Source organism: Syngnathoides biaculeatus, chromosome 2, assembly GCF_019802595.1.
Source record: "Syngnathoides biaculeatus isolate LvHL_M chromosome 2, ASM1980259v1, whole genome shotgun sequence".
NCBI lineage: Eukaryota > Metazoa > Chordata > Actinopteri > Syngnathiformes > Syngnathidae > Syngnathoides > Syngnathoides biaculeatus.
This window is the reverse complement of record NC_084641.1, coordinates 37,075,390-37,191,269: the sequence shown is the minus strand read 5'-3', so window position 1 is coordinate 37,191,269 and position 115,880 is coordinate 37,075,390. Positions and strand designations below refer to the sequence as shown.

At 41.7% G+C, this 115,880-nt stretch overlaps 2 protein-coding genes across 9 annotated transcripts; one reads left to right on the top strand and one right to left on the bottom strand.

The window, feature by feature from the left end:
• Positions 1 to 1,222: 1,222 nt before the first annotated feature.
• LOC133491609 (male-specific lethal 3 homolog) lies at positions 1,223 to 12,678 on the bottom strand. Of its 6 annotated transcripts, none has more exons than XM_061802955.1 (14): positions 12,266 to 12,678; positions 9,741 to 9,823; positions 9,565 to 9,660; positions 9,367 to 9,458; positions 9,183 to 9,280; positions 6,168 to 6,296; positions 5,316 to 5,479; positions 5,004 to 5,162; positions 4,703 to 4,929; positions 4,518 to 4,607; positions 4,062 to 4,207; positions 3,850 to 3,949; positions 3,644 to 3,728; positions 1,223 to 1,425 (listed from the first exon to the last, which is right to left on the bottom strand). In XM_061802955.1, exons 1-14 carry the CDS (start codon positions 12,362 to 12,364, stop codon positions 1,326 to 1,328), a joined length of 1,668 nt encoding a protein of 555 aa, XP_061658939.1. In that variant the 5' UTR covers positions 12,365 to 12,678; the 3' UTR covers positions 1,223 to 1,325. The 6 variants fall into 6 exon arrangements, with proteins under 6 accessions (XP_061658939.1, XP_061658949.1, XP_061658957.1 ...); XM_061802965.1 differs by having other exon boundaries at positions 4,098 to 4,207; positions 12,266 to 12,677; XM_061802973.1 differs by lacking the exon at positions 12,266 to 12,678 and adding an exon at positions 12,056 to 12,233 and having other exon boundaries at positions 9,367 to 9,495.
• Positions 12,679 to 16,503: 3,825 nt separating this feature from the next.
• LOC133491594 (rho GTPase-activating protein 6) lies at positions 16,504 to 98,312 on the top strand. Of its 3 annotated transcripts, none has more exons than XM_061802914.1 (16): positions 16,504 to 16,518; positions 20,410 to 20,528; positions 21,103 to 21,738; positions 78,776 to 78,935; positions 84,748 to 84,819; positions 89,330 to 89,478; positions 89,581 to 89,709; positions 89,806 to 90,001; positions 90,111 to 90,166; positions 90,880 to 91,030; positions 91,127 to 91,275; positions 92,257 to 92,436; positions 93,059 to 93,150; positions 93,232 to 93,452; positions 93,546 to 93,629; positions 95,176 to 98,312. In XM_061802914.1, the coding sequence occupies exons 2-16, from the start codon at positions 20,451 to 20,453 to the stop codon at positions 95,685 to 95,687; spliced, it is 2,865 nt and encodes a 954-aa protein (XP_061658898.1). In that variant the 5' UTR covers positions 16,504 to 16,518; positions 20,410 to 20,450; the 3' UTR covers positions 95,688 to 98,312. The 3 variants fall into 3 exon arrangements, with proteins under 3 accessions (XP_061658898.1, XP_061658888.1, XP_061658906.1); XM_061802904.1 differs by lacking the exon at positions 16,504 to 16,518 and adding an exon at positions 18,015 to 18,072; XM_061802922.1 differs by lacking the exons at positions 16,504 to 16,518; positions 20,410 to 20,528; positions 21,103 to 21,738 and adding an exon at positions 57,803 to 58,175.
• The last annotated feature ends 17,568 nt before the right edge of the window (positions 98,313 to 115,880 follow it).

Below are 115,880 nucleotides of genomic sequence, written 5' to 3'. Positions count from 1 at the left end.
GACTTGTAACATGGCCAAGACCAAAGAGCTGTCCAAAGACAGCAGAGACAAAATTGTACAACTCCACATGGCTGGAAAGGGCTACAGAGAAATTGCCAAGCAGCTTGCTGAAAAAAACGTCTGCTGTTGGAGCAATCATTACAAAATGGAAGCAGCTAAACTTGACGGTCAATCTCAATTGGAGTGGAGCCCCATGCAAGATATCACCTCGTGGGGTCTCAATGATCCTTAGAAAGCTGAGGAATCAGCCCAGGACTACACGGCATGACTTGGTCAATGATCTGAAAAGAGCTGGGACCACCGTTTCCAAGGTGACTGTTGGTAATACACTAAGACGTCATGATTTGAAATCATGCATGGCAAGGAAGGTACTCCTGGTTAAACCAGCATATGTCAGGGCCCATCTCAAGTTTGCCAATGACCATTTGGATGATACAGAGGAGTCATGGGAGAACGTCTTGTGGTCAGATGAGACCAAAATGGAACTTTTTGGTGATAATCCTACTATCCGTGGTCGGAGGAAGACGAATGATGAGTTCCATCCCACGAACACCATCCCTACAGTGAAGCATACGGGGTGGTAGCATCTTGCTTTGGGTGTGTTTTTCTGCACATGGGACAGGACGACTGCACTGTATTAAGGAGAGGATGACCGCGGCCATGTATTGTGAGACTTTGAGGAACCTCTTTCTCTCAGTCAGAGCATTGAAGATGGGTCATGGCTGGGTCTTTCAACACGACAATGACCTGAAGCACACAGCCAGGAAAACCAAGGAGAACCAATCACAGGGCACATAACCATTCACTCAAACTTACAGGCAATTTAGTCTTCAATTAACCTACCATGTATGTTTTTGGGAGGGAACCGGAGTACCCAGCGAAAACCCTCATAGGCACAGGGAGAACATGCAAATTCCACATAGGCGGGACAGGGATTTGAACCCATAATAATCTCATAACTGTAAGGCAGATGCTCCATTTTCATTGGTTAATTTGTATTGTGTCAGTTTCAAGTTAATTCAGTGACCATTGTTTTGATTTCATTCAGAGAGGGTACCAACAATTTTGTCCATGTGTGGATAAAGTCATTTGGGAAAGGGTCATTGACTGTGAAACCATAAATGTACAGTCTCTTTATATCATTACATATACACAAATTGATGGCTATTACATATACATCAAATTGATGGGTAATTTCGTTTTGAAAACAGAATCAAAAACAGTGCTTTTGGAGGAGGGACCTCCATGTTTTATTTTTCTCAGTACAAATGCAAAGTCATTCTGATAAGTTATGCTAGTGTGAAGACAGAGACCATCCGGCCCTTTCAGTAAACAGGCCTTGGTTGCTTCATGTTATTGTGAGCCTCGGATGCTGACACATAAGCAGATTCGGGAAAGAAATCCTCCTGGAACTCAGCCAGAAACCTGTATGAAAGAACAGAAGGGTGAGGTGTTTGAGGATCTTCAATTATGTACTGTTGTCAGTGGTCATACAGCAGACACATGCAATGCACTATTTGATTCTGACTTTTGCCTCATTTTTCAGTAATGTTAGTGCCAGTACCCTCCTATGGAGGTACACTTTGGAAATAAAAATGCTCTTCTACAGCCATCCAAACAGAACATGACCGAGCAGCAGTAAGCATGAACCCAGCCTTCCCAACCCCTCTCCCTCCCATCTAATCAGCAGCAGGGAAAATAATCCGGAATCTTCTTAGTATCCGCTACTCGTCCAAATCCTCTAAATCTGGCCATCTCGTCTTAGCTCCACCGGTCCTCCTAATCTCAATGCAAACAAATTACACTCATCAGAAAGGAACTGCAGAACGTTTTGATGACAACTGACAAACAAGGCAACCAAATGGCAAGGAGAGCAAATGCAAACAACCCCTCACTCTCGATTTGCAGAACTGGAGAAAAATGTAAGGTCTCCTTCTCCTGAGAAAATCATAGTCATGTTAGGGGTTTATCCTCAATGCAAGACTTTGGTCTCCATGACAAAATTGTTTTCTTGCCATTGGCCTCAAAAAAATAAAAAACATGTTCCCAGGATATATTGATTGAGACGCAATCTCATCATGAGAACGCTACATTTCATCCCTCTATCCTGAAAATGCGGAGCACCACACAGGAGGTGTGATACTTTGACGCAGTGCATTTCCATCTCCTTTTAGCGCTGATTTGTTCTAAGATGTAATTTATCGTTGAGTTGGAGACCGGAGGCAGCCTTCATTTTGTAGGGCTGATAGATACAGTACTTCTTGTGCTCAACTCCTGGTTTGTATCAAATTCTGCTCCACAGCACAACATGGTGTCAGCAGGCAGTACTGTGTGGGTTTGATTAGAGACTGCGAACCAAATCCCTTCGGTTTGGGAGCAGCTCAACTGAAGATCGCTTGGGAGGATTTAAAGATTAGACTCTCTGTGCTTGTGTAACACCCACTCATCTCCCTCCCTCTAACACATGCTCTGTCCCTACCGACAATCCACTCATGCTCTCCTTTTCTTATACTCCTTGACTTTTGTTGTTTTTGTTCTTTGACTTTTGTTAAGTTTGCTGATTTTTATGAATTTACATATATTCTGTTTGGGAACTTGTGACGATTTTGCAAGTGCAAGCTAGTAAACACATCTCGTTCACTAAATAGTCCAGGTTATTGAAGCTTTTACCCGAGATTCTTGACAATGTGCATAAACATTTCAGTGGGGTGAAAAAGCCTTAAGGCCAATTTGACCCAATGACTACAGTCTAGTTTCCCGTCATAATAATTACGACAAAGACTTATCATTTGAGAAATAAAATGGACATGACTGTTTTTTCCGGACTCTGTTTTTCCAATTTCTCACTTGTAGTGGCTACAAGTGGCGAGGTTTGTATGTATTTGCTGCTAGTGGGCTTGTTGACCACCATTGGCTCTGTCCAATAATCCATAGCCACAGTCAATATGTCGCATGTACATCCTCACAACAAACACGAAAGGAAAGTTAACTGTTTATTATGTTTGCTATCTCACAAGCTAAGCTAAAGCTCGCTCGACTGTAGGAATGTCGTTTAAAACACCAGCACCTTGCTCTGAATTGTTGTGTGTTAGTCTCCCACAAAATACACACACAGGAAAGTATAACTGTTTTATTCACCATAACTGCCGTGGAGCACGTAATTCAGTCCGTTGTTGACTACAGCAAAATATGTCATTGACTGGTGACTTCACAGTCCTGGAGTTCAAGGGCTGGCATTGTCTTTCATGATTTAAGAGCCTTATTTTACAGTGATTCTTTTTTTTTTTTTAATTCATATTTTGCATGCTTTTTAAAAACTGCTGCTGTGTGTGTGTGTCTAATAAGACATTTTTGTATCCCCTTCAGTGGGTTTATGACTATTACTTAAAGTGCATTTTTTTTATGAACAGAGCCCAGAGTTTTATTTGTATTTGTTATTTATCCCAGATATTTTATTTAATAGTCTACATTTCAATATTGTTCATCGAAAAAAAAATATAAAGGATACACTTGACTCTGCTCTAATATCATTACATCAACGGCATAAAAAGAAAAAAAAACAATGATACTATTGTTAATTTTGTTTAGGTTACATACAGTAATATCGTTAAAGCAATTAGGTTTAATTTTAGTTACCAGTTACCTGAGAAAAAGCTCAAGATGTTTGACCAAGGCTCTTAGATTTCTTTCAGGGATCTGCATCTTTCCAAGGATCTCGGGGAGCTTAACTGGATAAATAAGGTAAACATGATGCAGAGGTTATGCGGGCACTGTAACAAAATAGTCAGTTAACAGGCTGCAATTAAATAAAGATTATGTGAGTGGATCAATAGGGAAAAGAATACCAACCAAAAAGTCGCAGAAGGTGCTGCACTCCATAAAGGTAGGAAGGTGGAGGAGGCTGGTCATTCAAGGGATAGTTATCAGGGGTCAGCTTCCAACTCAGAACCTGACAGACAGGATAGTGGAAAACGTCTTATGTCGCATGACACCAAATAGTTGTGTGTTCAATACTCAAATAATGGGTTTACTATATGTAATCCAAATATACTGTTGCTTACTTTACACATCACCAAGATTACACATTGGTTTGTCACCTCGTTGAGCTCATTATTTCGACGGCTCTCAAGGCCATGGAATGGTCCGCTTCGTTCTTTGCTTGGAGTCAAGGGCAACGGGGAGGATGAACCACTATGTACAGGAGTTTCTGTATAAAGAGGATAACAGGTATTTGTGAGGCTCATCTCCAATAGAGCAAGCAAGTGATGTGAACAACACCTAAGACAAATGGTAGGCCTCCGACAAAGTAGTTTATCAGGAGGAGGAATGAGGCAACAAAAAGTAGTCTTGCGCCACCTATTGGGTTAAACACATTAGTACAAAAATAAATAAATAAATAAATCAACTGCGTTTTAAATTATATTTATGCAATCACTTTGTTTTCCAAAACTTATGGAAGGTTTAATGAACCAAAGGAGTAATGTCCTTGTTTCTCTTTGTCTGGCTGGTCAACTTACTTCTCTCAAGGTTGAGGATGAATTTTGATTGTGATGAGCTGTCGATCAAGCGCCGTTTGAGTTGCGGCGATGCTGTTGAACTGCCTCCACCTCGGTCATTTATAAACAAAAGCAATCATTTCAAGAAAAATGTACAGGAATAGATGCTACCTCAGATAACTACACAGCCACTAAAATGTATCTACCGCCACTGCTCCCTTCCGCCAGGCGTTCCCCGGGCGTATTCCTGGTGGAACGCCTGAGCGACTGGGACTGGTACGAGATACAGTCCATGTCAGGATGGCGACGGCGCTTTGGAGTCGGAGCGGTGGGCGTAGTGGTGGAAACATCACTCAGGGCTGGCTGGCTGTCTGTTGACTGAGGCGTGGGGGGGTTGTGACCTGCCGGGCTGGGACTGCGCTCTCGCTGGGTGCTTGGGTGAAAGACAAAATGCCGTGACAGTGAGCCCGTAGTTCCTCAATCAGATTCTGAGCCAGTTCCACTTACTTGCTGGGGCACGGGGATCCTTCGTTGACGGACAAGAAAAGCCGAGAAGAGCTGACCTTTTTAAACTGAGCTTGCTCACACGGATAGAGGAGGATCATGGGGAGAGTGAAGTCAAACGTGATCCTCAGGCCATCAACCATTTCCTTACACAACTCCTCACTTAAATAAAATAAAACAAAATGTGGTAATACTCATCACTGCATTTGTAGGACAGTAAAATCAAACAGGAATCAAGCAACCAAACTTCAACAGTTTGACGGGGAGTCCACAAAAGTCCTAGTCTTCCCCATTCCCCCCTCTCAGCATGCTTACTTCTTTTCTGGAGGGATTGGCTGGGGGCTGCTGCTCTGTGTCATACTCTGCTGTTGCTGCCGCCTGTAGCGCTCGTTGGCCATGAAAGCCTTGTTAATGGTAAAGTGCTTCACATACGACTCCAAGATCTGCACAACATTCGTCTGACAAGGAACCATCACCAACTGAAAAGGAAAAAGTAGTTTCAATGGACTTAACTTTCTGAGCTAACACTTCTGCAACACCAACATGTTAAAGGGACCTTGATATCCAAAAGAAGTATGTAATTATTCTCCAACAAATATTAAACATGAAAAACGTTTTTTTATTTCATTATCAGAAACACAGCAATAAATACCTCTTCCTGCTCGACTTTTCCATGCAAAAAGTGAACGAAGAAGTTTGACATGTTCTGAGGGGATCACTTCAAATTAATTTTCAAATCAAAATGCAACATAAAAATGGTCATTTAATATTACAAAGTGGAACCCGAGCATTTTTTCCGAATAGAAAAAAGAAGGATACAGTGCTCTCCATAATTATTGGCACCCCCGGATAAGATGTGTTAAAAGCCTTAAAATAAATTCAGTGCTTATTGCAGAAGAATACTGACACACTGAAAATTTTAGAAAAATGTTACCTTCAACTCAAATGAATTGTAAGAAAATAAAAAAAATCCCTGACTGAAAAATAATTATTTTTCATTAAATCACCTGTTCCACAATTATTGGCACCCTTATTATAATTATAATTTAAAATATATAATTATAATTCCCAGGAAATAAATATAACTGAAGCATTTCTGACATTTCTACAGTAGTTACGTTAACCAGGGGTGCCAATAATTACGGAGGGCACTGTATTTTCCAATACCTTCTTCCTCTTATTGATGTAAAAGCAGTCATCCTCCAATTTCTTCTTGAGGACTTCTGGGATAGTGATGTCAACATGTACAATCCTCTCCTCACTTTCCCTCTTGACACTGATATCAGGTTCAACTTTCTGCGACAAAAAAAAAAAAAAGTCTTAAAGTGACTAAAACAATGTTCTCCTGGCAACAATGATATGCAGGAATGCTTGTAAATTAGTGCAATGAAAATTTAGAATAAGTACAACCAATGTGACCTCTAAGAAGTGCGAGTGCGCAATTGCGCACTGCTGATGTGATCTCTGCGCAGACATTCTGCATTGTGCCCCACAATTTTTTTTTTTTTTTTAATTCTACCCCGAAATGAAAGTATGACATACAGCTATTCAGTTTGTGCCATTTTGTAATGTGATTCAGTTCCTGAAGGGCGACTGGCTGCATCCAATTCACAGATGTACTTACGCAGCCCACCAACCGACGTTTACAATGACGGCGCCCTTAAGTGCCCACCACCGGTATTGAGTTAGTCAAAGGACTGAGGAAGATAGAGCGAAGTCAAGCGAGACACGCTGCCTATGTTTGCTCTCTGTAATAATGGTGAAAGTTAAAAAAAAAGCAAAAGAGAGAGAGAGAAAGGCTGTTATTTTTAAGATGACTGCCAGAGTATGTGCAAATCGAAGAAAAAGCAGAGAAATTGGACAAGATTTTCAAACGAGAACAGTCTTGTTACGGATACTGTGACAAGCTCGGTGTGTGTGGGCGTGTGCATCTATACGTGGGTGAGATGTGACTGTGCAGGCATGTGCAGCGAAAAATAAGTGAGAAGGAGAAAAGGAGCATGGTGAGGTGCGAGAGGAGAGTAAAAGTTTAGTGACGGTGACCAGGGAAGAGTAGTATTCAAAGGCGCCAATGAAGCCTTTCAAGCACCAAACCGGTGCTTTGTGCCATAACTGCTCCCACCACCGAGGTTCAACCATGCAACAAGAGTAGGGGGAGAACGCCAAAGACAGAGAAAAGGAACGAGTTGACACTGGTAAACAAATCGAACCCAGAGCAACTTCAAATTCTCAACAACAATGTTCTGCTAGCCATCAACAGGAATGCATCGCTGTTGTCAGTTCAACAAATTCACAATCACATGGCAAAGTACCCGAGTATACCAGAAAGGTGACGTAGCAAAAGTTATGCCTTTTTTTTTTTTTAATTCACTCAATCAAATAGTGCAGGATGAGCCCTAATCATAATCCTATGATCAAGAATGATCCTGTATTTAGCTCCATTCATCTTCCCATCAATTTTAACCATCTTCCCTGTCCCTGCTGAAGAAAAGCAGGCCCAAACCATGGGGCTACCACCACAATGTTTGACAGTGGGGTGATGAGCTGTGTTTGCTTTTACGCCAAACATATCGTTTTGCATTGTCGGAAAAAAAAAAAAAGTTTGATTTTGGTTTCATCTGAACAGAGCACCTTCTTTCACATGCTTGGTGTGTCTCCCAGGTGGCTTGTGTCAAACTTTAAACCAGACTTTTTATGGGTATCTTTGAGAAATGGCTTTCTTCTTGCCACTCTTCCATAAAGGCCGGATTTTTTTTATTTTTAACCAGTGGTTTCTTTTAATTTTTTTACAGTGCGTATGTGAATTGTGCCATTGGATGTAACAACCAGTCATTCCTCACTCATTGAATCACATTGCAAAATGCCACAAACACAAACACAAGCTGTGTCATACTTTCAATTTGCATTGGATTTTTTTTGTGCTCAACACAGAATATCTGTAAAGAGACTGCATCAGCAGTGCACAATTACACACGCACGCAGTTAAGAAAACATTGGCTGACGTTTTTTTTTTTTTTGGCACGCCGTCCCGCGATCGACCAAGACTGCCTCGCGATCGCCGACGCATTGAGCACCCCTGCTCTCGATAATAATGTCAAAAGTAAAAAAAAAAAAAGGAAAAAAAAAGAAATGCTGTCGCTTTAATGAATGTCATATGAGTGAATGTAATAATAGTAATAATGAAGAAGAAGAAAAAGTGGTGAAACTGGATGAGATTTTCTCTTTTTCTGAGTGAGAAAGGTCTGGTCTGAAGCCAAAGTAGAAAGTGCAGGATGAGATGGTGTATAATGTTAACATTCCACCTTGGCCCAGCCTGATCGAGGATGAAAGCACAGACAATACAGTGCACAAAAAGGTAATTCTGTATTTTAAAAATAGAACTGATAACATTAACCTTAAAACTGTTTGGTACCATCATTCAGCTTTCAACATTAATTGCTAAATTTATTCTGTTAAGTTTTACACCAAGGAAAACAGATGGGGATATCATTGTGGGTTAAAAAATAAAAATGAAACAAAGTTGGATGCGACATTTCAAATTTACAGTCCATAGTTCGCTTGGTTTGTTAGCAATGTATTTTTTTGTTTGTTGACATTTTCATTGTAAGTTTGCAAAAACACAAAATTGTTCTTAAAAATGTTCTGATTGGAATGTAAATGCTATAATCTGAATCTTTGAATGAGGCATGTAACTTCAATGGATGACACTGATCTGACAAAGTGCATTCGTCTGATGTTGTTCATGGTAGTCAAAGGGGGCACTTACTGCCTTAGTGTGTTTGCTCAGACATGTAAAAAATTAGAGGGAACGTTGATTGCACGCCCCACTTTTCAGGTTATTAGTTGTGAAAAAAACATAAAATATCCAATAAATTTCATTCCACTTCACGATTGTGTCCCACTTGTTGTTGATTCTTGACAAAAAAAAAATAATTTTATGTCTTTATGTTTGAAGCCTGAAATGTGGCGAGAGGTTGAAAAGTTCAAGAGTCAATACAATCCAATACTTTCACAAGGCATCGTAATTCAATGGATGACTCACATCTGATGTTGCTCACAGTGGTCAAAGGGACCACTCAGGGGCTTAGTGTGTTTGCTCAAACACGTGAAAAAAACAGAAGGAACTGTGGGAACATCCATATTTTACCCTCCAAGTTCTCTCAATCAGAGATGTTTATTTACCATTTTATTGATGTCCTCAGAGAACGTAGTGTCCCCGCTATTCGAAGATTCTGCTTCAGAACCGTCTCCCTCACTGCTACCAGAAGTTGAAATCAAGCCTGGGGAGAGAATTATAAGAGGGGCTTGCGATAATTGCAGCGAGAGACAGGATGCAATCAATTGGGAGGAAGGCGAGACTTCTCACACGTGTCATCACTGTCGTCCTCCTTAGCGAGAGTCTTCAGGGAGGATTTAGTGCCAGAAGGATGTCGCCTCTTGGCCCGTCCCTTTTTCTTCCTACCGCCCCGAAACAAGACTTGAAGCACAATCTCAACTGCTAATATAGTTAGGTAGATCAACAATGGTAGTGAGAAGTTAAGAGGATGGAAGTACCCAAACTTACATGCGACCAAGAGCTTCATGCGCCAGTTTACGTTGCAACTTGCGGCTTTCCTTTGTATCCTTTAGGACATGATCCTCTGCAGCCCAGCGATCCCAGCTATACATAAACATACATTTTCGTAGAAACGTAATTAGTTGATTTTTAACTAAGGCTACAGTGTTCTGTGACATGGTTACCTTCTGCTCCAACCATTAAAGTGAATCAAGTACTTCGGGATTCGCCTTCCATGTTCACCCTTGCCTATCAATATATCAAGGACCTGTAATGTAAAGATGAAATGAACTTAGCCAAACCTTATGGAGAGTACGTGACTTCACTCGACATTGAGCATGAGCTTGTGAGCATTTTAAGATCTTTGAATGTACAGTGGCTTGCAAAAGTATTCATATCCCTTGAAATGTTTTAAATTTAGTCATGTTAAAACCACATACATTTTATTAGGTGTTCATGCACTACAAATAGGGTCACATAATTGCAAAGTGGAAGGATTCACAATTCCCTCGGAAGTCATTTGTGGTATGTCTCTACCAGCTTCACACATCCTCATGGTATTGAGTTCTGGACTTTCCCTTGAGCATTCAAAGTCATGTGAACAGGGTTTGACCTAAACCACATAATTCAGCCCTGGTTGTATGTTTAGGGTAATTGTCCTGCTGGAAGATCACCCTCTGCCCCAGGCTAAAGTTCAGGACTCCCAACAGGTTTTCATCCTTGACTTTTCCTTGTTGCATTTGACTCCAGCCTCCAACATGGATCAACGTTCCAGTTCCTGTGGAAGAAAATGATGAAGACTCTGGCAACCCCATGTTTGCTTTCCACCACACATTGCAGCTAGGATTTCGATCAAAATTTCACTTTTGGCCTCAACCGACCAGGGCACATTATTCCACATGTAAACGAAGCCCCCCACATGGCTTTTGGAAAACTGTAAATGGGGCTGTCACTCCAAATGACATGTTTTCAACCATAGCATTCATCTTACTGCTCTTTTATTTGAACCTAACTTTTCAGAGCGCATGACAAGTAGTTGTCCTGTGGACCAATTCACCCACCTGAGCTGTGGATTTGTGCAGCTTCTCCAGAGTTACCACTGGCCTTTTCGATGGTTCTCTGATCAATGATCTCCTTGTCTGGCCTTCCAGTTTCGGTGGACGACCATTTCTTGGTAGCGTTCCAGTTGTGCCATGCTCCTTCCATTTTCGGATGATTGATTGAACAGTGCTCCGTGAGATGTTCAAAGCTTGGGATATTTTTTTGTACCCTAATCCTGCCCTGAAATTCTCCACAACTTTGTCCCTGACCTGTATGGTGTGTTCCTTTGGCTTCATGGTGTTGTTTGTTCAAAAACAAACCTCCAAGGAGCAACGTGACCAGATTTACAAAAAATGACAGTCTGTCAAAATGCCTAATTGGAAAAGGCACTTCAACAAGAGTATAATGCAGCAACAATTTTAACAATTAGACAATGGATTCTGCGGAAATTGAATTTTGAGTATCGTTTTTTTTAAGGGCCTTTTGGAGGAACGTTTCTAGGTGATAGAATGTGGTCAAAAAGTCCCTTAAAAATAAAGTTAAGTAGGAAAAGTTCATTATTTCTCAACATATCTCAGTAATCATTTGATTCAGTCTTCTGCTTGGGGAAACTCCTCCGATTGTCTGACATGATTCAGTTTAATAAAAAATAAAATAAAATAAAAATCTACCAATGGCTACTACAGGAAACCGAGACGTCCACACAAAAAACATTTAATAACTTAAAAACTCGACTTAACCAGCGCAAATTGAACATCTTTAGCAAAAACAGTGAGGGCAGTATAAAAGGTCATGCACTTCAGCAATCCCCTCCCACCATGATTCTATTCGTTATGAACGATTTCATACGCGTCTGTAATGCTATTTTGTTTTGTTGTCACGTTGCTCCGTAAGAATTCACAAATGTATTCATTAGACAACTCCGTAAGAATTCACAAAACAAATGTATTCATTAGATTACACACACATGGACTATTTACCAAGTGTGACTTCTAAAGACAAGTTACATTGGATTTTATTTCGGGGTATCAAAATAAAGGGGCTGAATATCTTTGCACGCCACATTTGTAAATATATTCATAAAAGAAAATGGAAACCGTATGATTTTCCACTTCACAACAGTGGGTCACTTTGTGTTGTTCTGTCGCATGAGGAAACGACAATTAAATAACCTTTACATTTGAGGCTGGGGTATACTTTTGCAAGCCATTATTACATTAAAAAGCGCAGTAGTTTGTTTCGGTCTCTAAAGCGTGGTCACAGCAAAACAATTGTTTTAGTAGAAAATTGGTAGTGAAAACAACAGTCCTCCGGTATGTAAAAACAAAACAAGAATGTCGCATGCTAACTTCCGTTAGCAAACGACTTCCCGCTGGGTTTTGAACAGGCACCGTCGCGATGTAGAACAAAAATAATAATAATGAAAAAAAAACGTGCTGTTTAATCTATTTACAATTACCGAGGGCCTGTTATATAAACAGCAGCAGTCGGAAAAGGTATCCACACGCGTAAACTACACTTGGTACGGAATACATGTTTGCTGTTATAGCCAGAATCTCGTAGCCATTTCCATCAGGTTATCCTTGAGGTTTCAACCATCCACTCTATGGTATAGGATTAACTAGATTAGGAATCATACAACATAATAGGCGCACAAGGTGTCTGTTACCTTTGCGTCATACAAGACTTTAGCCTTGGTTGGGTCGGGTTCGAAGCACAGCACTCGTTCTCCTTTTTGGAATCCAAATTTAATACCTCGCGAATTCATTTGTTCATGGCTCCGTGTGAGAAAGGACGTATCAGTTCGAAATCCAACATATTTATCGAGCAACTCTTCTCCAAAACAAACTCACTGTGAGGGGTTTCTCCCTCGCTTTTCTCTCTCTTTCTCTCTCTCTCTCTCTCTCTCTCTCTCTCTCTCTCTCTCTCTCTCTCTCTCTCTCTCTCTCTCTCTCTCTCTCTCTCTCTCTCTCTCTCTCTCTCTCTCTCTATCTCTCTCTCTCTCTCTCTCTCTCTCTCTCTCTCTCTCTCTCTCTCCCTCTCTCGCTCTCGACAAATAAAGTACGTAGGGCGAGATGGCGCTGTTGCGAAGTCTTTGTCAATGAGTTCAAAGTACTTCGTAACTTCCGCCATCACACCCCGGAAATGGTGCCGAGCATAGATCCACGGACAAGAATAGAGCTTAGCAAACATGTGCGCCCCGTGCTCAGAATGATACAGTAACGTCACCGCCATATTGGGTGAGGCTAAGTTATATTTATTTTTCATCTATTCATTTTCTGAGCTGCTTAACCTCACAGGGTCGCGGGAGTGCCGGAGCCTATCCTTGCTGTCATCGCGCAGGAGGCGGGGTACACCCTGAACGAGTGCCCGCCAATCCAGACAACAGTCGCACTCACAATCACACCTAGGGGCAATTTAGAGTGTGATGTTGTGAGAAATTGCCAAGCAGCTTGCTGAAAAAAGGTCCGCTGTTGGAGCAATCATTACAAAATGGAAGAAGCTAAACTTGACGGTCAATCTCAATCGGAGTGGAGCCCCAGGCAAGATATCACCTCCTAGGGTCTCAATGATCCTTAGAAAGGTGGGGAATCAGCCTAGGACTACACGGCAGGACTTGGTCAATGACCTGAAAAGAGCTGGGACCACCATTTGCAAGGTGACTGTAATACACTAAGACGTCATGATTTGAAATCATGCATGGCACGGAAGGTACTCCTGCTTAAACCAGCACATGTCAGGGCCCATCTCAAGTTTGCCACTGACCATTTGGATGATACAGAGGAGTCATGGGAGAACGTTTTGTGGTCAGATGAGACCAAAATGGAACTATCTGTGTTTGGAGGAAGACGAATGATGAGTTCCATCCCAAGAACACCATCCCTACAGTGAAGCATGCGAGTGGTAGCATCATGCTTTGGGGGGGGGTTTCTGCAGATGGGACAGGAAGCCTGTACTATATGAAGGAAAGGATGACCGTGGCCATGTATTGTGAGACTTTGAGGAACAACCTCTTTCTCTCAGTCAGAGCATTGAAGATGGGTCGTGGCTGGGTCTTTCCACACGACAATGACCTGAAGCACACAGCCAGGAAAACCAAGGAGAACCAATCACAGGGCACATAACCATTCACTCAAACCTACAGGCAATTTAGTCTTCAATTAACCTACCATGCATGTTTTTGGGAGGGAACCGGAGTACCCAGCAAAAACCCTCATAGGCACAGGGAGAACATGCAAACTCCACACACGTGGGCCTGGAAACCCTGGTTCTCAGAACTGTGAGGCCAGCATTCTACAGGAGGGGTCGGCAACCCGAGGCTCCGCAGCGCAATGGGGCTCTTTCATCCTTATGTTGCGGCTCTGCGTGGCTTGATGAAATAAATAACTGTCCAGTTGAGGTGAATGTTATCCGCCTCAAAAATGTGTGTCACGTCTTCTTATTGAGTCAAAGTTTTTAAGTTTTTTCTTCAAACCTTGTGCAATTTCGGTGATCACCATTCGCCTTCTTCAGAGACTTTTCAGAGCAGGCATGTGCAGCCCAGCGGCATAAAAACTGCACAATATCTGAACAATGTATTTTATTTGTGTTTATTCGTTGATTTAATTGTAGTTGTAAATTGTAAGATTATTGTGATTTGTGAAAATATGCGTCACACTCCGAGAGGCCGACACGCCTCCCAGAAGCAAGCTTACTGTCCTGGGTAAATTTAAAAATTACTTACATCTTGATTTGTAGATGCTGTGCCCGGATGTTCAGGAGCAGGTAAAATAAATGGATGGATACTGTACACACACACACAAACACTACAAACCTATCTAAATCATGCACATTTCCAAGTAACTCAGTAACTACAAACTGGTCAATCGATGGCACCATATGATCTTAAATTACATTCCTGTGAAGGAGGTCATTGAAACTATGTGACGGATGGGCAGCAATATTAACAAAACATTAAGTCACCATAACCCAGAGGAGGTAGGGGAAATTTACTGATTGCAAATACAGTAGTGTTCAAGATAACAGCCCAATGTGACAACCAGATTAATCCACGTTTTTGATATATTTTTTATTGCTACCTATCAAACAAGTTACCATGCAGTACATGCAGTAGATTCTTCGAAAACCAACAAGACCCAGCATTCATGATATACACACTCGTAAGGCTGTGCAATTGGGCAATTTGTTGAAAGGGGTGTGTTAAAAAATAGCAGTGTGTATGGAAATAAATATGTTCCACCAGGACTTGAATTTGAAATGCCACAGAAAATTGGATTTGAATTTGAAATGTAAAGTGATCACATTTTCAGTAGTTGTATTTCAGGGTAACCTTTGAATGTCAACAATTCATCTGGCTACAATTCGCTAGTTGTTGCCTTATGCTGAAGAGCACATGCCCTTGGAATAGGTGTTTCAACAAGACAATGATGCCAAACACACTAGTAAACATGCAAAGTCTTGGTTCCAAACCAACAAAGTTAATGTCATGGAGTGGCCAGCCCAATCTCCAGACCTTAATTCAATTGAGGACTTGTGGGGTGAAAATGCTGTTTCTGAAGGAAAACCAAGAAATGTAAATTAATTGTGGACTGTTGCTAAAACGGTTAAAAGGTGCCACAAATTGGTTGATTCCATCCACACAGATGTGAAGAAGTTAAAGAAAATTGTAGTCATACAACTAAATATTTGTTTAGTGATTCAAATGATTGGTAAATCCTAAAATATAGGTTTGAGTTTGGAAAGTTGATGGCAGACTGCAATTTTCATTTATTTTTTTAACACACCACTTTCAACAAATTGCCCAATTGCACAGCCTTAAGAGTGTGTGTATCATGAATGTTGGGTCTTGTTGGTTTTCTGAGTGTGGAATGCACCCACTGGTAACTTGTTTGACATGGAGCAATAAAAAAAAAAAAATGAAAATGTGGATTAATCTGGTTAGTCACATTGGACTGCTATTATTGTCAACACTACTGTACGTTCTTTTTACACCACTGCAAAGCCACAAAAATATACTGTGTTGTTAAATGGCTCTCTGGCAGTGTGAGTCCATAGGTAACATTTGTATCTTTGTAAAGGTAAAATATTTCATACAGCTCTTTGGATGTCATTATTTTGGATGTCATTATATTGTTCATGTGTCCAAAATGTTGTGGTCGGGTGGTGTGTAATCTGACATTAATGCATAATTCAAATGCATGTAATCATGTCACTGACTGCAAGATTTAGTCGGCTTCCCCTGAAAAATACATTGGTTATCTATCTGTAGACATCTATGTTGCTAATACTTTTCTGAATGTGGGAAGAAGCCAGAATGCTGGTACTTGAAGAGTACTGACAATAGCACAAGAGCATTATGGAAACACCACACACTTCACCCTTAATCGGATCCTGTTCGATCCAATGCAATGTTAGTACAATTATGTAATTGTAACAAACAAGATCTGGGGAAAATATTTGGCACACATCTGCATGTGATGTAGTGCAAGTCTCAATCTATGCATGTTACAAACCCATCACATTGACACTGTCAAATAACTGCATATAGTCATCGACTTGATTCATCCCCCCTTACTTTTGAAACACTTGTAATGGTTATAAGCAGGTGATTGTGCAGGTGGACCAAATGACTTTTGAGTGGAATCCTGAGATTTGGGGGTTTCCACATGTTTAAGGAAATGATCTAGGCAATGGGCCATAAGTATATTGTTTCATGTTCCAAAAGTAGGCCAGTCAATAATTTGATTTCTTTTGTTTCTAAACTTGTAACCCAACACATTCAAATCTGTCAGACGTTCATGGAAAATGCAAAGTTACACTGACTCCAGGGCAAGAAAGCATTTCTGTGCAGCTGTGGTGAATCACTCATTCAATTTTAAGTAGTTTCAGGCTGTGCAGCTCTCCTGTTGTATACCAAATATGGTGAGTATATAACCCTCAACAGAACTGTCTTGAGGTGGACCCCTAATTATTTATTCTCTTGACACTGCCTATGCCTGATGCATTTTGACAGTGGGAATACCATTTTGCATTCAATGTTTCTAGAGAGTGTTGGCCTCCACAGTTCTGAGGACCAGGGTTCAAATCCTGGCTCCGGCTGTGTGGAATTTGGACGTTCTCCCCGTGTCTGTGTGGGTTTTCTCTGGGAACTCCTGTTTCCTCCCACATCCCAAAAACATGCACCAATGGACACTCTGAATTGCCCCTCAGTGTAGTTGTGAGTGCGATTGTTGTCTGTCTTCAAGTGCCCTGTGATTGGATGGAATCCAGTTAAGGGTGTACCCCGCTTCCTGCCCAATGACAGCTGGATTAGGCTCCAGCACTCCCCTGACCCTCATGTGGATAAGCGACTCAGAAAATGGATGGATGTTTTCCATACATAGGTTAGATAGTGTTGTCAGAGAAAATTGACCAATATGGAAGAGTAAGAGATTCAAGCCATCCATCCATTTTCTGAGTCGGTTATCCTCACAAGGGTCACGGGATAAGAGATTCTATATTAATGCAATTTTAAATTTGATAGCAAAATCATTGAGTATTTCCATGTACTTTGTTTTCATTCTGTAGTTGTGGCGGTTTTCACAAAGTCCTTCTCCTTCAGTTTCTGATCCTTTTGGATGGTCAAATCTCTCTCAGCTGTTATCAGTGTCATGTCAGTCTCTGTGTATCTGCATGTGAGTGCACTGCATACTCCATTCCCAGATGTAAGTCACCCTCCTCCCAACACTCCTCTGCAGTTAATTGTCACTTTTCAAATCATTTAGCCTCTTTCCTACTGACTGACCTACTGATGAGACAAACACACTATATTCTTGAATCACAAAACAAACCCTGTGATGATGGTACACATGGACAGGTATCTGTTGAAATACTGCCTGAAATGCTCAGATGAATAAAAAAAGATGGGGATTATTAATTCCATGACTAACCTATTGTTATGATAGTAATAGCAGACATCAGGTCTTTTTGACTGACTGTTGCCCAGCAATAAGATTAACAAAAAGCGTTTACAGTCATATTTACATCCTTGACAAAGTCATATACCCTCGTTTTTGTAGACTATTGAGCTAATAAACTTGACAATATATATATTTTTTTTATTTAAAGGTCCCATATTTTGGCCATTTAGACCTCCATTGAGAGACCCTCTAACATGGACTTAGTGTAAAAGTGTAAATTTAATTTTAAAAAAACAACTTTAGTTGTGTCATACAAGTGAAGGCCGAAGAACAGCTATTTCTGTTCAACCCATGTTTGTATTGGGTTTATTTATATTTGGCTAAGACCACCCCTTTCCCTCTGATTGGTTGCCTCGGTGGAGAAGAGCTAATTGTAAGAGCACACGTGATTGCTATGTTTATAGTGCTTGCTCAGCAGTGGAGAGGTCGGCAGAGATCTTTACTAGTGACCGAGATAAGCTCGAGAAATTCGAACGATCTGATTCCAAGCCTCGAGGCAGAAAAACACATCTCATGAGTGCGTGGATGATTTTAATTTATATTTGAAAAGAATACTGAGGCACCATAAAGACAATATTACTGCATATCCAAAATACTACAAACTATGACACATTTAAACTAAAATAGTCTTCAAAGCAAAACATTTGAGGGCTGGAAACAAAAACAGGTTGTGCTCCTCAAGGTGACATCAACAGTATGTTCTCCATAGGGCTAATTATGCGACTCTGAGGTATTTTTACCTTTCCCAGGTTTAGAAAGGTGCAGAACTAATAATTTTGAGGGTAATGCCCCAGTGATGCCCATACCAAAGTCAGTTGTGTGTATCACTCCAACCTCAGTGACTCTAAATACCTAATTTGACTTGATAAATGAGTTATTTTAATATTTCTTGATCTTATTTAAAGGCATGGAAGAATCAACAACTGTGTTTGAACATAAAATTCCGCAGCAGCGTGACTAATAGAAGCACTCCTTTGGTGGGTGGGTTGGGGGAGGCCAGTGTTTGGGGTTCAGGCAAAGGAAAAGAGAATTAGTTTTACTTCTTTAAAAGTCCAACAGAATGGATTTCAGCAGATGATGTTTAAGACGACGGAACGGTGCGCAAGTGGTTAGTACATCTGCCTTATGGTTTTGGGTTCAAATCCAGGCTCCTGCCTTCGTGTGTGCAATTTGCATGTTCGTTGTGTGTTTGCATGAGATTTTTTCCAGATACTCAGGCTTCCTCCCACATGCCAAAAACTTGCAAATTGGTTCATTAAAAGACTAAATTAACTGTTCACAATCTTTGAGAAAGAGTAAAGTCTTACTGCTATTAGAAAACTCAAGATGTTTTTTGTTTTTTTTTTTTTTTGCTTTAAAACTTTGCTTCTTGCAAATGGGAATGACATCATGCAGGCTGTGATCATGACATCTACAATCCTGGCACTCTCAGCGGTCGTTGAGGACTCAATCTTTCCCCTCTCGTCTAACAGCTTCAAGCACCACGTCTAGCAGGTGCAGGTGCTAGGGCTGTCCAACAAAAGTCATTTTGGTATTCATGAGAGAGAAACAAACACCGTCATTAAACTTGGATGATATGGCAACAATTCCAGGTACAAAGTGAGGCAAAGTGATGAAAAGTCTTGGACCTTTCCTCCCTCCTTGTGAATATGCCAAACAGCGAGAAAACAAAACAGAGTGAGGCAAAATGCAACTATAAATGGAAAAAATAGCTCAGCAGAGGAACAATTTGAGCCACGAAGTTAAAGAAGTGAATGTGGTGGGAGTTGTATGGGTTGCATGTGGGTTTATTCAGTTGGCATAGTTTTTTTTTTTGCTTCCATAATTGATTGATGGTTGAGAAAACTTTGGTGTAAAATATTACCTTATTTGAATCCACAATTTTCACATTAGCAGATTATGATCATTTTTCAACTGACTTTAGTTCAATATATTTTTTCCCCGCAAAGCCATTAAACTAATATTGAAACACAATTAATAACTAATCATAATCAAGACTAATGACATATTTGTTCCCAAATACTTTTTAAAAATCTGAGGTTATAGTTTGGATGCATTTGTGACTAAAATGATTGGATAAAAATATTACTCAATAATTTTTTAATTAAATAAACCAAGATTAAAGTTTTCCTGAAAATGTCTGGGAGAAGTTAATTTGGCTTGGATTCATCACTTGCTTCTGTCCACTTTCTAATCATTAGTCTCCCAAATACAATTTCAGGTTAAATAAAGGTTATACAATACACATTGACTAAAATATTTCATATTCATATGCATATATCAGGGGTGTCAAACTCAGTTTTGGCGCGGGCCACATTGTATTTACAGTTTCCCTCAAAGGGCTGTTATGACTGTGAAACAATGAAGACCTTTAACCGTCTCATCATATTTACACATGATATTTATGAGCTAGTTTTTTCAACTATTGTTTTTTGGTAACACAAAAATGCTTGTAATATCTCAATTTTATCATTTATGATATGACAATTTGAAATTTTGGAACAGATATGAACAAAAAAATCATGGAAGTTGATACAAATGATTTGCCTCTGCAGACCACATAAAATCACACGGAGGGCCGGATCTGCCCCCCGGCCCTTGAGTTTGACACCTGTGCCATATACAGTATCATTCCCTAAGATTCCTGGGCTGGACTCACATTTCCAGTAAACATATCTCCCTTGTCCCTTGTCTGTTAATCACTGCTGGTGGAAACAATTTAGAAAGCTCCCTGTCATGGTCCTGCCGGTCCAGCCCTCGCTGGGGGGGTCCCAGTTCCAGTCCCAGGTCCCGGTGCTGATTAGGAGGCGCACACCTGCGCCTCATCCTCGCTGATAAACCCCTCTATTTATAGGACCCAGGGGACGACTGGTCTTCGCCAGATCATCGCAACTCATGCCCTGTTCCTGCACTCCCGTATTCTTGATCGTGAAACCTGGTGTACCGACCTCTGCCTGTCCTCCGACCGATCCCGTAAGCTTGACGTCTTTGATACTCCTGCCTTCTCTGATCAATCTCCCGTGTACCGACTCCTCCCTGCTCTCTACGCCCGACGTCCTGACTACCGCTGCTCCACTTGACTGTCTGCCTGATCCCCGACTTTGGATCGTATAAAAAACTTTTCCCAAACTGCTTCTGTGTCTCCGGAGTCCTGCATTTGGGTCCTCCTGCGTATCGATGGGTCGTGACACTCCCGTACCCTTTTAACCACCGAAGGTCCAATGTGGATTGAAAACAAATACATATAACATTTTCAACGTTTATAAACATTTTCCCTTTTTTTTTCGTTCTTTAATTGATTAATAGGTAATTATGATACATAATTGTTATATATGTAGTTATTAGTTTCTGATGGTTTATAAATAAAAAAAATAAAACAAAACAACTGATGGGTTCGGGAGCGCTGGTGATGGTATAGGCTCTATTTGTTTTGTGCGTGTAAGATTCATCTGATGGAGGGTGGGGACACAGTGCAAAGTTAGTTATTCCCCGCCCTCCAAACTCACGTACACATTCTCAAACTCTCCGCTTCTATTTCCACTTTCAGTTTGGGCATGGGATGATCATCGAGTTCGAAGTCGCAGTTCTCCACCCAAATGTCCTCGGCTCACTACATGGGACTTTCTGTTCGAGGCTTTCCGTCGTGGAGCTTGAGGAAAACGCATTGTTTAAAAACAAACAAGCAAACAAACAAAAAGGAGGCATGTCTTCGGCACAGGGGCTTTTAAACAGCGTCTTCTCTTGCTCCTCTCCGGCATCCAAGGCCACAAGCAAGCAGAGGCTGCGGCAAACAAGGAGTCTGGACCCTGCCATCGTCAGACACTGCAGCACCGGGTCCGATTGTGCAAGTGACGCGCAGTTGACCGCTTCGACTGTCCCGGACGCATGTGCGTCCTCGAAGCCGTTTTACCGCACCAAGACATTCATGCTCAAAGAACCCATCGCACCTTCGATCTCCTCTCCCTCCATACCTTTGGACGTGTCCCCGTCGTCCAACTTTCATTTTGACTACGAGGTACTGAAGCGTTCCAAAAGGAGTCCGACTGGGGATTTACCGCTCCTTGTGCGCGGATCTGGGTTAACCACCTCAGGGAGCACCGGGGCGCTTTTCTCGCCTCGGAGGTGGCTCCAGAAGCGGACACAGCAGCCGTGCTCTCATACTGACGTCGTTTGGAAACCGCAGGTAAAGTTCTTCACACTATTACCAAGATAATTCACATTTTTAGATTGTTGTTCCTCTTTCAGCCCCGCTTGTGATGCAACGTTTTTTCAAAATGTAATTGTATTGTATTGTATTTATTTATGTTCAAGCAACCCCTTTGGGTGATCGATTTACACAAGAATAGAACAACTTGATCGTTGACTCTCTGGCATCTGCACCTGGTAGCTGCATCGCAGCAGTTGTCTTGACCAATGGCACATGGGTAATGACTGTGGGTGAGAGGAGGATGAGGTGATGGTGGGGGCTGTTCTCACAGTGTTGTAGAAGAAAGCATTCCCTGAGGTGAAGTAAATAATCTCTTATGATGCCTTTGAGAACTAATTAGTTCCAAGCGAAGGTGCATTCAAGTACACAGATAACTATTTTCACCCAGTGATGCACTCATAGAGAGGTGTGTGTGTGGGGGGGGGGGGGGGGGGGGGAGCTGGCAGAAATTGAGTGAGGCTTAGGATGAAATCTTTACCAAAACATACCTTGGATACTTATTTTTAGCAGGGGTGCTTTCTCGGGTACATAGTTGGCACAAGTCCACACGCACTAGTAGAAAGGTATGATTGGTTTCCCACTTGTTTTGCAGACTCAATGGATTGGTGCTTTTGCCCTCTTTGTTTGGAGCTTTACAGTGTGTGTGTGTGTGTGTGTGTGTTTGTATGCGTGTTGGGAAGGACTTAAAGGACTTGGTTCTCACGCTTGGGAGAGGGGGTCAGCAACCCTTGAAAAGCTCTTGCGTCACTTCCTGTTCCAGACCTTCTCAACAGCTCTGCTATGGTCACTCTTCCTCTCCTTCTCTTGGTGCTGTTGAGATAGTCTCACGCAGAAGTTTCCCGCTGCCAAATCTCACTTTTCCATGCTGCTGCTACCCCTCCTCACTCCACCCTGCAATAGGACCATTGAGAATAATATGGTCAATGCCCCTAAGATTGCGCAATATGTTATAGAGTCATTTGTTTCATTGTCCATCCATCGATCCATCCATTTTCTAAGCTGCTTATCCTCACAAAGGTCACGGGAGGGCTGAAGACCATCGCAGCTATCAAAAGACAGGAGGCAGGGTAGACCTTGAACTGGTTGCCAGCCAAATTGTGTGTGATGGTATTGCATTATCACACGATAGTAATATTTTTTGGGTGCTAACGGGAGAAACCGAAAGAAATAGATAGATTCACGATACAGTATATGGCAAAACTAAACCATTCATTCTTCAAGATGGTAAATTGTGTGGATCTTTGAACATTAATGCAAAGGGTTGTTTTTCATTATGTCCTCTGCAACTGATTCCCAACCAGTCCACGGTATACTTTGCCTCGCAAAGTCAGGTGGGAGCTGCTCTTGCTCAGGAATATATATATATTAAAAAAAAAAAAAAATATATATATATATATATATATATATATATATATATATATATATATATAGGGAGAAGAGATAGCGAGGGTGGAGGACTTCAAATATTTAGGGTCAACAATCCAGAGCAATGGTGAGTGTGGTAAGGAAGTGAAGAAACAGGTCCAAGCAGGTTAGAACAGCTGGCGGAAAGTGTCTGGTGTGTTCTGTGACAGAAGAGTCTCTGCTAGGACAAAGGGCAAAGTTTACAAAACAGTGGTGAGGCCGGCCATGATGTACGGATTAGAGACGGAGGCACTGAAGAAACAACAGGAAGCAGAACTGGAGGTGGCAGAAATGAAGATGTTGAGCTTCTCGCTCGGAGTGAGCAGGTTGGATAGGATTAGAAATGAGCTCATTAGAGGGACAGCCAAAGTTGGATGTTTTGGAGATAAGATTCGAGAGAGCAGACTTCGATGGTTTGGACATGTTCAGAGGCGAGAGAGTGAGTATATTGGTGGAAGGGTGCTGAGGATGGAGCTGCCAGGCAAAAGAGCGAGAGGAAGACCAAAGAGAAGGTTTGTGGATGTGGTGAGGGAAGACATGGGGGCAGTTGGGGTTAGAGAGGAAGATACAGAAGATAGGCAAAGATGGAAAAAGATGACACGTTGTGGCGACCCCTAACGGGACAAGCCAAAAGGAAACAAAGAAGACATTGGGGTTTACACAGTCAGGATTTTTGGGGCTGATCACCATCCACTCTTCAAAAAAAGAAAAAAAGAGAACCAAATACCAATCTGATCACAAGATGGAGAAATGTGTGTATTTGAAGGACTTGTTCATTTACTGTAACTACTTGTGGAGTGAGTACAGAGTATCTTCAAAAGTATTGTCGGGATTTTAGACAAACTGTAAAATATTTATGAGCCTCTTGGGGGCATTCAAGGATTGGCTACTGACAGTTTTCAGCCAGGTTAAACCAAAAATAAAAAAAAAAAAAATCTGAGTTAGAGTTCTATGCTCAATAAGACTGAAATTGTTATGCTGATTCTAAAATGTCAGTTCTTATTTTTTTCAACATGTCAGGTTTATCCTCCAGATAAGCACAAATTCCACTGATTAGCTGTATGTAGTATGATCTGCCAGTCGATTATTGCAGCTATCGGTAACTTGTTTGTGCAGTCATAATTGAGACAGTGTGGTGAGGGATGTGTGCAGCTTCCAACATGTCAGTACTATCAATACCTGCATCCATAAATTTCATATAATTGAAATTGAGAACATTTGTGCTGTTTCAGTATTTTATTTACTACTTAGAAACACACTTTTTCGTACTTTTTGAGAAAATTGGGATACTATATATATATATTTGAACGTCCTTTCCTGAGCATGGGTGAGGACACGCACGTCTTTCCTTGTTTTATAAAAAAAATTTCTCCCACATAATAAATCTGGGTGATCTATTGTTGTTGTCATCGCCATGGTAACGTGTGTGTCTAGTCAAGGTTGAGTTGACAAGATACAGCCCAGAGATTATTAAAGATGGCATGTGGTGGCATTGGAATCCAAAATGCATTCTATCTAAAATAAGAGATCGAACACAACTTTGGTTGTATTTGAAATTTAAAACAACTGCATTTTAAAAATATATTGTCCTGTACTCTAATGTCGAAGCCACTGGGACCTCGTGCAAAATTTAAACATTTAATTAATGGATTATTTTTCACACCATTAGAGCACAGGTGTCAAACTCAAGGCCTGGGAGCCAGCACACCATTTTGTGTGGCCCACTAAAGCAATTAAAATGTTTCTAGTATGTTTCTTGCTGCATATGTTTATTCTTTTCTCACAAATTAAAATTTCAAGCATTTTATTTCACCAAACACTTTACATAAAATGAACTATAGGTGCATAATGAACTTTTGTATGCCACGATTTTGTGATGCAGTTAAATTGATACTGCCACTGACACCAAAATATACATTTTAAAATAGATGTTGTCATCAAAACTACTTATAATATTAATCATTTTGATGATAATACAAATCGGAAAAAGTGAGTTCGGAGCGTTGTATTATGTTGCGAAAGTATGACTCGACATCCCACTGGGAGCCATTTTGTCTGCAATGTAATGTCCAGACATCACACTGGATCCCTCGCATTGAAAACGCTGTGCCCAATGCAAATGGAAGATGAATGAGAGCGAATGAGAGCGATTTTCGGATAACGGCGGCCCGCACCACCGCTCATAGCAACTCGCGCGCATCGACATATTGACATATTCTGAGAGAAGGACCCCATTACATCGTCAGACGCAAATTTCTAGAATGTTCTATAAGGATAAGGATGGCTGTTGGCGGAGCTTTTTATTAATACTACTGCTTTCGGACAAGTACACGGACACCACGCTGCCTTCCCGGAACAGTCGCTGGAAATAACATTCGTCCGAGTTTGGTGATATGTTATTTGGCTAATTAGCTCGTGTTACACGCTACTAAACTGTCTTTATACTTCTATTATGTTGTTTTGTGTTGTATTGTACTGTGTGATTAAATTATCTTAAACACAATACAAGTGCTTTGTTATATTTTTCTGGTTTGAACAAGGAGATTCAGTCTAAATTCAAACATAACATGCTATAAACTGTGAGACAAATTTGTCCCCCCAACTATTCTTTTTTTTAATAGCTCTATACACACCAACCTGTCATTTGGAACCCACAAAGCTCTTGTCCTTTGCATCTGTGCTATCCATTTTTCACAACGAACCGGGTCTTTTGGAAACATGTGAAGAGTGAATCCATCCTCCTGAGTGTTTGAGCATAATCCAGCAATACAATGAGCTGGCACCCTAACCCGCCACTTTAGGCGTCTGCAAAAAAAATTCACTTCCTGGTTCTTGTTCAACACAAAAGCCTCGAGAGACTTTTTATGGCGGGAGATGAAAAAAATCGATATACGGCGACATTTTGACGTGCTCCAAACAAACAGATGGATATTTTTTTTGGTTAACAACATGCTAAATTTTATGTTTTAGGTGTCAGTGGCACTTTAAGCAGCTATAGAGATTTATAAATTTAAACTATCTTTTCAGAAGACCTGAGAAATGTATAGAAAAAGAAGATGCGTCATTGCTCTGGCAGATATGATTTAAAGTGAATGGAATGTCTAATTTCTAAAGCAAATTATATTATCTAGATGAAAATATATGTTCAACTGTACTATAATATGCATAACCTTTTCGATTATTTTTTACTAAAAAATCCAAGTGTTTATGAATTAAAGTCCGCGAACTTTGACCTAGTTTCCCATGTTTGAAAACCATGTGTCGCTGACCTCTGACATTACTACAGGTAAACACATCATACTGCAGGTAGTATCTCATACAAGCACGCACAGGCAGATCCATTATGCTGTACAATGAACAGTGGTCGCATCTCTATACTAAATACACAGTGTTTGCATAATTTCAAAACAAGACCAAAATTTCATATATACATTCAGGATATCGAAGCCTTTACTATTTATCAATTTACGACTAATTAAACCAAACAAAACTTCACAAATGCTTACCAGTCTTTGTTTCCAACACAAGGCATATCCTGCTCCCTGCGTGCTTGGCACTTTCTTCATGGTGAATGTTTATGCTATTCAACTGGCTCAAATTGGTAACATTTAACGCCATTATAAAACTCGTATTCTTCACCATCTTTGTGGGACCCTTCAGAATAGTGCTCATCATTCGAAATATCAGAAAGTTCATTATCGTTCTTACAATGTATTCGAAGCAGAATACAGAGTGTAATTCTCCTTGAGGCAACATTAGATGATCTATAACCACACTTGTGTTGATGAGGGTCTAGATGACCCATTGGAGATTTGTCTGGTGTGGGTGTTTTCACATTTCCTTAGGGATGTTTACCCAACAATGAAGGGAAAGAGCAGCACTTGGAATAGATGATAGGCACAAAGTAAACATTAATATCCACTGACAGAATCTCTCTATCTGATGTCGATTAAAGCTCCCTTCCAGAAAGTGGGCAGCTGTGTTTGGTTTCGTCATTGATACAGAAGGTGGTGATCTAGTAGTCTACTGTTTCAGAGGCCAGAAGTGTACATCCCTGTTCCTCTTGAACATTTATTGATGTGTAGTGACTCAATTTTGTCAATGAGTAATGCCATGAAAATTTGGAGTGATCTAACACTTCCAAACACAACACAGTCTGCATAGTTTCCCTCCTTGGAACCTTAAAGAACACTGATGAATGAGCAATGAATAGCAAACTATAGGGGTAGCAACTGTGTAAGATCGCCCATACAGTGTATTGTCTAGAACAAATCATTACTGAGCACTTGGAATTTTTTCACTCCTTTACTCCAATTGCTTTCAGTGTGGGGGCTTGGATATTTTATCTGGAAGGAATTCTAGGTCAAAGCGTCAAGCAGAGGTGTCACAGCCTACTGACAGAGGGGTAGGTTTAACAATAAACTCCAGGTCCTAATGCCCATTTGAACTCCCTACAGCAGTGGTTCACAAACTATGTATTTTAAGCCCTCCCCTATTTGAAGATGGAATAATTTTCACCTCCCAACACCACCGCCTGCATGCCACACTCCCTCCTCGCCCCACAGATTTTATATAAATATGGATAGGCTTAGCTTGCCATAATTAATAATCAGAACAATGGTCACTTTTACAGTTGGAAAATTAACACACTAAAAATCCCAAAAAATTTTCTGCTCAATGTAATGTCTTGAAGTTCTGGAGCCATTTCAGTGGTTGGTGTGGGCTTGTATGCTCAGTAGTAAAACTAGCTCCATCTGCTGGGTGTAACTAAGTTTGAAAACCACTGGCCTACAGTACACTTCTATATGTGCTTCTTCTGTATCGTATTGCACAGAAGTACTGTACAGATGTACAGTATTTGTTTTATTATTGACAGTTCAGTGAACCATATGGTGGACACACCCATATTGTAGTTAAACATTTAGACCTTGCTCCAATAATGGAAGTAACAACATTATACACAGTGACAATGTGGAATATGCAACATAACATAACATAACATAACATAACATAACATAACATAACAACATAACATTGAAATTAGCTTGAACTGACACTTCCCCTATTTTAGTTCATAGGACAGTGAACAACAGCTTTTATAAAACATTTTTGCAACAGCTCCATTTTGGAAGTGAGTGCGTCCCGGGGGTGATGTGGGGAGCAAAGAGAGCCTCAAAAATAAAAGGAGAAAGATTTAAATTTAACCAATATTTTCTAGTTAGTTACTCTCCAATATACAAACCTCGGCTTAAAAATGGTGTCAAACTGATTACAGCATCTGCCACACAGTTCTGTAGTTCAAAAACTGACCTTCCTGTTTGGAGTTGGCATTTTATCCCTGTGCTTGCATGGATTTTCTTTGGGTACTCCAGCTTCCTCCTAAATTCCCAAAACATGCATAGTTTTTTTTTTTCTATTTGCCATATGATTGGCCACAGACTCATTCAAGGTGGACCCTGCCTCATGTTCAGAGTCAGCAGGGATAGGCTCAAGCACACTCATGATGCTCATACAGTCAAAAAACCGTAAATATTCATTTATTATTGGGAAAATAATTACAGTATATTACTGGATAAAAAAAACAGTATTTTAGTTCCAGCAGTGATCCTGTAAAATACTGTAAATTTATCCAGTATGTTGCTGTAATAAATAACCTGGATATTACTTTAAAGTATTATGATAGATTAATTTACAATATCTTACAGCATCGGTGATGCGAGTAAAATACTGCAAATTTACAGTAAGATGCTTTACAGTGAAGGCAGTGTTTGCTTTGCTACTCATTTTCCAAAGGGAGGAGATCATGCTCTGTTTCATCACAGGACATGGTTCCAATAATCCTTGTACTTCATCTGCTTTTCTTCAGGTAGCTGTTTTGGGTCTTGTGCATCACCTCTCGAAGAGGTTCTCAACAGCCTCTCAAACTAATTTGTTGAAGTGAATGGCGTGTGGTGTAATGGTCTCATTCACTGACAGGATAACCCATAACCCCTTTAAACTTTGCAGAAATGCTCACAGTACTCATATATGTGCTTTCCAAAGACAACCTCTTGAAATTATGCCGCAAATGTGCACTTATAATCTTGGACAGGTAAACCGTTACATGATCTTAGCAGCCACTATGGAGTTCAGTTACACGGGGTTGACAGTCTTCTTGTAATCTCTGCCATCTTCATGAATCAAGAATCAATTTTGCAAAAGATCTTCAGAGACTGAACTTCTGTATTGTACTGAATTTATTGAACGTATAAGAGAATTGAAGACCAATATCACCAAATTTAACTCACCTGCTGCCCATTTACACCTTTGACTTTGTTAAACAAAACGGTCACATGACACCGGGAAGAATTAGGTCATTTTCACTTTGACGTGTATTCGCTTATGTTGCCAGTGGTTTGGACATTAATGGCTTTTTTTGAGTTATTTTGTGGGGACAGTAAATTTACACTGTTACACAAGCCACACACTGGTTACTGGTTAGCAAAGTCTTATTTTTTATTTGTTGTTCCCTTAAAAGATAGTATACAGTAATGGAATGGAATCCGAACTCTGTCAGCAAGTATCTCGATTACATTGTGCAAAACATAGCCAGGGAAGTCAGTTTATTGAAATCTCACCGTTAGAGGGAGCTAAACAGCTTCAAATCATTCCTGTATGAGCTCCACAAACGGGAGGTACTGGCTTTACTTCTGTCTGGACACGAGTTTGCGCCCTTGCATTGCCAACGACACATTCTATTCCATTTTCCAAGCCACATATCACGGTAAATAAATAAATAAAAAAAAACTAAAATAAAATAAAATAAATAAATAATACGTATACCTCTATACAGTGAAGAAAACAAGTATTTGAACACCACTTTAAATCATGGAGGGGTCAGAAATTTTCATCTTGGGTGCATGTCCACAGTGAGGGAGATAATCTAAAAAAATATCTGAGAAATAACAGTGTATGATTATTTTTTAAATAAACTATTTGTGTGTGACTGCTGCAAATAACTATTTGAACACCTGCCAATCAGCAAAAACTATCTCTCAAAACCTGTTAGTCCGCCTCTAAAAAATCAACCTACACTGCACTTATTATTTTGAATTAGAAGCACTTGATTGACATCATTAGCCGCATAAAAACACCGCCACCCCCCACAATCAGGTAATATATATATATAAATATATATATATATATGTACACACACGCTGGATCAGCTGTAAAGTGTTGGCCTCACAGTTCTGAGGACCCGGATTCGATCCCAGTCCTCCATGTGTGGTGTTTGCAAGTTCTCCCCATGCCTGGTTGGGTTTTCTCCAGGCACGCCAGTTTCCTCCTACATCCCAATAAGATGCAATATTAATTGGACACTCTAAATTGCCCCTAGTTGTGATTGTGAGTGTGGCTGTTTGTCTCTATGTGCCCTGCGATTGACTGGCAATCAGTTCAGGGTGTCCCCTGCCTCCTGCTCATTGGTGAGATAGGCTCCAGCACTCCCGCGGCCCTTGTAAGGATAAGCGGGTCAGAAAATGGGTAGATATTAATCTCTCTCTCTCTCTCTCTCTCTCTCTCTCTCTCTCTCTCTCTCTCTCTATATATATATATATATATATATATATATATATTATATATATATATATATATATATATATATATATATATATATATATTTATATATATAATTCTTTTTGTTTAGGCTTCAGTATGACGAGCTCGAGCATAAATGTGCAAGGCTCCTTTTTGTCCCAAGTATCAAACACAAAAACGTCCAATAGCTGGACACAACATATTTTATGGTCCAATAAATCCAATTAACAGCATATAGGGCTCATAGAAACTCCAAATTATTTGATTGTAGCTGTTGGAATGATATAACTTAATTTGGACATTTGGTTAAATGTTACACAGACATTTACATCCAAGCGTTTCTTGATCTTAAGAGAGACTTGAGATCTACGTCTGTCTGTCTATCTGTCTTTCGCTCTCATAACATGTGTGTTTATGTTGTTTTTTGAGAGAACTGCGTCACTTCCAAGATGAGATCCTAATTTTCCCTTCTGGGTACCTTCCCATCAATGTTCCTGAGCCTGAATGACCGTTTTTTCACACAGTAAATTCAGGGAACCGTTCATCCATCCATCCATTTTCTGAGCCACTTATCCTCACAAAGGTTATGGGAGTGCTGGAGCCTATCCCAGTTGTCATTGAGCAGGTGGCTGGGTAAGGCAGGGCAATTTAGATTTTCCAATTAATGCATGTTTTTGGGATTTGGAAGGAACCTGGAATGCTTGGAGAAAACATGCAAATTTCATATAGGTGGGGCCAGGATTTGAACCCCAGTCTCAAAACTGTGAGGCCAAAGCTCTACAGCTGCACCAATGTGCCATTCATTGAACTCTAATATAGATATAGATTGTGTCGCCATAGTTGTTCAGCTGGTAAAGCATTGGCCTCACAGTTCTGAGGTCCCGGGTTCAATCTCGCCTGTGTGGAGTTTGCATGTTCTCCCCGTGCCTGCGTGGGTTTTCTCCGGGCACTCCGGTTTCCTCCCACATCCCAAAAACATGGAACATTAATTGGACTCTAAATTGCCCCTAGGTGTCATTGTGAGTGTGGCTGTTTGTCTCAATGTGCTCTGCGATTGGCTGGCAACCAGTTCAGGGTGTACCCCGCCTCCTCCCCGTTGACAGCTGGGATAGGCTCCAGCACTCCCCGCGACCCTCATGAGGATAAGCGGCAAAGAAGAAGATGGATGGATGGAGATGGTTTGTTCCACAGAAATAGGTTAAAAACATCAAAGAGAGGAGCTAATTTTATCAAGGATCAGTCACAGCCCAGAATTCAAAGACTCTTATTGTTGGTCATTATTAGGTGACCAACATTCAGTGCTTGGTCTGAGAACAATAAGTGACTTTTGTTACTCATGCTATAGTTATAAATAAATTAGCCTAATAGTGTAATGCTGCTATTATGACTACAGTACTACTAATACTTTTGTTTTTGTGGTTAGCGTTTGTACATAATCAAATCAGAAAAGAATGAGTGGAAACAGTTTATAAAATTCCTATAAATTTGGAGGACGTATTCAATTTAAAAAATCAGTTCCAGTATTACGTAATTGCTGAGGCACAAAATGCTGTTGTGTGAATCAAATGCTCAGTTCACTAAACTCACTCATTAAAATGGTAACCCTTTTGGCAAACAAAACTATAGCACTTTTCGCCTAGTTATGCTGAACTTGCGAACATGTTTTCACCCACTAAATTACATTTTGCACTCTCATGCTCTGGTGTTGCATAATGGTAAGCACATGTAGCAAAAACTGAAACTCGTTTAAAGCAGAGGTTACTCAACGTAAACACAGCAAGTCAAAATTGATCACACTTGTGGCTAATGATGTGAATAAAATCAATTTAAGCCAATTTGGGGAGGCGTGATTGTTGAACATCCTCGACGGATAGAGACAACCTGAGTGACACAAAAGTAAGAATAAAAGGTGCTTGAAGAGGAAGAGGAGAGAGAGAATGTGGTAGATGACAAACAATTACCTAACGTACTTCAGATGAAATACTTTGGTCCACAATGCTGATTTCTATGGTTTAACAGTGACAGTAGCAGAAATGCAGGTAAGTGCAGTCCAACCTAAATATATTCACTGTGTCTACCATCGTCTGACGAATCAGAGGTATCACCAAGTAGGTCAAATTGCCCATTTCATGATGTACATTCACAGTGCGTAAATGCACATGGTAGTACATACCATGATACTATTTACACAGAGCAGTAAACAAAAAGGCATTTCAGTTCAATCATTTTCCATTCTACTTGTGGGCTTAGTACTGTTTTGTAGCGCCGAAGAAAAGGAGTCGGAGGCGGAGTGTCGAACACAGGAACAAACCTTTTTTATTGGCAGACATCAACAGACTACCCGCATAATGGCGGGAACTCACTACTTCTTCTCTCCGCAAGTGCAGCAACAAAAACTGTCCGTGCGGAACCCAACAACCCAACTTGAGGTCCCGCGGGTGAATTATGTAAACACCACACAAGCCCCCCCAGAATTCAGCCATAGACAAAATCCCCGTGCCGTGGAGGGATGACGACCCGACCCCGGCGGTTGTGCACTGCAGGGGCCGAGGTGAGCGGGGCCGCACTGTCCATTGAGTCAAGGGACAAGGGCCCAGGCGGGGTCAAGGGCACCCCGGCAGGTGCAGGGGTACAGGGCAAAGGGGGATGACACCAGCGTGGGGGGAGGGTCAACCCCAAAGTCTGGGCAATGTCCAGGTGCGCGGGTTTGACCATGTCCACGGAAACAGTCTCGGGTCTACCACCAATGTCCACGAGCAGGCTCTTATCCCCGCGCTCCAGGACCCTGAACGGGCCGTCGTATGGGGGGTGCAGGGGTCCACGGTGGGCGTCATGTCGTATGAACGCAAAATCCGCAGAGCACAGGCAACGGGGCAGCCGGGCAGTTGGGGTGCCATGTTGCGACATGGGAACTGGCACGAACCCTTTGGCGGCCTCCAGCAGGGAGGACCATTGGCTGGCTGCAGACCAAGGCGCCGTGGCATCTGGAATGAATTCGCCAGGGACCCGGAATGGCTGACCGTAGACGAGCTCGGTGGACGAGGACATCAGGTCCTCCTTGGGGGCGCACCTGAGGCCGAGCATGACCCACGGGAGCTTATCCAACCAGTTCCCGTCCGTCAACCCGGCACGCAGGGCGGCTTTTATGGAGGGGTGGAACCGCTCGCAGAGTGGGTGATAGGCGGTAGTGCGGTGCAGCTTCACCCCCAAACTCTCAGCGACTGCGTTCCAGAGTTCAGAGTTAAACTGAGGGCCACGGTCAGAGGAAAAGTCGGACGGGGTCCCGAAGTGCACAACCCACGGACCGATGAATGCCCGGGCCACGTCCGACGTTGTCGTCGAGGAGAGGGGAACGGCTTCGGGCCAGCGGGTCGTCCTGTCCACCATGGTGACCAAGTAGGTGAAACTGTGCGAGGGAGGAAGCGGACCCACCAAGTCGACATTGACGTGGTCGAACCTCCTCTCGGGGACAGCGAAGGACTGTCAGGGGGCTTTTGTGTGGCAATGCACCTTAGCAAGCTGACAGGCCACGCACGAGTCGACCCAGGCCTGCACATCCTTCTTCACCCCGTGCCACACAAACTTCTGGGCCACCAGCCTTGCGGATGGTTTCCTGCTGGGGTGGTAGAGGTTGTGGACCACCTCGAAAACAGTCCGCCGCCATTTCGCACAAGACCAGCGGTCGAGACTGGCCAGCCGAGAGGTCGCACAGCAACGTGACGCCCGAGTCACCAACAGCGACTTCCTCCAGGTGCAAACCCATGTCAGAAGTCTTGAGGGCCTGCACCCCGTGGTTTGAGGCCTGGTCTGGGCTAATGCGGGAGAAGTCGGGACCCAGATGCACAGTGGAGAGGCAGTCCGCGACCACATTGGATTTTCCGCCGATGTGTTGGATGTCTGTAGTGTACTCTGAGATGAACGACAGTTGGCGTTGCTGGTGGGCGGACCATGGCTCTGCCACATTGGACATGGCGAAAGTGAGGGGTTTATGGTCCACATATGCCGTGAACTTACGACCTTCCAATAGGGAACGGAAGTGGTGCATCGCCAGCCAGAGGCCAAGGAGCTCCCTATTGAATGTGCTGTGTTTGCGTTCCCTGGGGACCAGCTGATGGCTGAAAAAGGCAAGCGGTTGCCAGGCGCCGCCGACCCACTGTTCCAATACGGCCCCAACGGCGTAGTCCGATGCGTCAGTAGTGAGAGCGACAGGGGCCCCGTGGGATGGGTGGGCCAGCATAGCGGCACGACTCAGCTCGGCCTTCGTAGCCTCGAAGGCTCCCACCCTCTCGGCGGTCCGTTCAATGTCCTGGTTGAGGGCCTTGCCTTTAAGAGCCTCATACAGCCGGCGCATGGTGTGGGCCGCCCGCCGGATGAACCGGTGGTAGAAAGTCACCATCCCCAGAAACTCCCGGAGCCCCCGAGCCGAGTGAGATGGGGGAAAAGCGGAGACGGCCTCCACCTTTGCCAGAAGGGGGGGCGGCACCATTCTTGTTGATGAGGTGCGCAAGGAACTGGATGGAGGGCACCCCGAAAACACACTACGCCGGGTTGATGATCAGGCCATGCTGCTCGAGTCTTGCGAAGAGGTCGCAGAGGTACATCAGATGTTCTTCCTCCGAGGAGCTGGCGACGAGGATGTCATCCAAATAGACGAACACAAAGGGCAAGTCTCTGAGCGCCAAATCCATTAAACGTTGGAAAGATTGGGCCACGTTTTTGAGACCAAACGGCATCCTCAGAAAATCGAACAGGCCAAATGGTGTGATTACAGCCGTCTTGGGAATGTCTGAGGGGTGCACAGGAACCTGGTGATACCCGCGCACCAGGTCGACTTTGAAGAACAGGATCTTGGCCACCAGGTCCTGAATGTGTGGAACAGAGTAGCGGTCGGGTGTAGTGGCGTTGTTAAGGTGGGGGTAGTCGCCACACGGTCGCCACCCGCCTGTCACGAACGAGGCATCAAAGGCAACCATCTGGTGGAGGACTAGTTGTCCCCCAGGTCCTATATGTACTGAGTTTCATTAACGTTCATGAGGCGCAGATGTCTGTCTACTGATTGGCTAGCTACGCCCAGCCTGGGCTGGAAGCCAGGAGCATGACACTGCCACTCGGTTTAGGGACGATGTGTAGCGGCGAGGCCCACGGGCTATCCGAGTGCTGGACGATGCCCAGGCGCTCCATGTTGGGAAACTCTGATTTAGCGACAGCTAGCTTCTCGGGGTCGAGCCGTTGGGCTCTAGCGTGAATCGGCGGGCCTTTGGTCTCGATGTGGTGCTCGACCCCATGTTTAGTTGTGACAGAGGAGAAAGTGGGCCTTGTCAAGCCAGGGCACTCACCAAGGAGAAGCTGATACTTGGTGCCACCTGAGAGTGAACTGGAGAGACCGCCATAAGTCGCCTCAATGCGGACACAGGCAACCGTGGAGAAAGTCAGTGCATCCACCAGACGGCCCTTCTTAACATCCACTCGCAGGCCATGGGCACAAAAAAAATCAGCGCCGAGGAGGGGGAACGAGACGTCGGCAGTGACAAAGTCCCATGTGAAACGCTGACCCCCGAAACAACAGTCCACAGTCTTTATGCCATAAGAGCGGATAGGGGAGCCATTAGCGTACAGCAGGGGTGGCCCTTGCGTCCCACCAGCGGCATCCTCTGCAGTGGCAGTCAGGACGCTCTTCTGGGCACCAGTGTCACAAAGGAATTTGCGCCCGAAAGGTGTCCTTGACGAACAGCAGCCGGCTCTTCACACCCATGCTCCCGGCCGCTGCGGAGCGTGGGCTTTGGTGTTTATCGACGCGTCGAAGTTGCAAGGGGCACCTCTTCGCTTTTGCACCAAAATGGGCGTGGAATTAGCACAAACCTGTGCCAGCGCGGCCGTCGGTGGCAATGGGGTCCCTGCTGGATGGCCCCCCTTTGCCCGGGGCGAGTAACTGCATGCCGGGGCCAGCACCTCAGGGGAGAACCGCTGGGTGGCCAGGAAGAAACGGTCGGCCTCCTCAGCCAGGGCCCGGGGCTCAGTGACAGTACTGTTAGCGAGCGCCGTCTGAACATGCGGCGGCATGTGTCTGAGAAACAGTTCCATGTAAATGAAATTGGAATCCTCCATGCCCAGCAGGTTTAGCATCTTCTCCATGAGTTCAGAAGGTTTGCTGTCTCCCAATCCATTAATAGCCAAAAGACGTCGGGCACGCTCTGGCCGTGAAAGCTCGAAAACCTTGAGGAGGTGAGCCTTGAGCCCAACATATTTATCTCGGGCCAGGGGAGATGTGATGAAACTCACTGCTCCTGCCGCCGTTGAGCTCCCGAGGGCTGAGACAACGTGGTAATAAAGCGCGGAATCATCCGAGATCCCGTGGAGGGCGAATTGATCCTCCGTCTGCGCGAACAACGCTGCCGTGGACGTAAATCCCAAAACTCCGGCAATTTGAGGATGGCGGTTGCCATGTTCAGTCTCGGAAACGCCGGGAATCACGTTGGGGTCACCAGTGTAGCGCCGAAGAAAAGGAGTCGGAGGCGGAGTGTTGAACACAAGAACAAACCTTGTTTTATTGGCAGGCATCAACAGACTACCCGCATAACGGCGGGAACTCACTACTCCCTCACTCCGCAAGTGCAACAACAAAAACAGTCCGTGAGGAACCCAACAACCCAACTCGAGGTCCCGCGGGTGAATTATGGAAATGCCACAGTTTCATATTTGTACTTTTACTAAAAGTGATAAATAGGATTTTTGTTTTGATCTCCACAATGCATTAAAAGTGTAAAGATTAATTCTTCAAGCTTTATAATCTGATGATCATGTCCTTTTTTTCTGTGCGGGGTATAGTGACTCTTCAGTGGTGTTTTTCATTTTAATTGACTTGGGGTCTGTCTTGAGGTAAAGGTTTGCAGAAGGAGTCAAGGTTTTTGTGAATAGTGCTTGAATTGAATTTTTGGATTTGTGTTTAAGGGCTGAGAGAATGAGTGGAAGCTTCAAGAAATGTGTGTCAACAAGTGAGTGTCACAAAGGGGGACAAATAGGTCTTGAATTTCCATGCAAAAACATTAAAGGGATAAAATCATTTCATAATTCATTTACAACTACAGTTGTCATCAAAATGTATTCATAACGTCTTGATGAATAATTAATCTACTGACAGCACCAAATAGTGTGATCGCTTGCTTCACGTTCTACTCGGACATGAAAGATTCTTATTCTAACGTCTCTGAATATGCACACCTTTAAAAAATGTCAGCTTGGTACACTTTGAAAGTATTTTGCGTTTGAATGTGGGGATTTGTTTCTGCTGTTGATATTGCAGGGGATCAAACCAAGAGGTGTGTCAGTTGAGCAACCTGCTGCGATGTGCATTTGGCCCAAGTTGCATGTAATTATTAAAGGAGCTTGAGGAGTCCACACCTGGGTTACATTAGCTCAGACATTCAGGGAGTTTGTGTTAATGGACATTTAATGGGCTCTTAAATTACCTATCACAGTCTGTGTGTCTGTAGCTGTGTGTTTTTGCTTTATAGATGCTCAAACTTTACATGTTTGTTTTTGTTCAGTTGTGCATGAGCAGCAGGTCAAGAATGCATAAATAAAGTTTTCTGAACCTACATGTCACACAAAGCCCAATTTGAAACACAAATAATTTGACGTCTTTGAAAAAAAAATCAATCACAGGGCACAATAATGATAATGGTCATAGTCTGTTTTTTGTTTTTGTTTGGGTTATTTTTTTTTCAGGTTTTCCTGTGTTCCATCCAATCGATTGTGACTCGTTGTTCTCATTAATCTCCTACCGACCAATCAGCTCCCTCGAGCCACTCATGTCTCGTGTAGGTGTTTCTTGTTCGCTCATCAAGCTGTTTCTATTTAGTTCCCTGGTTTCTTTCAGCTCTTATCCGTCCATTGTCTGTGTCAGTGTCATCACCATTGTTGCTCTCTGCCATCTCTTAGTCATCGGTCATGTTTTGTTTCTAGTTTTAGGTTTAAATCATTTTTTCTTACCTGTGGTACTATTAGTTTGCATTTTTGGAAATTAAATATTTTTTGAGACTCCTGCCTTGCCTCCCTGCTTCTCTGCACTTGGGTCCTCTACCTTTTTTGGTTGCCTTCTTTGGCTCCACAAACCCAAACTCTAACAGAAAATAACAACATTAAAAATTTATAATAATAACCATCATCATCCATCAATCATCTCTTTATCACCTGCAGTAATGTAGTACTGTGTAGTAGTAAACTGGGTTCAGGCCCTTCTGTGTGAACTTTGTCTATTGTATCCATCCTTGTTTTTTCTCCCAGCATGCAGGCTCCAAATATAGTTAATTAAAGACTAAATTGCCCATAGGTGTGCATGTTAGTGGTTGTTTGTTTAAATGTACCATATGATTTTGGCTGACAACCAGGCCAGGGTCTACACCACCTCTCCCTGATGAGATGAGGACAAGCACGATAGATAGATAGATAGATAGATAGATAGATAGATAGATAGATAGATAGATAGATAGATAGATAGATAGATGCATCACACCCCATGCAAATCCCCCCCGCCAAATATTTGTGATGTGACCAACTGTAAAAAACCTCTCTACACTGCATAGTCTCTGTTGGCTGTGAGGGTTGGTCTGTAACCACAACAACAACTTAGTGATGTAAACACTCGCCGTAGGAGGAACAAATAATGTGTCCTGTGCCAAAGAACAGTTTACATGACGAAAAGGCTCTGACGCAGTTTTTGCAAATTGTCGGCAATGGAAAACATAGACACTAATAGGTGATCGTGGCCCATGTTCCAAACAGTGTCAGAGGTACGTCAAGGCACAAAACATCTTCTATTCTCCATAGTGACCTAACATTTTTAAGGATAATTTTGTCTACAAAGGTGATCAAGTCGCATTAAAGCAGGCAACATTTACGTACATTTCCCAGCAGAAGGCCTACCTACATACAGAATCTCAATGAATTATTTAAAGTATCTTATGTTTCAGAGAAGCGGGGGGAAATATTTGACTGGTAGAAGACAGAGACAATAATTGCTGAACTCCATAAACTACACAAAAAAGTAAGAATAACAAGAATTACTTCATAATTAAATTCAGTGTTGTTCAACATATGGAATGTATTTTTAAAAATCTTATCAACCCGTATTGATCTGGAAATATCCACGTAACATAACATTGTATTTTTTGTTATGAACCAATGAGAAGTTCTTTTTCTTAGATTTAAACAATGTCAGGTGTAAAAATAGAAGGCATGTTGTTTTTATCTGTACTAATGTGCTGTCACTCCAAGTACAAGAACAACAAAAACAATACAAGTGAGGCTAAATATACTGCATGTTCAAAAGATTCCTATTCAAAATTCTTGTAGCCCCCCTCCCTATTTTTCTATGTTGGAGTCATCTGCTGTATTTAATTGAATTAATATACTCTCCTTTATATAACTTGTAATGACAAAGCATACATGGTTTTTCCTACAATTTTATATCCCAAAAATCACATAATCTCAGAAAGCGTTGAATCTGTTTTACTCAATAGAATTGGAACTTGCTGTCATGTATGTCCATCCAGAGCATCACAAACAGTCATACATGTCTGGTTATTCCTCTGAAATGGGCCTCTTTTTTGCATTGTAAAAAAACATTGGCTTTCGAGAGCAAGGATGAGCTAAAAGTGTGTTGCATGATTATTTGTGCATTTCCCCAGCTGTGAATGAGTCCATTGAAACCACTGACAATCGAAAATCGAACTTTTGAAAACATTCTTTGTGGCCCTTTAAAATTGATCTAATTTAACCAATAAAAATTAATCCAAAAAAGGTGTTGGTTGCGGAGGTGGCGGTCGGACTGAGTACTTTTTGGAGGAACCGTCAGCTGGACAGGTCAACACATGTGAGCTTTTCTTGTAGTGGTTGAAAATGACCCAACTGGTGCATTTACAGCGTGTGTGTAAGTGTGTGTGTGTGTGTGTGTGTGTATTGCATGATATGAGGCAGTAGGAGTGTCAACTGAGGAGTCGAGCTTGAATTCCAGCTGCATTCCAGTGTGACAAAAAGATGAGATGGATTTATTAACCCCCACCTCCTCTTCCTTCCTATTTCTTTCTTTCTTTCTTTCTTTTACAAACAAAGACAGACGAATACAGAAACTCTCCATAGTAGTAGTTTCTGTTTCGGAAACTGAAAACTTAATCGAGACGTGTGTTTGCTTACACTTTAAGTGTTCATCGAGTACATGTTTGAGAAGTGTTAGTTCAACGCTAATATTTAGCATGGCATACACAGTATTTGGGGTTGTATCCTTTGATGCAGTTTCTTCCAATTTCTATTGAACCTCTTACACTGAGATTGTCGAGTCTCCCACACGAGTGTCTCGAAGTATAGTCAAGTAAAAGTAAAGTTGAAAACACTTGAACTAAGAGCTGTATTGATTTTAAATCATGTTAGAGTGGTAATGTAATACTGCTCTGGCATATATGACTGTATGTGTTGGCTCTCTCATTCCCATTATTTGCTGTGAGTATGAACAGAGCATTCTTAGAAGGTCGCTGTGTTTAAAGTACAGACTAAATATTTGAAACGACAAAAATGCAGGTTTGATATGCCTGATACATACATGGCCATTTGCGGAAATATAGCTACGAAAACACATAGTTTCACTGCAGATCTTCGTCATACTATACACAATGCACTCACAATGTATCACTGAGTGGGCACATTATTTAGTTGGTCACACTATTCCGACCTCCCTGGGGATCCTGCATCGGGTGTTACTGCAGGTCACTCAAGAGTCTCAAGGTTGTTAGGTGGAGTCATTTCAAGAAAGACAAAATTTGTGGCTTGAACAGGAGATTGTATGTCATACAGAGCAGTATACTATTTGAACAAATGGAAAATATGGAGAACAAATGGGAAAACTCATCAGGTCTCCTTGAATATTAATGCCTCTTTGATAACTCTATGGGTCCAACTTTGCAGTAAGTGCTTCTGCATGTATAGATAGATAGATAGATAGATAGATAGATAGATAGATAGATAGATAGATAGATAGATAGATAGATAGATAGATAGATAGACAGAGTACCAATACAATACAAATACACTGGCAAACTGAGCCAAGAACTCTATAACAAAATGCAAATTATTTCATTTACTGTATCAATTTATGACAATGAGTATCTGCACTTGATTACATATCCATAAATGGCCCCTCCCACATTCATTAAGAACAAACTGCTGAAACAGAAGCTACATGCAGAGGTGTTTCTTTTTATTCCCCACTGAAGATGATTGATTGAATAAATATAGATACATGGTTCAATGTGATAGATTGATCAAAGGTATTGATTGACACTTAACATTGGCTCAATGTTTGATAGCATTTCCCATGATGCACTTCTACTTCATTGGAGTGACTTTAAAAAAACTTTTTTAAACTAGTATTACTGTCCATTATGGGCCTATTGACTGCAAAAGTGATGCTCATTTCTAATACCTGGTCCTCTTGTTCTCTTTGGCTATGGTATGAGATATTGGAACATGTGTTTCTAGATGTTTTCCATATGTAAACATGCCTGTGAATATTTTAAATCATCCAGGCCACTGCATTCTCAGGGCATCGAATTAATCACAACTGGACTGTTCTCGTTGTTTTAGAAGAGATTTTGTCTCCCATCAGAGCAGGTTCATTAAGTTGATGCACATAGGCTAGATAAGACAGCTTTGCTGTGGATAAAACTGTCTTATCTAGCCTGGACATTTCTAGTCTGGAAAGAGCTATCCTAACTAGCTTATATGCTCAAAATGATCGAGGCAGCTCATTCAAGTGATGTAATGTTTTCTATAAACTAAGACAACCAGAATAGTTCAATTGCAAATGTGTCAATATCTAAAATGAGTTAAGATGTGTATATGTATATACATATATATATATATATATATGTGTATATTTGCATTTTGAAATAACTACACCCATAATCCATTGCGTTTTGAACATGCGAGATGGATTTTTGCTGTTGACTGAAAATATCGGCGTTTGACATCAGAAGACAGGTATTTTAGGTTTTTTTATTTCCATCTATACAAATCTGGATCTGAGTGATTGGGAAGATGAGAACAATTGGAAAAAAAAATCTGAGCCGTTGCACAAACTTTATCCTTAGCCAGTACAGCCATTTGGAAGAGACATCGAACAGGTACTGTAGTTCAAGGATAACAACAGCAGGTGATGACAGAAACATTGTGAGAGCTGAAGGCTACGAAACAGCTGTTTGTGACATTGGCAAAAAGCTCCGAAGGGCAAAAAGACCATGAAAAAATGTACAGAGGCTATACAAGAAGAAGCAAAACCACTCCTTAGTCAAAAGACCAGGAGGGCAAAGGTAGAATTTGCATAAAGAGATGTTAAAAAATAGGTGTCATGAACCAATTAGAAAAAGATGAACCTTTATTAAAGTAAAGGAAAAGCTTAAAAATTAGTATTAAACAATGCACTCATGACCCCAAATATAATTTCTAAGAGAAGCTGTGAAACACAATGGATACAATGCAATGGTTTAGGCTTCCTTCCGACTAACTGGACTGGGTCATCATTAATTCAACATGTTAGTCACAGTGAGATTAAACCCGAAGTCTACAGATAAATTTTGTCCGCCAATTTGAAAAAAAGATACAACATCCTGATTGGAATTTCCTGAATTATTATAACTCAGGAGCCACGGTGGCGCAGTTGTAGAGCATTGGCCTCACAGTTCTGAGCACCGTGCTTCAAATCCGGGTCCCACCTGTGTGGAGTTTGCATGTTCTCCTTGTGCCTGTGTGGGTTTTCTCTGGGCACTTTGGTTTCCTCCCACATCCTAAAAACACGCATTAATTGGACACTCTAATTTGCCCGTACGTGTGACAGTGAGTGCCTCTGCTGTCTGTCTCTATGTACTCTGTGATTGGCCTGCAACCAGTTCACGGTGGACCCCGCTTCCTGCCCGATGACAGCTGGGATTGGCTCCAGCACTCCCACGAACTCTCGTGAGGATAAGCGACTAAGAAAATGGATGGAAATATATTATAACTCAAGTCAGTCAGATTTAAACCCTACAGAGAATACATTTGACTGAAAGAAGAGACTTCATCTTCTTTCTTCCTTTTGGCTCGTCCCGTTAGCATATCATCTTTTTAATTCTAAGACTATCTCCTGTATCCTTCTTGTCTAACACCGACTGCCCTCGTGTCTACCCTCACAACAGCCATCAACCTTCTCTTTGGTCTTCCTCTTGCTCTTTTGCCTGGCAGCTCCATCCTCAGCACCCTTCTACCAATATACTCTCTCACCTCTGAACATGTCCAAACCATCTAAGTGTGCTCTCTCGAACCTCGTATCCAAATCATCCAACCTTGGCTGTGCCTCCACTGAGCTCATTTTCTAATCCAATCGAACCTGCTCACTCCTCGCGAGTCATCAACCTTAACATCTGCTCTGCTTCCTGTTGTTTCTTCAGTGCCACCGTCTCTAATCCACACATCAGAGCTGGCCTCACCTCTGTTTTATAAACTTTGCCCTTCATCCTAGCAGAGGCTCTTCTGTGACATAACACACCAGACACCTTCCACCAGCTGTTCCAACCCTCTTGGACCCATTTCTTCAGTCCCTGACCACACTCACCATTTCTCTGGATTGTTGACCCCAAATATTTGAAGTTGGCCACCCTCGCATTTGCTTCTCCCTGGAGCCTCACTCTTCCCCCTCATTTACTTCAGCTAATCTTCATTCCTCTCCTTTCCATTGCATGCCTCCAATTTTCTAATTGTTTTTCCACCTGATCGCTGCTTTTACTGCATATCACAATATCATCTGTGAACATCATGGTCCAAGGGGATTCCAGTCTAGCCTCATCCATCAGCTTATCCATTACCACAGCAAATAGGAAGGAGCTCAGAGCGGATTCCTGATGCAATCCCACCTCCACTTTAAATTCTTCTGTCACACCTCACCACTGTTCTGCTGCCCTCATATATGTCCTGTACTATTCTAACATATTTCTCCGCCACACCAGACTTACACATGCAGTACTACATTTTGTCTCTTGGTACTCTGTCATAGGTTTTCTCTACAACCACAAAGAAACAATGTAGCTCCTTCTGACCTTCTCTCTACTTTTCCACTAGCCTCCTCAAGGCAAATCTGTGGTACTCTTTCTCCGCATGAAACTATACTGTTGCTCGCAGATACCTACTTCTGTCCTGAGTCTAGCCTCTACTACTCTTTCCCATAATTCTTTGTGTGGCTTATCAACTTTATTCCTCTATAATTCCCACAGCTCTGAACATCACCTTTGTTCTTAAAAATGGGAACTAGCACATTTTTCCTCCATTCTTCTGACATCTTCTCACCTGCAAGTATTCTGTTGAGTAAGTTGGTCAAAAACTCCACAGCCATCTTTCCAAATTGCTTCCAAACCTCCACAGGTTTTTTCATCCTCTTTCGTGCCTTTACTAATTTACCCCTTGCTAATCATTGCCATTTCCTGGTCCTTCACAATTACCTCTTCTACTATTCCTTCTCTCTCATTTTGTTCATTCATCAACTTCTCAAAATATTCTTTCCATCTATTTAACTCACTACTGGCACCTAACCTGATGCACACCCTTCCATCTCTATCCCTCTGTCTGGCCAACCTGTAAATAACCTTTTCTCCTTCTTTCGTGTCCAACCTGGTGTACATGTCATCATATGTCTCTTGTTTGGCCTTCGCCACCTCTACCTTAGCCCTACATTACAACTCAATATATTCCTTTCACCTCTCTTCAGTCCTCTCAGTGTCCCACTTCTTCTTCTCTAATCTCTTTCCTTGGATGACTTCCTGTAATTTGGGGTTCCACCACCAAGTCTCAATCTCCCCTTTCCTCCCAGAAGACACCCCAAGTACTCTCCTGCCTGTCTCTCTGATCACGTTGGCTGTAGTAGTCCAGTCTTCCGGGATCTCCTCCTGTCCATGGAGAGCCTGCCTCACCTCTTTCCGAAAGGCCGCACAACATTCTTCCTTTCTCAGCTTCCACCATATGGTTCTCTGCTCTACCTTTGTCTTCTTAATTGTCTTAATCTTCCTACCCATCCACAGTCAACCTACACACCACCATCCTATGCTGTCGAGCTACAGTCTCCCCTACCACTACCTTGCACAAAATATAATCCACCTACATGCTTCTATCTCCGCTCTTCTAGGTCGCTATATGTTCTTGCTTCTTCTGGAAAAATGTGTTCACTACTGCCATTTCCATCCTTTTTGCGAAGTCCACCACCATCTGTCCTCCAAAGTTCCTTTCCTGGATGTCATAATTACTCGTCACTTCTTCATCGCCCCTGTTTCTTTCACTAACATGTCCATTACAATTTGCACCAATGACAACTCTCTCTCTGTCTGGGATCCTCTACTTCATCTAGTTCCTTCCAGAATTTTTCTTTCAACTTTAGGTCACATCCAACCTGCGGGGCATAGCCGCTAATCACATTATACATCTTCTTCTTCTTTTCCTTTCGGCTTGTCCCGTTAGGGGTCGCCACAGCGTGTCATCTTTTGCCATCTTAGCCTATCTCCTGCATCTTCCTCTCTAACCCCAACTGCCCTCATGTCTTCCCTCACCACATCCATAAACCTTCTCTTTGGTCTTCCTCTCGCTCTTTTGCCTGGGAGCTCCATCCTCAGCATCCTTCTACCAATATACTCACTCTCTCGCCTCTGAACATGTCCAAACCATCGAAGTCTGCTCTCTCGAATCTTGTCTCCAAAACATCCAGCTTTGGCTGTCCCTCGAATGGGCTCATTTCTAATCCTATCCAACCTGGTCACTCCGAGCGAGAACCTCAACATCTTCATTTCTGCCACCTCCAGTTCAGCTTCCTGTTGTTTCTTCAGTGCCACCGTCTCTAATCTGTACATCATGGCCGGCCTCACCACTGTTTTGTAAACTTTGCCCTTCATCCTAGCAGACACTTTTCTGTCACATAACACACCAGACACCTTTCGCCAGCTGTTCCAACCTGCTTGGACCCGTTTCTTCACTTCCTGACCACACTCTCCATTGCTCTGTATTGTTGACCCCAAGTATTTGAAGTCGTCCACCCTCGCTATCTCTTCTCCCTGTAGCCTCACTCTTCCCCCTCCACTTTTCTCATTCACGCACATATATTCTGTTTTACTTCGGCTAATCTTCATTCCTCTCCTTTCCAGTGCATGTCTCCATCTTTCCAATTGTTCCTCTGCGTGCTCCCTGCTTTCACTGCATATGACAATATCATCTGCGAACATCATGGTCCAAGGGGATTCCAGTCTAACCTCATCTGTCAGCCTATCTATTACCACTGCAAACAGGAAGGGGCTCAGAGCTGATCCCTGATGCAGTCCCACCTCCACATTAAATTCCTCTGTCACACCTAAGGCACACCTCACCATTGTTCTGCTGCCATCATACATGTCTTGTACTATTTTAACATACTTCTCTGCCACACCAGACTTACGCATGCAGTACCACAGTTCCTCTCTTGGTACTCTGTCATAGGCTTTCTCTAGATCCACAAAGACACAATGTAGCTCCTTCTGACCTTCTCTGTACTTTTCCACGAGCATCCTCAAGGCAAATAATGCATCTGTGGTACTCTTTCTAGGCATGAAACCATACTGTTGCTCGCAGATACTTACTTCTGTCCTGAGTCTAGCCTCCACTACTCTTTCCCATAACTTCATTGTGTGGCTCATCAACTTTATTCCTCTATAGTTCCCACAGCTCTGAACATCCCCTTTGTTCTTAAAAATGGGAACTAGAACACTTTTCCTCCATTCTTCAGGCATCTTTTCGCCCGCTAGTATTCTGTTGAATAAGTTGGTCAAAAACTCCACAGCCATCTCTCCAAATTGCTTCCATACCTCTACCGGTATGTCATCAGGACCAACTGCCTTTCCATTTTTCATCCTTTGTAATGCCTTTCTGACTTCCCCCTTAGTAATCATTTCCACTTCCTGGTCCTTCACTCTTGCCTCTTCAACTCTTCCTTCTCTCTCATTTTCTTCATTCATCAACTTCTCAAAGTATTCTTTCCATCTATTTAGCACACTACCGGCACCAGTCAACACATTTCCATCTCTATCCTTAATCACCCTAACCTTCTGCACATCCTTCCCATCTCTATCCCTCTGTCTGGCCAACCTGTAGAGATCCTTTTCTCCTCCTTTCGTGTCCAACCTGGTGTACATGTCTTCATATGCCTCTTGTTTAGCCTTTGCCACCTCTACCTTTGCCCTACGTCGCATCTCGATGTACTCCTTTCGCCTCTCCTCAGTCCTCTCAGTATCCCACTTCTTCTTCGCTAATCTCTTTCCTTGTATGACTCCCTGTATTTTGGGGTTCCACCACCAAGTCTCCTTCTCCCCTTTCCTACCAGATGACACACCAAGTACTCTCCTGCCTGTCTCTCTGATCACCTTGGCTGTCGTCGTCCAGTCTTCCGGGAGCTTCGGTTGTCCATCGAGAGCCTGTCTCACCTCTTTCCGGAAGGTCGCACAACATTCTTCCTTTCTCAGCTTCCACCACATGGTTCTCTGCTCTACCTTTGTCTTCTTAATCTTCCTACCCACCACCAGAATCATCCTACATACTACCATCCTATGCTGTCGAGCTACACTCTCCCCTACCACTACTGTACAGTCAGTAACCTCCTTCAGATTACATCGTCTGCACAAAATATAATCTACCTGCGTGGTTCTACCTCCGCTCTTGTAGGTCACTATATGTTCCTCCCTCTTCTGGAAATAAGTGTTCACTACAGCCATCTCCATCCTTTTTGCAAAGTCCACCACCATCTGCCCTTCAAAGTTCCTTTCCTGGATGCCGTACTTACCCATCACTTCTTCATCGCCCCTGTTTCCTTTACCAATATGTCCATTACAATCTGCACCAATCACAACTCTCTCCCTGTCTGGGATGCTCAGAACTACTTCATCTAGTTCCTTCCAGAATTTCTCTTTCAACTCTAGGTCACATCCTACCTGTGGTGCATAGCCGCTAACCACATTATACATAACACCCTCAATTTCAAATTTTAGTCTCATCACTCGATCTGATACTCTTTTCACCTCCAAGACATTCTTAGCCAGCTCTTCCTTTAAAATAACCCCTACTCCATTTCTCTTCCCATCTACTCCGTGGTAGAATAATTTAAACCCTGCTCCCAAACTTCTAGCCTTACTACCTTTCCACCTGCTCTCTTGGATGCACAGAATATCAACCTTTCTCCTAATCATCATGTCAACCAACTCCTGTGCTTTTCCTGTCATAGTCCCAACATTCAAAGTCCCTACACTCAGTTGTAGGCTCTGTGCATTCCTCTTTTTCTTCTGACGCTGGATCCGGTTTCCTCCTCTTCTTTGTCTTCGACCCACAGTAGCTGAATTTCCACCGACGCCCTGCATGTTAGCAGTGCCGGGGGCGGGCGTTGTTAACCCGGGCCACGACCGATCCGGTATGGGATTCTTTAGATGAACGCTCATATTTGTTTGGCACAGTTTTTACGCCGGATGTCCTTCCTGACGCAACCCTCTGCATTTATCCGGGCTTGGGACCGGCCTACAAATTGCACTGGTTTGTGCCCCCATAGGGCTGCATTAATCACATTATACATAACACCCTCAATTTCAAATTTCAGACTCATCACTTGATCTGATACTCTTTTCAAGACATTCTTACCCAGCCCTTTAAAATAAAACCTACTCCATTGTTTTTTCCCATCGACTCCATTGTAAAATAATTAAACCCTGTTCCTAAACTGCTAGCCTTACTACTTTTGCACCTGCTCTCTTGGACGCACAATACATCAACCTTTCTCCTAATCATCATGTCAACCAACACCTGAGCTTTTCCTGTCATAGTCCCAACATTCTAAGTCCCTATTCTCAGTTGTAGGCTTTCTGCATTCTTCTTCTTCTTCTTCTTCTGCCGACGAACCCGCTTTCCTCCTATTCTTTGTCTAAGTCCCACAGCATCTGAATTTCCACAGACACCCTGCAGGTTAAGAGTGCCGGGGGAGGGCGTTGTTAACCCGGCCACGACCGATCCGGTATGGGATTCTTTAGATGAACGCTCATATTTGTTTGGCACAGTTTTACGCCGGATGTCCTTCCTGACGCAACCCTCTGCATTTATCCGGGCTTGGGACCGGCCTACAAATTGCACTGGTTTGTGCCCCCATAGGGCTGCATTAATCACATTATACATAACACCCTCAATTTCAAATTTCAGACTCATCACTTGATCTGATACTCTTTTCAAGACATTCTTACCCAGCCCTTTAAAATAAAACCTACTCCATTGTTTTTTCCCATCGACTCCATTGTAAAATAATTTAAACCCTGTTCCTAAACTGCTAGCCTTACTACCTTTGCACCTGCTCTCTTGGACGCACAATACATCAACCTTTCTCCTAATCATCATGTCAACCAACACCTGAGCTTTTCCTGTCATAGTCCCAACATTCTAAGTCCCTATTCTCAGTTGTAGGCTTTCTGCATTCTTCTTCTTCTTCTGCCGACGAACCCGCTTTCCTCCTATTCTTTGTCTAAGTCCCACAGCATCTGAATTTCCACAGACACCCTGCAGGTTAAGAGTGCCGGGGGAGGGCGTTGTTAACCCGGGCCACGACCGATCCGGTGTGGTATTCTTTAGATGAACATTCATATTTGTTTGGCACAGTTTTACGCCGGATGCCCTTCCTGACGCAACCCCCTGCATTTATCCAGGTTTGGGACCGGCCTACAGATTGCACTGGTTTGTGCCCCCATAGGGCTGCATTGACTGAAAGAAGAAATTGACGGGAGTTAACCTCTAAACAAACATCGGAAGAGGCTGCATTGAAATCCTGGAAAAGCATCACAAAAGAATGTAAAACTTAGACAACGATGATGCAATTATTGTGATTAAGTGGCTCAGATGGACTTTAAAATTAGTTTTTGTCTCATATTCATCTTTTGATGGCAAGCACGAATGCTTTCCAATTGTCATGTGACCAAACTTGAAAAACTGAATCGCAGAATTCCTGCGTATGCTAAGCTAACGTACATGATTACGTTTTGATGGCATGATTGCTTGAAGGCAAATTTGCTAAAATATTGTTTCCTTTTTGGCTGGTGTATTTGGACAAAAGTTAAACAAATATGACATGATATACATTATTTAAAGATGAACCAAGCATAAAAAGCAGGTTTTGTCATCTTTGGTGGCTCTGTGGTTGCATCTTGTGTTTCAAAAAAAATTAGAAAAGTTTTGAGAAAAGTAGAAAAAAAAGTAGAAAAAACATTCGAGTCTCCTGAGCCGGGTGAAAGTGATTCGACCTGTTTAGCTAAATGGGGAAAGATTGTGCATTTACCAGATAATGGAAACATCTAGTACTATATAAAAATGCAATATAACCACACATAACAGTGTCATGTACATCACATTATCAGGAGCAGTTTGGAATCAATATTCCTCTACGAACATGTAGTAGGAGTAGTAGTTGAAGAAGCATCGAATGTGAGTAACTGCACAATCTTGTTCAACCAACACAACTTGTACAACAAGGATTATGAGGACGACTCAACCTGCAACTACTGCAGTGAGAGTCATTGGTTTGAATCTCTTTCATTGCCGTTTCCTTTAAATCTACATATCCTTCCATTTTACATACTCGAACCTTCTTACCCACATACCCTTTAAACTTTAACATAGACGAAGTAGTATGTGAATTGTGTGACTTATGTGTTGACTTTGTTTATTTGATTGCTTTTTGACTATCTGCAGCCCCTTGGGGAACACAATATTGTGCGACCTGCAGCCTGGTCCCAAGCCCGGATAAATGCAGAGGGTTACGTCAGGAAGGGCATCCGGCGTAAAACTGTGCCAAACATATATGAGCGTATATCAAAATAATTCCATAATGGATAGGTCGTCGCACGGGCTAAATGCGCCCGCCCCCGCCACTGTTAATCTGGAAGACATAGGTAGATATTCAGGTTTTGTAGGTCGAAGGCAAAAAAGAGGAGGAAAGTGGCATAGTCGGCAGAAAAAGAAGAGGAATGCACGGACCCTACAGCTGTGTGTAGGGACTTTGAATGTTGGGACTATGACAGGAAAAGCTTATGAGTTAGTTGACATGATAATTAGGAGAGAGGTTGATGTATTGTGCATACAGGAGAACAAGTAGAAAAGGAGTTAGGCTAGAAGTTTAGGAGCAGGGTTTAAATTGTTTTACCATGGAGTAGATGTGAAGAGAAATGGAGTAGGTGTTATTCTAAAGGAAGAGCTGACTAATAATGTATTGGAGGTGACAATTGTATCAGATCAAGTGATGAGGATGAAATTTGAAATTGAGGGTATTGTGTATAATGTGATTAGCAGCTATACCCCACAAGTTGGATGTGACCTAGAGTTGAAAGAGAAATTCTGGAAGGAACTAGATGAAGTAGTCCTGAGCATCCCAGCCAGAGAGAGAGGATTGATTGGTGCAGATTACAATGGACATGTTGGCAAAGGAAACAGGGGGGATGAAGAAGAGATGGGTAAGTACGGCATCCAGAAAAGGAACTTTGAGGGGCAGATGGTGGTGGACTTTGCAAAAAGGATGGAATTGGAAGCCAAATTTGCTAAAATACTTGTTTCCAGAAGAGACAAGAACATAGAGTGACCTACAAGAGAGGAGGTAGAAGCATGCAGGTGGACTATATTTTGTGCAGACGATGTACTCTGAAGGAGGTTACTGACTGTAAGGTAGTGGTGGGGGAGAGTGTAGCTCGACAACATTGGATGGTGGTGTGTACGATGACTTTGGTAGCGGGTAGGAATATTAAGAATGCAAAGGTAGAGCATAGAATCAGGTGCTGGAAGTTGAGAAAGGAAGAATATTGTGTGGCCTTTCGCAAAGAGGTGTGACAGACTCTAGCCAGACAGGAAGACCTCCCAGAAGACTGGAATACTACTGCCAAGGTTTTCAGAGAGGCAGGCAGGAGAGTTCTTGTGGTGTCTTCTGGTAGGAAAGGGGAGAAGGACACTTGGTGGTGGAACCCCAAAATACAGGAAGTCATTCAAGGAAAGAGATTAGCAAAAAAGAAGTGGGACACGGAGAGGACTGAGGGGAGGTGAAAGGAGTACATTGAGATGCGACGTAGGGCGAAGGTAGAGGTGGTGAAGGCTAAACAAGAGGCATATGACGACCTGTACACCAGGTTGGATACGAGAAAAGGAGAAAAGAATCTCTACAGGTTGGCCAGATAGAGGGACAGAGATGGGAAGGATGTGCAGCAGGTAAGGGTGATTAAGGATAGAGATGGAAATATTTTGACTTATGCCACTAGTGTGCTAAGTAGATGGAAAGAGTACTTTGAGAAGTTAATGAATGAAGAAAATGGGAGAGAAGGAAGAGTAGAAGAGGCAAGCGTGAATGACCAGGATGTGGTAATGATTACTAAGGGGGAAGTTAGAAAGGCACTGAACATGATGTAAAATGGAAAGACAGTTGCTCCTGATGACATACCAGTGGAGATATGGAAGCAATTTGTAGAGGTGGCTGTGGAGTTTTTGACCAACATATTCAACAGAATACTAGCGGGAGAGAAGATGCCAGAAGAATAGAGGAAAAGTGTGCTCATCCCCATTTTTAAGAACAAACGCAATGTTCAGAACTGTGGAAACTACAGAGGAATAAAGATCATGAGCCACACAATGAAGTTATGGGAAAGAGTAGTGGAGGCTCGACTCAGGTCAGAAGTAAGTATACGCAAGCAACAATATGGTTTCATGCCTAGAAAGAGTATAACAGATGCATTATTTGCCTTGAGGATGGTCGTGGAAAAGAAAGTCAGATGGAGCTACATTGTGTCTTTGTAGACCAAGAGAAAGCCTATGACAGAGTACCAAGAGAACAAATGTGGTACTGCATGCTTAATCTGGTGTGGCAGAAAAATATGTTAGAATGGTACAGGACAGGTATGGGGACAGCAGAACAATGGTGAGATGTGCCGTAGGTGTGTGAGAAGAATTTTAGGTGGCGGTGGGACTACATCAGGAATCCACTCTGAGCTCCTTCCTGTTTCTGGTAGTAATGGATATGCTGATAGATGAGGTTAGACTGGAATCCCCTTGAACTATGATGTTCACAAATGATATTGTGATCTGCAGTGAGGGAGCAGGGAGCAGGTGGAGGAACAATTACAAAGATGGAGAGATGCACTGGAAAGGAGAGAAATGAAGATTAGCCGAAGTAAAAATGTGCATGAATGAGAGGGGCGGTGCGGGAAGAGTGAAGCTCCAGGGAGAAGAGATATCAAGGGTGGATGACTTCAAATACTGCGGGTAAAAAATTTAGAGCAATGGAGATTTTGGTTGGGCAGTGAAAAAATTGGTCCAATCAGGGTGGAACATTTGGCGGAAGGTGTCTCGTGTTCTATGTGACAGAAGATTCTCCGCGAGGATGAAGGGTAAAGTTTATAATACAGTGTTGAGGTCGGCGATGATGTACAGATTACAGACGGTGGCACTGAAGAAACAACAGGAAGTAGAACTTGAGGTAGCAGAAATGAAGATGTTGAGGTTCTCGCTTGGAGTGAGCAGGTTGGATAGAATTAGAAATGGGCTCATTAGCGGGACAGCCAAAGTTGGATGTTATGGAGACAAGGTGAGAGAGAGCAGACATATATGGTTTGGACACGTTCAGAGGTGAGATAGAGAGTATGTTGGTAGAGTAGTAGTAGTAGTAGTAGTAGAGTGAAGAATTGCTCTACTGATATGACAAAACCTGAAAAAAACAAAAAAAGAATACATCATTCTCATCAAAGAGGATGGCAAAATGCCGATGTCATTCATCTTGTTAGGATGAAATTGAAATCTGAAATCTTGGGAATGATTGTCCAGCACTATAGATTCTGAAGCCCCTGGCAGATGCGATCGAGATGGCCCCTCGTTCTCGAGCCAGAAAAAAAAAGGTAATTTCCAGAGGGAAATTGTGGTCTGAGACCCATAAGAAGAAATTAAACTGTGAACAATTTGTCTCTATCCAGAGTGAAGGAGAGATCTCACATATTTTTTTGAAACACACCCAACCCCCGCCACCCACACACATTCCCTAGCTGTGAAATCATCCAGTCGAGCTTAGTTCAGCATCTGCTGTATATTTCTTTGTGGGCTCCTACTTTTTCTTTTTTTTGTTCAACCATTATATCAAACTATGATGAACAGTGATATTCTGCAATTTGAACTGAATAAGACATAATTTGCCATATAAAAAACAGCTATTTTGTGACCAAATCCCCATTGCCGTTAGATTTTTATTGCTTTTCATCAGCTTGTTTACTGCTGTTGCACCAGAAGGAGATGGAAAACAATCCAATGGCGTTTTCAAGCAAGGTCCTCAACAATTACAGTTCTGAGGTTTGATTCATGACCCTACACACCCTTTGTCCCCTCTGCAAGGGACGCAAGCTTGTCCTGTGTGATGCAATGCTGGAAAATGCCTTCGTTGCGCGCTTGAAACATCAATTGTGCAGGTTTACTAAACACATCAGTGTCTCTCTCTCTCGCTCTCTCTCTCTCTCTCTCTCTCTCGCTCTCTTCCTCTGTTGCCCAGTGGAGCATTGTCAAGCACTTCACATGCCATACTTTCCACTCCAATCATGACGTCATGGACCATGCACCATACAGCGTCTCAGAAGGTCGTTCTCACGCAAGATACAGTAGTGTTTTTACTGATCAGTCTGGACATGTGTATGGAAGAGTTGCCCGTTTTAATGACAAAATGGTCTTGAATCCTACTCCGCATATGGGCTGCACGTCCATACTTACTGTGACTCCCCTTCTGGGTCACATTGGGGGCTCCTCCTGCTAAATTATGAGACAACAGCCTTCTGCCTTGCAAATGAACTTCGGTGACTTCAGGGAAGCCTGGAAAACACTGTGAATTTCCTCTTGATCATCCTCAAGAATGTCTGACTTCATTTCGTCTAGACTCTAGATGATGCCTATTTATTACATTTCTGTTTCTCCAAAGACTAGGTTTGTTGATTCCTATTCTGTCAGTGTGACTTTTGGGTCTTTACTTCGGTGTTACACAATAATATAGGCATAAATACATCAATATAAGGTGTCGTTGCCCTGTGGGTCATTGTAATATACCATGAAATAAAATGGTTGGTCAAAATAAGGCTACAAGTGCATGTTCCTCACATTATCATCAGATTGTACAGGCATCTTGAATGTTTTACAGTCCCTCACGGTATTTTAAATCTTATCTGTAGGTGTTGGTGCAACGCAATCATTGTGCTTCAAACTTCATGGTATTCTTTAAATGGTTGTATTGCTATCTTATAGGAGGAATTTGGCATCACTTCTTCTTTTTTAATTGCTGAATGGGCACTTCTCCGTGCAGGAACTTCCTTTAGCTGCAAGTGTCTTGAATGCAATATCTCCATTTGCTTTGCTCATTGTGTTTTTACATGCTTTTTACAGCACTCAGAGGCTTTTGACACCTTGCCCAAAATCGGTTCCACTTCAACAATTGCAAAAACCAAGTAATGTGCTCCCTTTTCTGCCTTCCAGTTATCTGCTTCTTTCATATCTTCTTCTTCTGCTTCTCTCATATGAATTGACTTTGTATTTTGGGCAATGTAAACTGCATCGATACAGAGTTTCAAGAACCAGATAAAGATTGTTGATGAACTGTACAATGTATTGACACATGTATTAATAGGATAATTACTGGCACACCAACTGGAGGAGTAGTTCAAGTTCTAGTCGATAAATATTTAGACAACGATTTCCGTCAATGTTTAAAACTGTATGTAACATAACTTTCTCTCTCTGCTACGTTGCATTTTCCAGTGTCAATTAACCAGCAAAGTTTGAAAAGGAACGGAATTTCATAGGTTGACCTAGAAAATAAAAGTATTTTGTACTCTGACAATTTAAGCTGTGATTCACACTGTCATCTATTCATTTTCATTTATTGAAAAAAAAGGGGTGTAAAAGTACACTGTCCCTTATTTTAAACTGTGGTTTTATTATTATTATGATTACATTATATTTGAGTTCATGAGAGGAATGATGATTATCCGAAGTAAAACAGAATATATGTGCGTAAATGAGAGGGGTGGAGAAGGAAGAGTGAAGTTCCAGGGCGAAGCGATAATGAGGGTGGTTGACTTCAAATACTTGGGGTCAAAAATACAGAGCAATGGTGAGTGTGTTCAGGAAGTGAAGAAATGGGTACTGGCGGGATGGAACAGTTGGCGGAAGGTGTCTGGTGTTCCTGTATGACAGAAGAGTCTCTTCTAGGATGAAGGGCAAAGTCTATAAAACAGTGGTGAGCCCGGCCATGAAATACAGATTAGAGACGGTGGCATTGAAGAAACAACAGGAAGCAGAACTGGAGGTAGCAGAAAAGAAGGGGTTGAGGCTCTTGCTCGGAGTGAGCAGGTTGGATAGGATTAGAAATGAGCTAATTAGAGAGACAGCCAAAGTAGGATGTTTTGAAGACAAGGTTAGAGAGAGCAGACCTAGAAGGTTTGGACATGTTCAGAGGCGAGAGAGTGAGCACATTGGTAGAACGCTGCTGAGGATGGAGCTGCCAGGCAAAAGAGCGAGAGGGAGACCAAAAAAAGTTTGATGGATCTTGAGGCAGAACACGAGGGGTGTTAGAGAGGAGGATCCACGAGATAGGCTTAGATGGAAAAAGATGATATGCTGTGAGTTCATTCAAGGGTGAGTAGCGTATTCGACACACCTTTCTGTATTATTTTGTGTATACCACTTCGACTGCAATAATAGTAACGTTGTTTTTGTAAAGACCTCTGGTATAGAATATGGTGAGAATATAGCGATTATAGTGTTAAATTGGTTTGGTAGATGCACATAAAAGTTTGTAAATATTGAATGGTCGTACTGTATAGGCCTACAATATACTGTAATGATGCAAAGTGACATAAAAACGCAGTTCCCTTTTGACAGGGATTTTAGTTTGAAAGTGCAGAGCGGAAGTTTATTTGAAATGACGTCAACTTGTTGCGGACGTCTGCCTTTCCTCGCTTGGTTCAGCATCTTGTCCTCATCAGCGCTCACTGAGCGCGTAGTATGGATTGCTTATGCATAGCGCGGGATGGAGTCCTGGATTTTGACATACATCCGACGGTTGTAGAAACATCAACACCGGTCTAGTAGAGGCTTTAGAGCAGAGGGAAAAGAAGCCCAAAAAATGATCAGTGTTGTTGCAGAAGGAAGGATAAACAAGGACTGCTATTACGCTCATGTGTGGTGCGCGCATATTTATTAGCACTTAATAGTGTCAACCAGGATCGCGTCTAGTCCATCTTCATTTTGGAGAGCTTATTTGTGGATATTTATCAGGGGCCATGGGAGACGCCGTATTCTTCGACAGGCAACATTCCTCCCTCGTAAGTCTCGCCATGAATTCTAATCGTTCAATTAACAAAAAAAAAACCCAAAAAAAAAAAAAACCAAAAACAAAAAAAAAACAAATAAAATGCAAAGTTTGAATTTTGGATCACTGCGCTTCTTTTTCATGTGAATCCACAGCACCATAGCATGCATTTTCTTTAATTGATACTGAACTTAATTTGACTTCTCATAAATAAATGCTCATTATGGGTAGCTAGATCCCCAACTCTGTTAGAAATTACACTTAGTCTACACTTGCACAAGGCCACAAGTGATTCACCCGAAAATGGCAAAGCACAGCACTGCCAAGAACCACAAGTTGTTGGTGGTGTTGACAAGCTGGGGTCAAAACAGACACCATGTGGGTCAAGGCCAATGAGATCATTTGAAAAGTGCAGAGAAGAGACAGGTTGCTTGCACAGCTGTTTGGTATCATTTCAACTTTAGGAATGCTCTGCAGCTACACTCTCAGGGAAAAAAAAAAAAAAAAAAACTTTTAGTCAAAATCTCCCACTTGAATTTGAATTTTACAGTTTGAGAACAAACGTAATCTTTGGACAGACATAATTGCTTCTCGGTACTGGGCTGCATTCATTATTTAAAAAAAAAGACAATGTTTTTCCGAGATGAGAAGCTTTCTGATTGCATTGTGCCCCCAGTTCTGACCATTTACTGCAGTCCAAATCCATACTATAAATTGTGCTTTTGTCCAACTTAGATTCAAGTACTTAAACTGGTCTAAATTATTAGAATGATTGCTATTGGCATGATTGATGATTTAGCAGAGGGACTGAAATTAATTTGACAGTTCACTACCGCTGGCCCAAGTAATCCAGTGAAACCATGCCAGCCAACTCAGTGTGTACATTGTTTGTAAGTTCATAGTACAGTTCACATTACAATTGGAAAGAAATCAAAAGCATAAATGTGCTCATGTTTTCATCTTTTAGTTTGACCTTAAATAATAAATGACAAAATGTGTGAACAGTTGTCAAATAAACAAATGAGTATGAACAACACATTAAATCTTTTAAAGAATATACAACATTAACACTTTTCTCTTTAGAACTTAAACAAAGCAAAGAAGTGCAACAGTAACAGTTTGATTAGTCCAAATTGTCATGCTATCAAAACACCAGTGGCGTTTGTTTTTAAAATTGGCTCAATCTGGAAAGTGTTGTTTAATGTTTGCACCATCCTGTTTTGTTTTCCATGTTGAACTGATTTTCACATGGACTTAGTATGAGTACATGTAGCATTGGACACCTAATGCCTACAGGAAGAATAATTGAAGAAGAGACAGTTAGCAACAGTTTGTCATAAATCCTTTTCTGGACTCATCTTAACTTGGTGCAAGAATGCAATGAAAAGCAGCAGGCCCAGCCAAAAGTGCTCTTGTGTTAATTGTGGATTCAGTATGCTTCATAGTATGAGTATGGTAGTAAATAAACTCCTACAGGGGTCAATAAATATTTTGAATTGCAGTTTACCGGAGCAGAGTAGCCTTGAAGGGAGAGAATGTGCGTGGGATGATGTGTAAAAGCACTTCATAGTTACCAGTGTGTACGGTAACTGTTAATCTCTGGCCAAGATGCAGTAGCCTTCACAAGGTGCAGTGGGTGTGATGTAGTTCTCTTAAGGGAACTGGCCGTTGAGTTACTCCCTTTGGTGAAATTTGTATCAAAGCACTTAGCTTTACCACTATGGTTTAGATTCTATTTAGGAGGAATTACACAAATGATAGAGTTGCAGTATAAAGCCAATAAAAATGTCAAGAGCAATGAATCCTGGTTTAGACAGATGTTTTATTGGTTTCGTGCTGATTTTTCCTAGACCCTTATATGCATAGAAAAACAGATAGAAAACTATGCTCAGTTGGGCAAAAAAAGGCATTTTTATGAAAAATCTCTGTATTTAGAAGCCTGGAGTATTGAGGACTAGTCAAGCAAGCTAAAAAGTGAAAATCACGTCAATTCATAATCACTTACACTGAAGTCACTAAGCACATTCCTAGCAGTTTGTTTTTGATCAACCCATTATCTTTTAACATATGCATAGTATTTCTGTATTTGAGGGTATTAGTTGAAGCAAAACCGTTTGTCCCTTCAATAATGGCGTAGCTCTCGCCCCTTGCTCTAATTGTAATCAGTTGCAACATATATTCGTGTGGGCGGCACAGTGGCACAGCTGTGAATTGTTGGCCTCATAGATCTGAGGAAAGTGGTTCAAATTCCAGCCTCACCTGGGTGGAGTTTCCGTGTTCTGTGTGGGTTTTCTCCGGGCACTCTGATTTCATCCCACATCCCAAAAACATGCATTGATTGGGGACTCTATATTCATTTCTTCATGTGATTGTGTGTGCGAATGTTGTCTGTCTCCATGTGCCCAGCTGGGATCGACTCCAGTACTCCTGTGACACTTGTGAGGATAAGCACCTCAGAAAATGTATGTATGGATGGTTATATTCATTTGTCACATTCTAAAGAGCGATCCAGTAAATTGTTTACCATGTCCTCATGAATAGTTTTCATATAACTTCATACAACTCTCTGGGCTGCACTGTGTGTGATAGATTATTTTAGTTTTTTATAATTTACCATAGATATTAATTTTTTTAATGTAAAAAATAGGGCAGCACAGCAGTTCAGCTGGAAAGCATTGGTCTCACAGCTCTGGGCCCCAGGGTTCGATCCTGGACCCGCCTGTGAGGAGTTTTCTCTGGGCATTCCGGTTTCCTCCCACATCCCCAAAAACATGCCACATTAATTGGAGACTCTAAATTGCCCATAAGTGTGATTGTGAGTGTGGCTGTTTGTCTCTCTATGCCCTGCGATTGGCTGGCAACCAGTTCAGGAATAGGCTCCATCACTCCCGCAACCCTCGTGAGGATAAGTAGCTAAGAAAATGGATGGATGTCCAAGCAGGCCCCCCTGCTGGTCATTTATTGATATTCCAGGTGGTTCACTGTATATCCATAAACAAATGTAGCATAGGAACTTGCTATGAGAATATTTGCAATGCTGAAATATTGTGTATCCCTAATTTGATGTTAACCCCACAGCTGGGCAGAACTCAAAACTAGGAAACAAAATTTCAGTTTCAGGAGTTGGAGAGTTGTGGCGTGTGTGGATATGTTATTAAATACTTTGAAATAATTATATAACACTATAGTTCCTTTGCTTTGATTACTTTGTCAGAGCATAAGATGTAGAATTGCTTTTTCATTTTGACAGTTATTTTGAACTAGGGTGGCTAAAACACATTCGCCCAGGGGTGCACATAACAATTTCAGTCTGGTTCTCAAATGAGTACCAGAGGTTGTTGCTTGATGGTCGTTTCCTTTCATGACCCACCAACCTCAATTGATGAGTTCAAGTCATTTTGTAGGCATAAATCCTATTCATAATTTATTTTGTGAAATATGGGGAAAACATGTTTTTGTTTTGTTGAATGATTTTATCACGTAACTATTTTGTTTTCCTTTTAGGTCTTTTAGCATGTGCTTTACAATTTATCAGTCTTAATCTGAGCTAGTTTGCAGCTGGTAAACAGCCTGTACATACATAACTTTTAGCGATAGATATTCATTTAGTGACATTGCCCAATATTTCCTACGTTGCATTCTTTATACTGTATGTACCATTAATTATAGATGGATGCTTATTTTGTAATCCCTGAGGAAATTCTCATGTTTTTAAAGTTTTTATTTTTAATTTATGGCAAGAAGGAGAGGACCATGATTGTGCCAGCCCAGACTCCCCTTTAGCAATGATGGGAAGGAAGATGCCAGGGTTTGTCACTGTGGGGTTTCACATAGGCCACCACATAAAATAGCTGGATTATCGTTACGGGTGCACATACTGTAGTGAGGCACACGTGTGTGTGTATCATGGTGCATTTGCGCACTTAGTGTTTTGCTAACTTTCCTGGGGGTAGCAGAGAAATGGGCCTCGAGCTGTGTTGTCCTTCCCTCAAACGGGCGCTCAAGAGTGCGGAGGGGCTGCGACGTCGCCTTTACGTGAAACTGGTACATGGTGCAAATAAGATCCAGGAAATGCGCCAAATCAGCTGATTGCATGGTGCTAAACCAAAAGTCTTTAGGTGCATATCTGCCACTAGCCGTCTGGAACTACAAATGCCATTTAACGATGCTATATTTATTTATGACTATGTATTTTAACAACGAACAGAGTGATTGTCCATTCACAACTACTCATTTGTTTTATTTGTCTATATTTAGAGTGCCAAATTTTGTAATTTCACGTTTGAAATATAATTATAGAACATTTGCAGTGTTTTAACGATTCACAACAATCTCAATAATTCATATAAGGAAGTGACACTTCTATAACTGGAATCACCTTTTAAATGTTTGTCTTATAATAGCCATCTGTAAATCATTTCATCTTTCAATTTTAATCTTTGGAAAAAATATTAACCCAAGCAACAACCTCATGTGGTCCTTTGAGTACCAGACCATAATTTTACTGTATGTGCATCTCTGACTATAGTGATTGTATTGCTGCCCAAGCATAAGTCCTCCTGACTACCAATCATGCTCGGGAGGAACTGAAAAACATCTGAAGACTGTGACATCAATGGTGAAGCATCAGTCACATGCATCGTGTGGTGTGTGGTTGATGACAGCACAAAAAAGTGCGATAAGAGTTTGCTCAGCTTTATCGTACTTAATCTGATACATCAACCTCATAATATTCTTTCTGCATATTAGTGAGGAATTTTGCAAAGGCTATGGAGTACTTAAAATAGGAGATGTAGTGACAGATGCAAATGATGGAACAAAAATCTTAAATCAAGCATCTTGGACTACTGTCTCTCATCACCAGCCACAAACAGAAAAGGCCTCCTCTTTCGGGGGCATTCGTGTTTATGGAAGCCCCTAAATTCTCCCTTGTGTGGCACATTTTTTATCCTACTTACATCACCCATTTCACTTTGCTCTGCCTTGTCTTCAACTTTATGACACATAACCCGCTCTTTTCACTGTGAACCAAATGTTATTATGTGCCTGTCGTCTCTCTACTTGCTGATGTGTTTATTTTACCGCACAGCCGCTCCCAGGGCAAACAGCCCTGGCAAAAAAAGAAGAAAAAAAAAAGAAAAATAAAACCCAAACACCCTTCTGTCTCACTGCGATTTAGTAAAAGGAGGTCAAACACATCATTTTTCCTTTGTTCCCAATTTAATAAATTTTAGTCTGTGTCAGCAGCTAACCACGTGTCCTCTTAGTCATTGGTGCTGTGTGTATTTACACTGATCACAAGTTTTCTAAAGCATACTTTGACCTGGACAGAGGAGCTAGCAGACATGTTGGAAAGACTGCACTAATTGTGTGCTGAATGTTTTCTTGCCTCTAAAATCGTTCCATTTTCCAAGCAGATGTGGAAGCGACGATTTATAAGGGTTAAAGTGTCACGTGACTCCTTTCATGTTTATTGATTGGGTGCTTGAAGGCGTTGCGGCTGTCGCACAACAGCGTTACACTGCAGAGAAAATGTTGAAAAGTGCCTTTTGGCGTTCCATATTCATCACTACTAGCGCACCGTGACAGCACCACCCATCTGTTGTTTTCTTCACTGGAACCTGTTGCATGAGGTTGCTGTGGGGTGGGGTTGAGGAGTGCTTGTTTTATTATCAACAATCCCAAAAGAAGGCCAGCCTCCTCGAGAGTTGTCTTTTTATGGAGTTGTAGGAAGGCTGCAGGAAGAAAAAAAAAATGATCAGGGATGAAGAGACGTTCTAATTTTCTCAAGAGGGTTTTCATATTAAGTTCTTAAACCGGTAAAAAAAAAAAAAGGTTCTTGTTTCAACAGAGGTTGTTGGGCAGTGAGATTGAAAAACAGGTTATCCATTTTTCCAGCATTTTTTTCTTTGAGATATCAAGTTGTTGCTTTGTGATCTGTACGTGCCTCTCATCGTGCTGTTGGTTCATTTGTCTACAATGCTAAAGCAACACCTGTGGATTGTGCAGCCAAAACAGAAATCGACCTGGTCACAGCATTCGATGGAGGAATCCCTGCTAATTGTTTCATAACCATAACCCTGATGCACTTCACTTTTGCTGAGCAGCCTAGCCAAAACACAAATTTGCATCAGCTGTGAAATGTCAAGAGTATTGCCTATCTACATCACTGGCACTTTAATGAATCAAAGTGCATATTAATCCAAAAGTGACCTCAGGGGCATGCAAAACATTTCTCCACAAATTCCACAAACAATAACTTCACATTTCTTTGTGTGAGAAATGTCCAACTCAAAAAGGGGCGGGTGTCACGGGTCATCTGCTTAACTGCTTCAATGTGTTTGCAGGCCAAAGGTCATGGAGTAAAAGGTCTTTCATTGCTCATGCACACCCGAAACCCCAACTGCGTGATCTTCTGCTAAGTAATTGGACCTCTTATTATTTTCATAAATCTGCTGCTTTATGAAAGTCACATTTTGGCTACATTGTGCGTTCCTCCATTAAAAAGTAATGAATCTCCTCACAGTTGCAGTAAGGAACACTTAGCAGGGACTGCTTCAATATTTTGTGAAGGGGTGGGTTTTGGATGTATGTGGGTGCAACACTCCACCAAAATGTCCTTTGTTTATCTTTAATGGGGGATGGGGGCGGAGACTAAGCTTGCAAATTAGCTGAAGCCAAACATCTTCAATGTATTACATATTTCTATTTTTAAAGGCAAATACAACAATAATTTTCCTTAGCTGTAAAATCAAATGCAGTACCCTGTATCAGCTACAAAGTTGATTACTGTTAAGTACACTGATGTTGTTTAAAATATATTTTTCTTATCATTATTTATTTAAGTATTTCCAAAAATACAAGAATATAGCCCTCCACTGAGCGTTTTTCAGTATAAACAAAAGGACACCATTTTAATAACTATACAGATTTTTCATCATGAAAAGCACACACTGGGGATAGGGTTACATATGTACTGCAATCGCTTAACATGCAGATATTGGCATGTAGAGCAAACACAAGTAAGGACACTGACGGTGTAGTGGTACACACGTCTGACTTTGGTGCGGGCAGTGTGGGATCAATTCCTACTCAGTGATGGTGTGATATACTGAATGCTGTGTGACTGATGTGTTACCAGTTAAGGGTGAAGTCTGCCTTTCACCCAATGTTACAGTATCTGGGATGGGCTATGGCATTCCCGTGACCCTTTAGGATAAGCGGCATGGAAAATGGATAGATGAAAAGCAAACACAAGTATAGTGTGTGTGTGTGTGCGTTTATGTGTGTGCATGCATGTGTGTGTGTCAGTGCGACCCATGAGTTCAAGAGGCCATTGAGTAAAACTGGATTAGCTTCTCTCAAGGCTTCCACTGGAATTAAAGGGCCAACAGCACTCGTGCACACACACACACACACATGCACGCACGCACACACATTTTTTTGTGTGGCACTCCAATACTCACTGTTTACACATCAGTCAAGCAGCAGTCTCATTTATGCTACTTGTTCTTGGGAGGAATGTTATAAAAGGCCCAGCAATGTCAAATACATTTTCATGGATTTATTAATTAATTTAACAATATATGAATTAATGTTTGTGGGTTGTCACCACGACAGGCACCGACCACTTCACAGCCACAGCTCCAGTCAGCCGCCTCAGCAATGGAGGTGTGGAACATCGTCCACTCGGACTCAATGTCCCCGCCTCCTCCGGGACGTGCGCAAAGTTCTTTTGGAGGTGGGAGTTCAAATTCCTTCTGACAGGGAAATCTGCCAGCTGTGCCCAGCAGACTCTGATAATACGTTTGAGCCTGCCACGACAGACTGGCATCTTCCACCACCATCGGAGCCAACTCACCACCAGGTGGTGATCAGTTGACAGCTCCACCCCTCTCTTCACCCAAGTGTCCAAGACATGCGGTCGCAAGTCCGATGACACGACTTCAAAGTTGATCATCGAACTGTGACCTTGGGTGTCCTGGTGCCAGGTGGACATGTGGACACCCTTACACCTGAACATGCTGTTCGTTTTGGACAATCCATGATGAGCACAGAAGTTCAGAAACAGAACACTACTCGGGTTCTGATCGGTGGGCCGTTCTTCCCAATCACGCCCTTCCAGGTATCTGTCATTGCCCACGTGGGCATTGTAGTCCCCTAGCAGAATGATGGAGTCGCCAAAGGGGGCACTCTCCAGCACTCCCTCTAAGGACTCCATAGAGGGTAGGTACTCTGAATTGCTGTTTGGTGCATAAGCACAAACAACCGTCACGACCCGTCCCCCTACGTGCATGCGGAGGGAGGCTACCTTCTTATCCACCGGGTTAAACCCCAATGGACAGGCCCCGAGCTGGGGGGCAATAAGCATACCCATAGCTGCTCGGCATCTCTCCCCGTGGGCAACTCCAGAGTGGAACAGAGTCCAACCCCTCTCAAGAGGAGTTGTGCTAGAGCCCGAGTGGTGTGTAGTGTGCGAGTCTGACTATATCTAGTCGGAACTTCTCGACCTCACGCACCAACTCGGGCTCCTTCCCTGCCAAAGAGGTGACATTCCATGTCCCTAGAGCTAGTTTCTGTAACTCGGGCTCAGATCGCCAAGGTCCCCGCCTTTGGCCATCACCCAGCTCACATTGCACCTGACCCCTATGGCCCCTCTCACAGGTGCTGAGCCCATGGGAAGGGGGATCCATGTTAACCTTTGGGGCTGTGCCCAGCCGAGCCCCATGGGTGCAAGCCTGGCCACCAGGCTGTGGCCTTCGACCTCCACCTCCAGTCCTGGCTCCAGAGGAGGGCCCCGGTGACCTGCATCCGGGCAAGGGAAACCAAGATCAATCTTTGTTGTCATTTTGGGGGTTCTGGAGTCGTACTTTGTCTGATCCCTCACCAAGGACCTGTTTGCCATGGCTGACCCTACCAGGGGCATGAAGCCCCAGACAACTTAGCTCCTAGGATCATCGGGACACACAAACCCCTCCGCCACGATAAGGTGACGGCTCGAGGAGGGGCATCCCATGTTTTTTGGAAGATAATCCCAAAGGTTTATAAATTTTCCGTAGCATCCACAAGTAGCATGACCTGATGGCGAGAAAGCGTGGGTTTGACACGGGACCCGGATGCAGGTGTCTCCGATGTAAACAATTATTCGCTCAACTTCTGGTATAGCTTCCGACGAAACTTTCGTCATGCTAAAGCCAGGAATCAAATACGAATTCTTGTAATGTACATAAAAGTCTATAACCGTACAAAATCGTATGCTATCTTTCACGTATTCAGGAGCTAAACCTTTTAGTAATCTATAGACCAGTAGCAGAACTTTTAAATTTATTGTAAATCTGACTGGAAGCTGGTGTAAGGACTTTAGAGTTGGAGTTATATGCTCTGACTGCTTTGTTCTGGTCAGAACCTGAGCTGCATTATTCGAAATGAGCTGTCTTTAGGGAGTCCAGTCAGAAGACCATCACAATAATCAAGTCTTCTTGAGATGAAAGCATGGATGAGCTTGTCCCGGTCTGCTTGATACTTAGAACCCTTCTCTCAATATACATTCTTCAGATGGTAAAAGGCAGTTTGATGTGACTGTTGAAAGTCAGGTCGAAATCTATCAGAACACCAAACACGGGCAAGTGGCATGGGGTTTCAACTGCTGAACCTTTTTCACTATAGATGTTTTGGTCAACTCTATTAAATCTGACAAGGTAATCGAGTTTTCCCCGGGTGGCTTCCAATGTATAATCATTTTGTCATTGCTGGTTTGTGCTGACATTTTACCTGAATTATTGTCTTTTTTCAGTAAAATAAAAAGTAAACTCTTTGCATTTATCAGCCGTTACGAGTTCTGCAGCTATCTGATTCGGGTGGTTGTGAGTTTGTCAACCACAGCAAACAGAGTGTGAGTGTTGTTGAGGTTCTTACTGATGATTGCAGAAAAGTTTTACTGTCCAGCCCTGACTAACTCTTGGTTAAAACTACAAAGACTTTTGTCTGTCGAGGTCATAATCAATATAAATTTTAGTTTTATTCCATTTTTGTTCTGTTTTCCTTAACTTTGATTTAGCGCTCTTGACCATCATTGTGCTACTCCACGGTGTTCTACGTCACCTCAGGATGTTCTTAGTTTTAACAGGAGTGACAGCAATCATGGCAATTGAGATTTTCGAGGTGAAATTGTCCAAAAGTTCATCAACTGTCCCAGCATTCACAGTCTGTGGCAAAGCTACAGTCTCCATAAACCTACCTTCAGTACTCTCATTTATGTACTTTTCCTAATAGATATAGAGGTTGTCTGAACTTTTGGAAGAAACTGTAAATCAAAAAATACACACAAATGGTCAGAAACCTACGTATTTCTACGTCCTGAGAGATGACCAGGTCTCAGATGTGACCTTGAGTGTGAGTAATATGTTGAGAAAAGCCAAATGTGTCTAGTCTAGCAGAAAGTTCTTTGGATGTATTTTCCATGTTATTCTCAACATGAATATTAAAGTCTTAATAGTCAAAACAGTTGTCGTCAGTACAAATAACTGACAACAGTTATGAAAAATCAATAACCCTTTTTCATTCACCTTTATCTAAAAAACACAGATATTCATAAGAGCTCAACTCACCAATCACTAAGTTTGGGGAAGCCAGCAACCACATAAAAGCAGTGGTTTGTTTGAATTATTTCGCCCTGAGTGCATGTCAATTGGATGCACAGATTTGTGCTCATTCTAGGTAATGATGTTTTTTTCTGTTGAAATCAGGACAGCACATCAGAAAAACAATTGTCACCGTTCACTGAAACCACCCTGGCACAGAAATGCAGACTTTAAAAAAGTTTTTGTCAACGCGATGCCATAAAATGCCACAAGTGCGGTAAAAGTACAGCCATATGGATAACAGGGCCAGTGTTTTGAGACCGCGATCTAAAGTGTTTGGGCATATCTCTTTACACAATGTAGACATTGTTTTCCTTGCAAGAGTTCCAAACCATGATACGGGTGAACCACAGCCACGATGCAGCACATGACGATGGCATTCGGGAAGAGACAAACTAGAAATTTGTGATAATTTTTTTCCACCGATAACCATGACAACCAATAACTTGTGGGTTCTCCAAGTCAATACCGAAACCGATAACAAGGGGTGTAACGATAAGTTTTCACAACAATTTCACTCGCATCACAATTTGTGGTTGATGACTTGATTCAAAGATCTCATACAATCCTAAATGTGGCTTGAAATCAATTTTAATAACATTGCCAAATTTTCAACCTGTGTGATTGTGAAATAAATACCTGGATATTGGACAGTGCCGGTGAAATTTCCTGAATCACATTTGTTTCTTGTAAAGGTATAAGGTAAAATTAATATGGATGTCCCCCTCCAACTTTTTCACTTCTGATTTGATACTGATATTGTAGCCTTAAGTTTTGGCTAATACTGATATCGGTCTGATCCAATTTCAGGAATAATCATACAAAATGAACTTATTTTGTAGTATAGAATGTTAGAAAAGTATTGGTCAAGTGATATTGCTCAAACAGAGAACAATAATTTGCAACACTGGGTATGAAAAACACTGACCTGTTTATAATTAACATAACATAAAGTGCTCTGCACGTGTTGACTTCTGAGGGGCTATGTAGGGCACACAATGAGATGCGCAATTGAAATAACATGGAAAGTAGAAGACGTCACTATCAAATATTATTTTTATATCTCCTTTTTCATAGAGTTTGAAGAATATAACCCAAAGAGTCTCATGGTTGCGTTTTTGTGGTATTTGAAAATGTAGAGGACTCAAACATAGGCAAGCAGAAAGGTAAGGCACTTGTGCAGGAATATTAAAAAAAAAAAAAAAGTTTTATTTTAACAAAAAGGGAAACAAGGATCAAGGAGATAATGCTAAATTAATAAAAGTTAAAAAAAAATCTAAATCAAAAGTAACAAAGGAACAATGGTGGACATATAACTCACTACTACAAGACAGGACCTTGACATACGACAATGAACTAACAAGCACTGAAAGAAACATCCATCCATTCATCCATTTTCATAGTCGCTTATCCTCACAAGGGTCGCGGACAGAAAGAAACAAGGGAACTAAATGAGCACACAAGACATGAACAAATCGGACACGTGAAAAACAAAACTAATACTAAACTAAAACTAATAATCTTAACTAAAACACAATAATCGTTTTCAGAGATATACTGTAGGTGCCGTGAGTTCAATGCTAATTTTGGTTAGATCATCAATGGTATTTTTCATTCATTTTGTGTAAGCTCTGAGCTAGCGATATTTGTGAACAAAAATGAAGAAATAAACAAAGTCTGTGATTTATTGAAACATTCAACAGCAACATTCCCTCTAATTTTAGACGTGTCTGAGCAAACACGCTAAGCCCGTGAGCGGTCCCTTTGACCACTGTGAGCAACAACAGGCGTATGCACTGTGGTTAGATCGGTGTTATTCATTGACGTTACATGCCTCATTCAAAGATTCAGTTTACAGCATGTACATTACCATCAGAAAAAAATTAGAACAATTTAATTTTTGTTTTTGCTAATTTGCAATGAAAATGTCAACAAACAAAAAAATACATTGATAACTAAACAAAGCCAACTATGAACTTTAAATTTGAAATGTCGCCTCCAACTACGTTTCATTTATTTATTTTTAACCCACAATGACATCCCCGTTTATTTTTCTTGGTGTAAAACCAAATTATTGCTTGCAGAATATCTTTAGCAATGCATGTTGAAAGCTGAATGATGCTCCCAAACAGTTTTAAGGGTTAATGATGAGTTTCCTATATTTAAAAATTATATTTAAAAATGTAAAATATTTACAGAATTAGCTTTTTGTGCACTGTTTTGTCTGTGCTTTCATCGTTGATCAGGCTGCGCCAAGGTGGAATTTTAACATTATACACCATCTCATCCTGCACTTTCTATTTTGGCTTGAGACCAGACCTTTTTAACTCAAAAAAGAAAAAATAACTTTCACCACTTTTTCTTTATTAATTATTATTATTATTATTCACATACTCTGACATTCATTAAAGCAACAGCATTTCTTTTTTGTTTTACTTTGCCATTATTATCTAGAATAAACATAAGCAGCATGTCTAACTCGTATTTGCTCTAAGTTGCCCAGACTGTGTTTTTAACTAAAGCACCAGTGGTGGGCGGTGTTTGTAATTATGAGTGTTCCCCTTTAAGAGCTGGAGGTGGGTGGTGTCAGGTAAACAAGGAAGTAGGGTGTGTGGCATGATGTGGCCAAGCAGCAGCTTGTGAGAGATTGCATGTGCCTTGTTTAAAAAAAAAAAAAAAAGTCAGGATGTGGTTCACTGCGCTGAATCGGATTTCATATGCGCTGAGTGTGCACTACAACTGAGCAATTGCGCAGGTGCTCAACTTAGAGAGAACATTGTTCAACAGGTGTAATTATTTTGTTATGTGTGCTTAGTTATTTAGTGAACTTCACCTTGAGTGCCAATAGGCGAGCAATATTCACTCTCCTTGCTCTATGCTCCTCTACGGTAGCTCCTTAGTAACTTGTTGTCGGTATCTTGTGGGCTTTGCATTCTGTTTGGAAGCTGGAACAGAATCTGGACTGAACTGTTTGCATAAGAGTGGATTTTAGATTCAGCAAACATTTTTTGTATGTCCTTCATGTTTCCTCATCGATGGTTTTTGTCAACTGCAAAACCAAAATACGTCTTTACTTTTGTAGTGATTTACAGGTGCTCACCTTTGTTTTGCACTGTGCTCCTTTCCTGGACTGTAAATTTCCCAAAAGCTCATGGGATAAGTGGTTTGATACTCAGGCTAGCAGAATCAGTAGTGCTAGAAATGAAACTACACTCTTCAATACTCCTGTGATGCATGCGATATTTTAGACTTAATCGAGTAATCCTTAGTCTTTATCATTAAAACTGCTATAAACATACACACAGACATCCACATAAGGTTTTACGTACATAAATCAAATGCGTTATTTTAGCAATCTAAGTTAATACGTTGATAAAATGAACCACTCATTTCACCACTACCAATAACCGATATCTTTTTTTAATGGGTTATATCGGTGGTCTTCAATGGCTTTTAGGTCAAGGAGCCTCAAACTGATTGCAGGAATGGAGATCCCCTACTGATATATATTGTATATAATTGTATTTTATAACAACAGAGTGGCTCGTGGTGACCAGGGCGCTGCTGAATGCTTCTTGGCTTGTTATTGGTTACATATTTTGAGTAACGGAGTGATGAGTTTGTCATTTTTTCCAATAGTTATCTCTCTGATATCTTACATCCATGTGTGACTTCACCTAATGTATTTAAGTCTAGAAATACTTTGAAACATGTTTTGAGAAAAAAATATATATCTACATCCATCTATTATCTGAGACGCTTATCCTCACAAGGATCACGGGAATGCTAGAGCCAATCCCAGCAATCATCGGCCAGGAGGCAGGCCAAATAGAGACAGACAACAGTCACACTCTAAATAATACATGTTTTTGGGATGTGGAAGTAAACCAGAGTGCATGGAGAAAACCCACGTGTGCACGGGGAGAACATGTAAATGCCACACATCCGGGGCCGGGATTTCACACCCAGCCCTCAGAACTGTGAGGCCAAAGCTCTACAGCTATGCCACCACACCGCCATATATATACATAAATACTGTATGTAGAGAGAGAGAGAGAGAGAAACCTATTTCTTTTGCTGCCCTGGTGACCCTAGATAGTATTTATTTTAGTGTTTTATAATAATGTAGAGGCGGTTCGGTTCAATCCCGGGGAGTGGAGTTTGCATGCTCTCCCTGTGACTGTGTGGATTTTTTCCGGGCACTCTGGTATCCTCTCGCATCCCCAAAAGAAAGAAAGAATAAATGGGGAATGACTACTAATGCTAGCATGTTGACCCTGTCAGTAGTACTTGATGATGATTGATTAGAGGCTGGATACATTGTAAACTCTACAGATACCACATACACATAGATAACATATAGACTACATATAGACAAAAGTCTTCAGACAAACTAAAGTTTTCTCTAAAAGCTAATTGACATTTTAACACAAATTAATAAATGGGACTTTTTTTTCTCAAAAAAAAAAAAGAAACTACTTTACTCTTAGAATGTTTTTTTTTTCATGTGCATCCAGCATTATAGATGCACAAAAACCTTTGCGAATGTGCATTCTCTGATGTACATTTCTTACCTGCCTATGCATGCAAGGCTGGATCTAAGCAGTCTCAGATCACAGTTTGCAGATCAAAATTCACTTTTTACGCATCCACAGTGATAAGCAAAACTGCAAATGAGGTTTAGTGCAGGGACCGTCGTGAAGATGGAAAATGGCAGTTGTGTGTATGACACAACATGCGGACTGGAAATTTTGAAGCAGGTGGCATGGGTGGCATGGGTGGCACTGAAATTTATAAACCGAGGGAGGAGGTGGCGGGTTTGGCACTGACAAAAATTCAAAAATTGTAAACTGAGGGTAGTGCTGAAAATTAGAGGGGGGGTGCAGTGTGACACATATGCAACATTATTTTTACAACCAATAACAGCAGTGGTGAAGTTAGCGGGGATAAGCTCCCCTTCTCATGTGACCCTTGTGACGATAAGCAGTTTGGATAATGGATGGATAGATGTACAGACCATATATTCCATTGTATATTTTGTACAGTACCATAATGCAACAGTTCTCAGTGGTTGTTTACTGATTAGAAAATGAGGTTTTACAGAATAGGTTTAAGTCAAGTTAAATCAAGGTTCTTTATGATTGTCTACATCAAGAATTGTTAACTACTGCATCGTTTCTGCACTGTACTGTATCGAATAATTGTATTCCTCTATTACTGAACTGAATCGTGTCATTCTTCACTGAAAAATATCATGATCTAATCATAGCATGTATCAAAATGTGTTTTCAATTCTCAACCCTCGTGCTAGCTGTTGTTCATGTGATCTAACTGGCATATGGGAGTGCAGCAATGTATGAGAGCAATATATAAATATATATTATACCAACTTGAAGAAAGCGGAGTTTGGAAACACAACCAAGATGACGTTAAAAATCTTTCATTTTGGAGTTGAGGGAATGGCACCTCACGGCTATGGTATATAAAATATGAATTAATAGTGCCACTTTATAGCGAAGTGCGTTCCTTTGTTTACACAGGCTATCCTTGCAGTGAACTTGGTGGCGACTTCTACCACTGATGTCAAACCAAGACAAACAAAACAAAAAAGGGGCATACCAAAGGCAATTAGTTTGTTACCAATTGCTCCAAAATGGGTTGATATTAATGGACGTAACTGCCGGTTTTATTTTCTTGATCCCCCCCCCCAAAAAAAAAAAAAAAGAAAAAGCAGAAATTCAACTTGTTAGTAAAATATGGATCACTTAGACATACTTCCTTTAATGTTTGGCTTTATAAGATTGATGGTTTTGTTTTTCCCTCAAGCCGAATTGAGGAAAACCTTGTAAAGGTGGAGAAACCTCAAACTCTCCTAATTTGAACAGGTACATGTACAAACATGTACTACTGCAAAAACAGACCTATGCACATGCATGCAGTATAGAAGAAAAGTGCTGGCTGACGAGTCCAGGTGGTCGGTAATTGCAAACAGATGTGAACCTTGAGATAGTTTTCAAGGGAGGGAAAAAAAAATCAGTAAAACCAATCTATGACATGCATAACCTGCAAAACACACACACACATACATGCAAACTACACAAAAAACATGAACAGATTTTCCTCCTCACCCTTGTAGGACAGGGACTCTGCTCAAGGGTTTTTTTTTTGAGGCAATGGAAACACAAAATGAAAGCACAAAGACAAAGAATTTCAGAAACGTTCCTTTGGTGTCTGTTTCCACAATAACGGATCCTCTTCTGGGCCCCTGCTATCTGCCTGGAATATCTCAGTATATGCTGTAAGTAATTGTGTGTAAGGTTGGCCAGAATTTCGAGCTTTACTTTAGCAGATGTGCATGTGTTTTCCATAAATTTGACCCGTGTTATATACAGTACCATAGAAACACCACAATATTACAGTGTTTGAAAAAGTCTTAGTCAATGTTCACAGTACTGTGTTGACCATCGTAAAGGTGTGTTATTCTAAAAAAAAACCCAACCAGATAAAATAAAACGGGAACCTTTTCCTTTGCATTATGGACATCTTCATGTGTATGTGACAGCTTGGTCAAATTGATTGTCAAAAAAAACAAAAAAACCATGAGCCGGACCATAGCTGGCAATGCCACTCCTTGAAAATTGTATAATTGTCCTCCAAGGTTTTTAACTGAAATCCATCCATTTTCAGAGCCACTTATCCTCACAGGGGTCGCAGGAGTGTTGGAGACTATCCCAGCTATCTTCAGCCAGGAAGCGAAGTACACCCTGAAGTGTTTGCCAGCCACTCGCAGGGCACATATAAATGACCAACCAATCACGCTCACGTTAACATTATCACCTAAGAGCAATTTGGAGTCTTCACTTAACCTCCCATGTATGTGTTTGGGATTTGGAAGGAAACCCGCATAGGCAAGGAGAACATGCAAACTCCACAGAAGCAGGGCTGGGATTTGAACCCCTGTCTTCAGAACTCTGAAGCAGATGTGCTAACCACTTGGCTTCCGTGCCACCCCAGTTATCCTCTGTTCAACCCCAAAACCATGATTTTGTCTTTAAATGGGTGTGCTGTGTTGAGCAATGAGAGTTCCACAGTAATGCTGGTGAATGATTCAAGATAAATATCATTATATAATATTTCTTGGTTTAGCATGAGGTTGGGCTACTTCGAAAGAGTGGGCACCGCCATCCTGTGCGCCAAGCCACATGCAGGATTTAGTGATGTAAATGGCACCGCCAAGTTAATGTATTGTACATATATAAGTGGGTTGTTTACTTTAATGGCTTGTTATGGAGGCAGAATACGCAGATGCCATTTATTGTTGTTTTTTTTCAGGTTCATCAGTTGATATTAGCTTTTTTTCAGATTTTTTACATATCAGATTATAATTGAAGACAAAAACAATGACATTCAAACTAACATTTTTTTTCTTGTTGCAAAACTTACAAATGAATTGGCAGAGTACTGTACCACATTCAAATGTTCTGCCTGTAAGTCATATCTTTACTGTTGTAAACACTCAGGAACAAAAAAAGGAATTTTACTCAGGATATTTTGCAATTGTATTTCCTCAAATATCGTACTCGGCACCGTCTGAAAAAAATCCATCTTGATCAGTTCCTATTACCATGCTCTATCAGAAGACCCCACCAGATGCTATTTAAATGTCTGAAAGTTGTATTTGTGTCATTGGCTTTTTCTTTAGTGTGGATATTAACATTTGTGCGATGATGTTCCATAGGAGTTTGTCATACGGCCAAAAATAATTTGCTAGGCATGATATCCACTAGGTAAGGCTATTTGTTTACAAAGTAGATGTGAGTGCAAGGAAGTTACACTTCCTATCCTTGATACAATAAGTTCTGTTTGGAAAACTTGGCATACTGTACTTCTGTAGTGTATTAAAAATTCCACACTAAAAGAATACAAATACATGACCATTCATACCAGCTGTTTATGGAATGTTTTTCCTTAACTTTCTAACCTGGTTACAGTTCTGAGAACTAGGGTTCGAATCCCAGTGCCACCTGTGTGGAGTTTGCAGGTTCCCCTCGTGCCTGCGTAGGTTTTCTCCGGGCATTCTAGTTTCCTCCCACATCCCAAAAGCATGCATGAATTTGACACTCTAAATTGCCCCTAAGTGTGATTGTAAGTGTGCCTGTTGTCTGTCTCCATACACCCTACAATTGGCTGGAAACCAGTTCAGGGTGTACCCCGCCTCCTGCTCGATGACAGCTGGGATTAGCTCCAGCACTCCCACGACCCTCGTGTAGATAAGCGGATAAGAAAATGGATGGATGGATGGATGGATATTTTACTGGGTGTTATAAATGGAGAGCAATGAAATGTTGACGTTTATGTACACACACACACACACACAACACACACACACACACACACACACACACACATTCAATGGTACAATAGGGGCTAGTAAAGCATTGCGGTCAATGCATACTGCTTCAGGCGCAGATGATGCCGTTGATGTCTCACAATGGAAAAAAGAAATTGTGTGTGATGTTTATGACTAACTACAAATGGCGTGACACTACCAATAAGTCAAGGACGGTGCCAACCTATTTTAGAAGAGAGATTCACCTTGCTCACATTGAGGGACTCTCTGGGAATAATTTATGCAGAGCATCATGGCAACAAGTGCTCAGTGCCTGTGTTGCCATGGCAATATTTCTCTGGTTCCCTTTTCCTTGGACTGTCTGCATATTACCACGGAAACCAATATATTCTTTCATCCCTTTGTCTAAAATAACAAATTACATGCTGCAGCTCTGAGTATCTCCAAGCCGCATTAGTCACCCGATGATGGAGGTCCAGACAACACAGTGCATTGACTTTTCTCTACATTAGTTGCCAATGCAAAATGGCAAAATGTGCGAGAAATCAAACTAAATTGTGATAAACAGATAACTAAAGGGATGCAGCTAATTGTGGCGTTGGAGCTTAGCAACCAAGTATTTTGTAGGATAACTTTGGCACTGATGAATGAAATGGTAACTAATCTCAGTAACCATCTCAAGGACAGATATAAGCACATGAAGCTAAATATGGACAAAGAGGAATATAATACAATTGAAGTCGGGTGTTTATAGTTGAAACATCTTTGCTTTCTTTTTCCCCTCTTGACGCTCGAAGAACATGTTTTTGTTTTATTAGGCGTGACTGTATTTTTACATGAAGTCTTTCAATGGAATGGCAGCTCTCTTGCTCTTGGACCCCACTCAGTGAACAGTCAAATCACAAGTACTCTCACAAGTGCTGCCAAAAAAGTTCCTACACCCCCCCGCCCCCTCACCCACACACACACATGATTCAAGACTAACAGTTGGAAAAGGTAAATAAGATCCTCTCTCCGGTCGAGCTGGTTCTGCCCAGCAGGATTCTTGATGGGGATGGGTGAACTTCAGTTCAGTGTCAACCTCTGAGAGCTGTGGTATGATAACATAATAGAGAGGGTGAGGGAATAGGGGAGGGGCATTCTTGGAGTCGTATAAGAGCTGCTGGATTATGGAAAAAGAATGTGTCACAAAGTCATGCTTGTGACAAAGAGAAAAGCTTATTCTCCACTGTGGGCCTGTAAGAAGACATCACATACTGTACATGTGAAAAATGGGGGCGTGAGGTTTGAGGTCTCATTTCAACACACCCATTTTCTGCAGTCACCATGTCAGGGTTGCATATTCTTTGATCCAAATGTAATTCAATTGTAATTTACTTCTGGAATATGTGAGACCAGACTGGTTTTGATGACTCATCCTACACGCTGGTCATTCATTCCTTTATGTCTGTGAGAGAAAGGGGAATGAAGAGTTTGAGTAGAAGCCCCACTGTTGTAATCTTATTCAGACAATGAGTTTACGAGTGTCCATTAATATGTGTATATACCATTTACTCGTGTTGGCGGCTCCAGGGAGAAACCAGGGTGACTGTTTGATTTACTACTGATGCTTTGCCTCCTCAGGGTGACTTCACTTGGAGCAGCCTGTCCGGCCAGAGTGTGCGTCTCACTGCAGTTGCCATACAGAGCCTGTCCGAACTGGAGAGGGCCCGTCTCCAGGAAGTGGCTTATGCCCGCTTGCATCAAGACTACGATGTTGGATGTCAGATTACTGTGCCAAAAGGTGGGATCAGGTGCATTATCCCTACACATTTGAAACATTGTTACACAACTTCTTTAAGCTACAGGGGGTTGGAATGCTTAAATACTAACTGTCTGACTTTTTTTTTAAGGAAAGGTTTATAATAGGCGGCACGCTGAATCAGCTGGAAAGCGTCGGCCTCACAGTTCTGGGGTCCCTGGTTCAATCCCGGGCCTGCCTGTGTGGAGTTTGCATATTCTCCCCGTCCCTGCGTGGGTTTTCAGGGCACTCCGGTTTCCTCCCACATCCCATAAACATGCAACATTAATTGGGCACTCTAAATTGCCCCGAGGTGTGAGTGTGAGTGCAGCTGTTTGTCTCGATGTGCTCTGCGATTGGCTGGGAACCAGTTCAGGGTGTACCGCTCTTCCCTGCCCTTTGACAGCTGAGATAGGCTCCAGCACTCCCCGCAATCCTTATGAGGATAAGAGTCTAAAAAATGGATGGATAGATGGATGGTTTACAATATCATGTTTTTGCTGAATATGCATGTGTTCATTTTGGTGCAAAGTACTTTGTACAGCAATACACGTATTGCTGACACAGGCAACGCCGTCTTGAGTCAACATGCAATGGAAACGCAAGCCCCATCTGGGTCATTCCAAACTACACATTACCTGTATTAGTAAGAAAATATTTTGCAAAAAAAAGTGAAATACACACCTGTGATTTAATGCCCCGTCACACTACGACGTTCTGGCCAACGTCCTATAGCGTTTGAGGAAACGTTGGTAGTCGCCCATGGTCCCCGGGATAGCCCCAGAGTACCGTTGTTTCCACGCCAGTGAACGTCAATGATCGCTGGGAATCGTCGGAGAACGTCGGTCTGGAAAAAAAGTTTTGAATATGCACAAAAGTTCTCACCGAGACCAGCGTTCATCAACGTTTAATTTTAAACGCTGCAGAAAGTTCAAGAACGTCCGTGGAACGTTTTACTAAGGTTCGCCGAGCGTCGTAACTCTAGCTTTACTTGGTTGTTACTTAATCGTTTGGTTTGCAGTGAAAGACTCACTGGCGACCTGTCAACGACCACTGAACAATCCCCTAGCACACACAGCGTGTAACTAAAGTGAAACGAACGTCGTTTGGTGTCCATTGAGCGTCATTCGAGCGTTTCCCGAACTTCCATGCATATGTGTATATAAACCGATGCTTTGTGAGCAAGGCCCATTTAATATTAAGCTACAGTAGAGAGCACCTACTATGGAAGATCCAGAAAGCAGCAGTTCGTTTTCACGGAAAAACACCACCAGACTATGCTCAACATCCGGGTCCAGGATCCTGCAATCCTTTCTCTGCTTCTTTTGTCTCACTGGGGTTTGCAAGATGATGATGCGTGACTTCGCGGACGTACTCTTCCTCCTGCTGTTGTTTTTCCTACAAACACATTGCTCGTGATGAAAGAGGCTTAGCTTTCTTACTAGCATAGCTAGTTGGTGAAGTACGCGCCCTAACTTTTTTTCTTCTTGGCGGCATGACGCTCACTGCTCTAACTCACAACAACAGCTGAAGTGACTATGAACTTTCCAACGTTTTAGTGCCGGTTCCACTGTAAAAATTCCACACCAGCAAAACGCTTTTCTGTCATTATTCACCCATTGGTCACACGCTCAACACACTCGTCTTACGTTGACAAATCGCTCGTCGTGCCCCAATGACGCATTTGCACATGCTAATGGTTTTCAGGGGTATCGTATTTGGTCGCTGTTACACGCTTTTTGTGCGTTACACACACTTTAAATCATGCGTTAGACACACGTTAGACACACGTTAATCACACGCCACATGTGTCATCTGCGTTTGAGAACGCTGAAAAATAGAATGATTGAAATGTTCACAGGACGTTGACCAGAACGTCACGGGGCCATTACATATGTCAATATGATGCAATTATGTAAAACCGAATGAAGCCTAAACATTGAAAATTGTGATCTTTGGTTGTTCTGTGCTGAAATCTTGCGGTAAAATATATTATAGGTAGGTATTATAGTATGTTTTTATTTTATTTTTGTTGAAACATTTTGCAAGTAAAGTCCGTAACCTAGTGGCTTCACATCAGTCATACTGACCGTGAAATGATGATGCAGGTTAGGAAAAGTGGAGTCAAATTCATTTGAAATGGTACTGTCCTTTCATATGTTTCAATGGAAACTCCTTTTCTGTCTCCCTGACCCCGAGATTTGTTATTCCGATAAATGTAAAGGAAAGGTGACATAAAGTTTATTAGATTGGACTTTGTGAGTATGTCCAATGTTTGGAAACTGAAGCAAGCTGACATTAATTTCCCTTTAAAAATTGTCATCTTGGAGGTGAGGGGATTGTGCCCGACTGCAAAAGTATGAGTTATTGCTGCAACTTTATAGGACTGTACAATCCTTTTTTCACACCGGCTAGGCAGTGAATTTGGTCTCTGCTTCTGCCAGTTATACGTATCAATCCCAGACGTGGCTGCACGTGTCGATTTTTGCAGTGAAAAACGGCCATTCCAAAAGGCAATTAGGTATTTGCTATTTGCTCTCATGTGGGTTGATATTGGAAATGACTACCAATTTTATTTTTTTAACCAAGAATGCATAAATCAACTTGTTATGGTATTATGGATGATGAAGACCCCATACCTCATCTAATACCTTCTCGTCAGTGTTCCTTATGAATTTCTCAGCAATTAACAGTGGCCATGTATAAGGATAATGATTTAAAATTCCATATGCATCGGTTTGCAAATTCACACCCAGTGTATCTAATTTTTATCAAATGGCAGCAGAATTCTGAAAAGATGTATGAGAATACAGAAAAGGAAGCGAAGGTCCATCAATACATCAATTTTCCATTTTATCCTCACCAGGCTCCTGGGCAACTTGGAGCCAATCACAGCTGATTCTGGGTGAGAGGCAGGGTACTCCCTGAACTGGTCTCCATACAATCCCAAGGCTCATTAAAACAAACAAACATTCTCACTCATATTCTCATCTACGGGCAATTTAGAGTTTTCAGCTGACCTACCATGGATGTTTTTATTATGTGAGAAATAACCGGAGAGCAGAGATACCAGGAACCTGTGGTGTAGTATGCAGACCATGGATGTTTGCTGAGCCTGCTCCTCTTCAGTCTGCTGACCCATGACTGCACACCCACATCCAACTCCACCTCTTCAACAAGTTTGCAGACAACACGGCTGTGGGGGCGTTCGTCAACAACAATGATGAGACAAGCTACAGGAATGAGATGAGCCGCCTGGCGACGTGGTGCAAGGACAACAATCTCTACCTGAACGTGGAGAAAACTGAGGAGATCATAGTGGACTTCACGAGAGGGCACACGAGAATCCCCCAAGCCTTTAACGGTGATGTAGTAGAGAAGATGAGCAGTGCCAAATTCCTGGGTGTACACATCTCCGAAGATGTGTCCTGGATCACTAACACCACAGCACAGACTAAAAAGGCTCAACACTGGCTCTACTTCCTACGGAAATTGAAAAGAGAGATAACCCCATCCCTCTTGATGATCTCCTTTTACAGGAGGATTATCAAGAACATCCTGTGCAGCAGCATCATCGTGTGGTACGGCACCTTCACCACTTCCTGCCACTAGATCCTGAAACACATTGTGAGAGCAGATGAGACGATAATTTATCACACCCACCTCATTCCCTAACCCACCAGGATCGGAGGTCAACCTACTCACACCCATCTCACTGCCTCTTAACATTGCTGCCATCAGGGAGGAGGCTGCAGAGCCTTTGGAGCAAAAAATCACCAAGCTCAAAGAGATTTTCTTCCACCAGGCAGTCAGCTCCCTCAACTTCCTCTCTGCTTTGCCCCCATTTTATTATCCCTGTCTAGCACCCATCGCCATTACCTCTAGACCAGAAATCAAGCTCATCCACAAACCACACTTTAAGCACAGTACAGTGGTGACTCTACTTACGAAATGTTTCGTAATGTGAAACTTTTGTAAGTAGAAAAACATTTTACATGTAAATAGCCTAATCTGTTCCAAGTCATATACATAATGCAAAGAATAATAAACATTTATGTTTATTTACCGTAGAAATAAGCATCCAAAGTGTACATGATGTAAAGAATTGAAAATTATGTTCATTTATGTTTGGCATTGAGTGCGTGGTGGGGAAAAAGGCATTGTAGTGTCTTCAGTGGTGGAGGCACACACACAACTTAGTTCCACTAAATAAATTCCATAAAGTATAAATTCATAACAAACATCAACATTAACTTTCAATGTTTCCTGAAGTACCAATCCAAGATGTTTACCTTTGATGGCTTTTAATAATCTTGCAGAAATGTGCAAGACAAGTGTCATTGTAGTGAGCGATCGCCTGACAAATTAACACATTTTCCGGGTTAACACAAGATCCTCATTGTGAATCAACTTGTCGATGTCCTCACTTCTCCAGTGAAAGATCCTCATGGTGAACCAACTCATCGATGTCCCCCTTAGCCTTACACAGTGAAACAATTTCCTCCACTTCACCTTCAACCTTCACTTTGAACCTCTCAAGTCGAGCAGCAGCAGCAGTATGAGGCCACATAGCAGGAGCACGATGGGACTCACCATCAATTTCTTGGAGCCCATGGTGAAAAAAGATGAATAAATCTGCGAAGAAAATGTAGAGTGCGCACAAGGGTATAACAATGGATTCAGTGATGAACATACAGGAACTGCGTCAATGTGATACCAGGAAAGTCCTCCAGAGGTGGCCAATGGGAGAGCAGCTCTATCACGACACTTTCAAACCAAGATACAGTACAGGATGTTTACGTTCAGTGGAATCCAGTGCCATTTTTTTTCATTCGTATCCTGAAGTTCTTTTGTAACTAGAGACAAAAATTTTCCAGGGAGACTTTTCTTAATCTGAATCTTTATATATGAGGGCAGCACAGTGGATCAGCTGGAAAGCATTGGCCTCACAGTTCTGAGGTCCCGGGTTCGATCCTGGACCCACCTGTGTGGAGTTTGCATGTTCTCCCCATGCCTGCGTGGGTTTTCTCCAGGCACTCAGGTTTCCTCCCACATCCCAATACATACAACATTAATTGGACACTCTAAATTGCTCTTAGGCGTAATTGTGAATGCGGCTGTTTGTCTCCATGTGCACTGCGATTGGCTGGCAACCAGTTCAGGGTGTACCCTGCCTCCTGCCCATTGACAGCTGGGATAAGCTCCAGCACTCCCGCGACCCTCGTGAGAATAAGTGGCTCAGAAAATGGATGGATGGATATATATTTCTTCTACCTCTTGTCTGTGTTGTCCCTTCCATCTGCTTTCTCTTCATTCACACACCATTTCTTCAGCACTCCCATCAGTTGTTGCTAGCTAATGCGATGCTCAGCTTTCTCTGTGTCATAAGAAACATGGTGAAAATCAAACAACAGTAGTAATGTTGTGACTTAGTAGATTCATCAGTGGTCCTTGGACACTTGGGGAAATTGAAACCTGTCTATGACGTAATCACCTAATGCTACCATGGGATGTTTACTGGAAGGCGGATACATTTCTCTGAGTGACTCATATGACACAGGAAAACATCTGGAGTTCAAACTGAGATTGTTAAATCAATTTGTAGAACAGCACAGTGATCCAGCAATTGCAGCAGAGTTTTGCAAAGGCGTACACAAGATTTATCTAACTTTGTGCTACTTGCAGATTTGTTTGTGAAACCTACTTTAGGATGCCTTGCTCAATTTATAAACTATCAAACTCTAAATACAATACAGCAAATAAAGACATCTTGTACTCTCGATGTATTCAGTTAATTACTTTTGTTTCCACACAGATGGACAGAAGAGGAAAAAGTCCTTAAGAAGGAAGCTGGATTCTTTATCCAAGGAGAAGAGCAAAGATAAAGGTATTTCAAGTTCTTAAGTTTTTGGCAGGGTTTCTTGATCTCACGGTCTCCCTTTTGTGTAAGTATTGCCACAACTCTGCCTCTACCTTCCTCCGGTGAGATGGTCTTTGTTGGGTAAACAGAGAGGCAATAAAAATTAAAATCTGTTTAGAGTTTGTTTTTATATTAAGTGGAGGGACCATGCTCCGTGCACTGTATATTTGTCTGCAAAACATACAAGTCTGAAAAAGGGCCAGGCGGAGATTGGAGATGGAGGTAATGTAAAACAGGCTTTTCTGATCAAATTGGTGATTCTGGATTTTTTCAGTAAACACACTCTTGTTGAATTATAATAACTCATGCAAATATGAACTCAAGTGACAGTGTTGACGCATCTTCGCAAGACTGTGTCAGATATGCTGCCGTTCCACAATCAAAGGTCAGTGACAAACTGTGAAGACAAGCGAAAATAAATTGTTTCATATAATGACTTGGAATAATTGACAGTAGGGCTGCATGATTGTAATAATCATGATTATTTTGATCCATATTGTCATCCCAATTATCAGTCACAATTATTCTTCATTTTCGGGAGAAAACTATTTTTCTTGTGGTACTTTTCAACAAACAATTTGTAAAAGTTTTCTATGCAAAACGAATCTTTCGGTAAGAATAAATGATAATAAAATAAATGCATTCCCAAATATTCTACTTTACCAAGGACTAACTGATTAAATATGCTATTACCTAGTTTATTACCTTTAACCCTCTGTTAACCAAGCTGGGTTCCAGGTTATCTGAAATTGTACAACACTGGTCAATAATGGCAAATGCCAAGTCGGTAAACTGGAAAAGGTGCCCTAATGTACCATGTGCAAAAATGCAACATGGGTCAACAGAGGGTTAAGCTTGTCCCATTAGGGGTCACCACAGCTTGACATCTCAGATGAATGCTCATATTTGTTTGGCACAGTTTTTACACAGGATGACGGAACCCCTCTCCCAGTGTGATACGAACTCACAACTCCTGGTTTACCAAACCAAGGCTCTAACCACAGAGCTATGGGGCCTCTCAATATGCTATCACATAGTGAAATCATGAATCAGATTCATCTTTGCTCGCCAATATGTCACAAACATATGATGAATTTGTCTCTGATTTTCATCACAATTGCCTCACACTTGAACTGCTCCAGTGAGCACTGGAGATGACGGCTTGATGAAGCCAACAGAACCACATCGTCTGCAAAAAGCACAGATGTAATACTATAGTCACCACACAAGACCCCCTCTGTGGTTCAGATGCACCTCAAAATTCTGTCCATACAGGTTACAAACAGAATCTCTGTGAAAAGACCCCCTTGGTGGTTTCCAACCCTCATTGGAAACAACTCCAATTTACTGATGAAAATGCAGACCAAACTGACACCGATCGTATAGGCACGTTTAAGGAGACTTTAAGAAACAGCCTTTATAAGGGTGTTTGGTACCCCAAATTGCTGAAGCGCCCCCAACAGGACTCCTCGAGGGACACAGTAACATGAATGCCTTCTACAAGTCCACAAAAGACATATAGACATTTTGGGAGAACTCCCATGCACCCCCAAGCACCCCCTGCCAGTAGAGATGGTCCAATGTTCCACAGCCAAGAAAAAACAACATTGGTCCTCCTGACTCTGACACCTTCCTCTCCAGGACACCTGAATAGATTGTACCAGGGAGGCTGAGGTGTGTGATCCCCTGTAGTTGGAACACACCTTCTGGACTATCACCCCAGCAAGCATTGAACTGACCATTTGCAAGGGCAAACTGAGTCCATTTTTTAGCATCATCATAAAGGGTCATTGAGCTGTGCTTTGTTTGGTCCCACACCTCGGTCCTCTATATTAGGGGTGACACTGCCAGGGGCACAAAGCCCCAGAGAACTTAGCTCCTAGGATCATTTGCCATGCAAACCTCTCCACCACAATAAGGTGACTGCTCAAGGAGGGGTGTATTGAACTAAAATATACAAATAGAAAATTGTGGTTTTTGCTGTATGAAAATGATTTCACATCTATTTTCTAGGTTTCAAAACAAATCCAGATGGATCAACAAGGCACGAGTTAGTGAGAACAGCTTTGATGATTTTTCAAAACCATAATCTCCATCTTTTCCCTCACCTTGATTCAAAATTGGTTCCAGTAAAAAAAAAAAAAATATTTCGTCCCTCCCACCGGAATTGTTGGAGCCAAACTACACATAGTAATTCACCGTTTCTACTAATCTTGGCTATCACTCAGTAAGTGACGGAAACAAAACAATGCGCAGACTTCCAGCACGGCGGCTGCAACCTTTTCCAGTGGTCTGACATCACAGATTCTGACAATTGTAGGCTTTAAATTTTGAAAATCTATATTGAAAATGCCTCGCTATGTTGTTTTTGAATATTCTACTAATGCAGGGGTGTCAAACATTTGGTAAGTAAGTACAAGTAAGTAATAGGAACAAAAACAACTACAGACTAGACGAACGCCTTTAAAATGCTGCCTTAGATACTGTGAAGATGAATCCTTACTGTGATGATGAAAAAATGTGCAATTTAATGTTAGTCAGCAACTTCACAACAAAAAAGTATGGTGGAATTCTACTGTTCATGCAACTTTGTGAATTTTTAGTATGTATTGTATGTGTTTTTCATGTATGAAGTTTGCACATTTACAGGACATGTGAATACTTTCTTCTTTACACATTTAATAGCACTCTCCTTTATTTGTAAGGTGTAGGCAGGGATTACATTTAAATTATATATTCCCATGTGTAAATGGTTTAAGAAATTCTTTCTTTATAAATCTCATTTAATCTTAAAGTGCGTTACTATATTTTTCAATACCAATTACTTGTTAAAGTTTTGTGCCTCTGTACAATCAGTGGGACCAGTTGCAATGCATATATGTTAATGATAAAAGTAAATTGCACATTTGTCTAAGGAAATCTGAGGTGTTTCATGAAATATTTTGTAAAAGGAATGTTTATTACATTTCAATATTTTCATAAAGTTCTTGGGCTTCTTTACACCAAAACATAGGAAAGACATGATATTTTGGTTATTAATAGCAGTTTATGGTATAATTTTGAAGGTCCGGCCGATTTGACATCTACCGAGGCCGTATGTGTCCCACAATGTGAAATGAGATTAACACCCCCATACAAATGAGTTGAGATTTGAAAGAAAATACATAGAAATATAAATTGTCCTTGAAATGAAGCTCTTCTTTCGGGTTCATTGCAGGACCGTAAGCATATAAAAAATGAGTAGGGTACCAAAATTAAGACCATATCACTTTTTGGCATCCTTTCAGCTGTGGTGCAAACAGAAATGAGTAGAGTACCTAAATGATTGCAAAGTACATTACATTGATCTTTTTGGCTGGCAACCAGTCCAGGGTGTGCCCCACTTCTTGCCCATCTGGGATAGATTTTCAGCCCCCACTATCCAACCCTAATCTGGACAAGCATTGTAGAAAATCGCTTAAATGAAGTTTATTCACATACTTGCACACACATACTCACACATTGTATACAAGGAGCCTGGGACGGCTTGATCGATGAGGTTTTGCCATGGATGTTTCATGTTCATCATGCAGCCTAGATGACGCTTTCGTGAATACGTGCAACCTTGCATCTGTCTTGTGATTATCAGATGTGTACATTGCTTTGAGTTTGTGTAAAAAAAAAAGTTGTTGTGCTTCCATGTTCTGGTCATATCTAGCCACACACACTTCAGTCATAGTTACTGGATGCAGTTAGTCTCTTCTGTCTTTCATCCTTCGTCATATGGATTATGCAAATATAAAAAAGGAGGCAAAAATAACTTGCTGTTTCTGCAGGAAGAACACAACGTTATTTTTGGGCAAGGGGCATTAAAAGGTTTTGATTTTTGTTCAAGGTATGATAATTAGTGATCTGTATGTTGTCATTCAAAAAAAGCTGTTTCTGTGATTACACTTTAAGTTCAAGGGCTATGAATACATTTTCAAGGCACTGTAAATCCCCACTGGGGGCACAATGGTGATTCTGGTTAGTGTCTACCTCACACTTCTGAGGACTGGGATTCAAATCCCGGCCCTGCCTGTGTGGAATTTGCAGGTTCTCCCCGTGCTTGGGTGGGTTTTCTCCGGGCACTCCGGTTTCCTCCCACATCCAAAAAACATGCATTAATTGGCAACTCTAAAATGCCCCCAAGTGTGATTGTGAGTGGGTGTGTTTCTCTGTGTGATTGACTGGCAACCAGTTCTGGGTGCACACCACCTCTTGCCCGATGATTGATGGGATAGGCGCCAGCATTCAGATAAGCATCTGAGAAAATAGATGGATGGATGGATTAACACTTTAACTGTAGTATTGCGAAATTTTACAAGTGGCAAGTGTAAAAACAAAACTCCAATAGCCCCTTTCAAGTTTTTCTTTCTCTTAAATTTTGCAAAATTTTGCTTTTTAATCGAGATCGTAATTGACCATTCTGGCTCCTTTTCTTTTTATTTGCCTCCAGAGGGTGTTCCTCAAGCCTTCAGTATACCCCTTTCCCAGGTCATCGCAAATGACAGGGCGCATAGGCAGCGCCAGGACGGCTATCGTCAGGATCCGCCACAGCGAGAGGAGCACAAGGACTCTTCTGACCTTGTCTCTTCCATTCTACAGGTCAGTGCACAGGCCTGAACGTCCAATCAGAAAATCTCAAAACAATGAGGAGTTATAAGATAAGATAGCGAATAATAAGTTTAATTCTGGTTTAATACACAGTTTGCGACTAAGCGATCTTCTAATAAGGAGCTCTCAAGCAGTAACTCATCATTGAGCTCCACATCGGAGACAGCCAACGAGTCAACGTCGCCCAACACGCCTGAGGCTGCACCGCGAGTGCGCAGACGTGTGAGTCCGCTGCCCATGGTTTAAAGAGGGTTAGTGTGTTTTCTACATGCAGAGTTCAATGTTCTCAAAAAAAAAAAAATGATGTTTCGGCTTCAGGGTGGCATGTCGGTAGATTCGATAACAGATCTGGATGACAACCAGTCCCGGTTACTGGAAGCACTGCAGCTCTCCCTGCCTGCAGAGACGCCAAGTAAAAAAGAGAAGCACAGGGATAAACGGCTGAGTCTCAACCCTATATACCGCCAGGTCCCCCGTATGGTCGACAGCTGTTGTCAACACATTGAGAAATACGGTATGTAGACACACCCTATTGTGTTATAGACACTCTGTTGTTTTTGTATCTGCTCCGACCCTACAATTATAGTAGTTCTGTTTTTTTTTTCTTTTTTTTCCACACTCAGGTTTGCAGACAGTTGGGATATTCCGGGTGGGAAGTTCCAAGAAAAGAGTTCGGCAGGTTGGTGCTCTTTTTGGTACAACCTAATTGGCTCTGTGAGGCACGGTGAATGACTGGTTAGAGCGTCTGCCTCACAGTTCTGAGGACCGGGGTTCAAATCCCCGCCCTGCTTGTGTAGAGTTTGTATGTTCTCCCCGTGCTTGGGTAGGTCTTTTCTGGGCGCTATAGTTTGCTCTCACTTCCGAAAAACATGCATTAATTGGCGATCTTGAATTGCCCTTAAGTGCGATTGTGAGTAAGGTTGTTTGTTTCTATGTGCCCTGTGATTGGCTGGCGACCAATTCAGGGTGTACACCGCCTCCTGCTTGATAAGATCCTGAGATAAGATGCAGCAATCCCGCGACCCCCCGTGAGGATATGCAGCTCAGATCATGGATGTATGGATGCATCTTTTTGTGGTTTTGATAATGAGGGTCAAACCAGTTTAAACCAAACTGAGTCTTCTTCTTTATTTTTCAGCTTGTCCCATTAGGGGTCGCCACAGCGTGTCATCTTTTTTCATCTAAGCAATTACATATTATTTAACTTCAAGATTAGACATACCATGCTGGACAAATCCAAAATGCAATTACTGGACACACTATTAGTTACACTAGCACAATTCAGTGTGAGAGGGGAGTAACAACTTTACAATGATCATAATCCATAATGCTCGGTAACAAAAATGCGTTCCGTTGGTTATTTTCTTTACCAGATTTTTTTTCCTGCTTTAGTTACGAGAGGAGTTTGACCGTGGCATTGATGTCCAGTTAGATGAGGAGCACAGCGTTCACGATGTGGCCGCTTTGTTGAAGGAGTTCTTCAGGGACATGCCTGACCCACTTCTCACCAAAGAGCTGTACACTGCCTTCATAAACACTACATGTACGCCTACTTCCTGCCCAGCAGAACCACTTCTCAGTGTAACTCGAGGACAGCTCAACTTGTCTTCTGATACAATTTGACCTGTCCCTGTTGCAGTGTTGGATGCAGAGGAGCAGCAAAGTGTCATGCAGCTCCTGGTGTACTTGCTCCCAGCATCCAACAGCGACACACTGCACCGCCTCCTGTTGTTCCTGTCCACCGTGGCCGACCATGCCGATGACCGGCAAGACAAAGATAGACAGGAGGTAAAGTCATCACTCACAGAAAAAAACACAATGAGCTCCATAACTGTTTCTCTGGTAGACAATTACAGCCTGGTTTACTGAATGTTTTACTAAAAATGGGTTCAAACGTGATTGCGCACACATACAGATGTGGAGGGTGATCTACTAATCAAATCCACCCAGGAGTGAGTCTTCCATATGTGCAAAATTGCTACACAGTTCATTTCAGGCATTCTGAGAGGAGTATATACAGATGAATTCATTTAATTTCATAAACTTGCAACAGATCGCAAGGGATGTGATTGCATCTTTAATTATAGCTTCTAAAATGCAGGTACAAACTGACATGCAGAGTGGTTAAACACCTTTAAAATTTATTCAGGTGATTTATTTCGAAGTATTTTGAAGATAATGGCTGGAAACATACAAAGACTGAGAACAAAGTCGTACTGAATTTCAGTTTTCTGGATTTTTATTTCACTATTTTAATGATTACGATGTCACTTTTTAAAAATGTACTTTTACTTTGTTTAGTTCCCTACTGATACTGTTTTTTTTATTACTTTTACTGTAAGTGCTGTGATGATGCAGCAGGAACCCTCCCAAAGGATGAATAAAGTTCTGTCTGTCTGTCTGGCTCTCTTGGTCTCGAAGTGAATACAGCCTGTCACATAAGTCTCATCATGACATCCTTTCAAGGATTTTGTGCAACCAGAGCCAACCTTTTCTTATATACATCAGTTGTGAAGGTTTTTCTTTTTGCCACTCATTTATCGGCTCCTTTGTCTGCTATAACTTTTTGTCGCATGTTTATTTTGTCAAACCCTTGTGCCATTTATTTCCTTCTGATGACAAATAGATTGGACAAGTGTGCCAGGAGTGTCTATACTGCGCTCAAGTCGGATACATAACCAATTTATATCCACATATGAGAGTGACCAGGGTCGTATATGGCGTAGAGTACGCTTGACTCTTCCAACAAGATTGACTTCCTCATTGCAGATCACGGGGAACAAAATGACCTCCTTAAACCTGGCCACAATCTTTGGCCCCAACCTGCTCCATAAACTCAAGTCTTCAGACAAAGAGTTCAGTGTCCAGAGCTCAGCCCGGGCGGAGGAGAGTACAGCCGTCATCGCTGTGCTACAGAAAATGATCGCCAGCTACCAGACCCTCTTCATGGTCAGTCGACTCTCATCCTCACTTACATGTCAGCCGATGCACTTTCACATTTTTGTGTGAACAGAAATTGACTTTTCTTGTCATTAAGTACATTGTGCCAGCTTTCTGACCAAAGCATCATAAAATCTTCACTCACACACTTGATGCGTTATTTCCAAAATAAAAAAGAACATGTTGGCATGAAATCATTTGTGTGGAGTCAGGAGAGGTCACAATTTCACATGGATTAGCTTCTTCTTTGCTTGCTTTGTTCCTGTCTCTTTTCAGGATCCTCCAACAGTGCAGACAGGCGGCTCATGTCATTTTAAGTTTTGAAACTTTAAACTTTTGTGTTTTGTAATCTGCCTTTGCCACTCTCTGGAGGCCACATTCCTACAGTAAGCCAATTAACCACATCAGACCGCTTCCGATCTTGGTGAGATCAGGCATTTTTATGTTTATTTGAGATGGGGGTGGGATATTACATATGTGAGTTCTTTTGTAAATCGGCTTGAGTCAGAATTTATTAAACATCCTCCAAAAACACAGGAAATACAGACTGATATTGAGCTTTTAAAATTGTTGCCTTGAGCAGAGAGATTTAAAAATTTGATTTAATTAATCCAAATGGCTTTTTGTGTAGGTCCCACCTGACCTGCAAAATGAAGTTTTAATGAGTCTACTGGAAACAGACCCCGATGTGGTGGACTATCTCTTGAGACGAAAAGCATCACAGTAAGTTATGCCCGTAACACATGATCATTTTCCCCCTCCTGTTTACTCCCGTTTTTCAATACAATTTGGTTTTCCCCGCAGGAGTATGGATCTACTCCACTCTGAGGAGCCCTTCACCCTGAGCGAACGCCACTCCTCCAGCGACTCAAACAAACCATCCAGTGGGGAGGTGTCTCCATATGACAACAACTCCCCCACCCTGAATGAACGGAGAGGGGAGGCAGGGAAGCCAAATGGTCCGATGATAGGGCAAGTGGCGGCCTGGGCAGGGGAGTCTGGAGTTGACAGCAGGGTGGGACCAGGTGAGCTGTAAATCTGGTACAAAACATCTTTCTTCTGACAGTATTGGTGCTGAATGTATCCATTTGACCTTATTTCTCACTTGCTCTCTTTAGACTGTATATCAGAGGAACATGCTAACATTTGGGGGACGTGGCACACGACTCTCAAACAAGCACTCAAGGACCAAACTTATACAGGTGAGCTGCCTGCCTGACAACTCGGGCCCTCTCTGCAAGTCATATCCTATTCAACCACAAAAGACAGAGGAAACATTACTCAACAGAGCTATGTTGTACATTTACATTATTATTTGATGAATTAGAATCTTTGGTATTCCAAATTAAAGGTAGAGTTTGAAAATAATATATATGCCATCATACAGAATATGTTTAAGGTCTCCGCGACCAAAAACAATCATTCATCTCTGGCCCAGTTTTATCCCTCTAATTTAGTCATTATTTTATAACTGTTCATGGAATAAGATCAATAGCTAATTAGAGACTGTAGAGATAGGAGGCATGACTGAAAAGTGTTTCAGGCATTAGCACATGCCTAGCACTGCACATGCAGCCACGTGGTATCACACCACCTCTTGCAAAGGAAACTATTGTAGTTTCTTGGAAGGATTATTTATCTATGGTTAGCAGCAAAAGTACAAAAAAAAAGTGGGACAGCTCTGGAGACAAATGAAGTGTAAACATACTTGAAAATAGTGGCGTCCTCTAACACGAAGGTTGTATATTCCAAAAAAGTACAGCATCAAACCAGTAACATTTTGTGTTCCTTAATACTAAGATTAATAATACTGGTCATGCTTACAGTTTAGAAGTTTTGGTATACTATTCACAGTTCTATTGCGCTAGCTAGCGGCCTACTTAAGTGCACTCTGAGGTGGTTAGGTGAGCATGATGCTCTAGTACAGGGGTGGTCTATGCAGTTTTGGTTGATCGAGTGACGGTGTGCCCCCCCCAAAAAAAGACATCAGCCTATCATGCATCTCGTTGCTTGATTCAGGTATAAGAGATACGTCGATTGCACGCACATAAAGGCGTGTTCTTGCAAGTTGATCTCTCTTTTGCTTTCTCCACTTTCTCCATGCTTTCTCCCCACCCCACGACACCGCTGGTAGATCGAGAGAGGCTGGCTGCTTGAAAAGTAGACCTTGGGGTAAAAAAGTCTGGGCACCCTTGGTCTAGTATCTTCCAAGATCCTAGAGTTTCATGAGCTACCGGTGATTCTTTAGGCAAAAATGCAGGACGGGGGAGTGAAATGACAATTCACTGAAATCGTGCTCAAAGTTGGAAAACCTTTAAAAATTTTATAATGGGAAAGGAAATTTCTTTGGTGAAAATTGATTCCCGACGTTGTTTCTAGTGTGCAAAAAAAAAAAAAATAATAAGTTTCAGACAAACACAAATCCACAAAGAAACAAAGCAACAATGAGCGGTTTGGCAATGCATGCATGTGGATCAAGAAGTAGAATGAATGGAGATTCTTAGTATAAATGAAGGTTTGTTCACATTATACAAAAAAAGCTATATGATTAATCTTCACCATTTGAGTTTTCAAATAGTAATTTTCATATTAACCAAAATCAGTTTGCAAACAAGTTCCAAAACACAATAAAAACACTGTAAATAAGAAATGCCAGTGTTGTGCTGTACATGTGCATGACAACCGCTGTCAATTCACAGTATTTTTTTTTTATTAATTCCATTGATATCATGGATGTTTGTTTTGAAGGTTCCCAGGACAATATTACATACAGGAAGGAGGAAGGAATACAGGAAGGACTCGATGGACTCCGTGATGATAGCAGACACAAGCCGATGACACTGCCAACAAGGACAGTGTCTGGCATCGCCGGGTGTAGACCCCACCCGCCAGTGACCGGTCTGGGCACTAGCCCTCACCTGCAGCCAACCAACAATCGCTCTGTGCAAGCCCTCGAGCATGCTCATGGAGCCTGCACAACGTCGGGAATGAAAGGCTGGGTGAACTCTAACGAGAGTGTCCGATACCCTCCCCCTTATAATGTTCACCACCATCTGGCCGCTTGTCAAAGTTCGCCACGGCTTCCAGCAGCTCAGCAGCACCCCCTGCAGCACAATATGCCAAGGGCTGAACAGAAAAACTCCGATGGGCCCATGATGCTGCACAGCCAGGAGTGGCAGGACTGGCAGAGGGACCGCTGGCAAATATGGCAGCTGCTATCATCAGACAGTGCGGACACATTGCCGGAGACGTTGGTGTGAAAGCATCAAGCCAGCTTTATTTCAGATCTGATGACAGCTTGGAGAAAGTCGCTTACGATTATCACACAGCTTCATCTTTCCTCTGTTCATCCCTGGATCTGCCAGCATGTTCACGCCATGCTATTTTTCTTTTCATATTCAGCTGCTGCCTTATACAGACTTTGAAACCTCTATGAGCCATCACTCATGATTTTGTTCGGATATTGTTTGTGCTCCACATTTCAGTTTAAAGCATTTGAAATCAGCCCCCAGAAATACCTAAAAAAATCATCACAGCACTTCGAAACATAGCCATGAATGCCATCTGGTCTGTTTTGATTTTAGTGGCGAGCAATAGGAAATGTGCTAGCTCACTCAGTTAAACAAAAGGTAACGTCAGACTAAGATTTTGACTTTTGTCAATGTTTAAATGCAAAAAATTCTCATCAACACCGTGAAAGGAGTTCATCAAACATTTGATTTGAAGTATGTCTGTCTTTCAAGCCTTTGTTATAAATGTTGGTCTTTGTAAGACTGCTCTTTTTTCCCCTCAGTGTTGAATGTAATTGTAATGTTGAAGCACTCAGCTGTAAATTTGCCACCTGCTGCACTATGAGATACGCCAAAGTTTATTTTTTTTTTCCCTATTTCACTTCAGGATACACATTGTGGTTCATGTGGCAGGAGAACAATGTTTGCATCATATTTAAAAAATATCCATGTGAGTTTCTGGTGTGTGTGCGTTTGTAAGTAAAATACAGTGAAATCACAAAGTAACGGATGAAAAGGGGAGAGAGGTGATTCATTATTGCTATTTGTCCCTTAAACAAATCAAATTTTTTTTTCATGCCTTAAAAACACCCACCACCGCAGTACAAAAGAATTTCAAATAAATGTTTGAAAAATTTGTAAGTGTCCTCAGGCCACTAAACTCCCTACTCCAGCTTCTAATGTACCATTTTCACCAATCTTAAGCTTCGTGTGCTTCCTGTTATCATTTCTGTTACGATTTAATGCCATAGTGAACGGCTTGACAAAAAAGAAAAAAAATGCTTAACGTATATCAGTATGTATCAATATACAGTAAAATGTTTGCATTGCATGCTTGTACATGAACAGCACTCAAGTAAAAAACAGTGGCTATTCCCAGAACTACATTGTTGATTGCACCTGTCCTTTGGGTCCGGGACGATTAATTTGTGGTTTCACTGTACACCAAAACTGTGCTGTCACCCTGATGATTAAAAAAAAAAATGTATTCTGTATTTATAAGTCTCAATTTGAATAGGCCAAACGTGTGGAGTATTTCTTGAAATTGGGCATCAGTTCTCGTAATGTTTTTTTTTTGTTTGTTTGTTTATTGTCAGTCCTATACAATGTCAAAATACTACACAGTATATGTTCAATGTACAATGGTCAGTTGGTTATCTGTTTTCTATGTGCAGCTTTTGCCACTGCATTGTGTGCTAAGGGTGATATCGTGATTTGTGCCGAGTAGGCTGAATTACGCCGATTAACTGACCAATACCAGCAGGTTGGGCTTCTGGAACCGAATGTTTCAGCTTGAACCTCTTCATACATTTTATAAATATGAAACCAGCACTTTTAAATGAAACCCCAAACCTACATCGCAAAAATACAAAATCTTACCTCGTTAATTGATCTTACTTTTTCCTGAAAAGATCTTAATGCACTTATTTTTAGGCAGTTTTAAGTTTGTCCTAAATTTTCAGCAAGACAAAAAGACTTGTTTTAAGTTAGAATAGCTTACTTTGTCACTAATGGTGCACACACCTGACTTTTGTGCAGGGAGTCTCAAATCGATTCCTGCTCTGTGACAGTGTCAATATGTGCCCTTCCACTGACTGATGACCAGTTCATGGTTTAGGCTGCCTTTCGTCTGAGGTTACCTGGGTTAGGCTCCATCACTCTGAGCGACCCTTGTGAGGATAAGCATCTTGTAAAAAGGATGTGAATCTTATTTTAAAAATCTTATCAAGTAGATACGTTACTTCCATTGGCATATTTTTTTCACTTATTTTACAAATTATTTTGTTTATATTTTTAATTTTTTCCAATTGTTTTGAGAAGGCCTTTTTTATTTTTACCAATGCAGCTGCCCAACTCCTCCTGAAGACTTAATCATATGGGTATTTGCTGGCAAATATTTCATAATGTGTGTATTTTTTTGAAAAGTTGAAGTAAAAGAAACAAAGAAGTAGTAGAGTCTAAGAGTTGGACACATGATGTTGAAAATTTGCCATCACCTGTTTTTCAGGCCACTGTGCCGTTTCTACTCTGGAGGAAAACGTGTGGAGTGTCTTCTGTTAAGATTATGTACACTTAAGGGAGTAAATAAACGTGCTATAGCTCATAGTTAGGGATCATACATTGTTAACAAAAAAGCAAATGTGCTTTGCTTTCCCGAGTGAAAGATATGATATGCAGTACTGTTTTAAGAAAAATTCAATATCGTCCTGGTGTTTCTCAGTCTCACATCCCATTGTGCCATGGTGGATTTATTGACATCAGTGTGGTTTATTGGTCCAATTTATCACTCGATATTTTGCTATTTGTTTTTTTTTTTTCTTTGGTACCACCTGATTGCTATGTATGTTATAATGGAATTAAATGTGGTTACGTTCATATCTGCTGGTGGAGTGAATTATTTGGAAAGACCAGAGAAAAGGAGTGAGCAAGAAAGGTTTTACAAGGTTTTTGCTGTAATGGGCACATTATTCCTAAATATCATCTTAAGACTTAATTTTTATTTCTGGTATCAGAGTGTAACTCATTTAAAACCACGTGCTTTGGCTGCATCATCCTGGTGGCTATAATATTTGGTTGACTTCATTTATTATGGAGTTACAACAATTTCCATATATGTTTAATGTATTTAACTGACAAAATTGCATCGTTAAAGACACGTATTGACAAAAGCACTTTTTTCATTTCACGCTCCCTGCAAGTGCACAATAATTTAGCTCGTTTATCTCTTACAGCTTCTCTAAATAATAATTAAGTAATCAGGAACAACAAGCTCACTGATGATGTATCAAGGTTGTTCCTGTGAACAATCGCTGAAATCTACCACAAGAGGTCACCCAACAGCCTTTTTTTTGGGGGGGGGGGGTTCAAGCTGAACTGATGAATGATAATGAAAGCTTGCACCAATTCGTTCATGAGATCGAAGCAAGATCTTAACAACCGTGGTCTCTGGATTGGTTCTTGAAAGGAACTGATCTGGAACATTTTCTGCCCTATTAAAATCCTCACTCGGGGAACACTTGGACTGTGTTTTTATTTCTCAGTTGATTTCCTCTCTTTGCCTTTCCCTCACAAGCCTACTTAGCGCTCATATCGTGAGTCACAAAAGCAACAGACGCCGCTGCCATTTTCTGCATTACTATGCTTTGCTTGAGGGCCTTTGATTAATTGTGATGACGGAAACTTTGGCCACTGCCCCCTTTCAGAAATCTTTTGTCACAATTTTGTCATTTATCAGGAGGCACGACAAATTTTGGGGAAGCTGGTAGTTAGACAAAGGTGCTTCATTTTAGTATTTGTGGTTGTGTATAGATAATTATTGTCAAAAAAATTACTTGCACAAAAAACAGAAACCATCACCAAGCAATCCCTTTTAGATGAGCCCCGAATTCTACACTTTTATGGATGTAGTATTATGTGTGTGATTAATGCAATTAACACAGAGAACCTTTATCCAGGTCCACACCGTAATTTTATATCATTTTTTAAATTAAACGAAATCTATTCACTCACGCACCTGGAGGAAGTTAGGTGCTCATGCGTGGGAAGGACCAAATTTCGGTTGCGAAACGAAACGCCCTTATTTAAGTGTGCAAATTTAGATTGCACACAGAGAAACATATGGTTGCACTCATGGAAGGAATGTACTCACACAAGGACTTCATTAGCTGCCTCACTCTGCTGTTGTTTCACAAAGGCTCCCACAACTGCCTTGAAGTTCAGATTGTTGGAGAATGCAACACGGGTCTTTTACCCCCATGCAATGTCAGCGACCCATATGGGACACAGACAGGACTTGATGGTTCCACGGTCAAACTGCGATTCCGACTGCAAAAGCTAGAGGGAAGAATTTATTTTGAATTCAATAAAGAAATAAATAAAAGACTGTACAAATAGTTGGGTCTCTGGAGTGCCGGCCCATCCACCAAGCCTCCAAGTACCAATAAATCTTTTGATTTCTTCTTTTGGTTGTTTCAGTAGCTTTTGTGTTCCCTCCATTTTATTTCAGGATAGTCGTCATGTTCATGTACAAACAAAAGGGACATACCTTTTATTGGAATTCTTCCTTTTACCTGAAGACATTTTGGACACATGCTTTTAATGTTGTGGGAGGAGGTTGATGAAAGGCCCTTTTTCCTTTTCTAAAAATCAGCTCTATGAAGTCATGCTCCGACAAGTTTGGTGTGGCTGAACTTCATTGTGCTGACCTCAGCCTGAAACATTTGAAATGAACAAGAACAGCGATTGTGAGCCAGTCGCTCTCGTCCAATAAGAAGGAAATTGTGATCACACACATTTTGTTCTGGGTAATTGTAAAAAAAAAAAAAAAAAAAAGTCCCATAAATCAAGAAAGTTTTATTCAAAAGTGGACTTAGCTGTCACAGCTACAATTGGGAGAGTTTCATGCTTCCTGCTAAATCTTTAATTTCTGTAGGTGTGATGGGCATTGCTCCATTTTTTACAATATCGTGAATCTTTAAAATAGATAATCAATTGACTCAATTATCTGATCCTAATCTCCTCCTGTTAGACATGCTCCATGCCTGTCTGTGTTCATTATAAATCAAAATGTGAGCTCCTGCCACACTTTGACATTGTTTCAACGATCACTTTTCTGTATGTTTACTTGAATTAGGAATCTCAAACTCTGCAAAAGTAAGTGGACAAAAGTGATACCAATAATGTCGCCATTTTGAGTAACGAGCAACGAAACGCGTTATTACTGCACTTGAAAATGTAATTAGATTCCAGTTACTTTATCACACCAATAATAGCTACTCCTGACAAGACATTGTGTCTTAACAAGTCCTAATTTGTGGCTAGTTATTTGAAAAAAATCCATTTGACAAAAAGCAGTTTATGGCACACCAAGATCATTTATATTTTGAGGAACTAAGGAAAATGACATAGGAGACAATGTTTAGCATGAAATGCAAAGTGAAGGCCCAGAAAATTAAAGAAATGTCAAAGAAAAGAAAAAAAAGTGTATTTGATTGTTGTTACCTTTTTTATTTACACATTAACAATAGAGTTTAACTGGGATGTTAAAGGTCAAGTGTCGTCAAACGGATGATTTTTGTTATATTATTAATGAAAAACCCACAGCCAATATGGTCCCATGTGTTTTTTCTTTGTTTTTACCTTCAATATCTGAGGACCGCGAAGCGGCTGAACGGTCGTCAGGCCAGGTAAGCTCTTTTCTTCACCCGTTTTCACTTCACCTTATCCTTCCGCCCAGGCTCTAAGAATGGCAAGCCGGACGCTCTCGCACGGATCCATGAGGGGGATCGCGCGGAAACTTCGGCCATCACTGCGGGGGGACGTCATCAACTGGGCCCACACCAATAGGATGGTCTGTCACCCGGGCATAGCGAAGACGTGCTCGGTGGTTGAACAACGGTTCTGGTGACCCAACCTCGGTAGAGACGTAAAAGAATACGTCAATGCCTGCCCGGTGTGTGCGGCCAATAAGACGTCCCGCCTGCGCCCTGTTGGGGAAGTGCGGCCTCTGTCCATTCCCTCCCGCCCGTGGTCGCATATCGCGGTGGACTTCGACACTGGGTTACCTCTCTCCCAGGGGAACACGGTGGTACTGTCGATAGTGAACCGGTTCTCTAAGATGGAACATTTCGTGACGGCCCCCGAAGATCCCGTCTGCCAAGCAGACGGCCCAGTTGCTGCTGCACGAGGTCGTCCGCTACCACGGGCTCCCGGTGGATATGGTTTCGGACAGATGACCGCAGTTCATCTCCCGGTTTTGGAAGGACTTCTGCACCCACATCGGCGCCTCGACGAGTCTGACATCGGGCAATCACCCAGAGTCCAACGGCCAGACAGAGAGAGTCAACCAAGACTTGGAAACCGACCTTCGCTGCTTGGCATCCCGGGACTATAGCACTTAGAGCCAACACCTCAAATGGGTGGAGTACACTCACAACTCCCTGCCCTCCACCTCTACAGGTATGGCTCCTTTTCACATCGTGCATGGTTATCCTCCCTCTCTGTTCCCTTCGGTGGCCACAGACTCCATGGTGCTGTCAGCCCTGGCTGTGATACGACGCTGTAAGGGGACCTGGGAGGCAGCACGCAGGACGCTGCTCCAATTGGGCGGCTCCTACAAATCCGCAGCGGACCGCAAGAGGCGCGGGGCGCCGATGTTCAACATTGGACAGCGAGTGTGGCTGTCCACCAAGGGTCTTCCGCTGCGGACGGAGTCACACAAACCTGCTCCCAGGTTTGTTGGTCCGTTCCCCGTTACCAAAATCATCAACCCTGTCGCCGTATTACTGAAGCTTCCCAGGTCTACTGAGCAGACTCCGCTCCTCCAGACTCAATCCCGTCTAAAACTTTAATTTAATGCCAATACAGTTAAGTATGAAATTGCCAAATATCTGAAAGGGTTTATCAAAAATGCAGAAGATAGCCCAAAACAGCTAGAGGGTGTCATGATCCTGCCGCTCCAGCCTGGACTGGGCGGGTGTCCGCGGTTGCGCTGATTGGAAGGTGCACACTTCCGAGTTCCTGCATTTGGGTCCTACTCTCGTTTCCGATGGGACGTGACAGAACGAACTGGCCAATACAGGACCCAGCAGGAAAGACCCTGCGTCGCCGGGACCGATGCAAGGTAGACCGTCTGCCGGAGGACCAAGCCTGTCCAATCCGGGTAGGCTCCCTGATGTCTTACGCTCCGCCAGCGAGGTATGAATACGTCCCGAACACGACCCGTCCGGCTCCTCATATTCTTCTGGACTCTGACTTTTCGGAATATGAGGAGGACCGCGATTTGTATGACCGGCTGCCTGAGTACGACTCCGATGACTTTGATTTTGAATCTCTTTGCCCGGCTTTTCATCCCAGTCAGTTTGTTTCACCTCCCCGCATTTCCAGCACCCGAGCGACTTTGCCCTGTAGGTCCAAGTACACCAATCGGTACGAGGGAACCCGCTTGGCCATCTACCCGGGACCTCCGCGTGCCCACCCCTACCTGTATTAATAATTATTGTCTGTTTCTTTCGTTTAGGCACGTCTGGGAGCCGTGCCTTTGAGGGGGGGTACTGTCATGATCCTGCCGCTCCAGCCTGGGCTGGGCGGGTGTCCACGGTTGCGCTGATTGGAAGGTGCACACCTGCACCTCATGCAGCCTGATTATGCTATGGATTTATATGACCGCGATGACAACTGGCCGGCGCCAGTTCGTATGATCTTCTTGTCCCATTCGTGTGCTCCGGTATCCCTGATTGAACCTGTGTGTACCGACCTTCGTCCGTTCTCCGACCAACCTTGTAAGCCTGACTCCTTTGATACTTCTGCCTGCGTTGATTGTTCTCCCGTGTCCCGACTCCTGCCTGTCCGCTCATCTGCTCTCTTCGCCCGACGACCGAACTACCACTGGTGCACCGGACTGCCTGCTCGATCCCCTACCTCTGCATATAATAAACGTGTCTCTTCTTGAACTACCTTGCGTCTTCCGAGTTCCTGCATTTGGGTCCTACTCTCGTTTCCGATGGGATGTGACAGAGGGGAAATTATCTGCATGATGAAGATGACTTTGCCTGAGGATAAGAGGCTCTTTTCATTTCCCATTTTGAATGAAACATTTTGCTTTAGATGGAGGGTCCATTTTTGTACATTTTTAATGGGTTGACTTATATGCAATAAGCAATATTTAACTGAATATTTATGTTTTGAAGTATTTAGTAAAAAACCTAATATTCAATAGAATATTTAAAACATAATGAAAATGCTTTTTAATTGCCTTATTATGCATTGAGGTCATCTTAGGGCATTACAAATCTATTATTTTTAATGCTTGAATATGATCTCTTGCCATTCATCCTTCGAGTTTGGGCTTTCCAAAATTCCTCAGTTACTCAAAATGGAAATTTACCCAAAACTTTCCAGTCTTTCACCCCCGTGCAACTCTAGTCTGATCACAAAACATACCAAACAAAGAGGAAACCATTGCCTTTTTGTCAACACAGCACAACTGACTGATATGGTGTTAAGGGGGAAATTCAGCTCAAACCATCGTTGTGGGAGACGTCTTCTGGAAAATTGGAGCTCAAGACGATGCCAGATGATGGCCACAGGCAGCTGGGAAGATGGCGGAAAAAGTGACGAAGTGTGTATGTGTATGTGTGCACGTATGTGAGTTTTAAAGTTTTGTCAACCAACACAAAGTTCTGAATTCCCATATTAGATTGTCTCCCAAAATAACTGTAGTCAGATTGAAGTTGAAAACTGCCCTTTTACTTCAGTTGTAGATATACGTGTGCATGTGCGTGTGTTTCATCTGCCAAAGTCATCTACATTTCGCACAAAACTCCAAATGTAAGCTCATTACAGCAAGTCACTTTTGAGAGGCTTTTTTGCAACTTTGCTCTTTTTGAGGACAGATTGGCATTTGCATGACCTGCCAAATTCACTTTAAGCTGCTCTGTCTTGGATTTAACTATTCTGTAAAACAGAATCTCTGACAGCTTTGAGCTCGGTACATTACAGAAGCATTCTAATGAGTCAATGATCGGCCTAAAAAGCACAACATTTTCCATGTAGTCACTTCATATGAAAACAGCGATACATTTCCCACACACCTTCCAAGGTTTTCGTGTGACAACTCAAACAAGCTACAAATGGAACAAAAGTGTTGCATTCTGCCAAGCGAAACCTGTGAGCTTGTTTAGCGCCACTGCAGCCGCCCAAATAAGAAGCGTTGGAAATGTGTTTAAGATTTCATGGGCACTTCTGAGAGCTTTTTTCTCCCCTACTCATCTGACTGACTCATTTTAATGCCTCTTGAAGGCCAAGAGTCTGCATTGTCCAGCGGTAAAAGTAAAAATAAAGACTTCTCCAGATGTTTAAATCCAGCACTGGAATTGGAGTGCATTTTAAAAAAAACATGAGGGAACCGGATGCTGTGCTGTTTTTCTCCTTTTCAAAGTGCTCAACATGATCTCAATTGGGAATTGAAATCAAATGACATAGCAAATCCAGAAATGATATGTTTAACTTGTAGATATTACCTTTCGTCTTTAATGCACAAACATTATGTGATGCATGCTTTTAATTTTTCAAAGACGGAAGGCAGACGTGTAATTTAAAATTTAGGACTGGAAAACAAAGGCTGGTCAGCGGCAAGGTGACTGCGTAGACTTGAGCTTGTTCTGCACATGTAATCTGCAGTCCGTGTGCAGGGCAACGTCATGTTCATTCTGACCATGGATATACTATATGCACCATGCTGTCGCCTATGCATCACACCTATTTGCTCGCTATCATTTTTGCTTAAAAAATTGGGCTGGTTGCTTTTAAAATGCAGACCTTCAAAATATTTATTTAATTTTTTATTTATTTAGTAGACCACAAGCTAAAACAAAGCATATTAAAAGCAAATATAAATAAATACATACACAAAAATGTGATATAAGATATAGTTCAATATTAGCATAATACATTACATTCCTGCATGAATACAAATTTCATAGCTGAATAAAACCAAGTAGAGCGATCTTTTACAGTACCCCTAATCAACTTTTCAATCAATGATATTAGGATAAATGAGGCGAGTTTTGTTATTTTTTGTAGACCTGAGGTGTAAAAGTCAAGGGCTGGGAGCCAGTCCCAGTCTTCTGCATCAATTTATGTAGCAAACAATGGAAAATTATCAACAACATATTTTTTGCTAAAATACCAAAACTGCAGATTGTCTTCACTTTTAAAAACAATGAGATGTAGCAAGTATTTATGCTTCCAATGGCCCTTTTAAATAAATGGAAAAAAACTTGAACAAAAATCACGATTATGGAGTAACTATGGGCCATCATAGCAGTCATAATGAGCCTTCAAGGGAAACCATAATTATGATGCGGTCCGTGACAAAAAGGTGACTATCAGTTTTGAAAGCTGATGAGATGCTTGAAGGTCGTCAAGTGTCTCTTACGTACACCTATACCTTTACAGTATTTATTGCAAAATTTTGAGCTAACAGTGCAAATGGCAGCAATGTGCCCAACAAAGTGTGAACAAACTATCTATGGCACACTTGAAACCCTCTGGGCCCATCACAGTCCGTATATATTATATTCACTTCCAGGTCATTTTTCGTGCGTTTGCTTCTGCTTCACACCTGGGTTAACGAAAATGGATACGCATAACACACATATTAAAAGCGATTCAATAGACAAAAAAAAGCTTACACAAATGGGTTCATCATCATGACATGCCTTCCCTTCCTTTCATGCGTATGCCAAAGCCCAAAAGCATCCCCTAATGTTAGAACGGCTTGCAGAAGTGGCAGATGCACACTGGGTAACAGAGTGTGGAAGCCAGTTATGGCATTTTGGCAACAGGAAATGGAAAGAGGGAAAACACTACAAATAACCTGGGGATTCAAACATCACATTCTTCCTGATCTGAAGCAACGGGACCGTCAAGTGTTGCTATTGCCAAATATTGCACGACTGAATCAGACTCCCCAACAGACTGGAAAACCATGAACAGTGTTGCACTAACAGGGGCAAAATAGGTCAAGCGTGTTTCTGTTATGTGCTTTGCAAGCGATGCAGTCACATGAATATCTGGCAAAGCATCCGCTGTGATATACTTCCCACAGTGCAACCAGGAGGACAATACAACCACTTCTAAGCTTTGCCTCTTCACACTGCAGATTTATTCTACTATCAAATAAGTAGGTATTTATTGTTCAATCACACTGATGTATTGTGTGATGCAAACGTATACTGCTAATAATTTAGAATTTTCTTTCACTTGATATCTGTATAATAACTTTTTAGTTTAGGGTCTTCTCTTAAAGGTCAGAATCTTGAAATTACCTCACATATTACTGACCATAATATTGTAACTTGCCTTTCTCTGTTGTGCAGATGAGATAAATGGGTCATTAATAGGAGATCTGTGTCAATGATTCCCTTCTGGTACCAAGTTGACCTTTTGCCTGTGGAGACCCAGTAGGGAAGAGAAAGCAAAAATTACATGGTTTCATCCCTGACCACTTTACTTTCAAATTATAAATGCTTTATTCTCTTTCTACATGCACATAAACAAGACTACCATTTTGTGACAAATTGACCCTGTTAAATATTGTCTTTGAAGGAGCTTTAAAGTTTTCAAACGAAATGCAAAAGTGTGACTCTTGAGGCTCAACCACAAGAAGTCTACCTTACTCTGTATTACTATACGTCTTATTCACGTCAAGGCTTTCAGCATGTAGAGATTTTTTTAATTGCAAAAAAAAAGGTTGAGTTAGCAGCTCTGCATAGCTTTTGGCTTTGACATCAATGTAACGTGAAAATGTCAAACTTGGGTAGGTCCTTCAGATCGATCTTTTCTGAAAATTTACTGAATTCTGAGAGTGAAGAATTCCTGGCTCACATTGAGATGTTGAGAAATACAAAAGATTAGCCAGTTGTTCTTTACACGTGATGAGTGGGGTATATACAGCAAAGAAAATAAGTATTTTAACACCCTGCTATATTGCAAGTTCTAGCACTTAGAACTCACGGGGGTGGGGGTGGGGGGGGGGGGATCTGAAATTTTAATTGTGAGAGAGATAATCTAAAAAGAAAAAATCGGAAATCACAATGTATGATTTTTTTTAACAATTTATTTGTGTGATACTGCTGCAAATAAGTATTTGAATGCCTAAAAAAACAATGTTAATATTTGGGACAGTAGCCTTTGTTTACAATTATAAGCAATTATAGAGGTCAAACATTTCATGTAGTTGTTCACCAGGTTTTCACACACTGCAGGAGGGATTTTGGCCCACTCCTCCACATAGATCTTCTCTAGATCAAACAGGTTTCTGGGCTGTCGCTGAGAAACACAAGAGTTTCAGCTCCCACCAAAGATTTTCCATTAGGTTTAGGTCTGGAGACTGGTTAGGCCACACCAGAACCTTGATATGCTTCTTACACAGTCTCTCCTCGGTTTTCCTGGCTGTGTGCTTTGGGTCATTGTCATGTTGAAAGACCCAATCACGACCCATTTTCAATGCTCTAAGGGAAAGAGGTTGTTCCCCCAAAATTCACAATACATGGCCAAGGTCATCCTCTCCTGAATACAGTGCTGTCGTCCTGTCCCATGTGCAGAAAAACATCCCCAAAGTATGATGCTACCCCACCCATGCTTCACAGTAGGGATGGTGTTCTTGGGATGGAACTCATCATTCATCTTCCTAAAACAAATTATGACCAAAAATTTCCATTTTGGTCTCGACTGATCACAAAACCTTCTCCCATGACTCCTCTGTATCATCCAAATGCAAACATAAGACAGGCTTCAACGTTTGATACTTTGTCTATGCCCCCCTCCCAAAAAAAAAGTCTGTATTAACTTGAACATTTAATGAGTTTTTTTTAAATCGATTGTGTTTAGTGCATCTCATGACCCTCGTGAGGATAAGCAGCTCAGAAAATGGATGGGTTTAGTGCAGCTATAATGCTAGGTTTTGTTTGTTTGTTTTCTGTTGTGCAGACTTACAACTTAGAACCATATTAAACAAAAACAGAACCTTGTATAAATAATAATGGCGTGAATGGATCTGCACTGTGACTGGGTGGCGACCAGTACATTATGTAGACTGTCTTTCTCTGCATCAGCCGTAAGTAGGTAGGTAGGTTAAAGCTCCTCATGAAACAAATTAGTGGTACAGAACATGGATAAAGCAAAGCAAAGCAAAGCAAAGCAAATTTATTCTAAATATAGCGCATTTCATACACAGGGTAATTCAATGTGCTTTACATGATTAAAGGATTTGATTACAAAGAAATATAAAATTTAAAACTGGAGAAAAAACTATGAAAATGACAACTACATAATTTTATATTATAACATTACATATTACATATGAGATGGCAGATCCGCCCACAAATGGTGCTGTACTTCAGTTTATCCAGGACACAGGAGAGACCAAAGAAGCTCAATGTTTGACGTGATGTAAGTGAAGAGTTTCCTAACTGTTAGACAAAGCACTTGAGGACCGGGCGATTGCACCTGCCCATTTCACACTTGCCCGAGCCTAAACACGTGACAGTTGCACTTGACAAAACCAAAAGGCTTGGAGGGGAGGTGGGAGCGAGTGTATACAAAGCTGTGAACAGGAAATGACCGAGTAAAAGTCTTGAATGTTTAGATTTGTCTGTGGCCTGAAATGCATCTAATACTGCTCATGAGCTGCTTCTAGGTCAGATGCGAAATGTACTTGAAGGATTATTAAACCAAGCCCTTTGTACAGTTTAGATTTCCAAAAAGCCACATTTGCTTTAAAACAGATTTTGCCATATTTGGAGCTCAGCATTTTTATTTATTTATTTATTTTTTTTAGCTTTCGGGCTTTAGCAAGCAGTGACTGCCAGTGGGTCCAATCTTTTTCATGCGTTGCCAAAGTCCTCCCCAAAGACTTACCGCTCTCGATTTGAGATCTGAGAGCGTGGCATACAAATTTCAGTCTTTTAAGAAAAGAACCCTGGCTCCTTGCTACCTAACAAAAAATGACTTTAAATAAAGGGGACACATTGGGTGATTTTGAATTAAAAGAGAGGCTTTATCTATGTCAGTTGGGTCAGTTCAGTCTCTTCAGATTCAGTTTATTTCACATTCAGTTACCTTTTCAGACTTTTTTTTTTGGTCGGGATGAATATAGCTTTCTATGTCAGTGTGTAGATACCACCACATCAAAGCTCCAACAATGTGTGTAACAGAAATGAATTAGACATGGTGCCTAACCCTTTGGTGTTAGCCACTCTGGATGACTGGTTAGCACATCTGGGTCACAGTTTTGAGGACCGGGTTTCAAATCCTGGCCCCACCTTTTTGGCCTTTGCATGTTGTCTCGGTGCCTTGATGTTTTTATTCTGGGGACACCTGCTTCCTCACACCTCGCAAAAACATGCATGGTTGGTTATTTAAAGACTCTAAATTGCCCATAAATGTGAATGTGAGTGTAAATGGTTGTTTACTTGTGCTCTGCAAATAGCTGGTGACCAGTTCAGGGTGTTCCCTGCCTCTCACCAGAAGATAGCTGGGATAGGATCCAACATGCCCATGACTCTAGTCAGGATAAGGAGTACAGAAAGTGGGTGGATGGATGAACGGACAAATCTATGGTTTGACTTATAGAAACCTATTGTATATAGGGTACGCATCTTTCACAAGTAATATTCACTCAATATTTGATGCCAAGTTTCATACATCGGGTTGTGCAGAAAAGGAAGGGACATCTTTCCTTCAGAGGTCCCACTTTTCTGATTCTTTTCAATAATTCTGACTGAAGTGCAAACAGAAAATAAATCAACATCATTGCTCCCATGTTACTGACAAAGGCCTTAGTAGTTTAGCAGGGCATTGATTCACCTGCTGCTTGGCTTATGTAGTGTTGCGCCTGTTAATTGACCCCTCCGTAAAAATTGCGTCATCCGCGTCGGTGACCAATCAGAGGACAGAGATCTGAATAAACCACGCCCCTTTTTTGGACCCGCAGTTTCCTCAGACAACGTTGCATGGTCCACTATAGCTTTTGTTCGCGTTTTATCACGTATTTGGGTTCTTTAACAATAGATATGGTTAAGAGGTGTAGTCACGGACTTTATAATAGTGACGACAGGTATCCTGAAAGGCTAGTTGGTGGAGTTCAATTCGTACCCTTTCCAAAACCGAAGACCCAGTACGAAAAATGTCTTTGATGGATCAAACTTTGTGGAAGACCGCATCATCAACTGAATCCATCAACCGAAACAGATATGTTTGCACGAAGGTAAGCCCTATATTTGATTTTCAATACATGTCTCATATAAATGAATTAGCAGTTCTTCGCTTGCATAACATAGCTAAGTGTGAATGATTGACACACTTGATCTGTGTTGAGGGATATTTTGCGATGATCTGATTGCACAAACGTGTCTCTTCGGCACTCCCGAGCTAAGCTAAACCGGACTTTGTTTGTTTCCACGAAGGTAAGCCCTATATTTGATTTTCAATACAGGTCTCATATAAATGAATTAGCAGTTCTTCACTTGCATAACATAGCTAAGTGTGAATGATTGACACACTTGATCTGTGTTTGTGATGATCTGACTGCACAAACGTGTCGCTTTGTTGCCGGTGAGCTAAATTAAACCGGACTAGCAGTCCTAAAAGCCTTCGACGTGCACCGAGACACCAAGACTGAACGAAGGATGTTTGAGGACACTAAAGTAGTGATTGACGTACTCGGTCGGGACTTACGTAGGTTCAGCACTAATTCAAGAATAATTATTGAGGGGAGCGTGTGACGTTACACAAAGAAAACGAGAGAAACAACTCGTAAATCAAGCCTCGCCTTCTTTTCCTTCATACGGCAGTTCACAAACGGCTATACAGATACACATACAGATTCTGCACACAAGTGTGATCGGTAACACGAAAATAGGAAACTGTCAATGACGAATTAGTCTTTGGGTTATAATATATTATATTAAGGGGCTTCTCGGTCTTCCTCTGACTCCGGAAAGATCTCGCGCTAATATCAATGGTTTCTCCGTCGATATGCGTGTAAATACCATTGAAATACCCCTCGCTGAAATACTTGAAGCCCTGCTGTCTGCTTTTCAACGATATTTCACTGTTAGCTAAGAATGCGAGTGAGAAATCAGGCGGTAAATCGGACAGTTTCGCTCTATTCTTTTCTTGCTGCGCCGCCATTTTTGCAAATTGTTTGTCTGACGTTAGCGCACATGGCGTGACATCACTTCAGGAGGCGTGGTTAAGTGCCCTGTACGGAGGGGTCAATTGGTTCTGTGATTAGTCAAAGGTTGGAGTCAGCTGTTAACATTTGAGCAAAAGTGGATCGATTTGCAGATTTCCTAGGCTTAGGAGAGCTGCTTTCGAAAGCGGTAGTCCAGGTCACCAAACAAGAAGTTTTGTAATGGTGTTTGTTTTATCATGACCACACCTCCAAGTGTTGGATGTAAAGGGGCACAAATAGGAATAATTTACCATGACTAAGGAACACATGTCGTATCTCAGTGTGTGTAAACATTGTGATTTTATCTGGTCATTCCAAAAGAGACTTTAATGGTCATACAGATTGTCATGGTGACAAAGTATAATCAGACGAGTAGTTGCACATATTTCCAATGACTACCATGGGGGGTTGTTCATTTAACTTATGAGGCTAATGTATATTTGTGAAAGGTTATTGCCTTTTTGTGGTGTTTCTAAGAAGAAGGTAGGACTAATATGGGGGCTGACTGTTTTTTGTGCCTATGCACGTAACAGCATTTCAGATAAGTTATCCTTTTTGGAGTCTTCAGAGAAGGTGCTGCTGAGCTCTCGCGCTGGGGACTTTATTCTTTTGCTGGGAGACTTCAATGCTCACCTGCGCAGTGACAGTGAGACCTGGAATTTGGTGATAGGGAGGAACCCCACCTACCAAGATCAGAACCTGAGCGATGTTCTGTTATTGGACTTCTGTGCTGAGCACAGATTGTCCATAAGGACATGGGGACAACATACAAACTCCTTTGACTTTTGTTAAATTTTTTTGCGTGAAAATAATAAAATCCATAGGGTTTGTACATGAGAAATTATGGTAATAGATAATTTGGGACCCCATAGAGTACATACGTCTTGTAAAATCTTTTCATCGAATTAGTTTTTATGTTTTCCATTAAGGGAAATTGGGGGAGGCGGGCAACAGTTTTTATCAAAAATAAGGGTTGAGAGGAAGGTTTGTGCAACCAGCATTTTCCATTCGGCAATTATTTGTATTGTATATTTCGACAAGGGTCGGGAGAGGTTTCTAAATCGGCGCAAAATGGGAATGGACCTTTCCGACTGGAGATCTTAAGCTCCACCCCCCTTAGCTCCATTTGCTATGTCCCACAAGCTTCCAAAATGGTGACTGAACAGAACAGGTTTGAAGGGGATTGTCTATCACGTATTCCAGATAATATTGCGGTATGTTTTTTGGTAGATGCGTCAGACTTGTCCAAGAGAGTTCTCCAGAGAGGTCTCAACTATTTCACACAAGGATATGTACACGGAAATAAGATTTTGCATGGAGCAGGATGCAATGTCAAAGTTACAGCAAAATGTTGGCGATCGATGCAAAAAAGTTTCACGCCACACAAACTGAATTGAAATCCAACTTGATAAAATAGTGGAATCGTACTACACATGTAAAGCAGGGTGAGTACTTTTTACTTGGAAAGATCATGAGTAATATCATTGTAGTCTTTATAAGTGAGTTAGGTTCGATTTTCTTCCAGTGCATTTAAACAAAGGTGATTAACTCAGTCAGTACCGTAGTCACCAGATGAAAAAGTTTGACATGGCTTGTAATCGAACCCAGTGCTCTGTCTGATGTGACACAAATAGGCAAATAGCCTTTTCTCTTGCATCACATCACGCATTTATGCATCAATAACCCCACTCTTTGGCATAAAACATTACACACTTCATTTAGCAGGTTAGTGATACACTGACAATGTGAAACTTGTTCTCCTGCAATTTATAAAGCACTGATAATAATTCAATCAAACTCAGAGAAGATACTTCTCCCTCACTTACCTCCGAACATACAGTCTTGTGTTTGTTGATATTGTTCACATTTAGTTGTAAGTGCAGTCTTCTGCGAGCCTTAATCCATCGTAGACAACTCATCAACTGTGTTTTAGGCTTTGGAAAATGAATCAACTGGGTCCTTGTAACCTAGCAGGATGTCTTTCATCAGAATTGCACATTCCCCAAGCTCATCTGAGGACCATTTTCTTCGTAACATTAACTGTTCCAAGCGCACACTATTGACACCCAGCATTGCTTCTGGGACAATATGGCGACAGGGCTGTGTCAATCCAGGGGTTAAGACAATGCGGCTATCTGATTGCCTATTATTGTACGAGTGATTGACGGGTCAGAAAGGTCCATTGCCTAATTCTCAGGGGACCCAAATGCATAGCCCTGGGAAAATCTTAGTCCCCCCATTTCCTCACCCATTGCTGAAATGCTAACTGCTAGTCCTACGTGTGGCACAGCGGGACCATCATTTATTCACTTCATAATTAATGGCTGTTTTACACTACACACCTCCCTCCATTCATAAAATATACATATAGTTCGATTAATCTTTTCCGACAGCAGCTCATGGTCTTCTCTGATTCATCTAATTGCCAAAGCGAATACAGTACATAGATTTTGTATTATGAAGTCCTCACTTTTTTTTTTATCTTACTCTCTGTGTCGCATGTAAAAGCGAGCTCATCATTTGTCCCCCCTCATCTCTCTCCCCCAACTACCGAGCACCCCCTGGAACATTGCCATTGCCATCGCAATACCTTCACTGCTTTGTTCAAGTGAAAGCAGGCGCAGTCCAAGAGCCTGACTTTCTCTTATAATTTATTCATGTCCCCACTTTGCAGGAGAAAAAAAAGATTTTTCAAAGCTGGGTCACTCAGCTAAACTTGCTACATTTGACAGTTATTTTGTGGAACTCACGCAGACCATCCTCAGTTTGAGGCAACAAATGATGTTACAGTAAGAGCATAACATGATCACCAGGGCCAAGACAGGATTTTCAAAGCCAGCTTCCTTCTTTCTATCACTGACCTTCCTTCTCGACCTTTCAATGCAATATTCACTATCCCAGTAGCTATTTTAAGATTTGAAACATACATTACCTAGCAATTAATATACTCATAATGAACATTTATTTTCAATTGATTGAAAAAAATTAGTGAAAATGAAACAGTCTCTGCTTACCATAATTTTATTTGAAGTGTCAATTGTTCAGAAAGAGAGGAATGCAACCCGTCAATCCCAGGTTTCAGGTCATAACCCCAACGTGGTTCATCCCTGTAACTGGTCTCACCTAGCAAGATTCAACCACATTTCACTCATTCCGGCTTTCTTGAAAAGGAGACCTCATGCAACTGAAAGAGGTTGAGGCCCATTTTCCCAAATTCCCAAGAACTCACCACTGTTTTCTTTTAACCAGACATAGAGAATGAAGTGAGAAACCAATTTCAAGGACTGCTCTGTTTTTTGTCGCAAAGTCTTCAAAACAAACAATGAATTGAAAGCAGACAATACAACCTCTACAATGATTTTTTTTTTTTTTTTGTAGAAAACTACTTCAAACTAAATTAAGGCTGTACTTTTTAAGGCTGGCACTAAACTGAATTTGACCTGTTCTGTGACTGTACTTCATTTGGCTTAATATTCAAATCGTGTTCTAAAAACTTTTAGCGAATTGAATGTAGCAAGGCCTCCATTCATTTTGAATGTACTGACAACAGGACCCACAATAATAGCATTGATAGACAATGTCAGATTCCTTAGTTAATTGGTAACATCCCTGCTGTCTGTCCATATGTTTTATTTTGTTGTAATTTTTTTTCAAAATTTTCAAGTACAGTGACTACAGTTACATATCAATGGTGAATTATTCAAAACAATTGGTAATGTCCATAACGACAACTGGGACCACTTTGGGTTCTTTTAAATCTGCTGGGTCCCTGTAACATTCAGAAGTCTTCAGAGCTTTCGTTGTCTCTGATGTACTACGCGTTACAATAAAGGAGATCACGTTTGAAAAAAGTACTTCACTGCGCTTTGCCGCATTCTTTTAACTGTGTTTCTCTCCATTTTGAACATGATTGAGGAACTGTGTAACCGAATTAAAATTGAAGATGGTTCACCAGGCTTCTTTGTGAAGTCAGAAATCAATATATACTATTTTGGCATGAGAAATCTAATTCTAATTGAACACTCTTTACATAAACATCCATCTATTTGTCATGATCTTGCCGCTCCAGCACGAGCTGTACGGGTGCCCGCGCAGGTGCGCTGATTGGGAGGTGCACACCTGCGCCTCATGGAGCCTGATTATGCTGTGGATTTATATGACCGCGATGACAACTGGCCGGCGCCAGTTCGTCTATCTTCATGTCC

Excerpts from the sequence above, each read along its gene's own strand:
- LOC133491609 (XM_061802936.1), bottom strand. The coding sequence starts at position 10,892 with ATGAAGCCAAAGGAACACACCATACAGGTCAGGGACAAAGTTGTGGAG. Across the intron at positions 4,930-5,003 it reads GGATCCCCGTGCCCCAGCAA|CACCCAGCGAGAGCGCAGTC; the intron begins GTAAGTGGAACT and ends CTTTCACCCAAG. Across the intron at positions 1,426-3,643 it reads CATCTTGAGCTTTTTCTCAG|GTTTCTGGCTGAGTTCCAGG; the intron begins GTAACTGGTAAC and ends TCTTTCATACAG.
- LOC133491594 (XM_061802904.1), top strand. Across the intron at positions 91,276-92,256 it reads AAGACAAAGATAGACAGGAG|ATCACGGGGAACAAAATGAC; the intron begins GTAAAGTCATCA and ends TCCTCATTGCAG. Across the intron at positions 93,151-93,231 it reads TTGAGACGAAAAGCATCACA|GAGTATGGATCTACTCCACT; the intron begins GTAAGTTATGCC and ends TTTTCCCCGCAG.